This window comes from Melozone crissalis, unplaced genomic scaffold, assembly GCF_028551555.1.
Source record: "Melozone crissalis strain CALT ecotype California unplaced genomic scaffold, PUWL_Pcris_2 ptg000023l_1, whole genome shotgun sequence".
In the NCBI taxonomy this organism is placed as follows: Eukaryota; Metazoa; Chordata; class Aves; order Passeriformes; family Passerellidae; genus Melozone; species Melozone crissalis.
In genome coordinates this window covers 7,900,195-8,028,856 of record NW_026535801.1, presented here as the reverse complement: position 1 = coordinate 8,028,856, position 128,662 = coordinate 7,900,195, and the positions used below count along the sequence as shown (strand labels likewise).

At 42.9% G+C, this 128,662-nt stretch overlaps 1 protein-coding gene across 1 annotated transcript; it reads left to right on the top strand.

Moving 5' to 3' along the window:
- Positions 1-20,451: 20,451 nt before the first annotated feature.
- CPS1 (carbamoyl-phosphate synthase 1) lies at positions 20,452-111,276 on the top strand. Its single transcript, XM_054278180.1, has 38 exons — positions 20,452-20,574; positions 26,505-26,614; positions 30,456-30,600; positions 31,171-31,260; positions 31,667-31,723; positions 34,057-34,149; positions 38,781-38,870; positions 39,963-40,091; positions 40,652-40,758; positions 41,845-41,986; positions 44,553-44,630; positions 46,298-46,396; positions 47,080-47,175; positions 50,993-51,182; positions 52,258-52,415; positions 53,161-53,289; positions 55,747-55,891; positions 56,232-56,442; positions 57,516-57,714; positions 59,786-59,962; positions 64,829-64,947; positions 75,576-75,717; positions 77,532-77,597; positions 78,148-78,211; positions 81,903-82,084; positions 88,477-88,671; positions 89,241-89,308; positions 91,334-91,409; positions 93,245-93,322; positions 94,654-94,761; positions 95,918-96,007; positions 97,301-97,471; positions 100,043-100,117; positions 102,932-103,030; positions 108,062-108,121; positions 108,983-109,095; positions 109,708-109,837; positions 111,086-111,276. Exons 1-38 carry the CDS (start codon positions 20,452-20,454, stop codon positions 111,182-111,184), a joined length of 4,503 nt encoding a protein of 1,500 aa, XP_054134155.1. The 3' UTR covers positions 111,185-111,276.
- The last annotated feature ends 17,386 nt before the right edge of the window (positions 111,277-128,662 follow it).

Below are 128,662 nucleotides of genomic sequence, written 5' to 3'. Positions count from 1 at the left end.
GGACAGGGTCTTTTTGCTGTCCCTTGCTGAGCTGCTGCATCTCACCTATGCTGGCTGAGCTACATCTTCCTCATGAAGAGGTTAGGTCTCCCTGATTCATAGACCTGAGCAGTGCTTTTCCTCCCAAGTGCAGCATAACTGTGCTGCCATGCTGCTGGAGGTCTCCTTGGTGTTGTTGTGGGGCAGTGTGCCCCTGTGCAGCCACCCATGTACAATGTCCTTTGTGCTGCCAGGTAGCATTCATTGGGCTCACGTGTCCTTGTGTGCTGTGTTCCTCAATCCAGGCCTTGCTGCTTGGTGGAACACTGTGCCTAGCTCCCTTTCTTCTGACCCCATGGACCTGGGATGAGTTGTGATGTCCCTGCTTGAGGTGTGGGTGCTGAAATGTGTTACAGGTGCAGCTTTGGGGCTCCCCAGCACTTCTAGCACTGCAGGCTTGTGTGTGTCTCTGTTGGGGAAGCACAAAGGGATGTGGCTGAGCTTGAAGCTCTTGGTGGCTTGTCAAGGGCTAAGTGCAGTGACACTGCCCCTTGTAGGAGCTGAATCCATCTGGGTGGGTTTAGGGGAAACTGCTGCTCTAAGAATTTATACATTGGTGACTTTGAACACCCTGAGAATCCATTAGGCTGCTGCATTCATGTCTGTGACAGTTGTATTATGTAAGAGATTCTGGTTTTCTGTCCATATGCCCATTCTTTATTACAATCAATAAAATTAGACCTTAAAGAAAAAAAGTAAATTATTTCACAGTATGGCTAGAAACAAGCATAAAAGAGGGAATTGCAATTATGTTTGCTTTCAGTTCATTTTTCACTCAGCTGTTGCTTGTTTAGTGAATTTCAATCACGTAAACATTGCCTTGCATTCAAGGCAGGGAGATGGACTGCAGTTTTAGTATTCAGGGAGGTGGCTCTAGCATCAGCAAAAAATAATGTGGAATCTTCTGCTTAAGACCAAATCCACAGCCCCATATTATGGTTTTCCATCTGCAGGTCAAAGCAGTATTCACTGCCCTCCTTCTCTCAGGCACAGTTCAGTATTAACTTCCAGCATAAAGCACAGCATTTCAGCTTCAGAATCTTTCTTTGATTCCTCACATTAGTTTTTTTTCCTGATCTCTTAACAAAGATGGTTCTCCCAAATTATTCTGCCAAGGAGTTATGTTTCTGTATGTTATTTTCAGATTGGTCATGGTCACTTTGGCTTTGATGCTGCCCAGGATGAACCCAGAAATGCAGGCTGCAGCTGTCACTCAGAGCCCAAGGAAGAGAATCATGATTCATCCTGAGTAACCTGCCCGTGCAGAATGGAGAATGAAAGAAAGAAATGATCTTGAGAGGAAAGCTGCTCCTGTGTTCTTGCAATCCCAGTCCCTTTGGGCTCTTTGGGAATGCTGGGCCTGGTTGTTTGCTTTGTCTGGAAAGGGTCATGCTGTGTTGTTGGAGAATTTTGCTCAGACATGGCATATAGAGTTTTGTTCAGACATGCCATAATCATATACAGCTGATTGAAAAGTAAAAGGCAGCTGTGAGGAGCAAATTCTCAAGCACGTTCCTGTAAACATCAGAGTTCTCAGGTTGTTTTTTAATAACAAGTAAATACCTTGTCCTTGGATAGTATGGGAAAGCAAAGTGACAAACATGGAGGCCTTGAGAACCCTTCATAACAGGATGAGAAAAACAAGTCTTGGTCTCAATAACAAACCACAGGTATTGAAAACAAAAGGAGGGGTTGATGTATAATCTGTAGCCAATGATGAGCTCGGGTTTAGCAATATGTATGAACTTAATTAACACGGTTATAAAATGTGCATATTGAATCAATAAATTGGAGTTCGATGCTGATCAAAGGATGGGTTGTCTCCCTTTGCTTCCTCACTGTGTTCTCTGAAAAAAACAAAAAATTAAAAGCTGTTCAACAGATCTGCTCAGAACACATCTAGAGAGGAATTGTGCGTGGATGCAGCTATGAAAGCACAGGGAAAATGGTGCGAAAGCAACCTCTAGTAGCCTTCCTGGCAGTCCCATCACAATTTCCCCACAAAATCTGTCTCTGAAGTGACTTGCAATCAGTGGTTGAATAGATGTCCCCAAATTTTTCTACCTGTGACAGAACTATGGATGTAATACTTTCTGCTCCACAACATTGTCTAAAAGACAAATCCTTACTAAATTTTAGCAGCATAAGAATCCTGGCTGTTGGTGGTCCCAGCTGGACTGGTAGCATATCTGTGAATGAAATGGATGTTTCAGAGTCCTCCTTGAAGAAAACCTCTGCATACCTGGGTATCTGCCCCTCCTCATTCCAGTGAGGATATGGAACAAAAATCTCTGACAGATGTTACAGCTGCTTGCATCCTACATGGCATCCTGCCCGAGGGCATACAGAAACATCTTCCTGAGAGGAGCTGTCTCCTGCTGGAGACTGTCCTTCACTGCCTGTAGCCATCCATCACTTCTGTAATCTCACCTGCAGCGAATCTCCACGCAGCAGGTGCCCACTGTGGGCAGGGTGGATGCACATTTGCAAGTGGCCTTTCCAAAATGGTGCTTTGCCATCTGCCCTGCCTCCACAGCCTCCTCTCAGGGTCAGAGCAGCCTCACTCAGCAGGCTCCATGCTGTGAGCCAGATGGGCTTGGCATGGGAACCCCACAACAGCAAACGTGAGGGTTGCTTGTTCTCCTTTGCAGTTGCATGCTGTAAGTCAGGGAGTGCAGTGAGCAAGGGTACAGTGTCCTTTGTAGCCTTGTCAGCTAGAAAAAGGAATTTGAGAGGCTGTGTGGAAGTGCTCCACAGAGCATGGTCATCCTCAAGGAGTGTGAGAATGTCCTGGGAAAATGTACTTGGGCAGTGGGAGGGGTTTCATCTGCTGAAACATTGCCCAAGGGATGTCTCAGCAGAATACTGCCTCACAGAACTACTGCAAGACAAGATTTTTGTGGACATTTAAGAGATGTTATCCAAGTTGTGGCATTTATCTCCCCATCTCTGCTTTGGTTTGTTTCTTTTTGATGTTGGTTTCTTTGTGTTTCTGTTTCAGACAGCACAGAGTAAAAGTGAGAAGCTTCCCAGCTGTATTCATTAGCCTCTCTTACACATTATTTATTCAGCAGCAGCATAGCTGAAGGAACTGTACACCTAAGATTGATGTCCAAAGTGTCCTAGGACATGCAAAAGATCAAAATCAAAGATGCCCTTTTCTTCATTTTAAATAACAATTTTGAATATCACATGTTGTTTCTGCCATGGTGCTCTGTGTAAACTAGAGATAACTCTGGAAACTTTGCCATTCTTTAATATTACAGCCACAGCTCCCCATATTCAATCTCAGTAAAAATGCAAACCTACATGAAGAAATTGAAGATCTTAATGCCATTCTGAAGCTAAGGAGCTTGGATTTGGAAGGTGAGGCAAGTGTTACATCTCAGCATTATGAGTGGATTTTTTTTCCTTTCAGAGGGATATCTAGGAGAAGGGAAAAGCATTTTATTTTACTCTAATTTTTTCCATTTTATGTATGGCACTGATTGTTTTTCTTTTAGCAGTTTGCATGAAGAGATCAAAGGCTAAGTATTGGTCACAGAATTTGACCTGTTCTGGTTGATTCTATTGATAGTATTTCTGGGGAGCAGAGCTTACCTGTATCCTGCCTGCACTTATTGTGGCCAGGTTATTAAGGCAAGCATTCACTACAGAGAATTCTGACTCCATGCACAAACACAGTGGGGAGGTTTGAGCTAGTGGTTCCCACTCAGAGCTGTAGTAGGTACTGCTGTGAAAACACTGCTCTCAAGGCAAACGAAAAAAAAATAAAAGAGGGAAGGGAAGGGAAGGGAAGGGAAGGGAAAAGAGCACAAAACTAGGAATGCTGTTAGATGTGTCTGGGCTCACCTGCATCTCACATACTGTGTTATGTCCTGATCTCACCTCAAACAACACACAAAACTAGAAGCAGGATGTACAAGTCATAGGCCTAGTAAGGCCAAAAGAGACATCATCAGCTGTGTGCAATGACTTAGGTGCAAGGACTGAGTAGCAAGGCCAGGACTTTCAGGCTGGAAAAGGTACCTGCAAAGGGCTGTAGTGGGTGTCTGTAGAGCCTGGAACAGTGCCATGAGTATGAGCAGCGTTCAGTGACCCGCTGGCTCTCAAAGCTAGCAGACATCAGCTGCAGCAGCTCTCAGAGGTGAAGGTTATCCATGGAGCTACGCTGTTGGAGGCTGTCAAGCACAAAGACACAGGGAGGGGCTGAGCCTCACTCGCACTCCTGGAGAGTTTGGTGGCTGTGTCTGACACAGCCTGGCCTCTGGGAGGGCTTCTCTGGGGTGCCCTGCCTGGTGCCATGTGTTTATATTTTGCTTGATAGCATGTGAACCTGGGCAGAGCAGCTGGCAGCCGAACAGCATTGCAGCAACCTGTCTGCGTGTCGGCGGCAGCGGCAGCATCGCACTGGAACCACAAACACATCCTTGATCGGAATGTGGTGGCTTTCCCCGAGCTTCCAGCGCTCAGCCGCTAGGTGCCTCTGTGCCACAAGGAAGGAGCCGCAGCTGTGCCTGTGCCCTCAGCCTGGCACATCGGGAGGCATCCATGCCCTGCCCAGGGTGGAACGGGAGGGGTTGGTTGCTGTGTAAGGAGAAGAGAGCAGTGGTTCTGCACTTAGCAGTCATCTATGACATTTTAGCATTTTCTCCTCCTTGTGGACCACAAGACATCGATATCCCCCAAAGCAGCGGGAATCCATCTTATTTTAGAAAATAAAAGAGAGTAGTCGGAGAGCAGACCTGACTGAGAAGAGGTAATCAGTAAGGGCTACATATGATCAGGAGCAAAGAGAACCAGTCAGGAGCAAAGAAAACCACTCAGGAAACTGCTAAAAACTAGACAAAGAACTTTGTTTTGGTGATGAGGTAATTTGGAAGACAGTAGGGATTGTTGAGACTTTGATAGAATTTGATCCCTGGATAGGACTGACGTCAAGTCAGATTTCTTTTGCTTTGCTATAATGACTAAAGCAGTTCTGTGTAGGGCACTTTGATACTGAAACCTCTCTTTAAAGTTCATTGAGAGGGTTGGATGTGATTGCCAATGTGTGGGTATGACTGATTGATCCCCCTGTCTGTGTTTGACATCTGTCTGAGCCTCCGTTCACCTTTGCATATGTACAGGATGAGCTGTGGTAAATGTGACTGCTGACTTATTTGCTTAGCTGTGTGAGCAGTTTGGGTGGCAGTGACCAGGGTCTCTGTGACACTGAGCAATGCAGGAGGGCTTTACAGGTGCTTTTAGGACTCTGAGAGGACCTTATTTTTCATTTGGTACCTTTTAGCCCCTCTTTAAAATGGAACCTGCTGTTGCTCAGAGTGTACAATTCTTTTTTTGTGGAAAACTATTGAGTGTCATGTTTTTAAAGGACCTTCAATCCTAAGTGTCTATATTATCAACAATTGGGACACCAGGCAGCATTGCAAAGTCTGTCCTGATCCAGCAATGATTTGGCATTGTGCCAGTATCTTGATATTTATTATCCACATTTATGGTAATAGTTTTGTCTAGATTTGTCTTGGCCAGTGAATATGTGCCATTAGATCCTCGGTCTGCCATCCTGGTAGGTTTGAGGTATCTGCTATTTCTCAGAGATCCTGTAAGGCAATTCTCAGAAGATCAAATCACTCCTGGGTTTTCCATTGAGTTTGCTCACCTTGGTTCCTGTCCCTTGCTCCTGCTTTGTCTGACTGTTTTGTTTCTGTGGCCCTTCCCATCACTGGAGAGGCAATTGGTTGATGGCTCTGAGGAGGAGCTTATTCAGAGCTTCTCTGGTCCTTCAGGGAAATTAGAAAATCACAGAATAAGCTGAGTTGGAAGAGACCCACAATGATCATTGAGTCCCACTCCTTGAGAGCCACACCATGTGCCCAAGGGTATTGTCCAAACACTTCTTTAGCTCTGTCAGACTTGGTGCTCTGACCAGAATTTTCAGCCTTTAGGTCCCAAAGTGAAGGCAGCTGGTGAGGAAGCAGAGATTCTCATTCTGATGCAAAGCCAGTCACAGCAGGGAATCCACAGTCTCCTGCTTCTCAGAGATTGGCTGTGATAAAATCTGTGGCTCAATTTCAACCCAATTTCAACCAAAGTGTTTTCTTGCAATTGGTGTCTTAGAAGTCTTCCTGTAGCTTACAAATCTCCTTCCAACCACTCTCCCCTCCTGCAGGTAGTCAGTGAGTCACACACCTACAAGGCACAGGTATGCACTCATTAGCATCATCTAGCACAGCCCCTGTGCTGCTAATAGCTGTAATTAACAGCATCAGTGCTCAGATGCCCTGTGACACCTAAATAAATGACTTTAAGTCCTGCCCCATAAATGTGTGATGCCATGTAATCAGTCCAATTTCTTATAGACTCCTGTCTCTTGTGGAATAGAGGCTGTCAACTTATGCTGAACTCTCTCATGGTTCAGATGTCCAGAACAGCTCTTTGCAAAGACTTTGGGTGTCTGTAATACCCCAGGGGCAGTTGTTGTTTCTTGGAGTGAAGCTGGGTTTGGAGTTACCTTGAATACAGAGGATGGATCTGACTGTCCTTTCTGACACGGCTTTAATTGTGCTGACACTTTTATGACTGAGCAGGGACTGGAGAGTTAATAGTTATTAACATAAGAAAGCTGAAGTGGTGGTAAAGAACCTTTGTGGGTATCTCAACAGGCAGGTGTGGTAAAGGTCCTTTTCTTCAGCTGTGGTGCTGGGTTTGGTGCTGCTGTGTGCTCTTTAGGCACAGCACAAAAAGAAAATGGATCAGCAGGGCTTTTCCCAGATGACCCTCAGAGAGCTCTGCTGAGACCAGACTTCACTGACCCTGTCAAAAGAACTGCCCTGCCTAGAACACTGCAGAAAAGCAGGCTTGGCTATGCACCTGAGAATATTATTTCATACATCAGATGTGTCCCTAACCCCACAGGATTAATTTTTCTCTTTAAAAAGCCAGCTGCTGTGCAGAGGCTTTTGAAAAGAGAGCTCATCCCACCTGGCACAGGGCCAGCACAGCTGCCTGTCACTCAGCCACAAGCCATGCAGGCCCTGCCAGGACACAGCACCACTCTTTCTTCTCTGGGAAGTGACATCTCTTGATGGGTCACTGCCTGGAACACAGGAACAGAGCTTGCTGTGTGTCAGGGAGCTTCCTGCTCTTCTTGCATCTGAGCTATTTTGCCCTGGTTTTGATTTCAGAAGGGATTTTTAAAGCTTAGCCATTAGGGATTGAAAATATTTTTCCAGCTCATGATGTTGCTCAAAGCAAAGGGGCAGTGTCTTCACTACATTCTCAGCCCTCATGGTTTCCTACCTTCCCTGTGCACTATTATAGGTACATGGATGGGGGGGATAAGGGAATGCAGAACACAATAGCATTTCCAGTGTGGTGAGCTTGAAAGCTGCCAACTGTCAAAACATATAGAGTTTGTCATTCCTTATTTTGCCTGGATGATTTTTAGTTATTGCTTATTTGCCCTTTGGAGAAACCTAAAAGTGGTGCCTTGTGACTTTTCCTGGGGGATACAGGCAATGAAAATACGAAATTTAATCTCAGTCCCCCACATGATCCTTTGCAAATTTGGAAAGATTATATGGTGGCTGACTGGCAGTATGGATAGAAATGTTGTTAGGGACCTTTACTAGAGAGACCTGTGGCTGATGCTATCAAAATGGGTGCTGTCCCATCCAAAGGAACATCATAGCTTGAAACAGATTTATTTATGTATTTGGTTGCATCTCTTGGAACCCATTTCCCTGGAAAAAAATGCAGAACTGGTCTAATGCTCAAATATAGGTCTCCATATTTCTTCCACAACATTCTGCCTTTATTTTCCCCTCTGGGTTCTCAGCAGCCTTTCCTGCCTCTCCCACCCAGTTCCTTATTCTTCTTGTGCCTGTAAAATTACAGTCCATCTGTTGCAGGAAGCTGATAATGAGAGGATGGTGGTAAACAGAAAACTGGAAGCGTTCACAATGTGTCTACACTGCTGTTCTACCTGCTGGATTGCACACGTAAATGTATTAGGGTCAGAGTCTGATGAAAAAAACCTGCATTGGACAGGGTAAAGTGATGTGGTAATGGTCAGGAGAGGAGGAGGGCTAGGGCAAAGCCAGAAATTTGTATGGATAAAGGCTTTAAGCTTCACAGGAATCAACAGAATAAAAAGTTTGAGTATTTTTCAAAGCCTTTTCCAAAGTCATGGCTCGAGACCAATTTTGTCTGCTGTTGATGCTGGAAATCAGACCCAAGCTGCCCAAAATGAGCATCTAAACTCTTCAAAGCACACTCCTGGGTGTGCCACAGCTGCAGGGGATTGTTAGGGGCAGAAGGAAAGGAGAGGGAGAATTGACATCTCTGGAAATGTTGATGTTAAATGTGATTGCAGGAGTGTGTGACTGGCTGACACTCTGGCTGGAAGAGGAAAGAGGAAATGCTTTGGTAAAGCATTCTTGGGGTCTGTGTCCCTGCAACATTTCCACTCACCCTTTTTACCAGCCAATATTTGCTTTCCACTATACCAGTATTCTGTATTTTTCAAGCCACATTTCCTCCCTCAGGTCAGAAATGACAAACTGAAGCTCTTCTTGACCATTTATGGCCTAAATAAATTAACTCCTCATTCTTGCTGTGATCTCCAAAGCACATGTTCTTGCTGTGATCTCTGTCACCAGAGTAAGGAAAGGAAAACTCCCAACAGCTCTTAGCTCTTGTGGATTTTTGTCAGGCTTTTTATCACACCCATTGGACTGGATGTGGTAGTTTATGGTTGCCTTGGTTACTATGGATTGTAGTGTGATGGAATCCATAGGAAGTAGAAATAAATTAATTCATTTTCATTTATTTATGGCAGTGGATAAAGATGGAAAAGTGAGTATTTAAATTACTTTAATCAGCACAGGAAGGTGAACCAGCTACCTTTGGACCACTCTGCTTTACAATTTGATTTCTCATTTTACTAAAATCTGATATAATTATAACCACATCTATTCATGAAGTAAACTATCTGAAAACTAATCCCTGTGTTTATGGTAGGCTCAAAATCCCCCACATATTTGATATATTCAGGCCCCAGCTTTGACTGTTGTGGGACTGAGTCATATCCACAGATGTGCATGTTTGGGTTTTTTTCTGATACTCCTGTACCATGTTGACACTCCTGATTCTGGCAGTGCAAGGAACTTGATTGAGGAAGTTCAGAGTGCAGTGGTCAGAGCATTACCCAGTTCAGGCCTTTTTGGTGTCTCCAGCTCTGTGCTCAGTTCCTGTGCTCTTTGAGGCGGACATCTGCATGCTTAGAGGAGAAAAGAAAAGCATCTTGTGTTCCTTTGACCTTTTCAGTGGGAACTGGAGTTCCCTAGTTTTCCTCAGTGACCACCTGCTTTGTCTTTCCTGAAGCTTGAAAGAGACAAAACTGTTCAGTATTTGAGATCCTGTCTTCTTCAAATGGACAAAGAATTAGGATCTGCTGTATTGGGATGTAGAGTGATTCCACGATGCCATGGGTTGCTTGATTTAAATCTTGCTGAACATTTTTAGGTGTCAGAGTGAAATTGGTGACAGGGACAAAACTGTGCAGAGTATCTTCAGGGGAAGGACAGCCTGACTGCATCTAAAGCCTCAGCTCTGCTCCCACTCACATGCCAGCCAGTGCTTTGTGCTCTCTTGTAAGGTGTGCAATGAGAGCCCTTGCTCAAAAGCACAGATTCTCTTTGAGCCAGCTGGTCATTGTGGGGAGGACACTGTTCCTAGGATTTAGCTAAGGAAAATGCTGTGTTTGTTAAAGAACAGCAGTAGGTGTTAACCCCACGCACCTCTACATGTAGGCACACAGTTTGTGGTGATTGGGAGCCCATCCTTAATGGGCTACAGCTGTGCAGGACAGGTGAATGCTATTGAAGGGAACGAGCCATGGAGTGCCCAGGGCACTGACCAACCACCAAAGGGAACAGAGGGCACACAGGTGCAGGGCATCAACAGGAGGGGATAAAGGCTGGGCTGAAGGACAAAAAGGGCAGATGCTTGCAGCCTGCTGAAGAGGTGAGGTGTTACTGTGTGTAGGTTGAAGCTTTCTGAAATTGTGTGGTGATTCTCTGTGTGTGGTGGCTGTCTCAACTGCTGTATGTGCTGTGACATTTACAGGCTAGAAAGCAGCTCTGTGGAGAAGGATCTGAGTGTCCTGGTGCACATCAAGCTGTCCATGAGACAGCCCTGTGCCCCTGTGGCTCAGAAGGCCTCAGCAATCCTGGGATGCATTGGGAAGAGCATTGCCAGCAGGCTGAGAGAGACGATCCTGCCCTTCTACTCAGCTCTGGTGAGGTACATCTGGAGTATCCAGTTCTCAGCTTCTTGGTATGAGAGGGGACAAGTAACTCCTGGAGTGGGTCCAGTGGAGGCTGCATGAGGGCCTGCAGCATCTCCTGGGCAAGGCAAGGCTGAGGGAACTGGGGATATTCAACCTCTAGAGGGGCTCTCATCCCTGTGTGCAGGGAGGGCTCAGAGCCTGGAGTAGGTTCTGCCCTGTGCGGCCCAGCAATGGCACACAAGGAATGGGCATGGACTGATACTCAGGAAGTTCCACCTGGACTGGAGGGGAAGAACTTTTCAGAGACCAGAGAGGTGTGGAGTCTCCCTTACTAGGGCTTTTCCAGACCCACCTGGACACAATCCTGTGCCACGTGCTCTGGGTTGACTCTGCTGGAGTAGGGAGATTGGACAAAATGAGCCTGTATAGTCCCTTCTAGCTTGACCCATCCTGGGATTCTGTGTATTGCTGGGTACAAAACTTTATCTAATGTCTGCCATCCCCATGGAGCATGATGCAGTCTTATGGCTGACTAGCTCCTAAAGCTGCCTTGCTATTACAGCAATGCTATCTGGATAGACCATGCTGGAGTTCTGAGGTTGAAGTCCTGAACACTTACCTGACAGCATCAATTACTTCTTCAAACCTCATTGCTCTTCAGCCCTAAAAATGTTTTTAATCTGCTAAAATCATATCCCTTCTCAAATGACGTTACAGATCCATATAGCAAGACTTTGCTGTGCTGTTTGAAGAGAGATCTGTATCCTCATGTGTGTATCTGCCTAATGCTTGTATCTATGTGTAAGTTAAAGAAAATGCTTCAGTGCATAGCCCTGTGTGCAGCAAAGCTTTTTATCTTTTCTCCCCAGGGTATCTATAGGAAGAAAAAAAAAGTAGGAGTGAGGAAAAGATTGAGACAAACAAATTTTGCAAATCCTTCCAACCTGGAGCACCAGGCATGAAGCAACAAGGAAAATGCTGATTGATCACTGATGGTGTATATAAGGTGAGAGGCCAAGGCCACATGAAGTAACTCCTATGAAATGCTAACTCTCTCTCCCAGAACTAGTACAGCTAGTACTGCATAGGTGCTAAAGGGTAAGAACTGGACTGGAGAGAGATGTTGTGGATATCCTTTCCAAAGGGTAAATATTTTTATACTGGAGAGAAGACTGATTCACTTTTATTCTCAGGAAATTTGGGAAGAAGCTTTCTGTAGAAAATTTTCTGTTTCTTCTCATATGGCATATTTCAGTTGGAAAGAACCTACAAGGATCATCCAGTCCGACTGCCTGATCACTACAGGGCTGGACAAATATTATAGTCTGATATTCAGGGCCTTGTCCAAGTGCCTTTTAAGCACTGACAGGCTTGGGGGATCAGCCACCTCTGGGAAGCCTGTTCCAGTGTTGACCACCCTCTCAGTAAAGAAAGGCTTGCTTAATGTCAAGTCTGAGTCTCCCCAGATGCAGCTGTGAGCCTGTCCTGTCACTGGCTATGACATCTGTTGTGGTAAAAGATGTTAGGCCACATTATTAAGAGAGTATTTCTTGCTCAGATAAGGCTGGGAGAGGACACTTGACCCATACTTGAGGTACTTAAGCCCATAAATTAATCATTGAGGCTGATCATGTGTTACACCATTTGAGTGGAGCTGCTTTTTTTCCTTAAATTGAGGGCAGCTTTAGGCCTGACCCACTGATGTGCTGGGAACAAGAAGCCTGTTTTATCTGGGTTTTGTTGTAGTCCAGGCAACAGGTAGCTGTCCTACTAGTGGCATTTCTATGAATCACACTTCAGAATGCTGTGAATACCTCTTGTTCTAGGAAATATAAATGTCTATAACACACATTTCTGTTGTGGTGCTTATCTCTTCTGATGGATGCTTTCTCCCTCTCTACTCATTTCCTTATTTCCCCCCTTGATTTCCCCTGATCATAGATAAAGATCACAGGGTTGTGTGTGATGGACCTGGCCAGAATCCTCTGTACATGCCCACCAAGAAGGCTGGACCAAGTGGTCTGTATCAAGTCAAAATATCCATGAAAATGATTCAATCATAGAATTTTTTAATTTTATTTGGGGAAAGGATGATGATAAAGGCAAAGAAAAAAGACAAAACTGTTTTGTGCACACTGTATGTGCCTGTGCAAATGCACATAAACAATTATATGCATAAATTAGCAGCTTGGGGACAGTGTGTATTATAGCCTTCATCCTAGATAAAAGCCTGTCTATTTATAATATAACCAACAGCAAGTCAATTTTGTTTTTCTTTGATACACCAAACACACTGGGCTATGATTACCTATCACATATTCACCCCTGACAGGGCTGCTGCAGAAGGAAGCAAGTGTAACAGGAGTCTTGAGCAAATGTAGCTAATCTTGCATTGTAAGGTCATGTTATTTTTAGACTCTGTAAAGAATATGTAGCATGAGGAAGACTGGATTTGTGTAAGCTTTTCCTAAAGCCAGTTTGGCCTTTTTAATGATCCACAGTAACAAGCCAGTGAAATGTCTGAGCCTCTAGAATCACAGGGGACAAAGGATGACTGCCAATCCTGGCCCCTGTTTGGAAAATGTCTATTTAGAAAATGTCAGGGAACGAGAAATATTGCTCCTTGCATCTTGCAGTAAATGGAATTCAGCTCCAGCCTGCAGTCAAACACTGCAGACACCTTCTGGGTATCTCTGAGATTGCTGGCACCAGTCTCCCTTGGTGGCATCACCATGGAAATAGGAGTTGTGTCCAAGGCATGGTGTTCCTTGTGGCTCTGGGAGCAACCTGCACTTTGAGTTTTCCTTATCACCCTCCAGCAGGGCTCTCCTGCCAGCTCTGGGCTTTTGCTGGCTAAGGACTTTCTGAAATCGACCTGCTGGAGTCATGTCAGTCATTTCCAGACACTGCAAGGCTTTTCTCTGTTTCTCCCAAGTCAGCTGATCTAACAGGAGCTGCTAATCTCAGCAGCAATGAAATTTGACCCATTTTCAAGATGTTGATTCTTTTTCTCTTGCTGAAGATAAGAACCTTATCTTTGTCAAGTTTGGGTGAAGCACGGGCTCTATATCCCAGACAGAGGAGTGTACCCTGGGCTGTTCAAACCTTAATAAAAAGTGTAATCTCCTTGAAAATAGATTTTCTCTAATGTGGGAATAGTTATTGTCAAGCATTTTATAAACTTCCTTTATTAATCAAAATGCTGTCTTGATTTTTGCTTAAAGACAAAATTTGGAAGAGATGCGCTAAGTTAGGCAATTCAGAATTAGCAAGGAACTTGCTATTTTTTTATAAAGCTCTTTCACATGGCATTGATTTGAAATTTACAATGACGTTACATTATTTTTCCTTACAAAATGAAAAATCTTTTTTAGCTTTTAAAACTATCATATAGGATGTTAATTGAAACTGTCACAGGGCCTGTTGACTGTGAACACTTTTTTTATCCTGAATTCCTGTGGGATTTGCTGCCACCCCTGGATACTTTGCTTGTTTTGAGGCATGTTTCTTTCATTTTATGAAACTGTGACTAGGGCATGAGGGTCTGTTTCCAGAGCAAACGATTTACCTCACAGAACTGAATTGCTCTTAGCTGTCAGCTAGACTGAACTAATGGTTTTGAAGGAAAATGACACGGCATCTCAGTTTGATTCTGATGCTTTTTGACATTTCAATTAAAATATCAAAATGAAACTCTGATTGTGCTAACTGAAACTTGTTTTTAGGTTTGTTTTGGAAAGTTTGTTAAAAAAAAAGAAGGAATTTTTTTAATTTAAAAGAGGAATAATAGTGTCTCTCTAAGAAAAAGTTTTCTGTAGTAGTGAAAATAACAACTTTCAGTAGTTAATAAAATCAGATTTTGAGCAACTCAATTTAAAACATTTCTTTATAATTCTCTGTTTGGACTCCCAAACAAAAAGTGCCATTCAATCAGAATTAGGAAGATATTTCAAGTTATAGGTATTGTGTTTTCCATGCCTAACTATGACTATATTAATGTTTTCTTCAGACTGGGCCTTTGTCTATGAAAAATCATGAGGAGGACAGCCTGAATTTTGGAATTTTATTTCTCAGGCCCTCATCAACATGAAGGTTGCATTTCCTGTTCAAGGCACCTTGTGTTTTTGATAAATTTACGTGGGCTCAGCTTTGTGTGTTCTCCTTTACTCAGAAACATTTGTTTTCTACAAATTAGGGCTGCAAGGTTGGGACTTAGGAATAAGGTTTAAATTGTGCTGTTAAAACAGATTTCATACTGTTTTTCTTATGGATTATTGCCTCCTGCAGGAACTAGTTAAGGTTTTGTAGTATTCTTGCTATTTCTTGGTTTCTGTCCTGTGAAGTGTGCTCAAGGGACAGCAGCTCTCAGCATCCATGGAGTGGGGTGGGCTGGAGAGTCCCATCAAGGTGCTGGGAGACTGTGACTCATGCAGAGAAACTGTGGAAAGAAGCAAAGAGCAAAAAGCCACGTCTCAGAGGTAGAAAGGATTTGGGACTGAAGAGAACTGAGCACTTTGTATCTCAGGGAGGCACTGAGTTGGATGGAAAACAAGCTGCAAGCATGAGTATAGTGGGCAGCTAGGAGCAGTCCCTTTTTAGTTACTATTCTTGCCTTGTTACTTGGAATTGTTGACATCTGGAAAAAAAAATCATCTGAGTTTATATTGAATCATTCCTGGCACAATCGTCTGATTTAGTAAGACTGAATAAAATAGTGCCTGAATCTGAAGATCTGCTTAGAACTTCTCCTGTTAAAATTTAAAATACTGTTTTCTCCAGACCTCCTCTTGATTCCTTGTGAAAGCTGACCTGCAGCAGAGGCTGGAAAGAGTTAAAGAATGAAGTAGGGATTTATTAAAAGGCCTCAATGGATCCACCTTGGGCAGCACAAGAGCCCAGCCAGGGCTACACCCAAGATGAACCAAAATGGTCACAAAATGGACACCTGGTCACAGGGTCTCTCACTTTTATCAGTTCTGCTCCATTTGCATATTGGACTTAATTGTCCAATTACAGCTTAAGGTAGTGAAGTCCCATCTTTGTTTTTCTCTCTTCAGCCCATGTTATTTATACTCTTGGACCTGAGATTTGGATGGTTGTCCTTGGTCCCCAGCTAGAGAAGGAATTGTTTTGTCTCCCTACTCTGTGAAGAGAGCTCACCATCCCCTAATATGAATCTCAGAAATACACACTAAAGCAGCACAGAATCTGAAAAATATAAAAGCTAAAACCTGAGGCATCACTCTGAAATAGAATAAACTCCATGGACAAAACCCCCTGTTCTGGCTGTGGCTTTAAACTACAGAATTCAGAAGAGCTGAGGGATAAGACTTGTATTTGGTTCTTATTCCTTTTGGTTTCTGTCTGTATACACAGGTGAAGATCAGCCTTAGTTTTGAAATTCTCACCTTGTGTTGTTTTGCCATTTTCCATACATTGTAGGGTTTTCTTGAAATGCTTCATTTGTTCTGAGGCTGGATCAAAGCAGCTTTCTCTCCTGCAGCAATCCAGGAGGACTGGGACATGGGGGATGTCTGGATGCTGTTACTTCATTTGCATGTGAACAGGAGAACTTTGTTTATTCCCCCACTACATACTGCTGAAAAAGTTAGTTATTGTCTCTGAGGTAATGGGGTTTGATCAAAAATTGCTACCTAGGTCTGCAGCGATCTCTCTTGATGAGCTAATACCTGATTAGGAAATAGATGGGAAATCTCAATGTTTTCAGGTGCTTTCAAAGCTCTTCATCATAAGTTCCTTGGGAAGCAAGTGTAGCTTGCCTTGAAATGGAAGAGAGAGTTTCAAAATCACTTTAAGGGATTTTGTGTGAGCCATAGAGGTGGAGGAGAATATTTGTTTTCTTCCCAGTGGTGACAGAGAATTGCAATTTTGCTGGACCTTTCAACTATTCTGTTTTTCCAGTCAATATTTTTCAAATGTGATTTAGTGGAGACAAGATAGGGAGGTCAGATATTAGACATAATCTGAAATATGGCAGGAGAGATTTCCAATGGTATTTGAAGGACATATGGAGGGAAAAAGCTTTTCTCTGGTTTCACCCATAAGAAATAAGAGTCCAATCAATTTGTGTGGGCTGCTTGTTACATTTGTCCCAATCCAGGGGAGACTTATGCCACTTGAAGCTCCACTGAGCTGAAGGCAATTACTAGGGACTTGCACTGATGTGAATCTGGCCCAACATGCTCACAAATTGGCCCTGATCTCTTGTCTCTCAAGCAAGACTGGAACTATCTTGTGCTTTTTACAGAAAACTTGAAAATGAAAAACCCTGCTTAGCTTGGTTGCTTAAAGCAGAGCTTCCCAGCTGTGACAAAGGGCTTTAGGTGCTCCCATTTTGGGGTATCTAAGCAGGACCCCATCTCCTCTGAGCACTTCTTAAGCCCAAGCACTTTGTTTTAAACCTCTGAAAGTGTAGGTACTTGCCATTCTTTGAATCGCTTGTCCCTGGGGATTTGCAAAGACACAGACCTCTTGATTTTGTTCCATTTTTATGCTCCAGTGGGGCTGTGTGATGAATTTTGTTTCTAGGGTTTTCCAATTGTAAATAGTAACAAAAAGTTGCTTATTTTACTGAGCATTTTGCTTTCCTTCCCCCAGTCCCTCTCTCTGTACAATCGTGTAACTGAATATGAAGCAAAAGGCACTCTGCCTTTCTGTAAGCCAGAATTGCAATTTCCCACCTTTTCCCCCCAGTATCTGAACTGTTCTTGTCTGAGTGAATCTTCTGCCATTCCTGATTTCCCTGACATCCTTCCTCCAGAGCCCCTGCCCAAACTTTCTGTAGGGGTGCTTGGAAGTCATGTCCTGGCTGGCAAGTTCTAAGCTTAGGCAGTGTGGTTGCATTTTCATAAAACCATGGGTCTCTGCTATTTTTCAACTTTTCTGGGTTGTTTTATTATTTTTTTTTTCTTATTGATCCCTTCTCTTAGTGATTCTGCCTTTTCTGGTGTTTATGTTCAGCAAAAAACATACTTAAAATCTATCCAAATCACAGAAGGTTTGTTTGTGTGTTAACAGGCTTTCCAGAGCTGAGGCTTCTTTAGAGAATGCATTATAAATTTTCTGGCCTTAAGGTGTCAATAGTTTGTGACCTTTTTTTAGCATGTTGGCAGTGAGACAAATAGTTTGGATGTTTTCTTCTGGTTTTGGCAGAGGGAAATTCCTTCATCATGAGGGAGGCTTTAAATCTCTTATACTGGAGTTATAACCTTCTTCAACTCAGAAGGTCTGAGGTGGGCTTAATCAATTTTGAGAATAAAATAGGGAAGACAGCAGGGTCAAATATAGAGCAGTAATCAGTGGAATATCCTTGCTCTGTAGGTGATAAAGGAAGCTATTTTTTTGCATGTGGTTCACCCATATAGCATTTAATCCTTAACAGAGAGCTGCCACATGAGGTGTGTATGTGTACAGCAGATCCCTGGCACACTGAACACAGGGTGCACGTGGTTATGCAGCTGTTTGCAGCTGCACAGTGCCACTCTGCCAAAAGGCATGGTCCATTTTCTGCTCATTCCTGATGCCCTGTGCTCATGAATGGCCTTGTGGTGGAAGGAAGAAGTGAGTTTTTATGTGGATCCAGCAGCTTCATGGTACAGCCTCACTGCAGCTCCCATGGTGGGAGAGGGAAGTTAGGAATTAGCACTTAGGTGCTGAAACTGTCAGCATAGTTTGGTTCTGGTTCAAACATGTATCCCAGGGCCTAAAGTCACTCCCTAATGGTGGCAGAGAGTAAAATGGAGTGTGGATTTTCCTGTTCAGCACAGCCATAACAAATAACCTTCCAAGTCCTGTGTATTGCACTCCTGGCAGTTTAAAGCTGGCATAATGTGACTTTGGAAGAAAGCTGAACTGCATGTGTGAGCTCACATGTGTTTGGATATTAAGATGACCTTTCTTGTTCAAAGTATAGGTTTTTGCAGTCCAGTCACTTATAGGCATGGCTTTGGCTTCTGGATCACTACAGACTAGAGCAAAGCAAATGGAGGAAGAGCTAGCAAAAACATTTCCAGTCCCCTTTCTTTATTTGTTTTTGTTTGTTTGCAAAAAACAAAATCTGTGCCTTTCAAGCTCCTCAACAAATCAGAATGATTGCCAGATGTCTTCCTGTAGCAAAAATTACGTCCTAAACCACAGTTATCAGGAATTATTGTGGGGTTGGTTGTCCTGGCTCTGCACACTTGTAAAAGTCCATGCTGAAGCAATGAGCTTTTCTACACCCAGGCTGTTTTCTGCCCTATTTTTGTCTGTCTTTTCCAGTCATCTGGATTTGGGCCTTTTCTATGTGTTTCTCTTTCAAATACCCTAAAAGCTTTTCATGTGATGCAGGGTACCCAAACCCTTTCCGCTCTCTTCTATCTTTTATGATGTTCATGACTGTTCAACCTGGTGAATAGATAATGAGCAGCACAGGAAATATTTTTGTGTGGTACTGGTGTCAATTTGGACTAATCTCAAACCACTCCACAAAAAGAAGTCATGACTGTTACTGCCACTGATTAAGTCACCTAAATCCTTTACAGAATCCTTTACAGCAGAATGTGTCCAGCTGCACAAAAAATCTGGGTGTGCTTTGCTTTAAGCCAATTAAAAATTTGATCACCTGGGCTTCAAAAGATGGCTCTTCTTTTTAGTTCTTGAAGAATAATAAATGGGCATACTTCTCTCCCAGCTTTTGTCTTAATGAGGCATTTTCATGTCTGGTTAATGAGGAGTATTATTCTTTATGAAGAGTGTAGTGTTATAGGCAAAATTTTATAGTCACAAAGATCTGTAGTTGGGGAATGATATGTGGAAAATTTCACCTTATTTCATGTGTTGACCATTGAAATGTTACCAAAAAGGTGTTCTTCTTTTGCAACCATTTATGTTTTGGTGTGAAAAATTTATTTTTCATTTATTTGAGGACAGACAGCACTTTGGAACCTGGAACAAACACAGCATAAAGATTTCATCTTTCCATGGGATGTGACCGTGTTCACAGGGGTCTGAGGATGAGGGAAGAGGTGAGGATCTGACTATGTTTCAGAAGGCTTGATTTATTATTTTATGATATATTGTATTAAAACTATACTAAAAGAATAGAAGAAAGGATTTCATCAGAAGGCTAATTCAGAATAGAAAAAGAATGAATAACAAAGGCTTCTATCTTGGACAGAGAGTCTGAGCCAGCTGACTGTGGTTGGCCATTAATTAGAAAAAAATACATGAGACCAATCACAGATGCACCTGTTGCATTCCACAGCAGCAGATAATTATTGTGTACATTTTGTTCCTGAGGCCTCTCAGCTTCTCAGGAGAAAAAATCCTAAGGAAAGGATTTTTCATAAAAGATGTCTGTGACAATGGGATTTGGTCTTCCTGCTTCACATCCCTGTAGCAGCCACAGGCTGTCCCACAGCCAATGTGCAGACCCCACACTGAGAGCTCTTGAAACCACACTGTGCACAGCCTGTGCTGTTCAGAATCATGGAGTGGTTTGAGTTGGAAGGGGATGTTGCAGATCATCCAGTGCCAACCCCTGCCGCAGGCAGGGACACCTTCCACTGTCTCAGGTTGCTCCAAGCCCTGTCCAATGTGGCCTTGAACACTCACAGGGATGGAGCAGCCACAGCTTCTTTGGGCAGCCTGTGCCAGGGCCTCCCCATCCCACAGGGAAGAATTCTTAATATTTAATCCAAACCTACTCTCTTTCAGTTTGACCCCACTCCCCCTTGTCCTGCCATTACACGCTCATATATTCTTGGGGTGATTTCTCTTTCAGGCTTTGCTGTTTCCAGATGATGTTAAAACCCCTGTGACAGTGCTCAGAGAGCAGCCTGAGGAGGAGAAGTGTTGCAAGGGTGCCTGAGCAAGCACCCCCCTGAGGAGGGTGGGAGGAGGTGGGGCTGCACCTGGGGCTTTTAATGGCAGAACAAATGGGAGGTGGAGGGCAGTGCTGTACAGTCACTTCAGTGCTCCTGCTGTGCCTCTGTGCTCTTCCCCTGTGATCTACAGGAGTATATTGTCAGCACCAAATCTTGAAGAAATCCACACCAGCAGATTTTTGTTTTCTCTTCTGCGCTTTAAACTTTAGTTACCCATCAGCAGCTTTCAAGATGACAAGAATTTTGACAGCTTGCAAAGTGGTGAAGACTTTGAAAGGCAGATTGAAGTTTTGCAATGTGTCTGCTGATCACTGGAGTTTCTCAAGGACAGGTACCAGACTGTTGAGCATCAAGGTAACAGTGAACTTCTGTTGTTTAATAGATGTGTTTGGCATGCAGAGATAACTTGCTGCAGATAACAGGGCTTACCTAGAGACATGAACCAGAGGAAATTTGTCTGAACCCTCAGCAAGGGGGTTGCTTGGCTAAATGGTCTTATTAGCTAAGCAAACACTCTTTTTGTCTGGTCTGGAATGGAAGTTATGGAGTAAATTACACCAAAAGGTGTAAGTTCAGGGTTTCAGTTAATTATTATATGGTGTTTTCTTTTGAAACACCTCACCCTTCTACAGGACTGATAGCTAACAGAACAGATGTTTCAGTCCATATGAGAATGAATTGGCTGAATATTTAAAATTGTGCATCACTTGAGGCATATAATTCTATTGAATCCATACAGAATCCTTTTTCAATGTATTAGAAACTACAGTGGCTCTGAGGTTAATTGGAGAGGTAGACAACTCTTCTGAATGCATCAGTGTATCAGCACTTGATTTACTGCGGCTACACCACTCAGTTGATTCCTCCAGCTTTCCAGTGCTCTTTGCTACAGGAGCTGGAGTAAATGGGTGAAATGGGACTTTGTGTGGGAGTTCTGTAGCACTGAAGTGCTGGGTGAGTTCTCCCAGCATGCATTTTGCATGGAAAAGGCACTTTTTGCCCAGGTTTTGTGTTGAATGAACAGTACAATAGGATTAGCAAGTGGAGGAGTGGTGTTTCAGAGAGTGGTAGGGAAGAGCACAGAGAGACCTGGACTGCAGGTGCTGCCCTACCTGGCAGGGTGGTCTAGGGGGCTGATGAGTATCACTTCTGTCCACTGAGGACTGGGGTTTCTCTTACCTGTCCCACAGCCACTCATTTTTCAGGAGTCCTCTGAGCTCCTTACAACAGACCAGTTATTTGACAGGACAAAGGGGGAATGGATTCAAACTGACAGAGAATGTTTAGATTAGATATTAGCAATAAATTCTTTATTGCAAAGGTGGTGAGGCACTGGAAGCAGGCTGCACAGAGAAGCTGTGGCTGTCACATCCCTGGAGATGTTCAAGGCCAGGTTGGACAGGGCTCTGAGCAACCTTCCAGTGGAAGGTGTCTCTGCTCATGGCAAGGGATAGGAACATGGTGATCTTTAAGGTCCCTTCCAACCCAAACTCTTCTATGATACTTTTAAAGCAAAAATTCCTCTGCAGAGGAATTCAGGATAAGGCAGGAAGTGTTTCTGCTAATACACTTTCCTTCAGCATGTGAGTTCCCAGTTTCTTTGCATCAGAGTGTGGAAGTTAAATCTAGTTGTGAGCAAAGTGAACAAGCAGTGACCTGTGGCTGGGCTTGGTGTTCCAATCAGCCCTAGAGATAATGGGTATTTTTGAGGAATTTGAGGAGAGAGTGAAATGCAGTGTAAGCATGCTAGAGTTAAAGAAACATTTGGACAGTACTCTGAGGCACATGGTGGGATTCTTGGGGTTGCCCTGTGCAGGGACAGGAGTTGGATGAACTTGATGAGCCTTGTGGATCCATTGCAACTTAGGATATTCTGTGATCCACAATGCTGTGTGTGGACTAATGGCAGTATTAGGTAATGGTCTCATTCTTCCATTATTGCAGGCTTAAATGAGCATTTAGTTGCCTTTAATTACTTTTTCTCACTGGGCTATTTTAGGAAACATAACAAAATAAAATGAAAACATCTAACCTGTGTATAAGTTAAGTATTAGCATGATGGAGAGGGGGTAGTTTCAGAAAAATGCTTCTCCCAAGTCTGTGTTCTGTCCAGTTTAAACTCACCCTGTGTGGGGAAACACCATGGTAGGTGAGTTGTGTTAGATGTGGGGATTAATAGGTCCATATTTCCCTATTATATCCCATCCTTCCATTCTAAAGAAGAGATGGGCATCCATGAGTGAAAGAGGGGCAGAGAGCAGACCAGAGACCCCTCAGGGCTCTCAATAGGGATGTTTAGCATCACTGGTTTCAGGTTAATCAAGCTTGTTTAAAATTCAGGAAGAGGCAGAGAGACTGCTGGCTGAAGTTCTTATTGTATAATGCTCTTCTGAGGCCAATGTAGTTAAATGGGCATGTAAAGGTAGTGTGAGCAATAAATAGGTGGCTTGTAACAGTACAGCTGGCTCTGTAAGGAGAGGTTTGGGACAGCTATAAAAACCACCAGGAATGAGCTAAAATGTAGTCAGAAATGAGGAAAATTTTGTGGAGTGCAGGCTTTGGAAACTAATTCAGATTATTGTGAAAAGACTCTTCAAATGTATTTGAGGCAGGTGGAAAGAAATGGGACAGTGACTGCAAGGAGAGTAGAGAGGTGGGTGAGGAAGCTAAAAATGAGTCACAAGGTACTCTACTCCTTGTTTTGAAGATGAAGGGGATGTAAAATGGGGCCCATTCCCATATAGATGGGGGAATTTAGTGAACTGTTACTGTGGGGGAGAAAAGTGGTGCTCATTTCCATGGGTCCTCAGTGAGTTGTGCTAGGTACCTCATCTGGCTTGGTTCACCCTTCTCCTTTGAGTTTTGTGATGGACAAATACTTGTGGCATTGTTGTGAACAGCCTTGAGAAGAGTTCAAGTTGTAGGAACTGTGGCTTTTCTACCATGGTACCTGTGCAGCTTTTCTTTGTCTTGGGTGATAAAGGAATTAATCCAGTGCTTCTCCCCAAAAAATATCCTAAGTGTATCCCAAGACACTCATCTTGACTCATTCTTTTTTCTTTCCCTGTCTTCTTCTCTCAATCTTAGCCAGGTTAAGTGTGCCAGAGCAAAATCAGATAGATACAGATAGATGTACACAGGGTTGGCACAGAAAGTCTTGAGTGTTAGCCATGCCCAGATAGATTTCCAGCCTGTGATGGCATAGTACTCACAAGAACAGTGAGAATCAGGTTGATTTTTCTATCAAAGAGAAAATTACTCCTTTGTTGCTGGTTATGTGGTCCTGGGAGAGTGAAGTGTAGCTCAGTCCTGACACCAGCTTTTTATTGTGGAAGGAATCTTGGAGCTTCTGGATTCCTCTCTGCTTCTGATATGCCAGCTGTTCTGTAGCCAGCCAGATGTGAGCCAAGAAATGTGGCAGAGAAATTGTGCTGTGTGGAATTGTACTGTAGATCTTCTGAGATTCTGCAGACCTTTATCATCCACCTTTTTAGATGGGAAGGGCTGGTACAGCAGGGAACTAACTGGAACTAATTTCATCTGCTTTCTTAAGGGGTTTTGGTTTTTCTTTTAACTTCTTAAGTGCTTTCTTTACTTGATGTGTGAAGTGGGACCTGAACTAGTTGACTGCTCAAGCTGCTTTGACAAAATACACAAAATCTGTCAATGTGACATCAGCATGACCCTTGCTGTTAGCCATCTTCATCCTCAAAGCTCTTGAAGAGTTCTGCAGCCTCTCAAGAGCACAGGGCCCTCTGCTGGAGGTGAAGCCACTGATGTGTAGGAAGAAGAAGAAATCAGATTGCAAGTGGGATATCTTATATTGGGTGGGTGTGGTAGAAACAATTTAGTTAAAATTACAACAGAGATTTATCTGAGGCTATGTGGGGATACTTTTGAGAAGGGTGAAGACAAAAGGACCTGATGGAAGCTCTGGGGGGTTGTTTATTTCTTGCTTGTTCTTTTTTTGGAAGGAAGTATTTCTCCCAACTGACCCCTGATTGAGCCAACAGGCTTTCTCTGTAGCCTGTAAATCACATTTCACCTTAAAAACAAAACTGAAAAAACAAGGTAGGCTGGCAGCTTAGGGATATGGTAACACCTCCACTGGAAATGTAAGCAAGAATAATTGCTTTGAGAATGCTCAATGAACCAACCACTTAATTAAGAATAATAAATCAAGGAAGGGAGGGAAACACTTGAACATCTATCCCCTGCTATAGCTGAACTTGCAGGCAGGTTATGGTTGCTCAGGGACATTTTTTTCCATTACCTGAAAACTGTGTAGGGGCTCTACTAGTATAATAAGGGCTTCTGTTCAACAGAAACGATTTCTGTGCTGTCTGGTTTAGAAGGGAGGTGGGCAGTGGTGGGAGGAAGGCTATGCAGATCCCTGCCAAGTACTTTAGTGAGTGTGAGGCTCTGAAGCTCACAGTGATTGCTCTGGAGTTTGGCCTTCAGCATTTGGATGAATCTTAAATTTTCTGGTCATTCCACCATTGTGGACTTTGTTTCCTGAAGGATTTTACCAGGGTTGGTGGCAGGACCACAATTCAGGCAACTGCCCCAAGGTGTGCCCAGTGGTGGGAAGCCCACAACCTCATTTTAATTTGGTCTAAACCTAGGGGATTTAGCCACAAAAATTCTGTTTATAACTGGGGAGAGAGGAGATTTTGGTGTTGCTGACAAAACTGTCCAATGGTGTGGGAAGGTTCCAAAAGTTATGTCTAAGTCTTTGGAGAATGACTGGGTGTTTGACATTAATGAGGAAAAAATGGCAAGGCTAAAAGCATCCCAGATGCACAGAATTCAATTACTTGGCATCTCAGTTTGATTTTTAGTGTATTTTGCAGTGCATTAGTAATTGATCTGTGTGGTATTTGTAACTGCAGAGGGGCTCTAAATGAATGTTTGGCATGATGGCTACAAAATGTTCAATACTGAGAATGAAATTTCTCCTTGCTGTGATTGTTCATCTGATTTACAGCTAATGGAAAGTAGCTCTCCAGCTCCTTTGTGCAGGAAATTGATCTTGATTTTTCTTTTCAAAATCCAAGTAAGAGGAATAGTTCTGTAGAAGAAACCAATATGAAGCTAAATCATGGTGAGAGCTGCTTCCTGTGGACATGCTTGGCACATTTCCTGTGGCACAAACCACTGGGATTTTTGCACTGGTGATCACTCTGCCTGTGCCTAGGAGACAGCTGTGCTTGCCTTCCAGAAGTGGAGGTTTATCAGGGTCCTGAAAGTACATAGTCCAAATTCTTTTAGACCAGGAATTCACTGCCAAATTTATTTACAGCTTTGCTTACTCTTTCTCTTGCTCTGCATGTCACCAGTGATCCTGCTGAGGGAATCTCCTAACTCAGTCTGTCATTTCTGCTGTGCATGTAGTCATTATTTATTTGTCAGAAGTTGGAGTTCTTTGGTGGTTTCCCATCCAGTGCCTGGACAGGGTAAGAGAGGTTTAGTTTCCAAGTGGGGTACATTTAGCCTGATATGTGCAAAGACCCAGTTGTGACAATGAATCTCTTAAGGATTTCTGTAAAACTCGCTCTGTCCTGTTTGACTGGCTGTAAAATAGTGATGAAGCCTGTAAGGGATCCCTCAGTTCATGTGGGACTCAGTTCTGCTGAGCCCTCTCTGGAAGGGGAATGGTTTCCTCTAGGCTGCTTGTTTCATAGCTGCTTCTTTTGGCACAATTTATGCCTGTCCCTGAGGTAACTGAGACCATGAGTGTCCATCTGATCCATGAGTTCCTCTGCTCCAGTGTCCTGCAGCAGAATACACTGCTTTTTTGAATTTTGCTGTCTGACACCAATTCAACTAAACACACACACCTATTTTTAGTGGCATTGCTGTATGGTTGCACCAGAAGTTAAGCACCTATCAAAGGTCAGAGCTGGATGAGCAGAATCAGCAGCAGGCCTTGAGCAAACATTGAGGAGGCAAGTGATCCTTTCCCTGCAGGGTTATGATGCTGGTAAATTGCAAGATGTCATATGTGGAAAAAATAAGGCATAGGAAAGGGTGATCCCACAGTAATAGCAGCACATGCTCTGCTTGCAGTGAGGTTTGCTACCTCATTAGGATAACAATGTTTCCTAAGAGAAAGTAAAAACTCATCAGACTGGTAAAAGAGGTAATGTCTTGGCAGCTGGGAGTGGGAGAAGGGCAGGAATACTTACAGTGCTAGGCATGAAAGGCAGGTATCCTAGGTGCTACCTGTACAAACATCAAACCTTTCCTCCTGTGTTTGAATCTCTTCATGTGCCTTTCTCTAGGTGCAGACAGCAAACTTGGTGCTGGAAGATGGGATGAAGATGAAGGGCTATTCCTTTGGCTATCCATGCTCCACAGCAGGGGAGGTTGTGTTCAACACGGGGCTCTCTGGGTAAGGCAACAGCAAATGGCATATAAACATCAGTACTTCTTTGGAAGCTTATTGAAGTGTGAAAGCTGCTTTTTCCAAGCTTGTAGGGTCCTGATCCAAGCAGGTATTTTTCTATATTTATGATATTATCATATTATTCTATTTATTTATCTATATTTTCAATATCTACTACATTGTGGTCCAGAGGTAGAGAGATAGAATTAATGAAGATGTCTCAGGCAGACTCCTTGTGCCAAAGCATTTGTGATGATAAGCACCTTTAAAGATTGACTTAATGATGATAATGAGATACATAGGGTTCTGATCCCTTCCTACTGAATTGCTGGGTCAGAGCAGGGAAGCTGCTCTTCGTGCAGTGCCCAAGTCAGCTATAGAGGTTTGAAGCATCTCCAGCCTTCTTGGTAATGGAACTTGGCTTGAGTGCAAAATTTTGAAACCCCAGTTTGGTCGTCTTTGTGACCCATCTCTTATGTGATTTGTTGCCCTACACCATAGGTAAGGGCGCTTTTGCATTCTGTGCCTTTCCAGCTAAAGGGCAGGATCAGATTCTTTCCTAACCTAGCATGATTTTGTGTCCTCTTCAGTGATGGAAAATTTGATTGGCAGCCAAATGCTGCCAGTGCTTTTGTTGGACTGCTTGAGCAGAGGAATGGGGCTTTTGGGAAGCACAGGGATGTGTCCTTGGGGATTTAAGACATCTCTGAAGTTGTTGATGCTTGAGCTTCTTCTGCAGTCATTCATAGCTGTCTTGGCTCATCTGCTCTGTGTTCCCCAAATTATGCTGTGCTTTGGAGATCTCAGTATTCACAGGTTGAGTTTTAAAATGATACCTTTGGTGAGAATGTCAAATTGCTGCAGAGGGGAATCAGTTTGCAGAGTTTTGTGTTAGGAGACAATTATTTAAGTGTTTTGACAGCACTAATTACTGGCTGTGTTAATATACCTGCCAACAAGGCACTGTTTAATATAGATCAGAATGATGGAGGGCACCAGAGTTCTCTTCTCATTGATAGATTATGGGCCATAAATCCTGGCACATCACAAAAGTCAAGTAGGACCTGAAGGATTAATTTCCTCTCCACATGTTACTGTGGCAGTAGAAGTTGTGTTTGTTCATTGTCTAATCATTTGGAGAGGATGCTGTGACAGAGATCTCTTCTGTGCTGGGCAGCATATGGGCATGGAGAAAACACTGAAAATGTAAGGAAGTATCTTCAGAACCCCCTGTACAGAACATGACTTTGATTGATTCAGAGAGATGGAAAACAAGAGTTTGCAGCATTGTTGCAGAACGTAAAGGTGGCAGATTCCCCTACCAGTCCAGGGGTTGCTGTCCATTGAAAGGAACCCTGTAGCTGTACCTCCTCTCCTGATCACAGAGATCTGGGTATCCAGAGGAACCAGTTGTCCCTTCTCCCTGACACAGGAAGAGGCTGTGCCAGGGTGAAGGAGGTGCCAGGCTGCTGGGGCACACAGCAGTTTGTCTTGATAAGGGAGCAAGAGGTGAGAGCAGGGGTGCTGATAAGCCCCTGATAACCCTGCTTTCTGTGAAGTGGGTGTTTCTGGGTGCTGAGTGGGGTCACCATGGGCTCTGTCTGGGGTGATTAATAGGCTGCTCTGCACCATGACTCCTCATCTGGACCCCCACGTTCTGATTCGTGGTATAGAAATGGGAGGCAAAGCACTGATGTGCATACAGCTCTCAGGCCTGAAGTAGCTGAAGCTGGCTGAAATGTTGACGTGTTATTCTGGACTAGAAGGCCAAGGGCACTCTTTTAGGGGTGAGATGTTAAATTTTTGATAGAAAAGCAAGAGGATGAACTTCTCAGAAGCATTTGCTGAAAAAAAATAAACCTACTGTTGCAGCGATATGTTTGTCATAGAACAAAAAGAGGAGGTTTCAATTAAGAAAGAAGAGTTACAACCCATAAAATGTCCCATGTTTGAAATAGCTTCATAAAGGTGTTTATCTCTAAATGTGTGTTTCCCATGATGTTTTAGTGAGAGAATGGGTTGACAGGAGTTTACTGAAATCAGGCAGACCTCTGGGCAGGCACAGCAAGGGTTAGACCTCACAGCACATTTGGAGCTGGTGTTTCCATCTGCCCCTCTGTGCTCTGCACAGCCTTGTTCCTGCTTGAAGGGCATCGTCTGAGCTCTGCCTGCACACCCCACCCAGAGCCATGGCTCTCTGTCCTTGTTTGCTGATCACAAATGACATGCAAAGGTCAATGACATTACCTTTGTCAGTAACAAGTAGTTTTTTGGATGCATGACCAATTAGCTTCGGAGAGAACAATGCCCAGCATGCCCATGCCATGTGCCTGGTACCTGCTGCAGTTTTAGGATCACACTGCACTTTGTGTGGTTGGTTACCTGCAGCTGCAAATATAGATTTGAACATCAGGAGAGGCTTACCTGAAAATATTTCCTGGTTGTTGTTTACTCAACCTGTCATTTCTCAGTGCTGGCTGGTGTGCTGTGTTGTCTATATCTGCCAGCAGCCAGTCCTGCTTTTGTGAAGATTTTCCCAATGTTTGACAATTAATCTTCTGGCAGTAAGTCTGGTGTTCCATAAAAATGTCTCTTGTGACTTGCTGATATCTGGTAGATGACTGGAGTTGCCAATTAGGTATTGTTTAAACAATAATGACAATAATTTATTATATTTTGTACAGGGCAGATTCATCCTGAAGTGTCTTTATGCATTTGGCTCAATATTTGTGGGGATAACTTTATCTGTTGCTAAATTGCAGCTGGTTTTGGGTTGAAAGACGATTGTTTAAGGGAGATTTGCAAGAGTATATTACAGAATAAGGGGGAAAAGTGAGGGACTGTTTGTTAATTTGGAGCTGAAGAATAGGAGCATACAGACCACATTTACCCTGTCCCCCTATATGTGGTTGAAAGTGGGAGTGGATCTACTAGGTGCAGAGATGATGCTTTGTGGAGTCCTAGGTTTGCTCCTCTGCTGCAGAAGAATGTTCCATTGTGCTTTTAGCTCTTTCTGAGAAGGGCATTCAGGTGCTTAACAAGCTGCCAGGCTTCTGCTCTGGGACTAGTGATAGGACATGCTCTTGGGGCTGTGTGACTGGAGTGGAATGCTGAATCCCAAAGCTTTGTCTTCCACTTGCCTTCTGCAGGGGTACACAACCCAGCTTCCAAGCACTTAGGAGTCTGGTCAGGTGAAATGGATGGTGAGTGGGAACATGGAGATTGCCAGGGAGAAACTTCAGAAGTGGGACCATGGCAGGGTTGGTGGCAGAGAAGGACCCAGAGCAGTGATGATGAATCCCAAGAATTTGTCTATGTCCTCTCCCACAGAAAAGAGCAATTACAGCCTGAGCATCCCAAGACAAGCTCCAGAGTGTGGAAGGGACAAAGCCTGGGCAAACAGCTCTGTTGTCTGCTGGCTTTTCACTGCTGCTGCCACTGAGAGGGAAAAGCTCTTACAGCACATGGAGGGGAAAGCCTGCCCAGGGAGAGGCCAGGCCAAACTGTTATCAGTGCTAATCTGCAGGCCTGAGATCTTCTTGCCCTCCCTGGATTTGTTTCTCATGTTAAATCAAAGGACTCTGAGTTTGTTGATGTGCTTTCCTTAAATGAAACATGAGAAGCCAAAGCCTTTCCTTGTTCTCCATGTCAAATGTTTAACCACAAATGGCAAAGTCAAGGCATATTTGCAGGTGTGTTTGCTTTTATTCTGAGAATACCTTCACGTGAACACCATTTCTGTCTTTTTGTCATGTGGGAATTCAGACCTGTCTTGTTTTCACTGGTTCTTTTGTTTTCCTTTTGACTCCAGACCAATGTACTTTTCTTCTGCTGTTTCTTCACCTAGATACACTGAAGCCTTGACAGATCCCAGCTACAAAGGGCAGATTCTTACCTTGGCTAACCCCATAGTTGGGAATGGTGGAGTGCCTGACACAGCTGCTTTGGATGAAATGGGCCTCAGGAGATTTCTGGAATCTGATGGGATCAAGGTAATGGTGGGAGGGGCAGTGCTGATCAAAGGGTTGTGCCCAGCAGCCTGAGTTACAGTTTACTGGCTCCCTTATGGAAGGAATCAGTGATTCTCAACCTTTCTTTTTCTTCTTCTGGATATTTTTCTGTGGGGGAATGGTAGCTTAGTACAGAAATCAAGATGGGTATTTTTTGCCATGTGCCTTCTGGAAGTATCTATTCTGAGGTGCAACAACTGTTTAATACGCTAACTCCATTGAAAAACGGAACTGACTTTTGAAACAAAAGATTACTTAAAAGTGAAAAGTTTTCTTATTAAAAAAAGAATCAAAACAAAACATTTTGTCTTGTCCTAAATTTCCATTTGCTTTCTTACAAGAAGTGTTTGTCAGCTCAGTGCAGTTTGCAGCTTTGGTTACCAAGCCACATTCTTCTATGGATTTCCTGGTCAAAATGCCCAGATACAATCATGAGCTAGCCTGAAGTCTGCCCATGATATGGTTTATGGGGAATGAATAGTGCAAGTCAAAGGTACAGGATAAATACAAAGGTGATCCTGCAGTGCAAAATGATGTTTCTTCTCTCCACAGGTTTCAGGTTTACTGGTGCAGGATTACAGCAATGAGTACAGCCACTGGCAGGCTACAAGGAGCCTGGGAGAGTGGTTGCAAGAAGAAAAGGTGAGCAATCCAGGTGTAACAACATGGTGAGAACTGACCTGGATGGAAAGATGAGCTCTTTATTTTGTGCTTTTTAGAACAGAAACTAGATTTGAACATCTCAGCTATTTGTGAGTGGAAATGGGAGGAGAAGTGAAGAGCTGCAGTGAGGCAGCCTTGGCAAGGCTGCTGCTGAGAGCCTGAGCTCCTAACACAGGGCCAGGCTGGATGGGGCTGTGAGCAGCCTGCTCTAGTGGAAGGTGTCCCTGTCCATGGCAGGGCTTGGAATGACATGAGTTTAAAGGTGTCTGCCAAACCAAACTGTTCTATGATTCTGTGACATGTTCCCATAAAGGTGATCTGGCTGCTGTCTTCTTTCCATTTTTTTAGCTGCTTGTTCTCTAACTTGTCCTTGGATTTTCTTCAGGTGCCTGCACTGTATGGGATTGATACCAGGATGTTGTCCAAGTTAATTCGTGACAAGGTATGATCTGCTTCCCTTGATCCAGTTGCATTAACCTTGCTGGGCCCTTTCCAAACCTGGAGTAGCAATGGTGCTGATGGGCCGCCTTGACTTCAGATCAGATCCATGTGCTCTTCCAAAGGCTTCAGTGCTGCTGGGCAATGCTCTGATCCCAAGGAGCCCCCTCTTCCTGGCTCTGCTCTGGGTTTCCTGTCCTGCACAAGTCAGCCAGCACGAGGTGATGTAAATGAAAGGCCTCAGGGAGTGTCAGACACAACAGGTATCAAACACAACTCAGAAACAGTCAGAGCAACAAGTCTGTGAGATATTGTGGGTATTCATTCACAGACAGTGGCACCTTTGGTCAGTGGAAATTCTCCTGCCCCTCTGAGACAGAGGAATGCCTGCAGTCATCCAAGATGTATTCCTAACCTGGTTTCCTTTGGCTGAAGCCTGCTATTATTTTCAATAGTCATTAGTTTTCTCTGTTTTCCAAGAGCTGACAATTGAAGGTCATGGGTAGGATTGTGTTATAGAGTGAAGGTTAATGTGAAGGTACACTTCACACTGGCTGAAATGGTGATCAAAGCCAGTCTGAATGTAAATTTGCCTTGGAGGGCTTTCTTTTCTAATGGATTATTTGAAGCTGCTCTTTTCTTTAGATGATCAATTTTCAGTCTGCAGCCCAACCCTATGCCCCCTTTCATTCCACAGCACAAGACAAGAATGGGCCAGCTTGAATAAAGGAATATTTGTAGAAATGAATTCTATTAGGAAGATGTGGCATTGTCCTGCTCTTACAGATAGCATACAAGTGCAATTTAATACTATAGAAAATGGCAATATATTTTCTGCTTTCTTAAGACATAATAGATCACCATTCCTTTTATCCGAAGTTAATACTTTCAGTGTTTGTCCTGTAACTTAGCAGTGTATGGTAGTGAGTCATTATACCATGACTTTGGGTGGTATTGATGTATGGCTCTTAAAAAAGTGCATAATGTCACCTCTTCACCCAGTTTTCTCAGGTTGAAAAAAAAACCTACTTAGTATTTCACTCTCTGTCTCTATAAAAACTGGGGGTGAGAACAGGGCCTCCTTATGGTACATGCAGAAATAAGCAATGAGTTGTTAAACTGCACTGAAAGTAAATGCAGGGCACCATTTGGCTGAGAACAAGGAGCTTTGTCACCAGCACTTATGGAACTCACTGGATGGTGGAACTCGGAACCATGGCTCTCAAGCAGCACTTGGGACCCTCATTTCCAAGAACAAGACTTGCTGAAGATAATGATTATTTTCTTTATTTCATGTAAAGCAGCTTGGAACAGCTTTTGGTGTAAGAAAGAAAACATAGGATGTCAGCACTGTTAGGGGCAAAACTCTGTCCTTAAAACTTTTATTAGTGTGCATGGCAGTGCAAGATATTGGCTGTTGCTTGCCCTAGAGAAATGGCAAGGATACTTCAGGTATGGAAAGCCAGGGAAGTGTCTCAAAGGAGAGTCACTAAATCAAAGGAGCAATCTCAGTGTGAATACTGATGTCATATCCACAGAGCAAGCTGGGTTTAACATGTTTGATCATGAAATTGGGATGTGAGAAATTTACCACAAAACATTGACTTCCTCTGTTTTACTTCCCCTGTCCATCCTTGAAAAGTTCTGTAGTGCACACCCTGTTCCTATGCTTGAGAAAGGGCTAACCCTAGATTAATCCCATTTACTAACCCTAGATTAATCCCATTTACCTCAGGAGTGAGGCAAAGCCAAAGCAGGGATTCTTTTTCCTATGAGAAGAACAAGAGTGTCCTATCTTCTGCCAGGACAGCAACACAGCGTAGAGCTTGCTAGAGGTGATTTTTATTTTTAACAGTTTATTCAGAAAACAGCTGGGCTGACCTGCCTCCTACATAGCTTTGCCTTACACCAGTTCTGCTGCCTTGTAGCTGTGCACAGGAGGCAGCTGAAAACCTCACAGTGGGTTTCCAAAACCAAAAAAATCTTCAAACTGTTTTGTGGGTTACTCCCAGATCTATGTGACAGTTATGTGGGGATCTGAATTCTGATCTTCTTGGAAGGCAACTCAATTTCATGTCACAACACAGCTTGCCAGACTGCCTATTAACAAATATTACTGCTGATAATGTCTCTCCCCTCAAGGAAGGGGTTTAAACAGTTTTTTTTTTTTATACCAAGGAAGGCTCATAAACCTCTGAAAATGCTAAAAAAGGTTATAAACTGCCAAAACCCCATATTTAAACAGCTGTTCTGGTTGCTGGGCCTGTCAACACCTCATCCCAGTGTTCACAGCTTCTCCTTTGCTTATGCTTTGTTTTTTCTGGTGTATTTCCACAGGGCACAGTACTTGGGAAGATTGAGTTTGAAGGTCAACCCGTGGAATTTGTAGACCCAAATAAGCAAAACTTAATTGCAGAAGTTTCAACAAAGGTGAGAAGGTTTTCCATAGTATTAGCACTGTACACTTCAGGTAGTAACTGCTCCTCATTTGCTCTGGGGATCAACCAGTATTTCTAAACAAACAATTTGGAGATGTTTTTTAAACCATGCACCTTTCTAGATCTTTGATAGACTGTTTTCTCAATATCCCCATGGCTCCTGAGGTGCAGTGTTGAGGTGTAATTTTGTTGGGGTGGAGATAAAAAATGGTTTGTGTTGAGCTGCATGTGATCGGAATCTGATCAGAGGACTCTGTGTTATAAAGACAGAAATATTGGGGATAAAGTTAGATCTGGTATATGGTGGATGTTTTGAAACATAAAAAGGATGGTTGCTTTCCTTAAAAAAAAAAATTAGGAAATGTCACAAAATCATTTGATAATCTGTGTTGAGGTGTGATTTTGTTGGGGTGATTCCAGAAGAGATTTCTAGATGTCAAAACTGGACCCCATTAGGAATCTCCTCCTTCTAATAGTACTGGAATTAGCTGCTGTTCATAGATCTGAACAGACTGCAGTGAAGTTCTTAATTTGGTAGCTGGGCATGCAAACAGTGTTCAACTACAAGCGGAGTAGAATGTTAGAAATCATGGGGATGTGCAGGTACACAGTTTTGTGGTGATTGGGAGTGGAGCTCATCCCCAGTGGGCACAGCTGTGCAGGACAGGTGAATGCTATTGAAGGGAACGAGCCATGGAGTGCCCAGGGGCACTGACCAACCACCAAAGGGAACAGAGGGCACACAGGTGCAGGGCATCAACAGCTCAACAGCAGGGGATAAAAGGCTGGGCTGAAGAACACGAAGGGCAGATGCTTGCAGCCTGCTGAAGAGGTAAAGTGTTATTCTGTGTGGGTTGAAGCTTTCTGAAATTGTAGAGTGATACTCTGTGTGTTGTGGCTGTCTCAACTGTGACATGGATGTAGGAAACCAGGCTCATACTAAAAAATAGTAACTGTTCTTGTACCAATGCAAGTCCCAATGTCTTAAACTGTGACCCTTTTGGGGGTTTAACTGGGGGATAAGGAGTGCCCTGGATGCTTAATCCCATTAAGAAGTGAGCACTGAGTGTATGAGTCCCTTTTGCAAATTCCATGCTTGTTATGATGTTTGCACTTCCCTCAAGATCAGTGAGGCTCTGGAAGAGCTCTGCAAATAGTTGCTTGTGTACTGTTCAGGACACAAGCCAGTGTGTTCATGGTGTGGGTGAAAAGCAGTCCCGAACAGGATGGCCAGCAAGAAAGGGGGAGCTTGGAGCACTCTCCATCTCCAAATCTTGGATTTACAGTAGTAACTGGCATCCTGGGATGCCACTGCAATACAAAGGCTGCCTTGCAGATCTCACCCAACTCATGCCAGCCCCTCCACTGTGTTTTGAGTCAGGGTGCTACACAGAAGGATGGCAATTGCTTACTGAGGTTGTGATCTAGGATTGCAAGGTGCAGGTGGAGCCATTTCGTGTCAGTAAATCTCAGAAACAGGTAAGATTGCTGATGCTAAACTCTGCAATTACTAAGACAGAATTACTGTAAAGATGCTGAAAATAGCTTATTGAAGGGAGATACAATAAGATTAACAGCACTTTGGCATCTTGTTATGTTTATAACTTCATTTTATAGGCTTAAAAAACAACTTCACATATAAAGCAGTAAATGAGGTAAGCTGTTTAATGTTGGCAATTACTGGACATGATAATCCATCTGTTGCCAAATGGTGATTTTCATGTAAATCAGCATACAGTATGATCTGGAATCTGCTTATCTATTGTACACTAGGAGTGATTGATTTTCTTATTATATCCTACCCACCCTCTGCCGCCTTGATTAAATGTTAGTGATACAGACTGTGCTTGCTAACATTGCCTACCCAGGGCAAGGAGTGTGGAAAACTGCCAGTGTTCTGCAAGCACTCTTGTTGGAGATTTTTTTTGGTGCATGTGATCTTCAGGGTTGCAGAGCAGATGAGAGATAGGCAACCAGTCGAAACTAAAATATCACATCACACATGCGGGTCCATGGACTGCTGTTGTTCTCAGCACTAGTACCAGCAGGAGCTTTTATTCTCCCTAACCACTGGTTTGCAGCTCTCTCACATAATCCTTACAGACTGGGACAGTTTTTTTATGGGCTGTGCTGTGAACAGGTGAGGGAAATCCTCTGGCTTTAGAAGGAATGGGTTTTAACAGTGCTCTGATCCAGCTCTCAGTCCAGTTTCTTGGCCAGATGCAGGGGACAGGTCAGGTCTCTGCAGGACAGTGTGACAAGTGGGTTGTGGAGACAGCAACATCTGAAATCAGTCTTGCTGCTGAAGGAAGTGTTGTAACAAATCATAGCTAATTAATTTGAGCAGGGAGAGTTTTGAAAGTAAGGTTAATTGAAGTACTTGAAGTAGTGTTGCCCCACAACTCCCTCTGGTCATGAGAACAACTAAGGAGAACCTTTGAAGGAGGTCTTTGCTTCACAATATTGTGTTATTTTTTAAAGTATGGATATTGTTAGAAATTGAAAGATCTTCAAAAGCCCCCTTTGAAAAGGACAGTCAGTTTTTCTAAGGGGTCTCTGATACAGAACATTAAAATGGTTTCTGTGGGAACTGAACACCTTGATGTTCAGATGTTCTTGGGATTTTTGAAACCCACCACTCAGAAGCTTGAAGGACAGAATGTAGAGGACCCATAAAATCGCTGTGGAGTGATACAGTTCCACTATGGACTGTTGGAACCTGAATCTGCTTATGTGCAACTCACTTTTATTTATACTTTTCAGGGTGTTAGGTAGTAAGTTGTCCTTAGTTCCAGGCCTAGAGAGGAATTGTTTTGTCTGAATAAAACAGGAGAACAGTGGCTGATAGGCTATGGAGTTTTAGAGTAATGCACTAAAGCAGTACAGGCTGTGAAAAATATAGAAGCTGAATCCTGAGGCATCACCAGAAACCTCTGTACTTCAATCTCTGCAAAGATAAAAGTTCAAACAAGAACTGAGTTAGTGTAACACATGGGGAGGAGTTGCAATATTCTGTTAACAAACTTCATCTTGAATTATCTGCTGAGGGGATGTCTTTCCTTCTGGCTGGCCATATTTCTCCTTTTAAAAATTCAGTTTGTCACCCTGCACCAGCCATATTGGACATGGATTTTAGTGTCTTTTCATAAGGAGGTCCAGATGTGAGATACAGATGCCAGGGAAGCTGATTAAAAGGGAAGTACTTGGTGTAAAAGAGGGAAAAAAAGACTTGTTTTTTCCATGATGCCCAAGAGAAAAGCCATTTTGGGCAAAATACATTTGTCAATATCAGCTTTCAGAAGCTGAGTGTAACTGAAGGTAAGCACAGAGTTTGTTTTTAGGAGGAAGAAGGCAGCCTTATGTGCTTATTGATGAATAACATCAATAACTGCTGCCTCCAGTCATGTAACAAGTAAAATAATTCAGCAGGCTTCAGAAAGAAACTGTCCATAAATAACTTTACATTAGTGCTAGAGCTGCCTGACAATGGCACAGTACCAAGGCCATATAAAATATATTGGTTTGACTTCACTTTCTCCCATTCTGGCTGTGACCAGTAGATAACTGGGTGTACAAAGCATGATGGTCCAGAATTGGGACTGGTGACAATTTGTTTTGTGGAATGGGTTAAGGAACAGTAGCTGGAAGAGAAGTTGTGAGATAAAACTGGCAGGTCCATATGGAACATGTGCACAGAAGGTCACTCCCAGCTGTCCCCAGCTGTGCTGTGCTTTGCTCTGACTGGGACTGGAGGGCTGGTGTGATGTTTCATGTGATGGAGCTGTAGCTTTGCTCCCCTGGCATCAGCACAGGCTGACTGGACTTCAGCTGAAAATGTCTCACTGGGTGTCTGGCCTGTTTCTCTTGGGTTGCAATAATCTGTGAGAGCTGGCTTTTTGCTTCACTGCTGATGAGGTGACACACAGGAAAAAAGCTTGTCATGAGCTATGGGAACAAGTGATTGCTTAGGAATTGCATGACTGCTGTTGATGCCTTAAGGAGCTGGAGCAGAGGCTAGACAGAGTTAAGAGGAATAAAGTGGATATTTATTGAAGTGCCTTCAAAGGCCACACCCTGGCACACTCTGCCCAGTTGGCTCTAAGATGGAAGCAAAAGAGGACTTGGTCATGAGATCTCGCATTTTGATGAGTTTTAGTCCATTTGCATACAGGAGTTAACTTTCCAATTAATGGCTTCAAATGATGAAGTTTCATCCTCCTTGCTTGCTTGCCCACCCTCCTTTTTTGCATTGTTTATACTTTGGGCCTGAAGTTTGGAGAGATTTTCCTTGAGTCTCCAGCTAGAATAGGATTGTTTTGTCTTCACCACCCTGTGAAAAAATCCTAGAAACGCTTTATATAAAGCTAAAAGTGCACACCAAAACAACAAAAAAGACCTTAAAAAACCTGAGGTATCACTGCAATCAACAATATATAAAACAGCATTCTAACTTCTGCTTTCACAGAAAGATAAAGAAAGCACTGATGTCTACAGTATTCCTGGAGATTTCCACATAAATGAAGTACCAGTTGCTTTTCACATGGGTGAAAAGTTATTCTGCTGCTCATCTTCTCTGTGTTTTGGGGACACCTGTCATTTACAACATGGTCTATCTTTTTATAGGAAGTCAAGATTTATGGCAGAGGGAATCCAATTAAAGTTGTGGCTGTTGACTGTGGGTTGAAGCACAATGTTATCCGTCTGCTGGTAAAGGTGGGTCAGTGCTTGATGTCCCTTGTCACTTGATTTGCTTTGGCAAGAGCCTCACTTGTACTCACAAGTCTTCCTTCCACCTGGACACATTCATTTTAAAACTAGTTGCCTTCCTGAAGTGAGGCACAATTTTTAGGATGATTTTTGTGCACTGAGAGGTGTTTTCTGCACTTGGTACAGTGTATTGAAAGGGTAAGGAAGAGGATCTGTATAGCAGCCTCTCAGCCATGGGAAGAACCCAAAAAGATGAGTTTTCAAAAAATGAGGCATAACTTCTCTAAAGAACAATGAAGGAAGGTCAGCCCAACATTGTTAAAAATAAATAAATGAGAGGAAAATGCAATGATGGTGGTGAATGGTTGAAACAGGCCCAAAGTACTTGTGGAATGTTCATCACTGAAGATGCTAGAAACACAGCCAGGCCCTCAGCAACCTGCCTTAACATGGAAATTACCCTTGCTTTGTGCAGGGATTGGACCTGATGGCCTCATGAGGCTCATGCATCCCAAGTTATTTTTTGATTCTAGAGTTCTGTGAAAAGCTTTTCCTGTTTTTAGCACAGTGATGTAGCAGGTCTTGCTTTTTTAGCCACACAGGAGGACAGAAGGCAATATCCTCATGTTCTCTAGATGCACAGGATTTCCCTGATTCAATTTTTTAATTAGTGTGGATCTTTGTGTCAGTTTTGATGTGCAGGACTGCTTCTGGCATGCCATAGAGCAAGGCCATGAAGCCCTAATTTAGCATTAGGGTGAATGCACTGTGTAAAAGTGAACATATGTTACATGTGTGCATGCACACTTATTTTGCTTTCCATCAGTAAGTTTTGATCTCATCAGTGAATTTCAGAGTCACTTGACAAGCACTGAAGTGGCTCAAAGTGGCCAAGTTTGCCAATGTTGTGAAGGTAATATGGTCAGATAATGGAGAGAAGATCATGGGAAAAGGAGATAACTGTGTCTGAAATAAAACTCAGGCTCTGGGACATAAGAGCATAGGAAGAACCTCATTACTAAAATTACCTCCTCCCTTCATTTCTGACTCACTTTTTTTTGTTTGTTTGGGTTTTTTGGTTTGTTTGTTTGTTTTTAGCGAGGTGCAGAAGTGCACTTAGTTCCGTGGGACCATGATTTCACTGCCATGGATTATGATGGACTCATAATTTCTGGAGGTCCAGGGGATCCCATGAAGGCCCAGGAAGTGATTCAGAATGTCAGAAAGGTACAGTGCAATCAGCCTATAGGCTGATTATACTTTTTAATTGGCCTTTTTTTCAAGTGCTTGAAGAAGCAGTAGGCTGTACTAACCTGTTATGGGACAAATGTTATTCAGACAGTTCAGCTGCCTGGAATATTCCTCATTTTGGTCTGGTGGGATTTGTCTCCAGCCCAATAGTTACTACAAGGCTTTACAGACCTTGGTGAACAGTACATGACAAACATGGTGACCACAATTACCATACCAGTGCCTTGAAGTACCCTGTGCTCTTTCATGTCCTCTTAGGAAAGGACAACACTGGTTTCAGAGCTCCCACTTGGAATAATGTCATGCACTAAATGTCTGTAATGCAATGTTACTGCTTATTCCCTTTGAGTAGTCTGACACCAAGCTGTGCTCTGAGGCTTCTCTCTGAACCAGAGGAAAGGAGGAAACTTTCCTTCACAGGCTGTTGCCACTCTGCATTGAGCTTTTTCCCAAGTCTGTGAGGAAATTGGCATGATTAATGCTGGAATTGCTGGACAGAGACACTCCAATATCTGTTCAAAACCTTTTCATTTTAGGTCCTGGAGAGCAATCGCCCAGAGCCCCTGTTTGGAATTAGCATGGGGCATCTAATCACTGGAATAGCAGCTGGAGCCACTTCCTACAAGATGCAGATGGCCAACAGGTGAGGCAGCTCAGCTCTGGAAAGGGATATGGAACAGCAGTGCTCTGCTGCTGAGCTGCCTTAGGAGCAGCTGGCATCTCAGTTACATTGCCACTTCCTCCCAGCCATTCTCCTTGCCTTTCATTTAAACTGCTGTATTGGTTTGAACAGACAGGTGTCTGCTAGGGAAGGCAGGAACCTCCCCTGAAATGGAAAATGTAAACCCCCTCCCTCCAAAGTACTATAGTTTTGAAAATAAGAGGCTCTCAGGCAAAGATATGGGAGTAGGAATAACAGCTCTTTACTAGGAAGAATAAAAATACAAATGTAATAGTACAAACAATAAAAAAACCCACTGCCAGAGTCAGAACAGGCCCTGACCCACCTGTGTCAGGGAGGTGGCACAGTCCCATCCCATGGTGGCTCAGCCCTCCTGCAGTGCCAGCTGTGCTTCTGCTGGAGCAGGGATCCTGCACAAGGGGGGAGTTTTCCTCTGAAGCTCCAGGGCTGCTGGAGATGGGCCTGGGCTCCCTCTGGGAATGCAGGGGAGGAGAAAGCTGCTCCTCTGGGAATGCAGGGGAGCAGAAAGCTGCTCCTCTGGGAATGCAGTGGGCAAAGGCTGCTGTGCTGTTCTAAACCTCAGATTGTATCAAGTAGGAATGCTTGGCTCCTCCCCTGGGCAGAGCATCTCCCCATGGGATGATGGAATTTTCTCAGCCATGCAGGGACACTCAGTGGCCATGGACAGAAGAGATCTCCTGGAGGGAGGATGGTTTGTGGAAGAGATAAAAAAAACCTGCCCAATGAACAGAACTGCCCCACCTCTGACAGATGTGGAATAGATTACACACATTGTCTTTCAATCCAGGACAACTGCCATGTGATGCTCTGCTTTTTTTGAGTGTTTTTGAAAGTATTTGCTGTAATCTATCCCTATGAAGTTGAAGAATATCAATGTTTCTCCTAGGATTTATAATTTGGAGATTGGCTGCCAATATTTTACTGCTACTATTGAACTGTTATGTATAGTCCCACAGTTACCAGCTCCTCCTAATTGTGGCACTTGAACACATTTGGCGCTTGTCCTCTGATCCCTTTTTCTTGCAGAGGCCAGAACCAGCCTGTCCTGAATGCAGTGAGTGGCCAGGCTGTGATCACTGCACAGAACCATGGCTATGCCATCGATGGCTCCTCTCTCCCTCCTGGCTGGAAGCCTCTCTTTGTGAATGCCAATGACCACACCAATGAGGTGAGCTCTGCACAGGGAAGCCCCTATTTCACCTGTGTGAGCCTGCTCTCACATTATCACAGCTAAATTTGTTGATTTGACCACTTGCTTTACTTGGAGCCTTGCTTTACAGCCAGGGTGAGCACCCCACTGTACCACCCCCCTGCACTGGATTGCAGCAGTGACTTTATCATTTCCCTCAAGAGAAGCCTTATTAATTTCCATGATTTCCCTACTGCTGGTGTTGCTCACTTTGCTACCATTTGTGGTATTTTTGGGGTCCCCTGTTGTGGAGGGGAAAGATGAATCTGACTCCATGTTCTTAGAAGGTTAATTTATTATTTTATGATATTATATTAAAGAATGCTATACTAAAACTATAGTAAAGAATAGAGGAAGGATCCTTACAGAAGGCTTAACAAGATACTAATGAAAAACCAGAGTCCTGACACAGCCTGACTGTGACTGGTCATAAAGTAAAAACAATTTACCTGTTGAATAAATAATCTCCAAACCACATTCCAAAGCAGCAAAACACAGGAGAAGCAAATGAGATAATATTGTTTTCCTTTTTCTCTGAGGCTTCTCAGCTTCCCAGGAGAAGAAATCCTGGCAAAGGGATTTTTCCAGAAAATATGACAGTGACAACCATTCTCTTAGGGTTTGTGCCACAGCAGTGCAAACCTCTGTCACCAGTTTGTGTTGTTTCTGTGCTTCCCAGCATAGAAAAGGGATATCATTGCTATCTGATTTGGTCTATTATTGAAAATATAATTCCAATTACTAAAGTCATGAGGAAGAGGGGCTGCCCCTAGAGAATAGCTTACATGATCTAAGAGTCCAATGTCAAGTGACATCCCTCTGAGATCTCAGGCTTCTAATTGCCCACATCAAATCTTTTCCATGATGCCTGGTGTTGTGCAAGTTTGTAAAATCTTGTTAGTTATCAGGAAATCAATGAGAAGAAGGTATTTTCAAAAGCAGTTTCCCTCATGGAAATATGCTTCTCTCCCTTGTTTTGTATGAATGCTCACTATCAAATCTGGCAGATTGAACAGTGCTGTTCTGAGCTACCCATCTGATGATTGTTGAATAAGTTTGGTTTGTCATTTGCTGTTTTCTTTATCCTTACAGAAGGATATCTAAACACAGAAAGGTATCTAAACATAGACAAATCTTACCAAACAAAACATTGATGAAAAAAAATTTTACAGCTGTTCAGCTCAATTTTTGAAATGAGTTTATTTTCACTGCGTTGGCAAACTAAACCATTCTTTCCCAAGCCTTTCATGTTTGCTGTAGCTGGAATTTGGAGACAAAGGTGCTAAGGTTGGACAGCAATCTTATGGATCTAGTAGAATGATGTTCATTCATGTGAACTAAAAAAAGACATTTCTGTGAGCGCCAAAGCAGCAACAGTCTACGAAACCTTCATAGATGGAGAGGGACAAGGACTGTGTTGGTTTAGCATGAAAAAACAGGGTCAGGGCTGGGATACTCTGTTGTGTAGAGTCTGTTGCAGTCCTCAGCTTGAAAACAAAAGCATTTTTTGGGTCTGACCTGACTTATCACAGCTAGACAGGGCCAGCACAGGTTTCCAAATACTGACAAGGCATGGAGTGAAGATTTTTAAAAGTTCTTAAATACATTTTTTATGTTTTCACATTTAAAAAAGTTTTTACGCACATTTGTATGTAACTGCAAGGAACACAAGCATTCAGGTAAAATGTGACAGACTGATGGGATTCTTTACTCTGAGAGCAGAAATTCATGGCATAATGTTGTCAGTAGCTCATCTCTCATCCCTGTCCTATCCTGGCATCCCAACCTGAAGCTCTGGATGGCACTGTGGCTCTATGTGAGACTGTTTGGGCTCCTTTGTCCATTCCTAAGGGAAACAGGTTGTATCAGGGCTGCTTTTCCCTGAATTTCCTCTTGAGGAACTTCCCTACTCCTATCTGGAATTGGGAACCATAAGCAGTGACACCTACAGGTGATCTCCCAGTGGATTTTGCTTCTTGGTGCTATCAGGCCGCACAAATGAGAAATCGTTTTTTCCTGGCTCCAACTGAAACTACAAACACTGTCTCTAAACTCAGTTTAGGTCCTTCATAGCTGTTGTTTGTCCACAACAGTGGTCCCCTTCATCACTCTGCCCAGCCCAGGGCAGAGATCAAGAACCTGTGTCAGCATTTAAAGTTAATTATGGTAATCAGGAGTGTGACCAAAATTTTTTCTATGACAGAACCAATCAGCTTGGCATGGTTAAACCATTCATTGTCCCAGGTGATCTTTTCTTGCCAGGTATGTTTTTCTTCTCTGCCTAGCTGCTCTGTGAGATGCTTACAGCTTATCAGAGTTTGGTGTTGCAGTGAAAGCTCTGTCTCCACTGTGCCACCCAGTCCATGGGCAGCTGAGCCTTGCAGGGTTAACAGCAGAGCAGGAGGCTGGGAATGAAATGTCAATTTGACAGCCCCTAGAAACACACCAGTCCTTTGGCCTTCAGTGCTTGCAGGCATAAGGTGTGGCTTTCTGTTCACTTGCTTGTCAGGAGGTGTCACTAAGAGAGTCCCTTTTATTCCTGCAGGGAATTATGCATGAGAGCAGATCGATTTTCACAGTGCAGTTCTATCCAGATGCAAGTCCTGGGCCCAGGGACACAGAGGTAATGTATGGGGATGATCTGGGCTTGCTGTCTGATGGCATTGTGAGTGCAGGTGTTTATCAGCTGCTGTACCAGTTGGTGATGGCCCTAAATCTTGGGTCTGGAAGTGTCAGCATCCCAGTCATGCATAGGCTTGTGTCTGCTTAGCTTGATCTGGAGCTAATTACAATCAGCAGCAAGAGCTCTATTGACTTCTTAGTGCTTTGGATCAGTGATTCCATTCATATCATGTGTATGTATTGAGTCCTGCTGGGATTATCTGTTGGAAGTTACTAAAGTGCTTAAGCCTTTGCAGGATCAGGCTGAAATCTCTTGCAAAAGAGACTGCAAAAGGAATAGGATTTTATCTTAAATGTAAAAAAATACTAGCCAGATGCTTTGTAATAAAATCATTAACTTTCTAATATACTTTAGTTCCACTTTCAAATTTTATAATTACTGTAGAGTTATGTAAATGGATTCATACTTCCTCACTCTGGTTCTCCTAAGTGAAATGAAATTTTAATCCCCCATCTGTGACTTCACACAAATTTTGTAACAACTGGTTGCATAGTCACAGAATATGACTAAGCAGCGTCAGGGGATGTGGAAGGCAGAGGAAGCATGTCTGAACATAAATAAACTATTTAGCATTTCCTGAGAGACAAAGATGGAAGAATACCTAGAAATGCTTATGTTAATCTTAATTTGATGATGTTGATTAAATCTGCAAGTAAATCTCTTGATATCAGGAACTTTTATAGCAATCTGATTGACTGGTGTATATCAGAGAACTCCAAAACTCAGCTGTGTGTCTTCTCCAAGTCTGCACTCCCACTGCTGGGATGGTTTGATGAGATAGAGCCTGTCCTGACAGGCTTGCAGGACCCATCCATACTCTTTCCCAGGTAATTCCCAGCAGTCAGCCAGCCTCAGGGGCTGTGTGGCAGAAACCTGGCAGGTATGGGGTGGGTTGGAAGCCTGTCCCACTGCCTGTAGCTGCCTGATCCCATTGAGGGTCCTGCAGCCTGCCCTGCCTGCTTGGAGAGCCCTTTTCTGGCACTTCATCTGGAAGGACAACACTGATTTTGCACAATTCATGTTTAGCTATCCCTTCTCAAAACTCTGCTCTCCAGTACGCACCATTCCAGATGGTTCCTTGAACTAGTTCAGTGTGTGCTCCTCTGTGTTTTAGCTTTTGGTTCCTTGAGCCAGTTCAGTGTGTGCTCCTCTGTGTTTTAGCTTTTGGTTCCTTGAGCCAGTTCAGTGTGTGCTTCTCTGTGTTTTAGCTTTTGGTTCCCTGAGCCAGTTCAGTGTGTGCTCCTCTGTGTTTTAGCTTTTGGTTCCTTGAGCCAGTTCAGTGTGTGCTCCTCTGTGTTTTAGCTTTTGGTGCACGTTCACTCCTTGCACTGGCAGCCACAGAGAAGCAGAGCACACAGACATGATTGATGTGTGTTTTCTTCCTGATTATGACCTCACTTTCTTGAATGCAGCTTTGTCAGATATGTCAAAGTTGTTATATAAATTTCAAATAATGATTTCCTCACTGAGATGGTGTAAATCTGCCTGCTGAAGGCAGCAGAGCAGAGCTGATTGCCTGAATTCACAAACGGCCTGGTTTTTCCTTCTTTGCTTGGTATATATTGAGTTCAGCTTTGACAGTAAATACATGTGTTTGTTTTTCCTAGTTCCTATTTGATTCATTTATTTCCCTGGTTAAGAGAGGGAAAGGCACCACCATTCCCTCGGTCCTTCCCAAGGCTGGAGTGACAGCTTCTAGAGTGGAGGTCAGTGCACAGATATTTTCATGCCTGTCAGTGAGCCTGGGAGCAAGTTAATTCCTACTGAACCCACAGAATGAAATAGCACATGGAAGTCAAAGGAGGCTTCTCTTATAAAAGTCCTGAGAGCTGCTTATCTCACAGTCATCTGGCCTCTCTTGTGTTATTAACTCTCTTTTCTTTGAAAGAGTTTTAAGTTCTGATGTTTCATGTATTTTCTTTGCAGTTCTCTTGAGACAGGTGCTCTCATAGCAGTATAATGAGGTGCCCTGGGATAATCTGGCCATGAGATTTCATGCCAGCAGTATAATGTTGGTGCTTGGTTGCTTAGCAAATAAGTCTGAAATTCCTAACGTGAGCTGAATTTCATACAGTTTTGCTGGCTTAGAGGCAGCAGGATTTTGTGGGTGGCCAAAGTGAGGCATTGTTGTCTATAAGCACATGATACAATTAACATGTTTATTGTTTGCTCTATCCATGAGTCACATGTTTCTTTAAATGGATGTCTATGGGAGAATTCCAGTAGAAATACTCCCAGAAGTAAAACTGGGGTGATTTTGGAAGCAATTTCTTCTCTTTTGAAAATGTATGTTCTGTAATTTAAGACTGTTCAGTGCTGCACAGTCTCTGTTCATTTCAGCATCCACCACACTGGGACTGATTGTTTTTATGCCATTTTCCACTTGCAGGTCTCCAAAGTTCTCATTCTAGGATCTGGGGGTCTGTCGATTGGCCAGGCAGGGGAGTTTGATTACTCTGGATCACAGGCTGTGAAAGCCTTGAAGGTGAGGAGATCCTGTGAAAATACACAGAGTTCTGTATGTTTATAACCTCATCTTTCCCTTCTCACAGCCAAACTGATCCTCCAACTGTGTCCAGCTGGGGCAAGGAAGCTGGTGAGAAAATAGGGAAAATAAGCGATTTTTGTTGGTGAACTTGCTGGTTGAGTGATGTGAGTTAACCACTCAGAATTATCTTCCAAAGAGAGATGTTCTTGGGGTTTCCATCACAGTCTTCAAGCAGTTTATTTGTGATGTATGCCTGGTTGCTTCAGGCCGGCTAAACTGGAAGTGGAGGAGGAGGAATATGATCAGATGTACCTGAGGTGAGAATCTGGAACTTTTGTGGTCTGTCAACACACTGCAGGGCAGACAACCAACAAAAGCTGAACAGTTAGCTACTGCCATACAAAAGAACCCCTCATCAAGGCAGGTTTTCTAAACAGTATTTCTTTTAAATGGGATGAATTTTTTAAAGGTCATTTATGTCAAGTTTTTTTTCCAGAACAGGTCCTAGAAAGGTTGCTAGGGCAAAAATTCATGCTAGAAGAAGGTGTAGAAGGGTAGAATGTTCTGTGATGGGGTTATTACTGGTATTGTAAGAGTTACCTGGGTCCCAAGTCCATGTCTGACCTCATGTGAAGAAGGAAGAGGGAGCCCTGACAGAGTCACAGCAAAAGTAGCAGCTGCCTTCAGATGAGGCGATGTTGTGAGTGGCTCTGAGGCTGTCCTGATGCCACAAACATTCTATTTCTGTGCTGGCCCTGGAGTGAAGGAACAAAAAAATCAGTTTTAGTAATGTTAAATATAATCTGGGCTGCCCTGGTTCATCCCCATGTTGCAACACATCTTGTATTGCATGTGTGTTGTTTGTGTACTGTATTGCTGTTGCTGGCTATGGGTTCAAACTGACCACATCATCAAGAGACAAGAACAGGGCAGGAGTGGAGGATCCCAGAGTTGGGCAGTGTCAATATGACCCATCTGGAAAAGAGGTATCTCCTTTATTTTCATGTTTGATTTTTTTTTTTTGTAAATTTATTTTTTGGTGGTTTTCTTTGTTTGGGATTTTTTTTCCCTCTTTGGCCTTTAAACTCAGTTGAGGTTGTGGAAGAAAGTGGAGGTTTTTAGCGCTAAACTTCCCCAGCTTGACTCCTCACAGAGCCCTTCCCCTTCACATGGCCACCCAAGAGCTGCTGTGATCTGTGGGCTGATCCAGAGGCAGAGCTTGCCCTTCTTGACCTTGCCTCTGGCAGAGGCATTCAGGGCTGCATGGAGAGAGGAGTGGCTGGTCAGCCCTTTTCCTGCCAGGGAAAGCTGCAGAACATGGCTGGGAGAGAACAGACAGTTAACAGCAGACAGGAGAAATTTCTTTTCCCTTAGACTTGGTAATTTTATTTTTTGTTATGAATCAGCACTGATTCTTTCTCAGTGCTGATGTTCTGATTCATTCTTCTCTGTGCTGCTGCTCTGGCTTGGCTCTTGGATGCTGATTCATTATAAGAAGGTGCTGATACTGATATTCCGTCCTGGACAGTTAAATGAGTGCTTCTTTTAAAGACTAAAAAGTCTTGAAGAGCTGGAACTTCCACAGTCAGTAAATTTGTATCTGAAAAAGTATTCATAAAAGGCAAGAACTTCCCCTGAAGAGCAAGGCCTGGAAGCATCTGTGGACAACAGACTGGTTTGTGGTCACCTGGAAAGTCTTCTGTTTGTCACATGGAAGATCTTCTGGATAACTTTCTGTGGGGATTATCCCAACTCAGCTGAATACAGGTGGATATTACACAAAAAGAGAGATGGAGCTCTTCTGGAGTATTTATAATAAATAAATTGCTTTAATTAAGTTGTAACAAGTGTCTCCATCAGGGTGGGTGGCCATGACGCAGAGTTCTGTATGTTTATAAAAAACTAAAAAAAGGCAGAAGTTGAAGGAAGGAGTTGCAAGAGGAAAAAGCACATGGATTAACATCCAGCATTCCAAGCAATTGGGCCAGCATGATGTGGTATCAATGAAATTTGTCTCTCAGCACAGAGAGCATTAATTCCCTCATTAATTCTCCTCATCATCACTGCTAGTTGATCTTTAAGATACCTTGTCCCAGATAAGCAGGGAAGAAAGAGCTGAGATGTTCAGATAGTCCAGCTTGTTGAAAAGTGATGAACTTTTCTCTCTCCCATTTGTTTCAACAGAATTGTAGCCATGAATTTCTAAATACATTTATTAGAGAAGAATGTTTTGATCTTTTCCCTTGCCATCACCATGAAAACTACCCAGTTAAGGAACGTTAGTCTAAATCCGAAATATTTTCCATACAGATTTTATATGTTCTTTCCCTCCCCTGTTCCACACATTTCCAAGGAGAGTGTGCTTCAGTGAAAAAAAAAATACAACTTGTCCCAGGGAAAAAAAGCCAGCAGAAATTTACAGCCAGTCTTTAAGGCAGTATTTTCAGTTATCAAAGAAAGGAGAGGAAATGTTACCCAACACGTGAACCCTGAGAGCTCTGAGTGAGAATCCCACTGCTCCAGGTGAGTTGTATTTTTGTTCCCCCAAAGCAGTGAGACAAACAATCACAAATTTTAAACAAACACAGAAAAATCCTGTGGCATTTTCATGCTTATTGTGAACTGAGGGAAAACAGCACTTTCTGTAGTGATCCTAGCAACACTTCCATAGCATTTTCTCCAGTTTGTTTCTTGATAATATTTTTAAAATATTGTCACTGTTTCTCTTTCCAATGGGAATGGTTTTTTAACCTATTAACAGCTTCCATGTATATAGATTCAAAGTTACATTTTGACTTGTAATTTGCATCTATAACTAGCATTTTCTGAAAATGATGTTTGTTTGTAGGTTTTCAGCCTTACACGAAGCTGATGGAGATTAGAATGAGCTCCTGTAAAAGTGAGGCCACAGCCTGTGCACTTTTCAGTCCACCTTTGCAACAAGGCAGAAGAACAATTTTCTCTATCTGCATGTCTACTGTGTGCGGTTGATGTGTTTTTTTTTTTAAGCTTGGCCACACTCATTTTTAGCAAAACTTGGTTTCCTCATTAGGTGCTGATATTTCAAGAGGGAGGAGGATTGATTTGCCCAGCCCTGAGTCAGAATTTTCTATTAATGAGCAAAATAAGTGCATTTCTGTCTGTAGCTAAAGAGCAGCAAGACTGTTAGAGCAGAAAACAGATAAACTTTATTATCTATTATGATTCTATCTTGGTTTCTCAGCTGTGACAGATAGCAGTGTAAAATTTTGGCTAACCTTCATCTTGCATAGAAAGGCAGAGTTTGTCTTTTAATATGTGCAGTATCCAATAAAAAAAGTTAGAGGATGAGATTTTTAAACTGATAATACCAGGGCAATAAGGTATTCCTATGGAAAATCAAAGAAAAAAGTGTGGTTTTGTTACTAGTACTAGTTGGTACAAAAATCTGAGAACTTCAAACACCTACTGCTTGGCAAGAAAATATTAGCTTTTGATTAAATTTTTGCTTTGTCACCTTTAATCTGACTTCCAAAGGCAGACAGACATGAGTGAATATGCTGCAGTTTGTACCTGTCTCTCCTATATAACTCCTAAATGTGTTAAACAATTTCATGTTTTTCAGGGTCATGTGGGAATCTCCATTCCCTCAAGATCACAGGCACAAAAGTAAAGAATTGGCATTGGCTCAGCCTTCAGATCAGAAGTCTCTTATAGGACACTACATAATTTTGAAATTCTTCTGCTGTTATGAATCCCATCTCTTCTTGCTGGTGCTTCTGTTAACTCTTTCCCCCATGTATGCCTATTTTTAACACAGATTTTAATTTTTCAGGAAGAAAATGTGAAAATTGTCCTCATGAATCCCAATATTGCTTCAGTGCAGACCAATGAGACTGGCTTAAAGCAGGCTGATGCTGTCTACTTCCTTCCCATCACTCCTCAGTTTGTCATTGAGGTCATCAAGGCAGAGCATCCTGATGGAATAATCCTGGGCATGGGTGGCCAGACTGCTCTCAACTGTGGTGAGTGTGGTACAGGTGCCTTGGCACTCCATGGAGGCCAAATCATGGTTTTTTACCAGATAACAAGTACAGTAATAAGGGACAGGACCAGAGGAAATGACCTCCAGTTGCACCAGGGGAGGTTTGGATTGGATATTAGGAGAAATTTCTTCACTGAAAGGATGGTCAGGCATTGAAACAGTCTGGAAGTGCTCAAAAGGTTGTGGCATGTGGGGACATGATTTATTTGGTGTACATGGTGCTGCTAGGTTAACATTGGACTGACTTGTTGATGTTAGAGGTCTTTTCCAACCTGGGTAATTCTATGATTCTACCACATGTTCTGCAGATTTTATTTCTGCAGGCATCCAAACCTCACACATTGACCAGTCTACTGAGAGACAGGCAGAGATTCCAACCATGGGGGAGTGAATCTTTCCTAAGCTGTGAATTTAACATCTCATTGCTGGGTTTGGTACTTGAAAGTCATTCATGTCCTGCTTTTCATCTTAAATCTTAGTTGTCATAGTTGGATTTGGGATGTTTTGACCACCTTGAGGCAGAGATTTAAAAGGAAAAGTTACCTTCATATAACTTCTTGCACCAATATTCATCTGTGCTGCTTTGCTCTGTGGTGTAGGTGGTGGCCAGCTGGTAACTGCAGTATTATCCCAGGTTTCCTAGATTTGAGGATGGAAAATTTCATCTTATGGTTATGTGTTCTGATAAAAATAATACAATTAGCTGTGGGGGAGGCCAGACAAGTTGTCAGCTAATCAGATAACTTTTGAATACTTTCTAGATAACTTTTGAATAGTTTCTTTGCTCTAAATTTTCTAAATTCTTCCCTGTGAGGGTGGTGAGGCCCTGGCACAGGTTGCCCAGAGAAGCTGTGGATCCCAGGAAGGGTCCAAAGCCAGGCTGGATGGGGCCTGGAGCAACCTGGGCTAGTGGAAGCTGTCCCTGCCCATGGCAGGGGGGTGGAATGAGATGAGCTTTATGGTTTCTTCCAACCCAAACCATTCTGTCCTTCTTTAATTCTATGATTGTTCATTTAGTATCCATCCTCAGAGCTGTGTCTTGGTTTCCTCTGCAGGAGTGGAACTCTTCAAGCAAGGGGTACTGCAGCAGTATGGTGTGAAGGTCCTTGGGACCTCAGTAGAATCCATCATGGCTACAGAGGATAGAAAGCTTTTTTCTGACAAACTAACTGAACTAAATGAAAAGATTGCTCCCAGCCTAGCAGTGGAATCGGTAAATCAGATCAATTTGAAGATGTGATTGCTATTACTGCTGCCCATTTGACTTAGTAAAAATATTTATTGTTTTGTAGAGTGAAAGCTGAATGCAGCTGTGGATGCTGTAGTGTGTAAGCACTCCTTGATGATTAATCCTGGGGTCACCATGATTTAAAATGAGTTAAGCACTGCAGAAACCTAACCTAATTTACCAATTGGCAAGAAAAGTAAATTATATTGGGGTGACTCCTGTGCTGCAGCACAAAAGTATGTGGCATGTCAGGGGAACTTTGCTTAAATCGTATACAAGACATTTAGAGTTAGAATTGGAGGTCCCCAAAATCAGTATGATTGAAATCTTAAAGATGGGAGAATGAAAACATAAAATTGGGTTTGGTGGAAAGGTCTGTTCAAATTTGGAGGAAACCAAACAGGTCTTAAATTGGTATGTCTTTAGGAGGGGTTATTTCATGCTGAAGTCTCTGAAGACAGATCATGTAAGGACATTGTCCATGCAGGTCAGCAAGGAAGTCCACATACAGCTAAGGACAGAAATCACCTCCTTGACTGCATGTTCCACTTTTCTGCTATTTGGCAGAAAAGGGGAATATTATAAAGTGAACTTCTATTATTTTAATTTTATCTTCAGACAGTTTAGTGTCTTATTGATGGGATTTCCAGTTAACCTTGTAAGCAGAGTTGAAGGCTTTATTTATCTGAATTGCTATCTATTTTTGAAATGTATTCCCTTCTCCTTTAAGGTTGAAGATGCTCTGAAGGCAGCTGAGAAGATTTGCTACCCTGTGATGATACGTTCTGCCTATGCCCTTGGTGGGCTGGGGTCTGGAATTTGTCCTGATAAGGAAAGTTTGCTGGACCTTGGTACAAAGGTATGTCTGGAACTGCCAACTTGGGGAATATCTGAACATCTGATTTTCTTAAATACTATTCTAATGTCATAGACACTGGGATTGTACATTCTTTACATTTCATCTTATCTGTAAAATGTTGTCCTGGTTAGGAACTGCCCTCTTTTCATCACTTGTGCTGACAGATAATGAAAATGGCTCAATGACAGATCTTTTAAATTCATGACAAGACATAATTTGAGCAAGTTTTTCAGCAGTTTTGGTCTGGAAGGAAATACCTTGGTCTAGATTCACCTACTTCCAAGAGTAAATGATTATGAACAGTGTCAAGGAAGTGGAAACATTTGGAATGCTGAGTGATAACATGGTCTTAGGGACAGAAGGCTGGGAGGCTTGGGCTTCTTCTGTGTTTTTGTCAAAAGATGGTAATTCTCCTAGGTCAAAAGCTCATTTAGCAGAATGATAGTTCATAATTTGACAACTACCAGCTGTCTCTGGCTATGTAGACAGCTCTTTTTCTATAGAAAATCCAGGATTGTTTAAACATTGCTGGGAAAAGTAAACAGATAATTGGGGAAAACAAATCCAAAGATTTTTTTTCCTTGTCAAAAATGCAGAATTTCAGGAAATAAAACTCTCTATCCCTATGGGTCTCTTGAATTCTTGGGGTTGTCTTTCCCTGGTTTGCTGAGCCTCTTAATCTCTCACTGATCTCTAGAAAGAAATACTGCAGATGTCACTGAGAGCTGTATATACAAATGACTTCTTTGTGTTCCCCACCTCTGCTGTCATGCAAACAGACCCTGGGTCTGGTGTGCTCAGTGCTGAACAAACACTGCTTGGGTAGGGCCAGCTCTGGGGGGCTCAGGGAGCAGGACTGGCACAATCTGGGGAGGCAGGAGGGGCCGGAATTCCACCTTACAGATCCGTGGTGAGGTTGGAAACATGTCACTTACTCAGGCTCACTTGTGGGCTGTGTTTAGAGGAAGCAGAAATTCACCCATAAACCCTGGGAGTGCAGCTGTCTGACAGGTTTATATCAAAACCTTTTTCAATAGGAAAACCTCATTTTGATCACCACATTGTTGTTTATTTTATTTTATTTTATGTTTTTTTAAAGCCTGCTGCCTACCAGCACCCTCAGAATCCTGTCTGCAGGGCTGTTCCCAGTTGCTACTTCAGGTGGTGCTTCATTCTAAGTTTGAAGTCTGGCATTTCTACTTGTTAAATGTCATCCCATTAATCATGGCTTAATGCTAAAATTGATCTGGCTCTCTCTGCAAGGCCTCCTGTCCCTCAGAGAGTTTACACCACCTCCCAGTTCAGTATTGATATTTCAAAATTTACAGTGAAAAGCAATTTGGGTCTTGTTGAATTAACTCAAATTTGGATGCTCATTTCCAGCCCAGCAGTTATGATTTGTAGTAATTCAGTGAAGTGGATTTTCAGGCACTGGATTGAACTGTTTATAACTCAGATAACTGAACACTGGGTGTTTGATAGCACAGCTAGTTCAGCTAACCTGGCCTTGAGGTTGCGTCTCCTGAGTCTGCTCATTGAGTGGGAGAAGGATACAGGAGCATCCAAGGCTGGTTTGCAGGAGTGGTTGGGTGTTCCTGATACATCCCCACCATGTCAGTGCCTGCTTAAGCCACTGTGAAGTGCCATTCCAATAACCTTTTTTCCTTTTTTATGTGTGATTTTGGCAACTGAGCTAAGGGCAGGGTTTAAGTAACAGCTTGAGTTAATGACAGATGGGAGCAGACTGAAGAGCCAATTCATGGGCAGCATGATAACAAGAAGCTTTGCTAAAGGATGGATTGATAACGTGCCCATCACTTTCTGGGGTTTTAAGCAAGTATTGATTAACATTTTCTATCTGCTAATATTAAAGCCATGTATTCACTAGATTATGCTTATTTACCAACAAACTGTATTTTTCATTTTTGCCTCATGTGCTGAGGAATACTTTCAAGATTAGTTTAAGAATAAATCATGGCCCTTGCCTCTGGTTAGTGTGCCAGTGACAAGCAGCATTATTAATGCTATTAATTACATACTGTTTGCTGGCACCTACACTCCCATCACTCAGTCATTTTGCTTTTTGCAGTGCTCTCCTATTGAAGTCCTTGGGGCTACCCACATAAAAGGGTCTGTTGCATGATTGAAGCCTTAAATATTCTTATATTCCTATTTGTTTTTTATATACGTGCCCAACCCTTTCCCCCCCATCATATTGCATACATATTTTCAAATGTGCCTTTCAAATCACAGTAAAGCAATTTTTAAGAAAGAGAGCAATAGAAAGTGCTTGTTATCAATGTTATGAACTTATTTTCATCTTTCATTTGGTCTGGGATGTCTAGAGATAAGTCTTAAATGTGTAATATGGTCTAATAAGGGGTTTGGTGCAGGGGGGGTGTTGTGTGGTTTTTTGGGTGTTTATTTTGCTGTTTATTTTCCCTAACCTCTTCCCAGGCATTTGCAATGACTAACCAAATTCTGGTGGAAAAGTCAGTTGTTGGCTGGAAGGAGATAGAGTATGAAGTTGTGAGAGATGCTGCTGATAACTGCATTGCTGTCTGCAACATGGAAAACATTGATGCTATGGGGGTCCACACAGGTAGGCTTGGGCAGAGACTTTTTGTATGCAGTGCTGTTCTGCCTGGTGTTATTGAGCTTTGTGACTGATAAAGTGGGCTAGGAAAATACTGCTCAGGTCCTGAATACAGCCAGATAGGGTGTGAAACAGATTAAACCTACACCTGTGATTGTGCTTTGCATAAGATTCCCTAGCCTGTCTCCATCTCTGGGCTTCTGACTAGCTGTGCTTTTCATCAGCTGTGCATGCACAAGTGGTAATCTCTGGTGATGTCATTACTGGTAGTGGGTTAGCAGAGACAGTGACTTGTGTGGCCACAATTTCTTCTCATTTTCCTTCTCTGCTACCTTGTGAAAAACAGGAGATTCTGTTGTGGTGGCTCCAAGCCAGACCCTCAGTAATGAGGAGTTTCAGATGCTGAGGGATTGTGCCATCAAAGTTGTCCGACATTTGGGCATTGTGGGAGAGTGTAACATCCAGTTTGCTCTGCATCCAACTTCCCTGGACTACTACATCATTGAGGTTAATGCCAGACTCTCCAGAAGTTCAGCTTTGGCCTCCAAGGCAACAGGGTAAGATATTTTAAAAAAACCAGAATGTTCCAGAACAAACAAATGAATAAACAGAAAAATTGAGGGTAGCAGAACAGAGACAGAAGGAGGGATTTGGATCAATGTATTATTTAAATAAGTAGGTGACAGCTACAAGGAAAAAGAGCTGCAGCATCTGCCTTCCATGTAGTTAAAACATGGAGTTGTAGCTACATTTTCATCAAGGAAGACTGAAGTTGGCTGTTAGAGGGAACTCTGGAGCAGTCAGGTCAGTGAGGTACAGATTTCTGCATGGGAAGCTTCTAAGAACAGCTCTTGTCAGCATCTGTTAGGTCTGACCCTTGGAGAGCTGGTCCTGCTGGGAGATGGAGGGTGGGGTTAGTGAGCCCTCCAGGTCATCCCAGACCTGCTGATGCTGTTACTACAAATGGAGAAGCTCCCAGGAGAAATGTGTGTGGGAGCCTAATCCTTGCAAAGCACATCCACTGCATCCATATGTTGGCTGCAAATCATCTCTGGGACCCAGAGGGCAGGGTTATTAATGAGCTGTCTGTCAGATTGATGCAAATGGCATTGCTAGCTGCCTTTGTTTTGTTGGCTAATCATAAACTAATCAAGATAAGGATGGTCAAAGCAGGCTGTTTAAAAATTGGCTTCTTAATTGCACTTTGCAGATGCTGTTGAGAGGCACAAATTAATCTCTAATTTGCAGTTCTCAACAACTCTTATGGTTATTTAAGACCCATAGCAGGCTGGAGATAAGCCGTGTTGTTGGACAGTGGGCGTTTGATTGTTTTCTTTCTCGATGACAGACTTGCAGCTAAACATCTGTTAGGGTGGGCTTACAGTGGATGTGACAGCTACTGAAAGGGGAGCCATGGGGGATAAAAAAGCAAGTCCCAGATCTAGGGAGGTAGCTCTGCAATATGTTGAGGTAGGAGGCTGGGTGGGTCCTGCAGTGCTTGAGCACAGGAGCCTTCCCTTGGGTTGAGGAGGGACGATCACCTCACATCTGTTTAACGGGATCCACCCCTGGGATTTGCCAATGCAAAGTTCTTTCCACTCTGCTGTTCTCTGCTTCTCCTCTCTGACAGGTATCCATTAGCATTCATTGCTGCCAAAATTGCCTTGGGGATTCCCTTGCCAGAAATCAAGAATGTGGTGACAGGCAAAACCTCTGCTTGCTGCGAGCCCAGCCTGGATTATGTTGTGACCAAGATACCCCGCTGGGACCTGGACCGTTTCCAGCACACCTCCAACCACATCGGGAGCTCCATGAAGAGTGTGGGAGAGGCAAGTGCCACACTCTCACCTCCCATTCCACTACTTGGGAAAGCCATTTCTCTTCCTTGGAAGCTCTCAGAGCATCTGTCTTCAAAGACCTAATGAATTGGAGGATATATATCAAGCTCAAATTATTTTTTTCCAGTACTATAATTAATGGAAATTAGTTAGGTAGGACTGTGTGATGTTGGATATCCCAATATGGTTTGACTCCTAAAGGAGGAGATCACTATGGATCACCTGAGGTTGACTTCATTCCTAACATTCTCAGGCTCTCAGAGTTGTGTTTTTAGTTTGAGGTTCTGTAGTGGTGGTTAATTACAGTACAATTTCAGGACTAGTAGTGTGTTAAGATTTTCAGTGGTGGCCATGAGCCACAGCTTTCAGTTCTTCCTGAATTATTTGTCCTCTGTGTTAAAACCATCTGCCAGATCTCAGCCTTGAAATCCAAACACAAATTGTCATCTTGCTCTCAAGTTTTGCCGCCTTTTAGAGATGAAGTCTCTTACATCAGATTTTAAGATGTCTGGACAGTAACTGTATTTTCAGACCATGTTTTAAGAAGGGGGAAATAAGACAAAATCATTAAATTACCCACTTAATGAGTTAATAACATATCAGCTACCAAAACAAAACAATTATTTGTGTATTTTTTCAGTTGTCTTTTCAAATAGTTATTTTATTAAATTATTTTGACATGCAAGATGCTCCTAATATCATTGTTGTTGTTGAAGAAGAAGCCTTCATCAGAACTGGAAAGATTAATTAGAATTTGATCTTCCATTGGCAGGTTTGGCTTTTAATAGTAATGAGGTGGGTTTTTGTTTTCAGTGAGATGATGCTTCCTGATATTAACCCTTTCTGCTTAGAGGTTTGGGGACTGTTTTGTAGAACTGGAGTTCCTAAATGCAGTTGCAGTATAAGCTGTGGAACTTCATGGCCATGCACATTTGCAGAAGATGTTGAGTCCTTCCAGTGTTCATTTGCCACAGAAGTGCCTGTATCTGTGTCCTTTTCCAGGCAGGACAGACATACAGGGAGAGTCAGTGCTCTAACAGGGCAGGTGAGCTGAAGCAGGGATGGAGAGGCCCAAGGGATGCAGTTTGCAGCTGGTGGGGGAACTGAGCAAGAATGTTAATCTGCAGGACCTGTGGGCAGGAGATGGAGTCTTTGAAGCACAGAGTTTCTTGCCACTGTGTCTCTATTAGTATGGAGCAGTCATCTCCCCAGGCCTGAACTTGAAGGCAGATTGCAGCACCTACTGAATTTTTATTAATTGAACAGTCTGGCCTGGCCTTTTCTGAGCTCTGTTGTGCTGGGCAGTGGGCCTGGAGCTGTGAGAAAAGAGGAAAGCAATGTTATTTTTTCTTTTGACATTTTTCAGCATTGTGTTTGAGAAGATTTTTATGCTGTTAAGGTCTCACTACACTGGGAAATAAAAATGTAAAAGTTTGAGAAAGAGCTCTGTTACCTCACAGATATCTAGACAGAAAGGCTTGTTTTCTTATTAGATATGTTGTCAAGACTGAAGGAGGGAAAACCCTTCAGTGCTGCTGTACCAAGGAGGAGTAATCATTTAAGAGAACCCTCACAGGGGAGAGTTACTGTTAAATGTAATTTAAAGGAAGCAGGAGAAGGTTTCTCCTGAACCTTAAAATTCACACTGTGAATTTCTATCTCTAACAGTCTGTTAAACAGAAATATTCTTTTATATTACTATACCCATGCTGCTGCATAATGTTTCCCTCTACCAGAGTGCTTCCCTTAAAACAGTTTACAGAGGAGAGCAGCACACTCCTGTGTGTTACAGACAGGGAAATGGAAACCAAAAGTGCAGTCCACCAAACCCAGAAAACCAACCAGTCACTTGTCTGGGAATCCCCATTGATACCATGAGCAGAGTCAGATCTAGAAGTGGAGTCACCAAGGCTCAGACAGCAGGACTATCCTAGGGAGGAGTCCCAAGGATGCCATCTGTGTGTGTGCTTGTGTTTGTGGCTGGAATTGTCCCCACCCTGCTGCTCAGGGCCCGGCCAGGCTTGGTTCACTGTGGCTCACGTGGATGTGCTCTCCCTTGCAGGTCATGGCCATTGGCCGCACGTTCGAGGAGAGCTTCCAAAAGGCCCTGAGGATGTGCCACCCCTCCGTGGATGGCTTTGTTTCACAGCTGCCTATGAATAAAGCCTGGCCAGCCACTCTGGATCTCCAGAAGGAGCTCTCTGAGCCATCCAGCACTCGGATATATGCAATAGCCAAGGTAACAACAGATAGAAAGACCTTGACCTACTGTCTTGGTTTGAAAAGGCAGGTGTCTGCTAAGAGAGGCAGGAGCCTCCCCTGAAATGGAAAATGTAAACGCCCTCCCTCTGAATTGTTATAATTCTGAAATTAAGGGGCTCTCAGGGAAAGCTATGGGAATAGGAATAACAGATATTTGCTAGGAAAATTAAAAATACAAATGCAGTAGTACAGAAAAGAAAAGAAAACACTAACAGAGTCAGAACAGGCCCTGTCCCCCTGTGTGTCAGGGAGGTGGCACAGTCCCATCCCATGGTGGCTCAGCCTCCTGCAGTGCCAGCTGTGGTTCTGCTGGATCAGGGATCCTGCACAAGGGGGGAGTTTTCCTCTGAAGCTCCAGGGCTGCTGGAGATGTGCCTGGGCTCCCTCTGGGAATGCAGGGGAGGAGAAAGCTGCTCCTCTGGGAATGCAGTGGGCAAAGGCTGCTGTGCTGTTCTAAATGTCAGATTGTATCCAGGTAGGAATGCTTGGCTCTTCCCCCTGGGCAGAGCATTTCTCAGTGGGATGATGGAATTTTCTCAGCCATGCAGGGACACTCAGTGGCCATGGACAGAAGAGATCTCCTGCAGGGAGGATTTGCTGTGGGAGAGATAAAGAAAACTGCCCAAAGAACAGAAGAGAACTGCCCCACTTCTAACAGATGAGGAATAGAGCACACACCCCCACCAACATCTTTCACCCTAAGACACTTCTATGTCTTGAATTTGAGCTACAGGATTGGGTCACCTGAGTATTCTTCATTCCTTTGCTTCCCTCTGTCAAGCTCACTGGGAGCACTTGGAGTAGGATTCTTGCTTGTGCTTTCTGCATCTTCCATGGTCAGGCAATGTGTTTGCCTTTTGTGGTACAATCTTAGCCTGTGCTCACTGCATTCAGCACCAGGTGCATTCTTGTGTCCTGTTACTTAATTTGTAGCTGGGTGCTGGTGGACACCTGGATCACTTTTCTCTCCTATGAGATTAAATTTTTCTGCTAAACATTGGCTAGTGTTCAGCCCTGATTTATACTAGTGTAAATGTCAGTCAAAATGGGTCAGTTCTGCAGATTACAAAGGAATAAATGAAGATCCTTTTGAGAACTGAAGCCAAGGATGATAAAGAATGGCAAACTGCAGTGTGTGAGAGCACTGTCTACTTGCAATGCTTGCATTGGTATGGGCTTGAAACTAAAAGAACTACAAAACCGTATGTTAAATTTCACAGACAAGAAATCCCCTGTTCTTCAAAACCAGTTTAGCTTCCTGTAGCATTCTTTTGACCCCTCTCCTGTCACACTGGACAAATCACTTCAGCCTTGAAGGTGCCTGTGTAACAGGGAGTGTTATTCTAAGGGAGCTTGGGTGCAAATTTATTTCTATTTTCATCTTCTCAGTGTTTGCCTGTGTATATCATGTGGTAAAAGTGGGGTTAGTTACTTTAGAAGGTAGGTGCAATTTCACACTTTGGTTTTGCTGCAGGTAACATGTCCATCTGTACATACCCTCCAAGAAGAAGAGGGGACAGCTGTGTTTTACAGCCCCTGCTTACCTGGATAACTTGATTTTTTTTTTTTTTTTTTTTAAGATTGCAAACCATCCTGGCAGGGAATGCCCAATTACTCTTTTCTTTGTACCCCTTTGTGTGGTGGAGTCTTTAAGCTCTTTGTGGTCATGTGTGGGTACATCTCGTTCCACCTCCACATGAGTGAGGAGCTGAGCCTGTGCTGTGTTAGTTAAAAGGTTTTCACTAGCAGTTCCTCTTATAAATGGCCTGAAGAAAAATCAGAAAGTGTTTTATAAATGTGTGGCTTGTCCAGCTGTTCCCTCTTGTTTTTCAAGCTGGGAAGTGCATGTCTTCATCCTTCAGCAGCTGTGTTTGGTCTTTATTACAGCCTTTTTCTTGTGACTGAGAGAAAAATCTTACTTCTTGAGTCTGAGTGGTTCAGAGAGATTTTATGAAAGATGAAAATTAGACCCATGTTAACACAGGGCATCTGGGGAGATGAAGGTGAGTTTGGGTCCCACTGAACACTGGGTGTTCCCACCTGCTGGTATTTTCACTGGGATCTGTTGGAAAAGCAAGAAAAACCTCTTAGTCCCTCCTTATAAAGAGTTGCCTCTGCCCAACACAAATTAATTCCCATTAATAACTGAGGCAAGCAGTACAAGTAAGAGGTGCTTCTGGCACCTGGGGCTGTCTGCATGGAAATCCCTTCCCAGCTTGTTGACCTTTAAAAACCAACAGTAAGTCCCCATTAGCCATCAGCTCAATTTGAAACAGGATGGACCTTTGTTATATTTTATGTGTTTTCTCCTCTCCTCCCCACTAGTCATCCCTCCAAGGCTTTGTGCTGTTTTACTCTCTCCTTTGCCTGTTGGATGATGACAACAGCAAGTGCTCAGGTGCAAGGAGAGGGAGTTCAGCTGCCATTCAGAGCTATTGCTGCCGGAATGGGGCTCCCTGTTGTCATGTAAAAGAAGGCACAGGAGAGAGGCTGACATAGATGAGGCTTGTTCCTTGGCTAGAGTGGGAGTGCTGCAAGGATGGAACAGCCTGATGAGCAGGGATGCTCAGGTTGTGTCAAGTGTTTTCTGCTGCTCTTAACTTTATGTACAAGTGGCCTCAGAAGGCTTAGGCTGTGGAGTTGGTGCATGCTCTGTTTCACACCAGGGCCCTGGCCTCAAAACTGTCCACACTACAGATGTGCAGTTTGCAATTGTGTTGCTGTCCACAGGCAGCTGAATACTTTCTGTGGTGAGGAGCCAGGATGGAACTGAAGCAGCAAGGGTGCTGTCTCTAGAGAAGGCATAGGCAGCTGAGCTGCCCTTCATTTCTTGGCCTGGAGATCAGGCTTGCTTCATGGCTCTTGGTGTGAAGGCAGCCCTGTAAACCCCAGTTCCTACTGGATGGGATCCTCTGGAAGTTGAGCAGGGCTCTAAAGCCCCACTGTCTTGCTGGGTCTCTCTCCTCCTGCTTCCATGGTGTGTTTGGGCTGTACTCCTTCATGCAGGTCTGAAGAGAGGAAAGCCATTGGAGTCCAGCCCTCCCTGAGCAAATTCTACATAGTTGCCTGGAAAACTGATTTGCCCCTGGAGTGTGGTGATAGGGAGCAAGAAATGTCTGCAAACTCATTCTTCTCTCCCAGTCTCCAGATTTATGCAACAGGGATAAGAAGATGGTTGATTTTCTCTACCTCTCCTCTGATGAGTGAGTGGAAGGGATACATTTTTTTCACTTTCCTTTGACGATCTCTAGGCTTTATTAAAAAAGTGTCCTAACCAGCTTAAGAATATATGGTAATGCTACCTGTGTATGTGTGGCTCAGCGACCATTGACTGAAAATTGGAGATCCTGAAGATGTGCAAGTCTGCATGTGTTTTGTAAAAATAGATGGACCTGAAAGGAAAAAAGATCTGCTCAGATACTACTAATGTGGCAATGTGACCTCAAGCACTAAAGAATCAGGATGGAAAGGACTCCTTACTAGTTTCCTCATACCAATAGTGTTCTGAAGACTTTGTATGTGCCTGGGTACTCTAAAGGAGCAAAATGTGTTAGAGGTTTTTACCCTCAGAGCAAGAGGGTAATTGCAAGAGCTGGCTGGGAATTCTTTAGGAAAGGCAGAAGTTGGTGTCAGTATTTTGCAGGGAGATGCCACCCATCCCTTGTCCACTTCGCTCCCTGAAGTGACCCATTTCTCTGAGCTGGCAGAAAGTCTCCCCATTGCTGGAGCACATGGTGATGGTACCAACATTGTCTCCAAGTTTTGTAACTTGGGGAAATAGTGCTGGGGTGCAGTGGACCAAGCTCATTCCTGGATTAATTCTGGGATTTTCTTCAATGGCACTGCTCTGGCTTTGTTCCAGGGATGCTGCCCTACAAGAAAACAATTAAGCATGGTAAGAAATTAATGAGCCAGATTACTTTAGCTCAGCAAAGATACCATGCTGGCATTATCATTATGGTTGATTATAGTTGCTTTGTCAGGAGAGTTGTAACTGTACACCACTGGTGAGACCTGAGAAATTGCATTGATAGAAAATGCATCATATTGAGGGCTCTCTGAGGTGCTCAGGTTTTTTAATATTACAATGGTTTGTAACCTATTGTCTTATGAAAAATATCTCTGTGGGGTTCTAGCTGTAAATAATTTATTTTTAAAAACCCCATCAATAACCCCAGCAAGAAAGAAGGGAAATTTGAATGGTCTTGACATTATCTTGAGGCAGAGTGAGAGAAGCTAGAGCTGTGCTGTAGCTGCAACATCACCCAGGACCTGACTTTGCCTTGTTCAGAGGTAATGCAAGGCCACATGCTTTGATTCAGCCCTGTATTTCAAGGCTATATCAAGATTTATGCTCCAAAGCAAAATGTTCCTTCACAGCTGAGACTCCAGAGCTTCTTGTTTTACGTTTGCAGCTAGAATGTTGGCAGTGGGCCTGAGATTTAGGCAACTTGAGTGGTAAGAGGTGTGCAGATGGAGGGTTGGTCAGTGCAGCCTGAATGTGGCTCCCTGTGGTTAGCTGAGCATCTTCTCGGTGGCCACCCAGCCTAGGTGCCATCAGCTTGTCTGGCTGCTGGCTCTGTGGAAGGCAAATTACCTCTCACTGAAACAGAGGCCAGCTTTTGGAACCAGAGCACAGAGAGAAGCGGCTGGGGCCTCCCTGCACTCCTCATGGGGCACAGTTTCTGTTGCTGCAGGAGACAGGGCCAAGAGGTAGATGAACATTTGACTTGTACAGCTTGATCTACATAACTTTTTTTCTTTCTGCTGGCTGTTTGCAGACTAGATGTGTATTTGTGCAGTGTGTTAAAGGGGCTGTTTGGTGCTGTCCTGTTTTTGGCAGGCCTTGGAGGATGAGGTCCCCGTGGATGTCATTCACCAGCTCACAGCCATTGACAAGTGGTTCCTGTACAAGATGCGCAGCATTGCCAACATGGAGAAGATCCTCAAGGAACAGAACAGGTAAAAAAGCCTTGTCCTAGGGCACAACAATTCTCCTTGGAATCCTGCTCAGAAAACTATGGTAAGCACACATGCAGTCAATGGTGAGAAGTTTATTCAAGTGCTTGGAATAAATGGTGGTGTCTTAAAACCCGGTTCACTGTCTCAGTCAGCAGAAATTTTGGAGCATACTCTTTTTGGTAAAATAGCTCTTTATATTATGGAAGTTATGTTTTATTATGGAAAATCCTGAGTATCTGAGGCTAGGACTGGGAATGTGGATGGCCTGTGATGAGTAACTCATGTCCCTGGGACAGAGTTACCTTTCAAGATCAGCACTGAACTTGTCCTGACTTACTGCACCTGATGGTCACATACAATGCATTTTATTTCCAGCCTGGAGTATTGAATTTTAAGCTTTTCTTCTTTGCTGTGATCATGCAGTATGTGTGAGTATTGCTTTTGTACCACTCTTTCAAACACCTATGGTTCCAGACCTATTTAAATATAAATCTTCTTCCTTCAAGAAAAATGACCATATAAAATCCAACAGAAAAGATAGCAGTAAATTAAAGGAGTGGGCTATATTTCAGTTCAGACTCTTGCTGACTTGAGCTTTCCCTTCATGTTTTACGAGGCTGGGAGAGCCTCCTTGCTGAATTATTGGCAGAGTACTGTTGGCTTTTGTGTCTGGGGTACCCGTTGTGCTCGCTGGTGTCACCACACGATGGCACTGGGAGCGCAGCGGAGGCAGCGAGCTCGGAGCCGCTCCTCGCTTCACCTGCGACATCTCTGCTTTTAATTGAGCAGCTCTTGCCCTCCCTTGCACCCGGAACAAGCGGCATCTGGAGCCAAACAAAAATAAATGTGGAGAGAGAGGTGGAAGAAAAGGAGTAACTTGATTATTTGCAGAAATCTGTTGTTTGGCTGCAGAAGTTTTGTCCTCTAACATCTGTCACATGGCATTTCTATCTGGTCTTTTAAACATGCATGTGCAGCTCCTGAGGGGAAAAAACCAACATATCCACAATCAGTTTGTCACTGTTGGAGTGGCATGCTCTGGAATGAGGCCCCAGATGTTGGCTGCATCCTCAGCTGCTATAATTCCACATTTATATATATATTTATAGATATAGATAAATATATGTAAATATATTTATAATAAATCCTCTACAGAGGCTAATCTTCCTGAACCCTCCTATATCCCTGAGCTTGCTTTCCCTTTCTCTGCCATGGGTGGCAGGTTATTGTACAACCAGTGAGCAGTAGGTGGTACCACCTTACACAGTTTTTCATCCTTGTGGTGCCCAGGCTGTACAGGCAGCCTGCTACACAGAGCTCTTGGATAGTATCCAGCCTTGCATTTTTATCAGACACAAGCAATGTTGTGTCCCTTGGAAGTGGATTCTTGCAATTTAAATCAGATTGTGGGTGGTATCATAGAATCACAGAATGGTTTGGGTTGGAAGGGTCCTTCAAGATCTAGTTCTAACCCCCTTCCACTGACCATCTAGTTCTAACACTTTCCACTACACCAGGTTGCTCCAAACCTTATGCAGCCTGGCCTTGGACACTTCAGGGGTCCAGGGGCAGCCACGGCTTCTCTGGGCATCAATGCCAGGGCCTCCCCACCCTCACAGAGAAGAATTTTTTTGTAATAGCTAACCTAAATCTTCTCTGGCAGTGTGAACCTGTTCCCCCTCATGCAGTTAATGCCTTTTTGCTGGTCCTAAAACCATGAGCCGGACAAAGGTGATAAAAGGGGTTACCTTTATAAGGATCCTTACATGTACTATTCACCAGGTGGAAAACACCAAAGATGCACATGCGGCATAATGCATATACAATTTTAATAGGATTTTCAAATTAGCATATCTAACAAGAATCCCCAGTTAGAGACCTAAGTAGTGAGGTTATTCTCCCCTGGCTCAATTCTCTTTGAATTCCCCCTCTTTTAGATAGGAACTAAACATTGTTGATGAAAATGTCTCAGAGATCATTTCAACCGTGGCTTTACAGAGAATCCAACCTTGGACCCACAGCTTGGAGCTGCTGGGGAATTTATTTTGTCTTACTGTCTAATAGAGTAGGTAAAACTCTAGCTACAAATACTATGATAGGCTACAGAGCTACAAATAAATGTGTGAAGAATATAGGTAATGTATAAAAGAAAAAGAGGCAAAAATCAATTTGGCATTACTGTCACTCCATGCTTTTTAAAATAGTCTCTCTCTATCTTTCTTGTTGGCTCCCTTCAGGTGTTGGAAGGCTGCAGTTAGGTCACCCTGAAGCCTTCTCTTTTCCAGGCTGAACGTATAAATTATCTTACCCTTATTCACTTACCAGAGCAGATTTTCACTCCATCATCAGCGCATTTTTTCTCTCCACTAGAATTGCTCACGCTTTTGCAAGAAACCTGTGTTACCTCCCAGCCAGCACAGGAGGGAGGGGATGGACTGTCCAGCTGCATTACATTGAAGGCACAAAGGCAAAAAGCCAGGGAAAAACACTTGGGACTTGAACTAAGAGGCCAGTCCAGTGAGGCACATCAGGAACCAGATCTGTGCCACAGGCAGGGGAAAGCTAATTGAGTGATGCAGATGAGACTTGGCACACATGTGCCCTTCCTGCAGCCAGCTGTTTCCCGTCCCCAGCATGCCTGGCATGAGTTCTACCTGTGCTACAGAATAATTTCCAATTGAAAAGAGTGAGGGGTGGTGCCATCACTGCTTTAAATCTTTCTGCTAGAGTACAGTTCCCAGAAGCAGGAGTAGTTGCCCTGTTCCTGGGCATTGCTGCTGGCTACAGGCTGTTGGGATGGATCCACCCCTTCCTTTCTGTCTCTATGTTGGTCTGGGAGTTCTTTGCAGTGAGGTTTTGGATGCAGTTGGAGTAACAAAAGTCTTGATTTGGCCTCTGCAGAGCTGTAGTAGAGACTGGTAACAAGGAGCTGTCTCTGCCCAGAGGAAATTAAGAGCTAGAACGAGTGGGTGAGACACACAGATGGGGAAGGGGGATCAGAGGCAGGTGGAGGCCTTTGAGAGCAGTTCAGGAAGCAGCTCTCACACACCACATGCTGCCTTGCATCCTTGCCACGTGCAGAGATTAAGAGGTGAGCAGAAAATCTCACTGATCCATGCAATGGATCTGCTTACACCTGTGAGAGCCTCTGTGGGATAATGCAGTGCTGAGGGAAAAACTTCTGCCCTACAAATGTTTGTAAACATAAATTAATAGAGGCAAATTAATTGCCTCTGTGATGTAGAGGCAAGGACAGCCATTTGCAGGCCCTGTAGGGATTGGGAAGAGCACCCTCTGCCCCATTTACTTTTGTCCCATTGAACTTTTTTCTAAAGAAGATTGGGCCTGGTGCTGGGTGGGACTGTAAAGCTCTGTCATGCTGCAGCAGTGGTTCCATTTCTGCCTGTGGGCCCTCTAGGATGGAAGAGGAGTTGTTTCAGATATGTGATGTGGCTGCAGGAAAGCAAATGGCCTGAGTTGAACTGGGAAAAGAAAGCCATTTTGAGTGTACTTGTGAGAATTACAAGTAATATCACAGACATGTCAAACATGTGCCTCTGCTGGTTCTCCTGTGACCTTACGTATTTTTTACTTTGGAAGCTTATATTTGAGGGGGTTGTTGTTGTTGTCTGACCAATTACCTTTATACCTGCTGTGTAATTTTGACTTCAACCTTCCCCACCATGCACATAAACAAATAAAACCACTTGTGCACACTCACATGGAAGGAGCAGGCACCATGCCATGCTGTCAGTGCATTATAGGTGATGCTGTATGAAGCAGTGGCAGTGCAGTAGGATGTGCTATTATCTGGGAATTATTTCCATAGATTTGGCCTTGCCAGTCCTGTGAGTGAAAAGGAGAAAAAGGGCCTGGAGAGACCCCACTGGCTTTTCATCACACCAGCAGCTCATGGAGGAGGTGGGAGTTTGGACAGACCATGCTCAGCTGTGTGATGGTGTTCACAGGGGTTTTAGGATGAGGGAAGAGACAAGGATCTGCCTCTGTTTCAGAAGGCTGATTTATTATTTTATGATATATGTTATATTAAACTATACTAAAAGAATAGAAGAAAGGATTTCATCAGAAGGCTAGCTAAGAATAGAATAGGAAAGAATGATAACAAAGGTTTGTGTCTCGGACAGAGAGTCTGAGTCAGCTCACTGTGACTGGCCATCAATTAGAAACAACTCTGAGACCAATCACAGATGCACCTGTTGCATTTCACAGCAGCAGATAATCAATGTTTACATTTTGTTCCTGAGGCCTCACAGCTTCTCAGGAGGAAAAATCCTAAGGAAAGGATTTTTCATAAAATGTGTCTGTGACACGGCTGTCTGAGGCAGCAAGGAGTAAAATGTCACTTTTAGGCCATGGTTATGGACCCAGTCCTGTGCAAATCAGATTTGAAGGAGGGTCCAGTGATACCAAGCATCCCCAGGAGGACAGCTGAAACCCAGGCTTAGAAATAGCATCTAAAGCGTGCTGGACTGGGACTAGGTGCAAGGGAAAACCTCTTTTGGAATTTACATCTATTCTTTGGCTGTTTGTGATGAAGATTTGTTTGCATGTAGCCATGATTATTTATATTTGTTCCTAATTTTGGGATCCTGGAAAACAGTGGCTGTGTGCAAGGAGAATTGTGACCGTGTTCACTGGGGTTCGAGGATAAGGGAAGAGACGAGGATCTGACTCCATATTTCAGAAGGCTGATTTATTATTTTCTGATATATATTACATTAAAACTACACTAAAAGAATAGAAGAAAGGATTTCATCAGAAGGCTAGCTAAGAATAGAATAGGAAAGAATGATAACAAAACCTTGTGGCTCAGACTCTGTCCGAGCCAGCTGGACTGTGATTGGCCATTAATTAGAAACAACCAACATGGGCCAATCACAGATGCACCTGTTGCATTCCACAGCAGCAGATAACCATTGTTTACATTTTGTTCCTGAGGCCTCACAGCTTCTCAGGAGGAAAAATCCTAAGGAAAGGATTTTTCATAAAACATGTCTGCGACAGAGAATGTACAACAAACATGATTAAATAGAGGTAAAGAGGTAGGCAGCCATGGTGAAATCATCACTTAGCCCCAAGTGACATGGGGACAAAAGTCTTGTTGAAAATCGATAGACTTGTGTTCCTAAGTAATTTAGGTATCTCTGTAGCAATGGAACCTGCAATTGATTGTATTTGCCATCACTTGAGAGCTCCTAGGGATGGGGAAAAGTAGAGGTAGTGGAGTCATGTTCACTGCTGCAGAAAATCCAAGTAAGACCCAGGAAAGCCATCTTGCAGCAGACAGAAGTGTGAGTATATTGCCCAAAGAGGAACATTTCAATATTCATTAAAGGCTGTAAAGTAGAATTCAATTGAGGAAAGAGGAGCATTATAAGCCACCATTGTGAAGAGCAAAGCACAGAGATGGTAAGCTTGCCCGAAGTCTCAAAGACAGTCTGACTATGCAGTGACTTGAACTCTGTCACCTGAAATCTCAACTCTTCAAATTAACCTTAATGGAAACAGCAAATCATCTTTTTGGCAGATACTGAACTAGCCAGCCTACTAACAGGGGGAAATTATGGCACTAATCATATTTTGATAATTTTATGCTTTGAAGGAAAATATCTCCTTGCTCTGTGGGTGTTGTGAGAAAACACCTCCTGGCCTGTTGTGTGCTTGAAAGGAGTAAGTGCAGTCCTGACTGTCACTAACCCAAAAATACTTGGGTTAATAAAGGGGAAAGATAAAAAGCAGGAGGCTGCAGACCTACTTTGGCCCAGCATTTGTAGCTGGGTGCTCTGCTCAGTTACCCATGGGAGAATTGTTTATTGCAAAGGCCTTTGGGAGCCCATGTCCCTGGTGGGGTACCTGCAAGGTGTTCTTTTAAAGCTATTTGTTGGAAGCATGACTGTGGTGGAGTAGGCACAGAAATACAGGTGTTGGAATGAAAACCTGGCACCTGCAGGTGAGGGGAACTCAGGCCATCAATAGCCTGGGCTCTTTGACAGGGTATTCTGCAGTCCCACTTTTCTCAGCAACAATTTCTGCCTACCTGTGTGCTTTGGGGACAGGTCAGAGTGTGGCACACACTCAGGACTTGTGTGGGCATCAAGCAGAGCAGGTGCAGTGGTAGGAAATGAGGCTGTGCTGGTTTATGCAGTTTGAGGAGCTGTCACTGACATGTTTGTAGTGCTCCTCTCTAGCTAACTGGAAAGATTACCTTTGTCTTTGTCAACTCTAGGGCAGGAAAGGCTTGGGAATGAGTTCAGAATGCAGTACATGAGGAGAAGAAAATACAAGCAGCTATTCAGCGCTGCTGTTTGTGCTTTGTGTGGATCTAACATAAGATACTTTCTATTTGTCTTGTAGAGCCACTGGTAATAACGTCACAGCCGTATTTTCTTCCAAAGCATCTGAACATTTGTGAAAATGCAATATGTATGTATTCCTTGATGCAGGGGATATCCAGGCATTGCCTTAAAAAGCCATTGGGGAGCCTCTGTAACCAGTCTGTGCAATGCTAGGAGCAGGGCAGTCTGTACTGTGGCACCCCAGCAAAGACCTCAAAGCTCTCTTTTACCACAGATGGAAAATAGGCTTTCAGAAAACATCTACAACCCTTTTCTTGGCTGTGTTTTGGTGTGAGCTGCTGCTTTAGCTCACTTAATCTTGTCAGTGAGTCATTCAGGTCTTAGGGCACAGTGTGAGGCTCATGTTACTTAAATCAAGATGTCCACAATGAGATTTATTAGCCCGGGGACCAGAATGTTAAAGGTGCAGAGAGCTGGAGTGACAATTGCTCTGTGAGTGAGATTTGATGGTTTACAGCTCCTGCTTCCTTAAACACTCCTTTGACATCTTTTTGTCAGTCATCTCATGAGTTTTGTAGGAGGGGAAAACTGATAACAATCTGTCTCCTTGAGAAGAGGAGCAGGGAGAGAATTTATACCGTGATCTCATTATTTTAATTGTAACATGTTCAAAATCTTGTAAAACATCAGAAGTAATCAAGGAAACCACTAGGAGCCTTGAAGCAGAGCAGGACAGCAAGGAAATGAGAAAGAATATGCTTTTGTACATAACTCAGCCTGAAATTCAGCAGGTTTTGAAATCTGCAGGCCTATGACTACTGAGAAAGGAAGAGCTCTCTCAGGACTGGGTATAATGAATTTGGCTTCCAGCACTTCTTCCTTTTTGTCCACTCTGCTTGCTATAGTGAAACTGGCCTAAAAGTTTAGTCTGGGCTTAAATCACTTCAGATTTGGGAGGAGCTGAGTGCAAGACCTGTGGGCTGAGCTGCTCACCTTTGCAGCTCCTCTGTGCATATCCAAGCCACACTTGTAGCTCCTGAGATGAGGCAAGGAGGGTCACAGAGTTCATGGTTAACTGGGACACAGCACACAGAAGTTGTGTCCCAAATGCTCCCAGCTCAGGCTGTGGCTCTCAGCTCACAAAATAAGATCCTTTTGATCCATGCTCATTTACATGGGCCTAAGTAATGTGTGGATGGGCATAAACTTGACAATATACCTGAAAAGAATTAGAGGCTGATTCTTCGGCTGGCATCTTTATTGGTAGGTCAGGTGAAAGCTGGTCAAGTGGAAGAGAGGGCTCTGCTGAAGTGAGCAGGGTCTCCTGATAATTTCAGTGCTGTCAGTGTTCCTACAGTCAGTTAATAGATTTCTCCAGGTTCTCTGTGCCAGGTGAAAATTTCCTCATTAAGCAGAATTTATTCCATTTTCTCTTATTGTTTATTGTCAAAGAAGTGAATGGATGGAGTTCCAAACATGACAGGGTGGAATTTTAAATTTAAAGCAACTACAAATCAACACTGGAAGCTGGAACAGCCACAAGCAAGGTTGGGGAAAAGCTTGTTTTGTTTATAAACTGCAAAATGAGCAGAGGCTACAGCTTTCTGAGGAGGTGAACAGCCATTTAATAATCATGGCAATGTGCAAAAGTCTAATTGTCTGGGTTTGAAGCTCTAAAACTCCAGACTTTCATTTTGCAAAGGCAAAAGTTAGGAAGAGGAGCATTGTAGAAGTCTGAAATCATGGTCACTTAGTCTTCCCTCATTTCAGAATTGATTCTAAGCCAGTGAGGGGGTTTAATCTTTGGAAGACTTTTTGGTCTGTGTAGGAAAAGGGAGTGATGCTCCAGGGGAAAGTGGGAGGCAGTGATGTAAGACTGGGTCATGTGATTTGGTGTATCCAGGACTGAGGATTTTTGTCTTGTCTTTTAGTGCTGGATTTCTGGGGAGCTTGAGCAGTTATTTGCTGTCAAAAGTTCAAAGAGATCAGCCTGATTCTGCTCTTGCTGGCTTTAGTGTCTAGCTTGTCTAAAGGGCTGTCTCTGAGCAAAGGGGGAATTGCTCCTTAAAAATTGTCAGCCCTTAACCTCTGCATGTCTGTTTTGCTATCTGCAAGATAAGCATCACCCTACCATAGTGTTTGCATGTTTCTTTATATTATTTCCATGAAAGTTGAGACAGAAATGCTAAAAGTTACCATGATTAGTAAATGGAAGCTATTCAGTTATGAAAATGTGTCCAGCACAGGTAGAGAGGCAGCCTGATTTCTGTAGCAGTGCTGAGGATTTGCAATTCTCTGATTCAGTTCCGATTAAACATGACGGACCAATTCTGATGATTTCTTCTATCATGCTTTAGGAGTGGCAGAGGAAAAAGTGCATGGAAAAAATACATGGTTCCATTTCCCCTCTAGGAACTTGTCTTTTCTCTTTTGCATTCTGGTTTTCCTGTAAAAAACTAGTACCTTTCTGCATGGATTAGTGAGTGGCCTAACCTAATTTAAGCTGCTAGCCCAAGGCAAATGAATCATGGTGCAAAATAATCACTGCTTTTGTTCTACCCTCCCAGCTGGGAGGGAGGGTGACAGTGAATGATATTGTTATAATGAGATACAAGAAATGGAATGAAAACAAGCTGCAAATGAAGGCAATTTGCTGTCTCTGACAGTAATCAAATGACAGCCAGCTCTGTGTGTTCCTGAGGCAGAAGGGAGGGAGGGCAAGGGAGTAAACTGCTCAGAAAGAGGCTCATTTTCTTGGGGTCATCGGGTCTACTCACTCATTCTAAGGAGGCTGGGTCCTTAATAGCCAGTGACTGCTAGCATCAGTTTTGACAGAGAATTGGTGGAGTTTGCTGTGTTTGCTTCTGTGAAACACACATCTGTGCCTCCAGTTCTGGTGTTCATGATTTGTGCAGGAAGTTCTGCCTCTGAGCTGGGATCAGAAAGTGGAATGGACTGAGGAGAAGTAGAAGAGTTTCTGGTGGAGATATTGGAGTGTGGAAACAATTTTTAATACAGTGGGATGCCACAAAGTGGGTGTTGCTTTGGGAAATCCAAACCTGGGAAGCTCAGCCTGCTGAATTAGGCAATAAAATAATAGTATTTATTTTAAAATATCATTGAGCAAAGGACATAATTCAAAAACTCTGATTTAGGAAAATTGCTTGTTTGTTAATCATTCTGTTTTCCTCATTCAGAACTTGCTCATAAAATATTGATTTATTGGGCAGGCAAGAATGCTCTTGGCAATGAAGGTGTAAAGAAGTAGTCCTGATAAAAATACAGGTTTTTAAAAATGTTTTTGCAAAAGCTAAGTTTAGAAAAGGTAGCTTAGAAAGAGAGGGAGGCAGAAACTGTAAGGGTGGAGTCAAACCAAAGTGGGATGAAGAGTAGAAGAGAAAAGAGTAGAGTAAATTAAGAGGGAATGGAGAAGATGAAAAAAATTAAGAGCAAAATGGAAAGGTAAATGTTGATTTCAGAAATGGCAGAGGGGAAGAAATGTGTTTCAAATAAACAGCAAAACCAGGACTTCTGAAAAGCAAAACCAGGAGAACAGGAATGTATGGAAGTATTGAAACACCTTGGTTGTAAATATGAAATCAGAAAGGTACCGGTGCTTTGTCTGGTCAGTGCCCCCTCTCCATTTGCCTAATGCGAGAACCAACACTAAGATATGGAAAAGGGTTTATTGAGAGTGTTACAAGAAAATACCTACCTTGTGTGTGAGCCTCTAAAAGGCATTTCTGCTGCCCATCCCTGAAGTGAGATGCTTTTTGGCCATTTCAGAAGGTAGGCAGAACATCTTCAACAACAGGAAGAAAACTTGGTTGGGATAAATTGTGTTTCCCAGCTCAGCATGGTGGTCACAGGGTCAGGGCACAGTTATGCCTCTGAATGGCTCATCCCATCCCAGAGCTTCAGGAATTTCATCTTTTGAGTGGAGTGGGCAGCAGCAATGAGAGGCAGGAGGTGGAAGCACACACATAATGATTGGTCCAGCCCAGCCTCGTCAGGTCTAGGTATAAAATTTAGACTAAGAGGATGTAAGGGAGATATTAAGGTTTGGCCGCTGATTTCTGTCTTAAAAAGTAAGTGTTTTACTTCCTACTGCTTGCAGGCTTTACCACAGAGGTGTTTGTGTGGGACACACCAAGGACAAAATAGATGTTTTGAGTCTTCTTCCTTTTCTTGCCTTCGCATGCGTGATCCTATAGCAACTTTATGTAGTGTAGAGACAGAAGCACTCATGTATCTTCTAGTTATTGCTGTAAGGTCTCATGCAGAGGTGTTTTTTTTTAAATTTAATCCCAGCAAAACGATTCCAGAGGAGACACTGAGGAGAGCCAAGCAGATGGGGTTCTCTGATAAGCAGATTGGGAAATTCCTGAGGCTGACTGAAGTCCAGTGCCGTGAACTGAGGCTGAGGAAGGATGTAGTGCCCTGGGTGAAACAGGTATGTGGCAATATCCCTGGGTGAGCTGGGGGCTTCCCAGAGTGGCAGGAGACCTCTGTGTCTTTAGAAACCCTTGGTTCTGTTAACATCCTCAGGAGTTTGGGTGTTGATGTGAGGAGAGCACAGTTCACCCATGTAGCTGCTCCTTCTGCACTGCAGGCATCAGTGTAATGCCATGAACATTCCCAAGCAGACACAGAATATTCTTCAAATTCTTTGGGGCTGAGGGGGAAACACATGTGGCTTCAGGAAAAGGCTGAAAATGCTGGCCCACCATGGCAGGACCATGGAGAGAGAGCATATCCCTTCTCTCTTGGTAGTAAATTTATACAGGCTAATACTTTATTGGAAGTGTGCAATTGTTATGGGTTCATTTGCTATTCATTGTGATAGCATGAGCCTAATGAGCTCATCTGGTATTCATGGCAGTGTCACTAGGTGCTGGCTGCTGCATTTAAGGTATGTTGGTATTAAACTGCCACCAGCTGGTTTTCTGTCCTTAAAGATGGTAAAAAAACTAAACCCAAACTACTAAACATTTCTGAAAGAGTTCATTTGTATCCTCGGGCCTAGTTTGAGGTGCCAAGTCTTTTTCTGTCCTCCAGCTGCTGTTTTTCTTCTGTGGCTCACCTGGCCACAGAAACATGCCTGGTCTTGCACTGTGTTCTCTCAGCTGCATATGGCACTGCAGTGCTGGATTGATTTTTGTGCCAAGGTTCACTTAATAAGGTCATTCCACTTGAGCCTGCCTGTGTGCCTTCAAAGCATATGGAGCCATGAAGTACAAGTCACAGTATTAGCAACAGTAATGAGCAGCAGACACATGGTACTAATGATGTAAGGTCACATTCTCCATGATTCACAAGGCTTTGTACAGGCAGTGGGGATTCCTGGAAGTGCTTGAAGTTTGGACAGATTTTTAAATGGTATAGCACGTAAAAATTCATGTCAAGACTGCTTTCATATTGTTCCCTGTTCAGTATTCTCTGTAGAAATGTTTCAGATGTTCATTCAGGAAACTTCAGCAGCTGCTGGTGACCCAGATGGACTGGGTACCAAGTATAACATGCCATGAGTAGTTGACACAAATAGTTTGTGAACAGCTTCATGGGCAAAATATTCGTCTGGCCTCTCTTGTGGCTGATTACATAAGAAATTGTTGAAAAATATATATGAAAGGTGGTTTAAAATCACTCTTGCTTTGTGTACCATTTAATTAGTCTACATATACATTTAAAGTCTACATATACAGGCTGGTTTAAATCACTCTTGCTTTGTGTACCATTTAATTATCAAAGCATGAGTTATATTGTAAGATAAACACAAAGTAATTGTGCTGCCACTCCACAAGATTTCCAAGTGATATTGTGTGTGTGTCTGTATTCAGTGTGGGAGTCAGTGGGGTCAAGAGTAGTCTGAAGATTCCAGACAGCCTAGTTATAAAGGACAGAAAACCTGGAGGAATATTTGTAATCTGCTGAGCAAACTTGAGGATGAGGGCCTTGGCAAGCAGGGCAGAGTTCCTGGGCTGTGTAGGTGTTTCAGCCAAGAGGTGAAGAGCTAAAACTGCAGCTTAGAGATGGTAGAGGGTTGTGTTGACTGAACTGTAGGGTTGGGGCAAGGCCAGGCATATGCTGTGTTAACAGCACAGGACAGTTCAGGTCACCTCCTTATGAGGAAAGATAGGATGGGAAAATAATAGGAGTGAAACAGCAGTAGGAAGGGAAAGAAGCAAAAGAAAAGAACCCAAAAATCTGCATGTAGGAAAGATCTTGCACTGGCCAAGTCACAATGCCCCTTTGTTTCTTTTACAGATTGACACCCTGGCAGCAGAGTACCCAGCCGTGACTAATTACCTCTATGTCACCTACAATGGGCAGGTAGGCACCCTCAGAAACAACAGCCTCATTGCTGTCTGCTCTGATCTCCTGTTCTATGTTTTTTCTGGAAATCTTGCAGATGCCTCGGTCTCCATAGCAATTCTTTTGGATGGTTTTACATAAAATCCCCTTCTAGCAGGCCTGGAACTTTCTCTGGCTCTAATCCTGATCCAGTGCATTTACTGTTAATGCCCCTGTGTTGTTAAAAGCCTGTCATTTATCACCTGTACGTGCACAGGAAGGTGCTGGGAATGCAGAAGTCCTATTTCCCTTATCTCACCCTAATATTATTTTTATATGAAACTCCACAGGTCCTTAGGCAGATTCATTAGCCATATTAGAGGTGCTGTTTGTCTTCTGGTCTGGGAGCAGTGCTACTAATTCCAGGAGAGCTGCACTTGATTTGCACTGCAGTGAGCAAGGTCAGCCTGGAGCCCTGAAGGATCAGATTGTTGGATTTGGGCTGAACACCAGAAACTGTTTATTCTGAAAATCAGAGTTGGGTGCTGTGGAGTACAGATCCTAATGACTCTTTTGTCTCCCTCCCCAGGAACATGATGTAAAATTTGATGACTGTGGAGTGATGGTGTTGGGCTGTGGACCATACCACATAGGTAAATCTTTCTTACAACTCTCCTTGTCCCCTCAAACCTTCTTCAGATATTCTTGTGGTTCCTTTGTTCCTCTTCTCATATGGTGAAAAAACCCTCCAGAGCCCAGTGCACAAGACATCAATTCCTAACAGAAGGTTTGTATTTTATACTTGGAGATTTCATTTCACGCCCTGAAAAATACCAGGAGAATTTTATTACTTTCTACTTGGTACTTAGTTGTGATTTCCACAAAATTTTACAGAATTTTTTCACATGTTGAGGTCTTGAGAACCTCATACCTTGTATACAAGTTTGTTGCTCCCAAACCTATCTTATATGTTTACTGCCAGCTCATGATGATATTGCCACTCTGCATTTTACAGCTGTAAGTGTAGGTGACTGAAAATATTTTGATCTCTTCAGCTGCTTTTGTGTAAGCAATTTCTCTGTGTGTTGTTTTTTCTTTCAACCCACAGATCATTATACAAAGTAACAGTTTCCTTGTGGCTGTGCGTATTGGGTAGACAGACTGCTGAATTCTCTGTGTGATGACTTTCACTTTTTCTTTCCATGGAACTCTCCAAATATCTTGCAATTATTGACAAGGAAAAAATTGCTTGTTATTCAGCAATATTTCTGCCCTGCATCTCCCAGAACTGGTGATGGGTTATGAAAGCTGGAATTAAAAGCTGCATCCATTTGCCAGGCTTGGATTGGAGAGGTCACATGCTGCACTCCTGTTGCTGTTTGCAGGACAAGTTTTTTTGAACTCCTTTTCCAGCATGAATGTTGAGATGACTGAAATCAGGAGCAACACTCCATGATTAGGCTTGTTTTTTGTGAATGATTCTGCTATTCAACAGGCTGTGTGTCATGGCTTAAAAATGAAAAGGATGGTGGTGGTGTTTCACAAGTTGATTGAATGTATGTGAATACATTTTGCACTGCTCACCTAAAACTCCTCATTGCTTAGAATAGACATGCAGGTCTGTTCTTGGTCTCATCTGCTCTGCAGCTTTGATTAGATCCATCAAGACCATCTTTGGAAGAGGTTGTAGCTAAACAAAGGCTGCTAGAGGAAACCATTAGTTGTAGCTGTCAAGTATTTTGTTCCTAGATGCAATAGCCAAGTTGGTTTTTTGGATTTTTTTTCACTTTTTTTATCCTTTGAAGACAAGTAAGTGTGGTGGTGTTCACAGGGGTCCCAGGATGAGGGAAGAGATGAGAATCTTGACTCCATGTTTCAGAAGGCTGATTTATTATTTTATTATATATATGATGTTATATTATATTAAAAGAAAATGATCTATTAAAACTGTACTAAAAGAGCAGAAGAAAGGATTTCATCAGAAGGCTTGAAAGGAATAGAAAGGAATGGAAGAACAAAAGCTCGTGACTTTTAGAGAGTCTGAGCTGGCTGACTGAGATTGGCCATTAATTAGAAACAGCCAACATGGACCAATCAAAGATGCACCTGTTGCATTTCACAGCAGCAGATAATTATTGTTTTTCCTTTCCTCTGAGGCTTCTCAGCTTCACAGGAGAAAAATCCTGGCAAAAGGATTTTTCATAAAATATCATGGTGGCAAGACAGCAGTGTGCTTTTCCTTCATGCTTTCAGTATTGTAATCAGAATTCAATGGGATCAACTCAGTATTCTCTTCCAGGTTAGAAGAGGCTAAATTATTTGGATGGAAGTTAAACATGTGGCATTATTTTTATTTCCTTTTTGAAAGCTGAGTTTTAAATTAAAAAGAAACAAAACAGCCCTTATGAATTTTATTTGAAAATAGCTGAAAATATATTGCATATGAATAACATGTTCACACTTCTGCAAAGAAATAAAAATATTTGAGGGAAGTGAGGCCATTTCAAAAGTTGTGCTGTATTCTGCATTTAGAAAGAAAATTATTCAAATAAAAGAGGGTTTTTTAAACATTTCTTCTAAGGTTATATGCCAAATAGAAACATGATGTGAGTCAATGCAGTTACACACTCTTGAACTTCAGTGCTTTCTTTGGCACATCTCTCCTGCACATGTGAAGCCTCAGCAATCCTCACTCTTCACCTGCTTCCAGAAGGGGATCTCCTGTCCTTGAAGGGGGTTGTTTGTTTGTCAGCCCCAAAAGCAGTATAAATATATTTCCACCAGTGGCATGGGCCAGCAGAATGCTCTGTAAATTTTAAGATGTGCACATAGACTCAGTGTGGTTGAAATGTGGAAGTGAGTTCAAAGACATTAATTGTCTCCTAAGGAGCAGTGTCTGGTTATGTTACAGCAGTCGTTACCAGTATTACTATTTATTTTCTGTCTCCCTTCTTCCCATGTTTGGGTATGATCATTACTGGCTGTGCCTGGAATACACTTAACAGCTGTTGAGCTGTTTTCCCAGGTTGTCTCTGAAGCAGTCAGATGAGGGCTCCAGATGACCATTGTGTTCCTAAGCTGAGATTTCTTATGCCTATAAAAATACCTGTGAAATGGAAGTGGAATACAAAAACTGAATGAGCATCTGGTGTCCTGTCTTGGAAACACCCAGGTTCAGATTTGATTTTCCTCTTTTTTTTCTGTGGGGTTTTAACTGAAGCTTAGGCATGTTTTGAGGTTCTTGTTTGACTGAAGTGAGGAAACAACTTATGCACCTGTCAGGGAGTGACCTGTGCCAGCCATCAGTTTGTGACTAGGTAGTGGAGACAGCAATTAAACACAGACCGAATTTCTGACATACCTTGTCACACAATTAAATATAAAAGTAATATCAGTGGCTAACAATCATGTAATCACTGAATGCAGCACGATGAGGCCAAGGTTTTCTTGTAGACTGTAAGCATAACCATTGAATTATGTTCTTTCTGCATCATTCTCTGTTTGTGGTACCTGTTTTAGATGTTTGAGCACAGAAATGTGTGGGGTAGTAGCTGTTTGCACAAGTCTTGATTCAAGTGTTCCCTGGAGCCTGCAGCACTGCCCAAGTCCTGAGAGCTGCAGCTTGCCCATGGCCAGGCCCCAAGTCCTGGGGCTCACCCAGGCCCCCTCTGTGCCTCTTTCCTTTCTAGATGGTCACTCAGGGTTTGGGGCAGTAGGATGTGCTTGTCCCACAGTGTTGCCATAGTCCCTGTAGCCTTTAAAGCAAGATACCAGGATCACAGAGTGGCTGTAGAAGTGTTGTTCTGATCTGCCTTACCTGGAGTCACCATACAGGAATGTCAAACCCACTGAGAGGCAATTCTTCTGTTGTTGGTTTAGCTCTTCTGGAAGGGTAAAAACCACCTCAGTCCTTTGTTCTTCACACCGCATCTGTGCAAAAGCTTTGTGTTTCATGGAGTAAGCAGCTCTGTGTTATAATAACAGGAGCTCAGTTTATCCCAGTGGTCAGTTTATCGTGGAGTGCATTGGTTGGGAGGCAGCAGTGATTGGATGGAAAGAAAGAGCACCCTGAAGTGTTTATGAGCACAGGTTGACAGACATGTTGGAGAGGTCTGTCACTCCTGAGCAGCTGAGCCAACTTACCTGTTGTGCTTGGAGCTTCACGTTTTGTGGATGATTAATTTCCACGGGAGGACAATTACATTTCTGGCTCTGCGCTGACAGGAGGCAATGCTGGCTTGCTTTTTTTTTTTTTTCTTCTTTAAGCTGGAGTGCTGAGAATATCTATTTATGTTTTCTTCTCTGCATCCTTCTTTCTTTGCCCCCTTTTCTGTCTCCTGGCAGGCAGCAGTGTGGAGTTTGATTGGTGTGCTGTCTCCAGCATCCGCACGCTGCGTCAGCTTGGCAACAAGACCGTGGTCGTGAATTGCAACCCAGAGACAGTGAGCACGGATTTTGATGAGTGTGACAGACTGTACTTTGAGGAGCTGTCACTGGAAAGGATCCTGGACATCTACCAAAATGAGGTAAAGAAAAGCAGAAGCACTATAAAAAGCCACGAAGCAACCCAAACTTTTCAAAATTCCTATCACTAGCTTGCCAAGCAGCTGGGGGTGAGGGGAGAGAGCAAAAGCTGTTTGCTTTGGATCCCAGTGTTGCATTTTACACATCACTGATGCTCCTAGCAGGCTGCTCAATAAAAAATGCCAAATAAATATGAAATTATTTTGCAAGATGCCATATTGTGCAATATTTACAAGCAGGTTTAATTTGCTGCACAGACATTTATCGCACAAACTGTTCTGCCCTTGCACTGCTGGGCCTTAGCAGTTAAGCACACTCTTGAATTGAAGCACAAGTCCACCTGGAGCAGTTGAAGGAGTTCTGTGCATCACACCAATGTGTGCTCAAGAATTTGTAGGTTTGGCTTTGCAGTGCAGCTGGCAAGTGGATGTGGCCCAGCATCCAGGTAGGCAGACCAGGGAGGGGCATTGGAATTGCCATCTAACCATAAAATGTTCCAGCTCCTGATCTGGACATTGCACTGGGCCTTTTAGCAACTTTCAAGTGTTCAGAAGTGCTGACCTAAGAGATGGAGTATTGTATTTGCAGGGAAGCCCCAACGAAGGCAGGAATAATGCATATGACTCCATCTTCTCAGAAGGCTCATTTATTACTTTATCATGCTAAATTATATTTAAGAATACTATACTGTACTAAAGAATACAGGAAGTATACTTACTAAATGCTAAAAAGGTAATAATGAAAACTTGTGCCTCTCTCCAGAGTCCCAACACAGCTTGGCCTTGATTGGCCAAAGAGCCAAAACAACTCACAGCAGAATCCAATGGAACAATCACCTGTGGGTAAACAATGTCCAAACACATTCCACATGAGCACAACACAGGAGAAGCAAATGAGATAAGAATTGTTTTCCTTTTCTCTGAGGCTTCCCAGCTTCCCAGGAGAAAAATCCTGGGTGAAGGATTTCTCCCAGTCATATTTGATGATGAGGAGGTGTATAATGTAAACAGTTGGCCCCAATATTGAAAATGTTGATTTCTAGCAGATAACACATTCATCTTAGATTTGTTGCTGAGGCTTTTAAAGCTGCTTTCAGGAACTTCATCTACTCTGAAATTCAGCATGAGTTGGCCATTTGACTTTCTGAAGCAATTTTGCAGAACTGGATGAAGAACTTTTCAGAAATGTCTGGAATCTTCTCTAGATCATGTTAAACTTGTGATTTTTCTTGACTCTTTTTCCTGGTATATGAGGATCTGAGCTCATCTCCTTTGTGAATGGATGACAATTTCTAAAATTGCTTCATAAGCTGGCCATGTTTTGCCCATTCCCAGGTTTGGAATCAGGCCAAAGCACAGCAGAAATTAAGTCCCAGTCTCTAGGCTCTGTTCTTCAGCCATTTGCAAAATACTGTCTATGACTATTTTTAGATTGCACGTTCACACTTTCTGTTTGTACAGGTTGTTTTAAATTTTTGTAAAAACAGAGACTGCTCCTGGAAAATATAGATTTTCAAGAGGCCAAAGAGTCTGGTGGCTCTCTAGACTCTGAAAGGCTGATTTTTGGATGCTTTAGGATTATCCATGAGTCTCAGCCCTAAAAGCACTGAACTCTTGTTTACTTAACAGAACTGAACTTCTGAGCAGGGGCGTGGAGGAAGCTGGTGTGACAGTTTGTCAGACAAATAACACTGATGAAATACAACATCTAATTACTGCAGGATCAAAGAGCAGGTAGAGATAGGTGATGAGGGAGCTCATTTCCACATGGAGTGCTAGTAATTAGCAGGTTGGGTAAGAAAAATATGTGCAAAGAATACTGAATACACGTTGAAACTTGCATTATCCTGGCTTGGCCAGTTTGGTGGGGGGCAATGCAGATCTCCAGGTCTAAGAGCAGCATCCTGTCATACCCAGGGTTTGCAGAGGATATTGCTTCTCTGGCATGGGTGTCAAAACAACCAACTTGATGTTTGTGCAAGCCATCAGAGTCTGAGCATAAACATCCAAAATCAGTGTTGTTCTGTCTAATAATTCCCAAGGTGGATAGGAAATACAAATAGTAAAACCACTTTTCTTCAGCAGCAGCATAAGTTAATGGTATTATTATGTCTGATTTGCAAGTAGGGAGACTGAGGAGTAGATAGGCCTGCACAGAGTATGCAAAAGAACCTGGGCAGAGCTGGGGACAGAGCCCAGACCTCCAGCTAAGTGTAGTCTAAGACACATTATTTGTTATATGCCATTTCTTTAGAAAAATGAGTGAGCCAAATGCTCATGTCCTGCTGAGAGAATACTTCCTCAGGCAAATGCAGTTGGAATTCAGCCCCTACGAAAAAGACCAAATTAAAAGTGAATCTATTCTGAGATCCTTCACCAATCCTGTAGATTGCCATCTCTCCCATCTTCACATACAGAGCATGGACAGTGTCATGATTTCAGCCTGTTCTTTTAATCTCTCCTGGTCATTTGCCTCCTCTGGTGTTCCAATGGACAATGAACTGTTGGAAATAACTGAAAAGTCATGGATCATTGGCAAACTGCATCTAAAACCATCAGCAAACACTGGACACAGCCCTGAACCCTTAGTAGAGATGATTTTCAGCTCCCTAAACATGGTTAGGATTAGCAGCAGAGCTTGGGCAGCTGTTAAGCCCAAGTGAGGAGGTGCACTGATTTGTCCCTGCTGTTCTGATCACATAAATTAGGCTGCATCAAGGAGAAAGTTCACCAACAGCACTGAGACAGCTGCAAGCTGCCCACCAAGAAATACTCACAGCTCCACACAGCCCTGTCCCAGGGATGTGCTCAGCTGTCCCCCCTCTTTCTCTCCTTTGTGTCCTCTTTAACCTCCAGGTGACATTCCCTGCTGCAGTGACTCACTAGAGCCTGAGCTCTGCATAACAGAGCTGTTCATTGGAGGAAAGTTTAATTTACTGCAAGCGTGCAGAGTTAGGTGGTAGTCTGTGAGGACAATAATTTAAAAAAATAAATAAAATTCCTTCTCTCAGATTTATTGGCTTTTTGTTTCCAGAGAAGATGTTCCCTTTTTATTTTAATATCTATCTGCTTGAGGGCCTCTACTGATTCTTTTTTCTGTTTTGGAGATTATTCTGAAACAATTCATAAAAGTAAAGGAGGCTCCTAGGTACAATTTTAATGGTCTAATTTGTTTTCAAACTCAGGGAAAAAGAAACCCCAGCTCTATTACTAATGACATAACAGCAAGGTAGTAATAAAAAGAGTGATTTTTGTTATAAAGGAAAAAATAATTCTCTCTAGGCTTCTCTCACTAGATTATGTATTGCGTGTATTTTAACGATATCTAATAGCAAGGATGTTATTAATTTTCTTTATAATTAAAATATGGCTGATGACAAAGTGATATGCAGTGGGGCCCCTTTCTGCCTGCCCACATTTCTCAGTGGAGCAGTCGTGTTCCCTGTTAGGACAGTGGTTGCTCTTTGGGTGGGAACATGCTTTGGGAAACAGCAGCAGAATTTTAAAGTAAAGAAGTAAGCTGCAGCTAGATTCAGTTTATGGTTCTCCTTGAGTAAAAATGAGTATATGATTCTTTGCTATCTGCTTGAAAAAGGAATCTCCTCTGTCTCCTTAGGGCTGAACTCCCTAATTCTATCCCAGCTTTGATGTAGGCAGTGTTTGCATTTCGGATGTGCAGTAACTAGAATTGTTTTAAAGGCAGAAATGAGCAGCAGCTGAGGAGAAGCTGTTAGCTGGGACATTTCACATTTCACATATGTCAAGGATAGATTAAGATGTTGGTTGACCTTGGAAGCAAAGCTACTTTGACTTGTTACCCTCCTTCCAAGCTGCAAGGAGGGATTTGCTAATTCACACTCTGGTTCTTACCCTTGTGGGATGATAAAAGCAGGGACTAGAGTGAGTTACTCTGGTTTGGATGGGTCTGGAAGCACTAAGGCATGGATTTCTCTTCCAAGCTGGAGATGGTGAGCTCTGATGTCATGAGACACCTGCTTTTGGGCACAAAACAGCCCCTGTCCTTTTTCACTGCCTGTCCTAAGCTCTTTCACATGGTTGCTGTTGGCCACCAGCATCATGGCATCCCATACATAAGTGACTGCATAGTGAAAAGGAAAAAAAAGGAAAAAATTAATCATCTTATGCTGTGTATTAGCCTGCTGAGCAAATAACCTTGGGCTAGTAAGTGCTGCTTAAATGCCAGCCTGTTGGATCTCTATTATGGTAGGAAATTCCCACATCAAAGCTGAGTGGGGACTGTGCTAGCATTTATCATCTATTTTTGCCCAGTCACTTATAGTCCATTCTGCTCTCAGTTTACAGTTTTGCCACTCCAAATCCCTTTAAATCCCTGATGAAGGAATGCCTGTTCCAGGAAGGCCAGGGAAGCTGACCTTCTTCAGGAAAAACACGCTTGTTAATTAAAAGAACATTGTTCCTCTATCTTTAGTGCCAAACCATGGATCACTTGCTTTGTGCTTCTCATTTGTTAGAAATAAAGGGTAAAACTTATAAGTTTTTGTTAGGGTAAAACTCTAAAACACATTTGGTTCAAAAGAGCCCTTCACTGGAGCTGTTCTGTGGGCCAGATTGTCCTTTGGGCAAAGTTTCACCATCTTTAATTTGAAAGTAAAAATTTGCTCTTTGTTGTAGATACTCCAAGGCTTTTTCTTCTACTGAAAATTTTCACACCTGACTAGATTCTACTTGAAAGCATTAGGGATTATATGTAAAAAGAAAAAAAACCCCCATATTTGCACCTGTGGAAAGGTGTGTGTTAGCAAGCGAGATCACCTGTCTCTTGTTATTTACTGTTTATTATTTTCTCACTTAAAATGCAAAGCTGCCCAGTGACAGACATGAAATGCTCCACTGTGGCTGGAGGATGCTGTGCCACCTGTTCTGCCCCAGCTACCTCTGGAATTGCAGTGCTTACAAATAACCTGTGTGGAAATGAACAGCCGGGACAGTTTGCTGAAATCTTTGCTACTATCCAGGGCACTGCCAGAAATGAGAAGATATTCAGGAATAAGGAGCATTGATTAAAACAAAGGGCTAAGTGTGTCCATAGCTTTGCAGACTGTATGGTGGGTTGAGCTCTGATTTATGCTCTGCTAAGCTTTGTTACACTCCTTAAAGGCTGGCTGCTGGGGCTAGCAAAGTTAGTTTGCTTCTTGAGCAGCAGTGCTGGCAGGAAAAATCCCATAAACTCCAGTTGTTTCCCATTGCCTCTCTGCTGGAGGTTATTGCCTTGCATCTCTGGAGTAAAAAAAGATTTTGCACGAATGTCTGCTCCCCTGGAAATCTCTGACCATGAGCATGGAAGAGGCTGTTTTCTCAACGAGCTAGACTGATAAAGATAGATCTCAGCATTTTATTTGTTTGTGCTGCAGGGTGCAAAGGCCACAGCAAGCAGAGGGGTAGGCTCAGTTGTAGTGAGAGTCCCCATGTGTAGGAGCACATGGGAAGGAAATCTGACCCCACAGGGCAGAGAGTTGGGGTTTGTTGGCATGCAATGCATGTTCTAGTGCAGTGCCTTTCCCCTGGAAAGCAAGGCAATGTGTGTCAGCTCAGTGCTTTGTCCCCACTGGAAAGCAGGAGCATCTAAACCTGACATGCAGACAGAGTAACAGCCTGTGGTTCAAGCAGGACTTAGGGAATCATGGGTTGATGTGAAAGCTGCAAACTTCTCTGGTTCCCTAGGGAATTTGGTCTCCAGTTATTGCTGGGTTTTGAGTGATATTGAGGAGGGTATTTCTGGTTTAGGGAGGATAAACCCTGCAAACCCCACTTGCAGCCTGGCTGCCTGTGCATTAGCACAATTATGATAAAATCACAGAATGGCTTAAATTGGAAGGGATTTTAAAGACCATCTTGTTCCACCCCCCTGCCATGAGCAGGGACACTTTCCACTATCCCAGGCTGCTCCAAGCCCTGTCCAGCCTGGCCTTGGACACTTCCAGGGATGGGGCAGCCACAGCTTCTCTGGGCACCCTCTGCCAGGGCCTCACCACCCTCAGAGTAAAGAATTTCTTGCTAACATCTTACCTAAATCTCTCCTCTTTCAGTTTAAAACCATTTATCCTTGTCTTATCACCATCTTCCCATGTAAGAAGTTGCTCTCCTCTTTTTAAATAAACTCTCTTTAGGCTCTGGAAGGCTGCAATAAGGTCTTCCTTGAGCTTCTCTTCTCCAGCCTGAACAACCCCATGTCTCTCAGCCTGTCTTCATAGGAGAGGTGCTTCAGCTCTCTGATCATCTTTGTGGCCCTATGATCTGTCTTTGTTCACAGCAACCTGAAAAGGGACATAATCTAAATATTATATTTTTGTTGTGACAGCTCTTCCTATTAAGATAACTTGGACTTGACTGTTCTCCTTTCTGCCTTCCAACAGGGATGCAGTGGCTGCATTATTTCTGTAGGTGGGCAGATTCCCAACAACCTGGCAGTGCCACTGCACCAGAGTGGAGTGAAGATTCTTGGCACAGATCCTCTAAAGATTGACCAGGCAGAAGATCGCTCCGTGTTCTCAGCTGTCCTGGATGAGCTGCACGTGGCCCAGGCTCCCTGGAAGGCAGTCAGCACACTGGTGAGTTGGGATGTGCACCTGGGAAATGCTGAAGCAGCAGGGGGGTGGGATGTGCAGCTGCTCATCATGATGCATTTCAAGATTTTGGAGGCATTGGACAGTTTTTACTGCCCTTATTGAAGAACTTTTTTGACCTCTGTAAAGTGATGTTGCAGTAGAACTGGCAGAGGATGAAAACTGGAAGGGAAATGTCTTTAAAGCACCTCAACAACCTGTGGTAAATACCCAGCAGAAGTTAGAACCACTGACAGGCTGGTCTAGGTATCCTGCTGGGCTTGAGGAGCAGGATAGAGATTGCAAAGGAATAGAGATGTGTTGGCATTGGTCTTTTTGCCCAGTGAAGCTCTGTGGACAAGGGAGGTCTGAAGGTGCCAGCTCTGAAACCAAGTTTAATTCAGTGTAATTTGTGTTGCACTCAGTGTAACACAAATTGAAGTGTTGCTGCGGCCTCCAACTTCTTTCCCCTCATCTTAATTGCTACTAAAGTGTAAATGCAGTTAGAATTGGAATTTTAGAATTACTTTAAAATATGTTCTTGTTCACAGCATGTTTTTCCTCCCTTTCTTTAGAGAGATGCAGTTGAATTCGCAAGGTCTGTGAGTTATCCATGCTTGCTGAGGCCCTCCTATGTTCTGAGGTAAGGCTCAGCTCTCAGACCTCAGCAATGTGGGGTGTGAACTCCAAAAACCTCTCTAAGAAAAGGGAGAACAACCTCAGGGGATGTGTGGGAAACTCTGTGCTAGGTGTAAGTGACATCAAGCTGCCCATGAGACACCTGCTCCAACCAATTAATAAAAGCAATGGAGCCCTGAAGTCCATCAGGCACAGATCAGAGGTAGAACATAATAATAAAAATCTCTGTTCAGCTGTATTACCTCTTGCATATCTCAAGGCCAAACCCACAAACCATCTGGGATATTCTTTTAGGTTCCTGAGATTGTTACCTTTACAATTAAGGCAGAAGATTGTTTGCCACCAGGAAAAGGAGAAGGGAACCTGCTGAGGCTGTTTATTGAGATGGGCATCTGTTTTCAGAAAATGACAGAGCATCTTTGGAGTTCAGCTTCTCATTTGCCAAGCTTCTCTGCTTACAGGCATGTTTTATGTCCCTCCACTGTGGCAGCTGCTTCTCATTAAACAGACATTGTACAGAGTCCCTCATTTCCAGCAGCCAGCCAGACTTTTTGAGGATGTTACACCAGCACATGCACATAGCAAACTCACAAGTTCTGAATGATTGCTCTTCTCTCTGAGAAGTTTCTTCATAGCTGGGTGACTCAGCACAGAGAGCAGTTTGCTGGGCACAGTTTACAAGTGAAAATAAATTGGAGACAGGATCCTTTTCATATGAAAGACACACATATCAAAATGAAGCACTCAATATCAGTTTTCAAGGCTGGAGGACAAGCACAGTTTTTATTTTAAAAGAAGAAAAGGAGAAGGGTTTCTTCAGCCCTGAAGAAAATATCCTTTAGAAGCAACTCCTGAATGTGACTTTTCTATCTGGTATCTCAGACTTGCAGTAGGGTTTCAATCTAAGCTCTCCTGTCAGGAGTAAAGTTGAGTATAGTTAAGTATAAGGTGACAACTGCTCCTGGTGTAATTCTGCAGATATTAAGGAACACTTCATTTAGCCTGTTGTTTCCATCTGTATTAAAGCCATTATAGGCCCTTTCTGTGTTAAGTATTTGCTAATGTGTGTTAGTGGAGGGTAGGGGGACTCCAGGGAGCAAAATGAAACTGGAGGGTGTAAAAGTTGAGGAACAAGAGTGTGAAAAGCCCTAGGACAGTCCTCTGCCTGGCCTCTGTCTGCAGAACAGCAGCAGTCCACAGCTGGATTTCTTCATTCTCTGAGCAGATTATGACCTTTAATGTTGGCCAGTTCCCTTGGAAAACTGAATGCCTTTCCCCACCAGTTAGGTACTGTGTACACCAGCTCGCATCCTCAGTGGTACTATTGACACAAGTTCATGGATTTATTGAACTCTGTTGATTTACATCAGCCCAAGAGGTAAATATAATCACCTAGGTACCTGTGTCTATTTACCTTAGCATAAAGTGACTGATTTGTGCCATAGATCCTTCTTCCACTTTTCCCCACAGCCTCTGTGGACTTGCCCAACAAAGCAAAGGGAAAGCTGGGCATCAGAGGTAGAAATGGGAAATGTTACATCTTTTTTTATAAGATTCTTGTCTTTAAAAAGGACTTGAATCGCATACTCTGGACCCATGTTCTCCCAGGGACAAGGTGAGAGATGAGGAATCTGACTCCCTGTTCTCAGAAGGCTGATTTATTATTTTATGATATGATATTATATTAAAGAATGCTATACTAAAACTATACTAAAGAAAGAGAAAGGATCCTTACAGAAGGTTTAACAAGAATGAATACTAAAAACTTGTGACTGACTCCTCAGTCTGACACAGCTGATGGTGATTGGTCATGAAGTAAAAACAATTCACATGAAACCAATCAAACATGCACCTGTTGGTAAACAATGTCCAAACCACATTTCAAAGCAGCCAAATGCAGGAGAAGTGAATCAGATAGTTATTATTTACGTTTTTCTCTGAGGCTTCTCAACTTCCCAGGAGAAGAAGTCCTGGCAAATGGATTTTTCAGAAAATATGACAATGACTCTCTTCTTTCCTATTCTCACAGTGGGTCTGCAATGAATGTAGTATTCACTGAAGAGGAAATGAAGAAGTTCTTAGCAGAAGCCACCAGAGTCTCCCAGGTACCTCTTGTGCTGTCAGCTCCTTTTGTGTTCCCCTTATTTGTTTCATCTCCACTGTGGTTTCTCTCTCTTTGTTTCCTGATTGTGTCTTCCTCACTCTTTCCCTTCCTTGCCTGGGGAGGAGACAGTTTGACCCCTCAGTTTGTTCCCTAACAGATAATACCAAATATCCTTACTGACCCCACCAGGATGCCTGCATGGAGCAGGAAGAGCTGTTTTACCTGCATGTACATTTCTGACCAGTTAATTATGTAAATGGATGTAGTCCTGTGAGCTGGGACCCTTTCAGGCTTGCCAGTGGCAGGTTATGCCAACCAGCATAGAAATGGCACCATCTTTTGCTTACTTTCTCAGTTGTTTTGCCTGGCTTCTTTGAACAACTAAATACTTCATCTTGGCATCTCTTCTGAAGGTTTTTTCCTTCTTTTTTTTTTTTTTTTTTTTAATGGTCAGTGTTCAGAACAGGGCTGTGGCACCATGAACACTGCTAAAAAAGAAAGTAGTTAAAAATAAATGAGCATCCTTTGTGGGACATAATTTTTCTGGTTCCAAAGCCTTACCTAGTTCTGCTTGATCCAGCAGAACTCTTCCAGGTTAAGGCCCTGATTAATTCTTGTTCCTTTGTGGGACATAGGCTCAGTTTTTCTGGTTCCAAAGCCTTGCCTAGTTCTGCTTCACCCTGCAGAACTCGTCCAGGTAAAGGCCCTGACTTGTTCTTGTTCTGTTGTTTTAATGGCTTTGCTGTTTCAGTGTTGTGTCATTATGGCATTTATGTTGTCAATAATGTTCAGAACTTCTAATGCAGGTTGAGACAGATTGAAGTAAACAAGGTTGTGTGCACATATAAAATCTTCAGGTGAAAAACTGCAGCAAGACAGAAAGGAACAGGACATAAGCCACTAAATTTATGAAACAGTGTAGGCTTCAGCATTGTCCTTGCCTGTGAATTTACCCTTGCACTGATAAATGGAAGGAATTGTGTCTTGTAACTTCTGGAGTTGCTTGGTATTTTTTTCAAGAGGAGCCTTTAAAACATGCACAAACTGTCATTTATTTCATTTTATTCTCTAATAAATAATAGGCAGTTAATAGTGGCTGGGACAGGTAAAATGCTGAGACACAAAGCTGGGCAGGAAGAATGCAGATTAGAGTTTTTTTGGAGCAAGTGTCTGGAAGGAGAAAGTATTAGAGGAGAGTGGAGGTGTGTGCTAGCCATCCCAGAGACAGGCATGAAGAAGAGGAAGGAAAATAACTACCAGGGAAGGTAGTGAGAGTCAAGGCCAGGTTGTCCCTGGCCAGCTATAATCAGTGACAATCTCTCCCTGGGAGACTTAGGAAACCAGGCAGAGAAATTAAAAAGGAATGGATCAGTTGCATAAAATATGTGACTCAAAAATAGCAACCAACCACTCTACAGAGTCATTGAGAATGGCAAGGACCAGTTCCTCTGTGAAGCACCATGTGCAGTGAGGTGACTGGGGGGCTAAGGTGGCAAGGAAGAATTGAAGACCTTGGAGTTAAGGGCTGTCTTTAGGAGATGGGATTAGAGGTCATCCATGAGTTTCTTGCTATCTTCTTTGTGCCATAACCTCTATGATTTTGCCCCAAATTTCCCTGTCCTGGTGTTGTTATGGAGAGCCCAACCTTTTTTGCATCAGTGGTTTTGGGGAAATTGTACCAAGTTTTCCCCACTATATCTTTACAAAGTCCACTTATCTATGTAAGTGAGGATATTAATAGATTGTTCTTCTGTTTTTGTGCTTCCAAAGGGTCCTAGGTTGTCTACAAATACTCTGTTACATAAACTTTCTAATTTTTTCTTGTCTTGATGGCAGGATTACCCTGTGGTTCTCACTAAATTTATTGAAGATGCCCGTGAGGTGGAAATGGATGCTGTAGCCAAGGCAGGAAGAGTAAGTACTTTGCTTTTCTTTAATATTAAACCTGTTTTTTCAGGATCTGAGATCTGCAGAAATGTGTAATTTGAATGATTTACTACAGAGCCATGGATTCATGCTGAGGAGAGTAAAGAAACAAGAAGAATTCATCTTAGGCTCAAAACTGTTGTGCTTGAAAAGCTCCACCTCTCTGATTGTATGCATCTAACCAGTTATTTTTTTAAGCATTGCTTATCCATGTAAATGAATCCTTTTGAATATAATTTTTACCAGATTTGCAAATCACTACCTTCAGAAATTACTTTCTTCAGAACTTTATCATGGGTTATGGAATTACCACAGTTATTCCTTTTTTTTTTTTTTTTCAATTTCGTCTTGCCTTTCATTACTCAGCAGAGGCAAAAACCCCAAAAAGTTCACAATTAACAGAAATATTTTTATTTCAATTTTAATTTTTAACCAGCAGACACAATCACTTTTTTGGTATTGAGGTTTTATGCCTTGATGCAGTTAATTCAATTTAAATTCTTAGGCCTGGATTTCCTCTGTTTGCTTAAAACACCACAAAAGAGAGGGGATAAAATTATATACCAGTCATGTCAGTTCATGCTTGTTCTTTGTGTTTTGGCAAGCAAAACTTAAAAAGGCTGGCTTAAAGCCTCCTTAGCTTTTTCCTTCTGAGCCCACATGTGTTAGAGAGAGGAAGGAAGCTCCAGGATTTCCAGGCTGTGGTAGTTTTTAACATATTCATGATTTGCTTAACCACGATAGCAAAGACACTGATGTGGTTCTCCTCGTTCGTATGCCCGATGTCTGCTTCAGGCAGATTGTCCCCAAAATTTTGGGAAATTCACCTTTTGTTCCCCCTCCATCTGTATCCTTTTCCAGCTACAGTTCTGCTCAGGAGGCTGGGCTGTGCTGGAGAGGAAGGAGCAGCTTCTGAGAAGGGGAAGTGACCAATTATTGTATTTGCAGGGTGCCTCAATGAAGGCAGGAATGATGAATCTGACTCCATATTCTCCGAAGGCTAATTTATTATTTTATGATACTATATTATATTAAAGAATACTATACTATACTAAAGAATATAGCAAGGATACTTACTGAATGTAAAAAGATAATAATGAAAACTCGTGACTCCTTCCAGAGTCCCAACACAGATTGGCCTTGATTGGCCAAAGAACACATTCCAAATGAGCACAACGCAGGAGAAGCAAATGAGATAATTATTGTTTTCCTTTTCTCTGAGGCTTCTCAGCTTCCCAGGAGAAAAATCCTGGGTGAAGGGATTTTTCAGAGGATGTGAATGTGACAACCAGTGAGTGCTGTCTCCTTGCTGTGTGCAGGTCATTGCCCATGCTATTTCAGAGCACGTGGAGGACGCAGGGGTTCACTCAGGAGATGCCACCCTCGTGTTCCCCACACAGAGCATCAGCCAGGAAGCCTTGGAGAAGGTGTGTGTTGCTCTAGCAGTGAAAAGAGGAAAGGAAATGAGGGTTTGACTCTGCTTTCCCTGCACCACCAGTGGAGAAATCAAATCAGCAATGATTTTTTAAGGCCAGTGTGGTGTGTGCAAGTGAAGGATGTCAGAGTACCCCTGTGATTGGCTTGATTATCTGAACTGTATCCCAGTAATTTAAACAGTGCACACTTTTAGACCCATGGGATTTTTTGTTTCCTTGGTTTAGAACCAGCTTCTATAGCAGTAGATTATTGTCTAATTCATTACATAAGCCATGGTTCTCTTTCCACTTCCTTTTCTCCCACAATACTTAAATGATTATGTCAGATGTATAACTTTCTAGCTGCCTGCTTTTTCAAAAATAGTATCAGGATGAATGAACCTCACTGAATCTTGACTTTTTCCCCTTTCAAGAATAAACCTTGTGATACAAAGTTAGTTGTTAGGATGAATTTTTTTAAAATGAAATGTGCCATGCTCCTTTATGTCACACTGTGAGGGGTTTGCTTGGAAGCCAGCAAAAGCTGTAATGCAATGATCTGTGCTCCAGCTCTGTTTCTAAGAATGTCCAAAGTCTTGTTTCTGAAAATAGCCATCTCCTGGAGCAAAGCTATTCAAACCCTTGTATTGACACACCTGGGAAATAAGGCTTTCCTCCCAGTTTGTTCCAGAGTGTTCCTACCCATCCACCTCCCTCTGATCTGTGATGGCACAGGCATGCTGGTGAAAGGCTTTCAGGGCACTCACAAATCTGATTAGTTATTCTCAAATCTCAAACCATTATTCATTATGTCACCAAGAAAGGTACAAAGACTCCAGTGTAGGAATTACTACAGGGCAAGACTTTGATTCTTTGTTTTTCTCCTTCTTCCCTCTGCTTTCTCACACACAAAAAGCCTGATTTTTACTTTTGCCCTCAAATGGCACTTCAGGCTCTAGGTTACTGGGGAAATTAAACATGTTTGCTTCTGAAATAGTGCTATTGCCAAAATGTGGGTATAGAGAAAAAAAACAAGGCAGAGAGAGATGATGTTTAAAGAAATCCACAAGTGTAGTGATTTATTGCCATGATGCTCTCTGTTTTGTGGAACTTAATGTGTGTATAGAGAATAAATAATTAACACTTTCTAAATTTGTTTTTTTAACAGGTAAAAGCTGCTACAAAAAAGATTGCAAAGGCTTTTGCCATCTCTGGTCCATTCAATATCCAGTTCTTGGTGCAAGGCAGCAAAGTGCTGGTAAGAGCTGCTGTCAGTGTGTCAGGGCCTGTGCTGTGCTGAGCCCTGTGGGTTCTAAATCTCTGCTGGAGCCATGGTGGCAGTGACACCAAACCTGCCTTGGCAGAGGGTGTGGGCTGGTGCCAGCCTTGGTCACACAGCTCTCCCTGCCTGTGTGGCAGAGAGCATCCTCCCCTGCCTTCACACTGAGGCTGAAGAGAGTCTGCTTGCTTTGTCTGTCAGCTTTGTTTCACTCTGGGCTGCTGTCCTTCCCAAAATTGTCAGTTTGGAATAGGATGGGCAGCACTGCACCTCATCCCATGTACTGGGTAGCATGGCTTTTAGATCTCCAATATCTTCTCTCATATTTAACTATTTTGATGTTGAATTAAGCTTTCAAAGGGATTGAAAAGAAAGCAAGACAATGTAAGTGTTTAAACATTTAATCTAATAGCTAATAGGATGGTTCTCTGAATATTCCTGGTAGCTATTAGCAGCAGAAGTCCAGCAGTGTCTGACCCTTTCTGGGTAGCAGTTGGCTTTCTGTTGCTAATGGAAGGAGGCCAGAGGAATGTGAACAGAGCATGACTGAGGATACAGTGGATAGGAAGAAAAACTGACAGGAAACAGAAGAGATGCATTATTGGTGAAAATTCCTGTTTGGGCCATGAGTTGAGTAAAATGTACTTATTGTTCTTCACCTTTTCCCTGTTTTACACATGGTTATTCAGAAACTCTCCAGAGAGAGAGAACAGAGTTTTTCCTTCCTTGCTTTCCCACAGTGGTGCCTGTCTTTGTACAGCCCCTGCTTTTCACTTGTACCTTCACCATTCTCACCCCCTTTCACTCCACTTCATTCTCACTTCCAGCAATTCCTCTTCTGCTCTTGAGCTCCAAGAAAAAAACTTCTTTGGCATTTCCCTGCCTGGGTGAATGGCTGCCACATGTGGGTGGGGGAAGTCAGCAAGGACAGTCCTGGCATTCAGGAAGTGCCATCACCATGGGAAAGGAGCAGGTTGGGCTTCTGGAGGTTGTTCCTAATGCCTGTGCATATGTTCCTGTGGAGTCTGGCTCCCCTCAGCTCTGATATTCAGACAAATAGAGATGGATCTCAGCTGCTTGTATCTCAGGCTGGCCATTCCCCACCCCTCTTCCCTGTTTTAATAATAATCCCAATCTCTGTGTTTCCTATTTGACAGTCTGAAGAATATGTCTGCCAAGAGGACTCAGGGCTGCTTTCAAAAATATGAATCAATGTATTTTTTCCCTGCACAGTGCCTGACCCTGCTGCTTCTCTTTTTTTGATCCCACCAGGTGATAGAGTGCAACTTGAGGGCCTCACGCTCCTTCCCCTTTGTATCCAAGACTCTGGGGGTGGACTTCATTGATGTGGCCACTAAAGTGATGATTGGGAAACAGGTCAATGAGTCATCCCTCCCCACAATGGAACATCCCATTTTCCCATGCAGATATGTGGGGATTAAGGTATGGTTTCCAAAAGAATCACAGGAACACCGCCACAGAGCCAGCACGGAACACATTAATTTACAATAAGTACTTTAATGCTCAGAGAGAACAATTTACTCATTGGCCAAAGGTCAAATTGACCTTTTGTAGTTTCTGTCAAGATCATCTGTTTGGAAACTTTAGAGGAAAATTAGAGGAAAATTATCCAGTGAAACCAATTCTTCCTTTATTTTTAGCATCTAACCTACTCTGACTCCTGTTTGTGAACTGCATAATAAATTTACACTTGCAGAGTTGAAGTTCAGGCTATTTCATAATACCATATAATACACATGTGGACATGCAAAACTTTGTGTTGTGGGTGCCCCCCACATTTTATCTGCAGGACCTGGGTCATGGGCTGTCAAATCCACATCATCCCCTTTATATACATCACTGGTTAAAATAGGGGTGAAAGTCTTGCATCCTTTGGTTTCTGTAAGGCCAAGGTTTTACTTTCCATAATTGCTAAGCTTGTGTAGGACCCAACAGAATAAAATGGATGGTAGATGTTTTTGAATGCTTAGTGGAAGAAAAAAAAAGGTAATAATAAAAAAATCTAAAACAGTGATGCAGAAAATCCAAAGGATAATGAGAATTGTTTATACAGAAACTTTCAAGCTCTAATAGCTTCCATATAAAGTGAAAACTGAGGGAGCAGAAAGCACCTAACATCTTTCTGCTAATGAAATGTTCCGAACTATTAAAATGCAAGCCAAATTTTTGTCCCAAGCCAGCCAGTGTAGATATATCTTTACATTTTATTTTGATGCCACAGATAGCCATTATGCAAAATTCAAACTTGAGACTTTTTTTTTTTTTTTTTTTTTTGGTGAGCCTAATTTATTTTTGTACATTTCTACTGTTTAGACCTGGGGCTTCTGCACTGTTGTTAGCTGAACAGTCAAGAGTTTTGTCTCTCCTGGGAATGCTGGCTGCAGAGCAGAAAACCCAGCTTTATTCTTGAAAACTTCCCTACAAAGCTTTTTATACTGCTTGCATCCTGAGTGGATTTGTCAAATATAAAAACCTGCTAACACCTTTGGAAATGCTAAACTTTGAAAAACATCCCAGTTTAGTCTGTTTGTCGTTATTCATGCATCATATTTCCTATCCTCTTACAATTTATTGCTAGTAGTACTTGCATGGACAGAGGATCTTTTTTATTCAGCAGTTCTTGAGAGAAAAATACAAAACTCTTTTCTTCTTTGTCAACATAGCTGCTCCTTTGTGGATTTGAGTACCACTGTTTAACCTTTAGTGACTGAAATCTGAAATACTGTCTTGCCATGTTTGCTTCCAGACTGGTGCAAGTATCAGGGACTGACCAAGATGAAATCCTGGGTAGAGAATATCTAAGTTTTAAATAGGGTTTAGCTGCAGTACCAGAGTCTGCTCCTGAGGATGCATTTTCATGTTCATGGCAGATAAAAATTAGGGAGGTGGTGGAAGGCTTTGCTGCTTTGTTACCTTTCAAGACAATGTACTATAATAATCCATGTATTAAAATAATCCATCTTGAATGTCATATCTCTGCTTGAGTTGGCCACTGTAAACATTTTACTTAAAGTGGAAACAAAACAGATCTAAAAGTCACAAAGACACACAAAAATTTTTGAGAAACCTTTTGAATTTCTCCTGTCTCATTTTAACTGGTTCTTGTTAGGTGTCATGAAGCAGCAGCTGTTTTATCTTCAGTGTTACCCTTGGGGACCTCCAGGGACAGAATTATGGCTTCAAATTTTAAAATAGATTTGTTTCTAAACAGAAACCTTTATGCAAATGCCATCAGTAGTTTAAGACATGGAGAAGCTCAACAGAAAATTATTTGGTAGTAAGAAATTTGTTCAATGTTTGTTACATGTGGCCATTGGTTCTTTAACAGAAACTTTCTTTTCCTCCCTCCCCTCCATGTTTCTTATTTTAAGATCAAATGAGACAAGAGAATTCAGTGCTGTGATCTAAGTCCTTAGATTATGATAATAATAAAACAACAGTGATCAGAGGGCTTAATATTACCATACAAAGAGAAAAAAATTACAAATGGATATTTCTGGATGGAGGAGGGGGGAAATATGAAATAATTTGCAAATTTTTATCTTGTTTGCACCAAAAAAGGGCATTTTTATGGAATAGTTTTATTTCTGCAAATGAAACATTTAATGGAGAACAGCATTCTCTGGAAAACCAACTGGATTCAGATAATCTCTCTCCTTGTTCCATCAATTAAGTGCTTCACAGCCTTTTTGTTTAAAAATGTGTCCTTAAAACCATACTGATAGTGGGCTACCACTGATTGAAAATCTACCACTGGAATGTGAGCAGGATGCCAGAGTTGGATGATTGATTTATTGGTGGAATACATGGGCATTTGTTCCACTCCATCATCAAGATGCTGAGAGAATTATTTTACCAAATAACTTCTTTGCTTATCAGCCTTGACCACTGCTTTTTTTTTGGATAAATTCATGTCTCTTTCTGTCACTCCCAAGTGTAGCTGGAATTTTTATATTTTTTAAATGATCCAATTTTTATTCTTTCTTTCCCCAGGCCCCAATGTTTTCCTGGTCCAGGCTGAGAGATGCTGACCCTGTTCTCAGATGTGAAATGGCCTCTACTGGGGAGGTATCTTTTAGATTTGCTTTTTTTTTTTTTTTTTTTAAAACTATGACTTTAAACACCATGAATCTTTGAAAGTGATCTTATTACTGCCTGAATCATGATGGCATCTGTTGCTTCTTCAGAAAATTGAAAACATCTTTCTTAGCTGCAAAACCCACAATGTCCTGGAAAAAACAGGTTTTTCAGCCACTGGATGTCCCTGTTTACATGCATGTCATCTCCCTGAGTGGGACCTGGTTGGTGTGATAGCCTGAAATGAGTTTATCTGAGAATTTTTGGGTTCTGGGTGGCTGTTTTATGACTCATGAGCTTCTGAAAAACAAGTGGTGGCAGCTCCCAAGCCCCATGGACACTTGCTGCAGCAGTGATGTGGAGACCCTTGGGCATGAGTGGTTGGTGTTGGGATGTGCCAGTTGCTTAAAGGCAGCAAAAATGTGTGGTGTTTTCTTGTTGCCTGATAACAAAGTGAAAGAAAGAGACAATAAAATGTGGTGGCTGTGGGCAGGATGAGCCTGGGCAGCTTTCCCCACTCTCTCTTTGTGTAGCCAGGCTGTGGGGTGCTGCTGGAACATCTCCTGGTGTGGTTATGGCATGCTGTGAGGGCACAGGGCTGGGCCAGGCTCAGCATCCTTACCCTCACAGGCACAGGTTTCCATCCATATCACTTAACTCACACAGAACAAAAGGTTTCTTCAATGAGTTATTGCTGAGCTGTCAATGGTGTCCATAGATACACCCAAGTAGTCTTTAAATTTTATGTGTTCTGTTACTCCTAGAATAAGGTGCAGTAGCAAAAACTTATTCTGGGCCAGAAAACCCTCTTGGAAAGTGATTAAACACTGAAAAAATTTGATCAAGACTTAAGCAACTTGATCAGACTTTCTGTACCATCACTGGGCAGGTGGCAGATCTTGGGCTGCACCTTTGAGTGTGACCTTGGGTATGTCCAAAGGAAACATTTACCATTTTAGTATGGAAAAATACCCAGATACAAAGTAAGAATAGCCTCAGGCCTCCTACACCTCTCCAGAATGACTTTATTTTACTCTTCATAATATGCTGGAAATCAGTGTTGCAGAAGATTTCCTTTCTGTATAGTTAATGGACAGAAAAAAGTCAAGTGACTTCTGTGACTTCCTGATTTTCAGAACAAAATAGGATATAGAGACAACCTCCTCACCAAAAAAAAAAGCATAAAAATGTAACTAGGGACAAGAATTATTTTTCTGGGCTTTATACAGAGTTAGAGATTACCATGGTCATAAAGGAGGGATTATTAACTTTTATGAGTTGGAAAGATCCATATTCACAAATGCCATAAAGTGTGACAGTTATGAAAATCTTTCTTATAGTGAAGTAAGGATAATAACTTGCTTTGGGTAAAAAGCTCAGTTATTCCTCACAGACATTTTTCACACACATGGCTTGATCTGGGCTTGAATTTGTCACATCTGTCTGGCAGAGATTTTTTTTGCTGGAAGCCATGGTTCCCACAATAGGGGAAGACAGTGCTGGGGTCCCTTTGAGTATTGTGGCTGTGGACAATGCCACAATGATAAACCTCTCCTGACAGGCTGGGAGCCTACCAGGGAGGGTCTGTCTGTCACCCTGAAAAGTCCAGGAATATAAAACACATAGAAACATATAGAAAACATAGAATATTTCATGTTGTCATGACTTTTTTTATCCCTTCCCTTGTGGGATTTTTATTTGTTTAGTTCTCTTTTTTTTTTTTACTTCAATAGGTCTGGCAAATCTTAATTTGTTTTTTATGAAATACTGTTTTCTGCTCACCATGGTGAGACCAGGAATGTGAGGGTTCACTCTGAGATGGGAAGGACCATAAGAGGAAAATGGGAGAGCAATTCTCAATCAGCTCAGTCAGCTCTTTTATCCCATCTGTATATGTTGGTAGATTTGTTATTTCACAGAGAAAAATCAGTGACAGTTTCTGCTTCTGATTGTTTTTCCACAACTGTGGAGCTGACCAGAAAAAGTGTAGGTTGGTTGGTTGGTTTCTATCTTTTTAAAATTTCACAAAAGCTCACTCATTCCTCTTTTTGTCACCAGAATTCCAAATTTTGATTAGGAATGCAGTTGAGCTCTTTCAGAAGATTGTTATCATACAACAGTCTGTCAGCAACTGAGCTCCACATCCAGTTCTGAGTGCTGGAGAGCTGCTAAATCATTCTTACTGGTTTCTTCCTCAACTGTTTCTTTAAAATTATACTTTATTTAAAATAAATTATTATGAATTTTCCTGATTGCTTTGTTCCTAAGTAAATGCTAAAATTTTACTCGAATTTTGTTCATCTATGGACTACTAATGGAAAAGTATCTTTATATCCTGTGGTTTTCCTTCACAAGCAATGGCAGGAGTGCATGAGAGCACAAGCCCAGCCTTACCCTGCTTTGCAGGCACATGGAGGAGCATGCCTGTGTGCACAGCTCTCACTGGTGTCTAAGCCTTCCATAATGTTAAATAATTTGCAGTGCAATCCCAAACACTGGAGCACAGGCTGTGTACAGCATCCCAATAACTTAGCAGAATCAATTGTTACTCCTCAGTGTGCTGTTTGAAACTAAAGCGTTGCTTATTCCTCCATTATTGCTTCATTCAAATGATGAGATTTTTCTGCAAAGATTTGTCTGATTTATTTTGTTCCCCATGCCTGCAGGCTCCATGCAAAGCAGTCTGTCTTCTTCCCACAGAAACGAAAGATCCTCTTTGAAAATGTCATTCTTGTTTCTTTTCAAAGCAGTGTTTTGGGGTTGTTTTTGGGTTTCCCCTCATGCATTCTTTGTCCCTTTCTGCAGGTTGCCTGCTTTGGGGAGGATGTGTACTCTGCCTTCCAGAAGGCTCTGCTTGCCACAGGGTTTACATTTCCTAAGAAAGGAATTTTGATTGGAATCCAGGTGAGTCCTAAAAATCAAAGCTTAGAAAGGACCAACACAGAGAAACTCAGTAGTTTTTGCCTTGTTTCCATTCATGTGGCTTTATGGCTTAAATGTGTTTCTCTGCATTTCATCCTGAAGTGCAGTGGGACAGTGAGGAGCAAAGAGCAGAGATCTTTACTGCATTCAACAAGGCTGGTATGGAGGGTTTTCCCTCTATCTATAACTATCAGGGTCTCCTGGCAGCTACAGAAGTTTTTTCTGTCACACAGAGCAACTTTCAGTGATGACAGCAAGAGATGGAACCCTAAAATTCAAGCTCTAGTGTAGCAGGGAGTCAGGGCATCTGCAGAGTCTGCATCCAAGAGGCAGTCCCTCTGAGGAGGTAGAAAAACCAGAAGTTTGTGAGCCGGGAAAGAAGAGCCAATGCTACATTTTTGTAGTGATGTTTCTGGTTTCCACACTTTGTCAGAACTACCTCCTCAAAGGGATTGGCTCTCTGATGCAGACCCTGACTCCATGCTAGACTTGGGCTTGGATTTTTGGGTTTCATCTCTTGCTGTTATCACTGAAAGTTGCTCAGTGTAATAACAGAAAACTATAATGATGTCATGATGGGAATGCTCTCCAGTGCAATGGGTTCTGCAAAGAGCCTTTACATGAGGAAATTCCTGATGGATTTTCCTTAGGAACAGCCCTGCCCTTTTCACAGCCTGGATCAGCAAGTAGGTTGTGTGTTTCAGGATGAAAACACACAGAAAAGGAAAAAAGTCTTGGTTCTTTATCAAGGAATAGTTACTGACTGCATAAGGTGCTGAAATCAGACACATTTGTAAACTTTAGGATGTTCCTCAAAAATTCATGCCCTTCCAATGCATCTAGAACATTCTTGGGCCCCAGAAAACCATCTGGTTGTGTCCTGCCATTTTCACATTGTGCTTGCAATAAGCTGATGCTCTACATGATTGCATAAAGCTGATAAAACAAAAACCATGGAAGAGATGAATTTTCCTGTCAGACAACTGGGGTGTGAAAAATGTCTCTGGCTGTTTGTGCCAGCAGAGGATGTGAAGGAAGCGTGTGGAAAGTGGCCAGAAAGGAACATGACTTCTGCTAACAAGGATTACTGCCGAGTCCTTAAATGTCAACATATATACACACATCTGGGGATGGAAGCAGTTACTCTAAGTTACCTCCAATTAGCAGAAAAATTGCTTGCTACCTAGGTAAAGTTTAGAAGTTCAGTATGAAACTCTGGGCAGTTGGTACTGTATGTCTACTGTATACACTATATTTTAAAACATATTTTAAAACAGCATTTAAAAAAGGAGAAAAGCAAAGCCAGGAGGAGAAAAAAGGAGAGACACCAGTGGTTAAAGTTTATTTTCCAGATAGCAGCTAAAGGGGAATGGGTAGAAAAGAAAGTCATTTTAGCTATAGAAAGCATTTATGCAAGTTCTGTGTCAGTAGCTGTAAAACTGATCCAAATGTTCGTTGTACAAAGGTGTTAAGAAGAAAAAAGAAGGGAAAAAGAAAAGATAAAACAAAGCCCAAACCTCAACTCCACAAACATTTTAAAAATAATAAGATTCTGTCTTTTTAATGAGTGGTTTACAGTTTATTTTCTTGCAAAAGAAACTTAAAAACAACAGATCAATTGCTTAAAGATCTCTCTGCATCTCAGCATATTTCTTCTATAATTAAACTCCAAATCAAGAGGTGGAAAGTTGATTCTGAGAACCAGGCATTGTCCCCTCCCCAGTCTGGAGATTGTCACCTATGTACTTTTCAATGGGCTGCTTTGAAACAGAGGGGAAATAAACCCTGTGGGAAGGGAAGGTTGAAATGCTGACCTTCACCTGACATGCAGACTGTAAGTGGTTTTTGAGTATTTGGCTGGGAAAAGGGGAGCCCCCCTCTGCAGAAATAAGAGGCATCAGACAGGCTGTGAACACCAGCACTCTTCTTGTTTCAATCACAAACAAGAACCCACCTGTAGCTCTCTTCATAGAGAGCAGGCAGGCACAACTTCCCAAGGATATTTCCTGGGAATTGCAGGGAGGAACCTTAGAGAAAGAGAAAATTCTTATCTCTATTCTCTGCTCCTGTTGTTTTTGCACATGTGGAATGTGTTGGGAAGATTGTTTACCTGAAGAGAGTTTTTAATTGGATTCTGGTGATGGTTGTTTATATTAATTGGCCAATTGGGTCAAAGCTGTGTCCTGGCCGTCTGGAGACAGTCAAGGGTGTTTCTCTAGTATGTATCTTTTGTATAGTATCTCTTTAATATAGTTTAGTATAATGTAATATTGTATAGTTTTAATAAAACAATTGTTCAGCCTTCTGAATCATGGAGCCAGATGCCAATCATTCCCTGCACTGGGGGCTCCCTGAATTTGATACCCACCTGCCTCATACAGGCAAAATTGTTGAGGTGTCCTGACAGGGAAACACAGCCTCAGAAGGACAGATAGCACACAGCCTCTCTCAACCCTCACTGAGTGCTTTCAAATGCCAGGATGGTTTCTGCACCCTGTTCTGGTGCACAGAGCACACATACAAGCTCCCCTGGTTGTCTCTGAGGAAGGTGCTGTGATTTACCTGCAGTAGATGGTGAGCTCAAAGCACACCCCAATTTTGAAGGCTTCATTGCTTCATGACTAGCACCTTAACCTGATTTTTAGAATGAATTTTTATCTATTGCAGAGGGAGAAGTAAGAAGCAAAATGGTCTTGAATTCTGCTTCTCTCCAAAGCAGCTAGGCTCATATTTCAGTGATTTGGTATGCTACACATTTATACCTTTGCTATTAATCATGTTGAGGTTAGAGGACACTAAAAGTCAAATGGGTATAGTTAACAGGAGTAGAGAGGGAGATCCTGGTTTCCTTGCAAATGTTTCTGGGGTATTTTGCAAATCAAGATCAAATGGTGCTGCTGTGATCTGCAGCCCAAACTGAGCCCAGGGTGCCCAGGCAAGGAACCCACCTTGCTGGGAGCTGCCAGGCTGGTGTGCAGTGCCAGAGGTCACCTCCTGTGCCATGCTGAGCTGGGGACAGCCCAGTTACCACCCAAGCTCAGGCAGGGGAGTGCTCCTTGGCATCCAGGGCACAGCTCAAGGCAGGTTGGGCAGCTGGTGGGGACTGAGAGCCTGGTGGGGTGTCCTTCAGCTGAGAGCTCTCAGTGACACTGCTCAGGACAGGAGTCCCCAGGATCTGAGAGCTGTGATGCTCTCCCAGGGGAGATGGAGTATGACTTCCATGGTAGACAAATGAAATGTCAGCTGATAACCTATCTCTTCCCACAGTCTGGAGAAATCTGTGATGCTGAAACTCAGCCATTAAATAATTTATATTTTATGTAAAAAAGTTAAAAAGCTGGGGTTTTTTTCTTTCCTGATTGGGCTATTCAGTGATATCTCTGGGATGGAGTGCACCTGTCTTACACACAAGATGCAGAAAGCATTAATAGAGTATTTTATTTTTAAATCCTGGCACTCCAAGTCTGTTGTTTCAAGGCAACCTTCTGCCTTGGTTCCTTACACACCAGAATTTTTGCATCCTCCACTGTGGGTTTGGATACAGATCCAAGATTCTCACAGGACATGGGTTGGCTTCATTTTGAGCTGGATCTCAGTGAGAACTGATGTATCTGTATTGAATGAGCTAAGGATGTAGTTCTTTAAAAACAGCAAGGCTTGCTGGAAAACATGAGGGGTTATAAGAAATGGAACTTTTCAGATAAAGGAAAAAAAAAGGCAATTCTCCTACAATAAATACCTTCCACTAAGTAAATCTGCTTGTACTTTTCACCTTTAGTAACTAATGCTTCCTTACACAGGTTATTTCAGCCAGCTTGTAAATCTGAGGCTGCTCCAATGCAAGCTGACAGCTGTAATTTCTTTTCATAGAGAGGCTGTTTTATGTGCCACAAGTGTTCAGTACATGTTTGATAGAAGTTTATAATACTGTTGTGAAAGCCAACACCCCTGACCAGAAGGCAGAACCACTCTCTCTGACTGGGAAGCTGCCAGCCCTGTCACACTGTATATTTATATTTTCCAGCTAATGTACAGAATGAGATGGCTTTCAGAATGAGTGCTCAGGAAAAAAACAAAGCCCTGTTTAGTCCTTTTCTTCTTAGGAAATTGTTGACCCTTCAGGATATTGCTCTCTCATCCATAAAGGTTAAGCTATCAGGAGCTCCAGCAGGAACAAGGGAGCTTGTAATGATCTTACTTGCAAATGTGTGTGAGACCAGAGCAGGCTAAGGTTAAAAGCAAGGTTTGGCTTGCCTTGGGAGTGAGGAGGGCATGTGTTGTATGTGATATTTGCATTGCTGTACCTTCAACATCCCAGAGATACTTAGGCTGATACTTTCTCTCACCTGTTACTCTAAAACAGCTTGTTCAAGTGCAGATGTCTGCAGGAGGTGGTTGTACCTTTCTAAATGATGTTGAGTCTGGAAATGCATTATAAACAATCTTTCAAAGGTGCTGTAAGTCAGGCATTCGGGTCCCCATGGGAATGTGGCATCTCGGTCTCCTGACTCCATTTCCATATTCCCACAGGACTTAGAAATGCACTCACACATGCACAAACTCTTATTTGTGTGAGTGTGCAAACAGAGCAGCCCAAAACCATCCATATATCTTATCTGCCAGTAGAGAAAGCAAATGTTTGAGCAATGATTGAAAATATATTTAATTAACAGCTGAGGAGACTCTAGTTGGTGTATTTGAGAAGGAAATTGCTCAGATATTTAATATAAAGTAGCAAATCTTTAGTGGTTGCAGTCTGACTTAGTATGGGAACACTTTCTCTGGTGTAAGACAATATATCTTAGTTCAGAGTCACTTGGGCTTCAGGATCCAGACAGTTCTCTTGGGAATGGTGCTGTACATGCACATGCAGACATTTCTGTCCATGCACACACTCAGCACAGAAAGGTGAATTTGCCTCTTAGCACAGTGTGGATGAGCTTCATGTTGCCCAAACATATACTGTTCCAAATCCTACCTTTGGTGCTATATCTAAAAAATGTCCTTTTTCAGGAGTCCTTCCGCCCCAGGTTCCTCAGTGTAGCAGAGCTGCTGCATGAGCAAGGCTTCAAGGTAGGTGGCTCCACTTAGTTAAAGCTGGAGAGCTTTCAAAATCTCACATGTCCTCAGCCTGCTACAGGAACATTGGAGTTCCTTTGAGGATAGAGAAAAAAAGGTATTTTCAGTTTACAACAGGGATTTTTAGCTGAGTGATCCATAAAGTCAGCAGGTACCACCCAATTAAAAGTCTTCATGTTTAATTGAGCATATGGGTCTGTTGTGAGGACAGGAACAACCCTGGCTCTGCAGCCAAGATGACATTGTACACTCCCCCAGCTTCTCCAAGAAATAAAAATGCCAATGGGATGCCATGTATGGCAGGAGACAAGGAAGGAAAACCTTTTTTTATGGAGTATATCTGTATAGTGCTGCATTTGCAGTGATACTCAGGCTGCAAATAGATTAACTTCGTGGTGTTTACATCACTCTTGTAACTCCTCTGTATTTTGCACCCATATGTCTATGGAAAAGCAGCACAGCCACAGAAGATTGGTGAGAGTTCAGCTTTTCAAAACTTAGCACTAGGCATTAAAAAGAAACTAAACATGGCAAAAAAAAAAAAAAATACAAGTGATTGAACTTAAGCCCTATTGGAAGTCACAGGGATTTAGGTTTTCCTAAGCCACTTCACTGCTTCTGGAAGTGCTACTAGCATTCACTGACTATCATCCATCAGGAAATCACAGATAACAGAAAGTTGGGAAGGTTGTTCTGTTCTCTGTGTGTCTCTCTATATGGAGAGACACCCCTTTTATGAAAAATGCCCTCCAAAACCAGCTCTGACAACAAGGCTGTGTGTTGGGTCAGGCCCACATGAGTTCAGTGAAGAGTTTTGGTATTGTGAAGTACATATTAAATATCCCTTTTTTTCAGCTTTATGCCACAGAAGCAACTTCAGCCTGGCTCAATGCTAATGGCATCCCAGCGAATCCTGTGGCATGGCCATCACAGGAGAGCCAGAGCCCCAGCCTCCCTTCAGTCAGGAGGTAAGAGACCCACCCACCTTGTCCAATGTGTGCTTACAGTCCAGGACAGCAAATGCAAGGGGTAAATTGCTGGTCCTGTTGAGATCAATGGTAGGGATTTAACGGGGCTTTGAATTCAATCCAAAAGTTTTGGTTTATCTGATTCTGTCTGGAGTTGCCACAGCAGGGAGGTTTCAGCTTAATAAGCATCTCATTGCACAGTCCTGTTTAGTATGGCTTACATGTATTGCTCCATGCTATATTTTCATACAAGGATACATGAAATCTGAATATTTAGCCTTTTAATGACAGTCAGTCATGCCTTTAACTGAGTGGGAGTCATGCCTTTAACTGAGGCATGACTGACTCTCATTAAAAGGCCAAATAAACATCTCAGTTGTGCTGAGCTGTATCAAGGCTGAATACTGCTTTGCATTGCTGACTAGAACTGAAATAAATCCAAAATCCTGAATAAAGCTTAGTGCCTGAACTCCCCCAACCCTCATTTCTTGAGCAAAGACTAAGCTCAAATGACATTTTTCAGGGTTGTTTAGCTGCTTGCCTATGCTGTTAATTTGAGGTTTTTATTAGGAAGGACAGACTGTCACACTGTCTTGTGCCTTGTCTCTTCAGGCTGCTGAGGGATGGGAAAGTAGATCTGGTGATTAACCTGCCCAACAGCAGCACCAGGTTTGTCCATGATAATTATGTGATCAGGAGGATGGCTATTGACACTGGGACTGCTCTGCTCACCAACTTCAAGGTATTTCCCATATTGTTCTTTCTCCTCTTAGACATAAGAGCCTTCAGAGCTTCCAAGCCCTTGTGACAGTAAATTCCAGTCTGTTTGGACCCTCATTATCTCTGACAAATAATGCATCTGAAAATCATGGTAGCACAATGGTTTAAATATATCTTCTTTTTGCTACCACATAAAATGACAGCAATGACAACCCAACCAAATCAAACCAAACAAAAAAATATAAATTCTGAAGACCTGAGTCCTACACTCTGCAGCTGAAATTGTTGCTGCATCATTTTCACTTCAGAGCAAACATGTCACACAGGGTTGCATGTAACATCTTTAAATTAGGCATGGGAAGTGCTTTTTAGTGGAATGTTATCCTTAAACCTTACAGCAGGATGTAGCTGTGCTTTCTTGAGTGATCCTTGGGGCAGTCCAGTTCAGAAGTGCCATCCAGGTGGAATTGCTGCCTGTCCTGTTGCAGTCCCAGTTCCAGTCACTGTGGGTTTTATGTAGCTCCTGACAAATCCCTTCACATACTGATAGGGAATAAAAATTAGGTAATGGAAGGTGGGACTCCTGCTGCCAGCAGCACCTTGCCTTCCTTTGCAAGGGGCTTTGACTGTCACAAAAGAGCCTCATATGGTTCTCATTAAGCACAGCAGCCAAACTCTCACTGATTTTGGTGGCCACTGACATGGAGCCCAGTGCCTTGAGCTGGTGTCCAGCTGTTCAAAAGCTTCTGCTGTGGTTGGAGTGAGAGGAGGCAGGGAGAATGACAAGCTGAAGGTTCACAGGATGATGGCCAGGCATGGTTAGCAGGAATGGGGAATTGAAGATGCATCATTGCCTACTAGCAAAACACCTTCTGACAACCACAACAAGGGTCCCCAGCCAAAATTTATTACCACACCTGCTTGATGCCTTTCACTGAACTGTTTGGATTGTAGAGTTTTAATCTCTGAGTTTGAGAGAGGAAAACAAGCCTGGTTCTCTTTACGTTTGGGCTGTAAACAACAGCTCTCACAGGGCAGAGCTGTCTTGCAAAGGAAGCCTGGGCACATCTGCATCTCTGCAGCTGGACATACAGGCTCCAGAGGCTGGAGCATATCCTGTGCCCAGCCACCTTGAAATTGGTATTGATTTGGATGAACTCAAGGACTGGAGCTGCACCAGGAAGTTTCAGGGTGGCAGAGCAGAAGTGTGGAGCCTGCTCTGTCATGCAGCCTTTGCAATGCTCAGTCCTCCTCTGCTTTGTATTGACAGGTGACAAAGCTTTTTGCTGAAGCTCTCAAATACTCTGGAAAATTGGACTCCAGGAGTCTCTTCCACTACAGACAGACTGACAATGGGAACACTGCATAGAACTGTCTCCAGCCTGCAATCTTACTGCTTCTGGTGCCTCAAAAGAGAGTAGATTTCAGATCATCCACCTAACCATCTTTCCATGTATTTTGCTTTTGTTTGGTCTTTTTCAGCCTGCAGATTTGATGGGAGAAAAAGGCTGCACGTGTGTGTCCTAGAATTGCTCCCAAGTTCTGCTCAGTCCTTCAGGCTATTATCATTACTGTTTTTTACATTCTCATTCAATATTGTGAATTCAGGTGGCTCTCCCTGTATCATAAAGACTCTTTCTCAGCCTTCTTTCTGCCTTCAAAAGGGGAGAACTCCCCAAAGACTTCCCACATGTTGCTGTCCAATATTTTGTACCATGATTGTGGGCATTAAAATCAAACCCTTTGAAAATGAAGTGAAGGTGTTGCAGTGCTTTACCCCCTCCTAGTTAAATGACCCTTTCATTTCTATTCCACCTTCTCTGCTGCTTTTTCAGCTCTGACAGCACCTTCAGCTGTTGTCTGTGGAGCAGATCCCTGCTGTGGAACATGGGATATATTTTCCTTGGCTGTCTGCAGGGCAGAAGACCTCAGCAGCTCTGTGTCCCGCAGCACATGCAGGGCCTTCTCTAAGCCTGGACCAGCCAAGGAACATGTGCCTGTTATGCTTGGCCTGCAGGATGCACACAGCACACCCAGGAGCTGGGAGCATCCAAAGCTGGACCATTTCTCTGATACTTGCTAGAGTAAACTGAAGTGGAATGTTTTCTTCCAGTGGATGAGAGGATCAAACCTGGGCTGCTTCTTGTATGTGCTCCCAAGAAGCTTTGAGTGTGGAGGAGAATCAAGGTGAAAAGGTTTTCTGGTTTTTTTTTTGTTTCTTTGTTTTTTATTTTTTTTTTATTTTTAATTAATGCTGAAACCTATCAAGAAGGCTATAAAATCTGATGAGAGCTGTTCCTGATATGAGCAAAGGTATGAGCAGAGTCTGTGATTGCCTTCAGTTACCAAGGGACTCTCTGAACTCTAGGTGCCAACTGCCAAGACCAGTTTTTGAGCCAGACTTTATTTCTGGTTGCCATCCCAAGTGTTCTTTTCATGATATTTCTTCAGTACTATATTTTGTGATGAACACAACTCTGCCTGCTGTGCGCAGGGAGAGCTTTGCGCTTTTAGAGTAGAGATGTTATTAGAAAAACTCACAACAACAACAACATAAACCCCCAAACCAACCAAAACTCCAGAAGAGCCCAAAGGCATCAATTGTTCACCCATTCAGTTGTGAAATGAGTGACTAATGGTGGTTAATGAAGCAGCCCTCCAAAGGCAACCTGTGCATGTTTTGTCAGTGGCAAAAATCCCATTAGCAGCTGGTGTCATCTCACATCCACCCACCCTGCTTTCACCTCTAGTAGAGAAAAAAGCAATATCTTAAAACATCTGTATTCTCTTGTTCTTCTGTTTTTGTTTTGTCACTCACCTTATGAGTTGAAAATGAAATAAATGCCTGGATTTTGACAGCTACTCATTCTTAAATTCTCCATGGCCAGGATTCTGCCCTTTTTTATGAGTCTTCTTTTTAAAGCACTGATGAACACTGGTGTGTTAGGAAACCATCATTCCTGCATGTGACAGTGACCACATCATTTAGTGCAGAGCTGCTGAAATGCCTCAGAGGTGAGGAGGTGCTGGGAAAAGAGCAGGAGGACAAGGGCTCCAGCTGTGTGTGTTCCAGAGCAGGGAGAAGCCCTGATCCCCTCAAACAGACTTGTGAAATGCAGATGAGGAGACAGAGCAGTGGGCTAACAAATATTGGAGAGATGGGAACTTTTATAAAGGGGCTGCCAGTTCTGGAAAAATAGGAAAACTTTGCTATTGATGCAACTTTGTGAGCCGGTGTTGCTGTGCCAGTTAGCTGACAGTGTGGCTCTATCCATTATCTATACTTGTGCACGCATTCCTGTTGCTGCAGCAGCTGCAGGTACTTCATCCTCAGCTCCTTTGGTGTCCATACAATTGAAGTGGAATCCTGTAGAAAAACTCACCAGGGCTGAATACACTCTGAGTACTGTGTAATTGTGCAGTAATGTTGATATTTTCCTGCTGGTGCTAAACTCTGGGCCCTTTCCCCCCCTCTGTACACACACCATCCCCTTTCCTGCCTTTGCTCCATCTCCTTTTGGTGTCTCCTCTCCTCCCTCCCCGTTGTTCTGACTGATGAAAGATGAAATTCCAACTTCTGTCATGGTCAGAAGGAGTCAAGAAATCATCCTCCAGCTTACTTCAGGCCCACAGTGATGCTTGGCTGAACTTTTTTCTTGATGTGCCTTTCTTTTTTTTGTGCGGACACTATAGGAAAAGATTTTTGAGTATCTACAGCTGTTGGGATCAATGCAGAGCTAAAAAAAAGTTACAATTAGTATCCTTTGTACCAAGCTCATCTCTGCTCTCAGCGGATTCTCTCTTACAAATGTCTTTTTCTTATTAATCTTGGGGAGGTTGACAATGACAGATGAAAGAGGAGGCAGTTCAGAGTTAAGAAATATCCTAATCTACGAGCACTCAAATAATTTTACTCTTTTTTACTGTCTTAAAAGAGAGCTGATAAAAGAGATTCATGAAGGTATAAGAGACAGTACAAAGCACAACTTTTGAGATAAGCACAAGAAATGGTGACAAGAGCCCTGATGAAATATAAAGGGAACTAATTTTTAGGAACAGTGGGGTTTTTTTTCTCAGTAGTCAGTCTGCTTTGGAGGATAGCTCTCCAAGTGTGCTGAATGATGGGAAGCTCTGGAGGCTTGATTTCCCAGGAGACACTGTTGAATATTGAAGTCAGGCTCTTTCTCCAGTTCATCACCTTCCTGGCTTTACTCTTCTGAAGTTAGCACCCTTTAAATCCCTTGGGAATTGCTCAGGCAGCCTCTGCACAGGTTAGTAGCAAGGCTGGGATAGTTCAGCTTAGTGAAAGCAAAAAGAAAAGAATGTAAGAGGTTGGACAATTCAGCGCTACATCTTTCTGCTTTCCTGATAGAGCTCTTAAAGCACAGCATGATGAAAGTGTATTCTTTATATAAATAAAAGAAAAAACCTTCTGAAAAACTTTAGGAAAGCTCTTTGCTCAGAGGCCATTAAAACAGTCAAAGTCAGGTTTGTGACAATCCTAGGAAACAACCAAGCAGAAATGACTCCATGATCTGAAAGAGCTCTGGGCAGTGAGCAGAGAAATGAGTCTTGCTTGACTTGCAGGTTGCTGGATTTCCTGGACTGGATGTTGCCACAGCCTTTAGGGCATCTTCTTCTCCTTCCCCCACACACCATGTATATTTTGCACTCCCAGGGTTTAAAAGTCCATTTGTGCTTGCATTAGAGACATCTAGGAGTCTGCCTGGGAGCTCAGCACCTCTGTATCTTTGCAGTAAAGGCCTCTATAAAGGTGGGGAAGGATTGGAAGTTATCACAGTACCAAGCCCCACAACTGCAGCGTGTGCTGTGCTGAGCCTCGATGCACACCTGCTGCCTGTGTGCCAGCCTGGTGCCAGCAAACACTGGCAGGAGGGTGGGCTCATGCCACAGCCCACAGGAGCTGGTAAATGAGAGAAGACCTCTGGCTCCTTCTGTTCACAGTGTTTCTAATTGCAAGCCATAGTCAGAGCAGCCTGGGCCTTGGGAAGCTTCCATGCCATGGTGCTGCTGCTGCCATCTCTGCATGGGCAGGAGGGGCTGCCATGCATGTGGGGCATATGAACACTACAGCATTACCATCTGCAGGACATGGAAATCTGCTCTGCTACACCAGTCAGCTGCCAAACAGTTCCCAAACCCTCTCTTTTTCTTCCTTCTGCATCCCAATGTCTACCACTGCATAATGTAATTTATAAGGAATAATCTAGTGTCACCACGTTTCTCTTCACAGGGAAAAGCAAGGCACAATTCTTCCCGAGAATATTTCTGTGTTTCACATTCTCTGAACATCAGAGAAAGAAAAAACAATTCTTATCATTTGCTGAACCTGTGTTGTGCCAAAGTAGAATGCAATATGGAATGCAATTTGGAATGCAAAACACCCAAAGTGATGGTGTTTTGTTTCCTTGGCCTGTCAGGTCCAAGTGTGTTTTGGGACTGTCAGCTGACAGTCAGGAGATTCTGGGCAGTGCGTGCAGAGTTGAGTGCATGGCAGATTCAGTATAGATGTAATGTAATCTAGTATAGAATAATATAGTATAATAAAGTAATTAATTTGCCTTCTGATAAGATGGAGTCGGATGCATCATTCTCTCCCCCTTGTCAGGGATTTCATATGGCATTTCAATATGGCATAACTAGATTTCAATAATCTACTTATGCTATAGTATTTATTTCACCTTTACATTGAAGAGTATTTAAATATGAACCTTTTGATGTGGGCTAATTAAATGGAGAACATTTTGTCATTATCTAGGAAGGCTCAACTCTCACTCATCCTCATAATTAAAATATATTGAATTCTGCAGGCTGATAGTACCACTTGAGATAAACCCTTTTAATTTAGGGAAGTTTGTAATGATGAAACTGAAACACAAAAGCATTTGTTGCAAATCATGTTCAAGCTTTATGATAATGAACTTTTGCGAAACAATGAATAATTGCTAGGGAGTAATGCTAGTGCTTTGGGATTACCGTAATCTTGGATGAACGCTCTGGATTGTCTGAAACAATATCCAAGGGTGGCAAGTGCAGCTGTTTTGCAAGGAGCTGCAAGGAGTGCCAAGGGTTTGCAGTTCTGTCAGAATTCATCCTTACACGGAACATTTCCTGTTATTAAAAGCCAGTTTTTTTACTCATATACTATTGTATTAGCAGGGGATGTCCCGAGGAAGGCAGGAATGATGCATATGACTCCATATTCTCAGAAGGCTAATTTATTAGATATAAATTAGTATTATTATATTATATTATATTAAAGAATACTATGCTATATTAAAGAATACAGCAAGGATATTTACTGAATGCTAAAAAGATAGTAATGAAAACTCGTGACTCTTTCCAGAGTCCTGACACAGCTTGGCCCTGATTGGCCAAAGAGCCAAAGAGACTCTCACAGGAACCCAATGGAACAATCACCTGTGGGTAAACAATCTCCAAACACATTCCACATGAGCACGACACAGAAGAAGCAAATGAGATAAGAATTGTTTCCCTTTTCTCTGAGGCCTCTCAGCTTCCCGGAGAAAAATCCTGGGTGAAGGAAGTTTTTCAGAGAATGAGAATGCCACAATATACCGCAAAGTTTCTTATGGATATGGGATTTTGGAAGTCTCTATGGAGTTGCTTGCACTAGTGCAAAGCGAGCATAATGTTGCTGTGCTGATTTTACACTACTTTTAGCCTCTGGGCTAAATGATCACCCAAGATATTCATAGGGAGAATCAGGTGCCTTTTCAGGAAAAATATTTCCTCTTCCAGCTCTAGATAATCTTGTTCTTTTTTCTGACTTCCTGAGCATCACTAAATGCTGCCAAGCTCTTCTCCTTCAAGATCTCTTCTACTAATGAGACCTCATTCTAGCTTAAAGTGTCCCTCTGCTATTCACTGTCTTTGAGAGGCATTACAATCCATCCCCTTCTGACAGAAGCACTGGGAGCAACTCTTAGAAAAGTGGGTTATGTTCTGACTAAGCATCCCAGGGCATGGGCTGAAGTGTTTGCTGCCTGTCAAGGTTCATGGGAGACAAAATGGTGGAGGTGAAGTGGTCAAAATGTGACCTTTGCTGAGGGTCAAACCTGAGCCTATGGTTAAATTTTGAATTCATTGACATAGCCAGCTGAAAGGACATAAATAGTGTGTTCTTACTGCCCGCAGGGCTGACTTCCTAGTATGTCCTGAAGGATATAAGATTTTTTGAGTGCTGAGATTTTTTTTAGTGCTCTTCCTAGAGCAATAAAGATGCCAGAATTTATCTGGTTTGCAGCTTAGCTCATTCGGATCCCCAAGCACCTGGTGCCTCAGGAGCAGTGCTGCATGAGGAGCGTCCCTGTACTGTTTTTGTACAGAACACAAAACGTGGCTGTGAGCTTAGCAGGGTAAGCAAAGAGATGCTGACATGGTGCTGAGGAGGAGGAGTATGCCTGTGTTATCCCAGACACTCAGGATAGTAATGCCATTCACCATCTGAAACAGAAAAAGCAGACCCTGAGGACACGATCCCCAAGGGGCACAGAGTCTACAGGGGAAGATGGAATGACATTAAACTCATTAGGGATATACTAAATTTCTTAGTTTATGTTTCTAGTAAAGGATTTTCAGTAACTTCTTGTACACAGGACTGCCTCACATCTTGTTAGATTTTGAGGGGCTTGGAAGCTATTTCAGGTGCAAGAGCAGTTGTGCTCTGTAGCTGGTTGGGAGAGAAACAGATGAGCAGGACATCAAAATGAGAAATACCAGGGATGGTCCTTCTCCACCTTCATGCTGTCCTCATGTAGCTCAGGCTGGCTGAGACAGCTAGACTGGAGGAGAGTAGGTTGTTTTCTGTCTGAAATTGAAGCAGCACCTGGTGCAGGAAGAAAGTGGTTGAGAACCACAGCTACATTGACATAAAGCAGGAGTCACCTGCTTTTGCTGTGGTCTGGGCCACACCTCTGGTACTCCTCACCTAAACTGCACCTAAATGGTTGCATGGCAAAACAAACACTTGCATTTTCCATTTTTATACCAAGAATGTACCTGAATTGAAGCTGGAGACACCCAGCTGTTCTGAGCTGAAAGCACCCCTGGACAGATAACAAAGATCTGAGACCTCAGCAGAGAGGAGAATGCCAATTATATAAAAGCATATTGAGGAGTTCCTTGAAGATTGTTTTTCTGTCTTGTGGGATCTTAACTTAGCACAATAGTTCTGGTTTATATATTAATGTAAGCCTAGGCATCCTTAACTGAAAGCTGATTTTTTAAAAAATTAACTGCAGGAAAACCAGCCTCAACAAATTCTGCTCCCTATCTGCCATCAAGAAAAGCCTATTAAGAATAATTGTTGGGTTTTTAGTTTTCAAAGAACCCATAATTAAATTTTATTGTCTGGTAAGTGATTAGAATTAATTGCTTTCACAATAGCTCTGGTGCTCATTATCTACTTTAAATTGGGAGTGGCTTTTCAGCAGAATTCCTTCGTTTACCACAATTCCTTTCTGTTACATTTCTTGCCAGAGAAAATCCATCATAAAGGCAGTTCCCTTTGAGAAATTATGGAAAACTGACAGGTGTTGATTTAATGTATCATCTTCAGCAGATCAGGATTAACTCAACAGAAGGGCTTCTCCCAGTGTTGAATCAGAAATGTGAGGCTAGAGAAAGCCACTTCCACACTGGTTGGATTTTCAAACCCCTGTATTAATGGGCAGTACTTTATGTAATTTTTTTAATGGTTTTCTGGTGCCCGTCTGAGAACTCATCCTGTGTAGAGGGGAGGAGATATTACAGATTTGCCCAGTCAATAATGGTAGCTCTCTTTAGCTGCTGTTATGCTGGTTGAAGACCCTTTTCTCACCCATTTGCCTAGCTTGAGTTTGACCATCCAGTCATTTTAGCTGTGACTTATATTAAGCTTGATTTGGAAACACTGGGTGGATGCTTGGAATTCCTACAGAGCCAAAGTACACCTTCCTGGAGACCAGCCACCCTCGTTCTCTGTCTACAACCATCCCTTGCCAGTGACATCTCCCCAAGAAAGCTCCTGATCTCTAGACATGCAGTATTACACCTCCCTTTAACAAATGTTTTCTCCAAGGGTCTTTCTGAAGCTTCCAGGACCTGCAGAGCCGTGCTCAGCAGCAGTGCCCCTGGGGCTCAGCTGAAGAGTAAAGCTCATTGCCTCATGGTTTTTTGTGGGTCATTCTCTGAAACAAATCCTGCAGCCTTTCCGTGCCATGCACACTGTTTGGCTTTTCATCTCTGATATTAACCCAGAGCAATGGGCAGCAACATAAAATCCCCTTATGCAGAGAACCTAATCCAAATCCTGCATTTGCACTCATGTGTGGCTGTCCACTGGTGAGGGGATGACTTAGAGGATGCCTGAGTCCTTCAAGGGCACTGCCTAAAGCATCTGCTGAATGGGGTTGCATAAGTACTGTGTAAAATAGAAAACTGTGGGACTAAATACAGTGTGACTTCACTCTTAGGCTGTATTTTTAGATTGTTAGAGTGCTTCAGAGGATGTATTTATAATGAGATGCTTTCTCTCAATGCAGGATGCTGCTCTTACAGAAAAAAATCCTATGCAATTTTCGTACACTTGTCATTATATAAATTATATAGAGTATTAGGCCCTGTGGAAGTTCAGCTGACAAAGACTTCCTCCTTCTGAATTGTGATAACTTCTGGAACTGAATGGATTTAATTCAATTATCAGTCCCACAGAAAGTTATCACTGTCTATTCAGTTCCTGGGCATGTCAGAAGGTAGGAGTGATTTGCCCTGTAGAAATGGAATAATTAAAACATAAGGAGTGTAGTCACAGATGACTTACGTGGACAGTTTCCAGTCCAGCTGAATTACTATATTAATATAACGGGTTTCATTAAAATGTGCTAATAGCACAAGGAATGCCCTCAGTTGCTCAGTTCAGTCTGTAATAGGTGCTTGGGGAAGGAAGATCCTTGGGAAGACCAAGGTTTTGCTCTCAAAAGCTTCCCTGTGTTAGAATCCATAGTTAGAGCATTCTGTGATAAGCAGCACCACACATCACTGGAGGGGTGGCACACTGGGCTGGAGGGGATGGCAGTCTGGAGCTCCTCCCCAAGGATGTGTCACCCCCTGTGCAGGGCAAGCCTCAGGGGGAGCTGGGCAACCAGCCTGGCCCATCTGACCAAAACAGCTGCCCAGCACCTTCCTCACATGGCCCCCAAACACAGGCACTGCTTTGTACCCCAAGGAAGGATTATTTCTTTTTGTCAGGGATGTAAATTGTGCCACTAGTAGTGATTCGCCTTCCCTGCAAACCCTGCCCTGGGCTAAGGGCTGCTGGCAGTGTCCTGTAGGCACACAGTTTGTGGTGATTGGGAGTGGGGCTGGACCAGCCTCATCCCCAGTGGGCACAGCTGTGCAGGACAGGTGAATGCTATTGAAGGGAACGAGCCATGGAGTGCCCAGGGGCACTGACCAACCACCAAAGGGAACAGAGGGCACACAGGTGCAGGGCAGCAACAGGAGGGGATAAAAGGCTGGGCTGAAGAACAAGAGGAGCAGATGCTTGCAGCCTGCTGATAGTGTGTGGTGATGCTCTGTGTATTGTGAGCATCTCTACTGTGACATGTGCTGTGCTGTATGGTGACCCCAACATGATTTGGGATTGGGCTGTAGGGTGAGGTACATGGAGCTCAGTACAGCACTGAGAGCAACAAGGAGACACTGCCTGGTCTGAACCAGACTGATTTTGACACCTGGGGTACAGGTTAGCCACTGGGGACATAATGGGATAATGGGAAATAATTTATCAAATTATGAACAGAGTGAATTTTTTTTACTCTGTGTATTGTGGCCATCTCAACTGTGACATGTGCTGCGACAGTGTCTGAAGGAATAATTTACTGTAATCATGCATTTACTGTGGTAAGTGTACCCTAGGCTTAGGTGCTAATGAGGGATAATCCCTTGAATGATCTGGCTGCCTTAGCCAGGTCAATGGTCTAAATTAGTACCTGGAGTCAAAGGGATTTTTGTTAATCTAGATAAGAATCCCACACTGAAACTGCTGAGGATTTTTTCTGGCTGGTTCCCAGGTGCCCTGGGCCCATCTCTTTACCTCTAGTACCTCCTCCAGGCTGCAGTGCTGGATTGCCACACTGAGAACTTGATAAGGAAAAGTATTTCCACAAAGAAACCTCTTTCCTTTTTTTATTTAAGTGCTTCTTTTTTTTAAATGAAGCAAGTTAAGGGGGGAAAATAACTATGGTCATCTTTTCAGGATCATTTTTGATTATGCTTGTGTTAAAAAACATAAAGGAAAAGCTCCTAAAACCAGACTCTTCACAGTAAAATGAGTAGTGAATAGTGCCACTTCGGTAAATGTTACCATTCATTTTTCAATAAATTACCAATTTATCCTTCTGAATGTAGCAATAAAAAGAGATAAAAGGACAGAAGGAGGAGGAAAACTTAGGAGGTTTATGTTTATGGCCAAGCATTTGGTTTTATGTTTACCTCATGGAATGTAACTCCATATATCATAATAATTGACTTCACCAAGTACCTTTGAAAAAACAGACTTTGCTACAAAAAAAGCATCTTGTTCTAGAGAAGCCTGTGCATGGTTTTCCACTAAGGAAAACATTCTCTTTTGAATCAATGGTTTAAGCTTTTTACAATGTTTCTGCCTAGTGGTTCATTTGCTCAGTTGGTGGCTGAGAACAAGCGAGATCATGGCATACATATAAACAAAATGTTTATAGTTTGCTTAAACCCTAAACAAATCATCATTTACCCACCATCACTCCAAACTGGTTCCTAAGGACTTCCTGTAGTGAAGGCTTCCCCCTACCCTACACGCTTGCAGATATTTGCTTGTTACCATTTTGACCCCAGGGATTCATGGGCAGCTCTTCCACAATCCTGAGCAGGGATTTTGATCCGCCAGACTTCTGAGAGGTCACTGGATTTTTCCTTGGCATTCTGGCACAGGAAACAAGGACTCTCAAGCTGCTGAGCTGCTGAATTTTTCCATCATTTAACACAACAGAAGCAAGTTTTGTTGCTGATCTGTTTAGGAAACAATATTTGTGGCAGTTCCTCTCTGAGTCAGAGAGCAGAGGACTGGATTGGGGTGGGCAATAAAAAACCCTGGTGTTCCTATAAGGACTTTAATTACTCAGCTTGTTACAAGTGAGACCAAGGGAGGCTGGTGGCAATGCCAGCTTCAGAACAGCTGCAAAGGATTTATTTTTCCTCAGTGACGAGTGGAAAAGGCTGTAAAAATACTGTACAAGGTTGGCTAATAAACTGTATTTTATTAGCCATTCTTATTATGAGTGTTTACAAGCTAGTGTGCTGATAGGCATTTTGATGAGATAGTATTCCTTAACTGTAATCATTCTGGAATTAAAAAATAAAGGACAGAAAGCCAGAAAGCTGGAAAACATGGCATATGCATATGTCAGACCCAGATTTATAGCCAGACAGTGAGAAGCTGCCTTGGCAGCAGGTTACTCTGGATGGTTACAGTGCTGGCCTGGCCAAGTCCTCAGTGCCTTGTTCAAAGTAGATAGATAGTGTGATTTGTGGATGTTTCCTTGGAACATCCCAGGCCCCTGAGGTGTGAAAACAGGCCAGCAAGCTGATGGCATCCCTGTCTTCTGCCCCTTGTTCCCCTTGGTGTCTGGGGTGGGCACAGAGAATGAACAAAAAGGCCTGGGCAGCCTCCCCAGCCCATCTCACAGAATGAGCCCTTTGCAAAGTCAAGACTTAATCCTGGGGATTTGAGTCCCATTCTATGACCACTGAGCTCCATCATGGTGTTCTTTGTGTGCAGTTATGATGCAATTTCCTGCTCCCAAAGTTGCCTCTTCCAGGCTGGAGCTGTTTTCTAGCAGGCTTCCTTCCAGTAGGAGCAGTGCACTTCCCAGGAATGCTGCCTGGCCAGGGGCTGGGATGCACTTGTGTGTTGGCAGCATTACACCTCAGGCTGTGATACACCAGCAGTAACAGTCCCATAATCACAGTAATGCAAGCTAGTGGGAAATTGAGTTTAACCTGAGAGGAGGCTCTGTGAAAATGTCCTTGTGGTTATTGTCCCTGGCTCCCTGTTTATTGCTGTTCAGTCACACAACGAAAAACGTGCTCTGTTTACAAGAAGAAAGGTTTTACTGGCTATTTTTTCATTGTGCTTCCCTACTGCCCTCCTCTTCTGCTGGCAATCTTGCAAATCTACCCTGGGTTGCCAAGGTCCTGCTGGTTTCTTTACTTTTTATGCCTAATCTCCAATAATAATTGTTCTGGAGGAATGCCCAGCCTTGGTGGCAACTGTGACTCTGCTGTGGACAGCTGGTGTGCCCTGGGGCATCTGTGTGACCCTGGTGCCTCAGCTATGGTGATCTGCTGGTCCTGTCACCTAAACAGGGAAAGGAGCTGTGGAAAGGAGGTAGCATTCAGAGCAGCATCACCTAGGATCAGATTTTTTAGGAAATTAAATACATAAAGTTGCAGATCTGGGCAGAGTTTCATGGCTGCGTGTTTTTGTGAGTCATACTTTGTACCAGTGGTTATTCCAGGTCTTGATCAAATTCAAACCTTGCCTGTTATCTCAGTCCCTCCCTGAAACAAAGGAAATATGCCCTGCTCTGTTAGAGTACTGTAAGAATACACCTGTGAATATCCATGATGGGGATGGAGTTTCTGACTTGAGGCTCAATCCTCTTGGGAAACCTTCCATTAATTTCTTTGGGGTTTTGGAGATCCCAGAGGATTATTTCCCCAGATATGAAAGGATCAAAGAGATTTGTAGCTTATCTTCATGTCTCCATGGGCTGACTCCCTTTTCACTGTTTGCATCTGGGAAAAGAAGCAAGAACACATATATCCTAATATTTCAGGAAGCAAGCAATGGCTGCCAGCTGTTGTGGGAATGTGATGCATTCATGAATGGCGCAGTAGGTGCTCTGTGTGTTTTGCCAAGAACCAAGCAGCACTGGTAAAGCAGGCAACCAGTTAAAGATGTGGCCACACCACCAGACATCTCCTTGCTAATACAGGACAAACAGCACCCAATTTCTTGAGGTTCAGGTGGTGGGGAACTTTGTACGGAGTGTAATTATGCTAAGCAGATTTTTAGCAGAATGCTTCAGCATCCACATGGCTGGATAGAAGTGTTCTGAGATTGGGTTTTTTTGGTCTAGTTCTGGCAACATCTTAGAGATTGCACATGACTATTCTTCTATTTTGAAAAGAAATTGCTGATCTTGTTGAACTTCAAGAAGGTTCTTCAAAATGGTTTTGTTTTTTCAAATACAGCAGAAAAGCCCTCAAATATCTGAGTGCTGTGAGAGTGTTTGTTAAAATAAAAAAAGAGACCATTTTGAAATCTGGTGAATTAAAGACAATTTTAAACAGCTTTATAAAGATAATTTCCTTTGTGCTCAGTGCTTTGGCATCAGATTGTCAAACAATACAAATAAGCAGAAGAGCTGGACCATGTCACTGTCACCTTTCCAAAACCAATCTCCAGCCAACTGCAGAACTGGATGTTGCTCACCATTAACCCTGAAAGGAAAGGAGACACTTTATTCAAAGCCTATCTTTTCCTTAAATATCACCTATCTAAATATGGAGCAGCTACAACCTTATGTAATTGTGGGGCAGCTGGAAGATTTTAATTTTTTTTATAGAACAGTGCATAAAATAAAGCACTCAATTCCTAATGAACAGTCCATGCCCTTCTCTCTTCAGGGAGCCCAATGTTCATTTGTCCAGCTGAACAGAGAAGAAAAATTATCAGGGAAACTGGCATCAGTTGTGTCAATCTGTGAGTACTCTAAAGCTGAAAGTTAGGAGCAAGTTGTGTGTTTGAAGAGCATGATGAAAATAGTGGCCATATGTGTCAGCACCTGCATTGGAAGATGTAGGAGTAATCATGCTGCAGGAACAAGGCTTGAACAAACACAACCATCTCCCTCCATATGCTCTGTGTAACACTGCAGGTGACCATTATGATGTGGGAAGGGCTTGCAGGAAGAAATTTCCTAGACCTTAAATTTGAGGCTTGAGTTTAGGAGCAGGAAAGGATTGAAACTAAACCCCAGAAGGTGTATAGCTGTCCTGCAAGCAGAAGTGGGAGCTCCACAGGCACTGAGCTGGTGTCAGTAAATAGCTGTGTTTGCAGAAGATACTGCCTCTTGTGAGTGTTTGCAATCTTAACAATGAGGGAGAAGGGAAAGTCTGTGCAGATAAAGGACTGAAAGGTGTGCTTTTAAAATTCTTCTCCAATATAATTCTAAAACTAACTCTACTCTGCCATTAATTGCAGACCCACTTTTCTAACTGGTTGTATAGAGGGGCTTGACATCACAGAAGCTTTCTTATGCCTTAGACTTTTGTGAACTCAGGGATTAGAGCATTCATCTTGTTAATTTTTGCTGCCTAAAGTCACACATCTTGTGGAGAATAAGAAACTTTCACAGCTTGCTTATCTGAAATGCCTGTCTTGGGTAGACACCAGTCTCCCTTTGGAGGGGCCTGTCTCTATTCTGGTGGTACAGAGTTCTTCAGGGTAGGGGATGAAGCCTGTGAACATCTTCAGGAGAGGCAGTGGCTGAGTAGTGAAGTGTGAGGTACAACACAGTGTAACATAATGCCTTTAAGAATAAAAGAAACCTAAGATCTTGTGGGGTATAGTGGGCTTTGACCTGCCCATTACCAATGAAGAGATGAGGGCTGCAATGGAAAGTCTCATGAAAATTTGGGCCAATGCTTAGCAAAAACCCCAAAATTCTGGCAGGATTAGGAAAGCAGTAGGAACCATGTCTCAGTGAAGCTGTACAAATCCATGGATGGGCCACACAGTGAAGCCTGTAGGCAATTCTCATCAGATAAAGCATGTAGGAGAAAGGAAAAGGACACAAGGCTCACCAAGAGTTGAGTTTTCTTACACTGAATAAGCTAGAAAGCTCTGATTCTCTGTGGTGGAGTCTAAAAACCTATTTTTGGGAAAGAGAGAAGGAATGGGAATCAGATGGTCACCACAAGATCATACATACTCAAGGAGACTTGGAACATGCTCATGAAAAAGAAATCCACTGCACTATAAATGCAGATTCCTTCCTTCAGGTGTGTATGACCTGCTTGGTAGCAAATGTGTGAGGATAAGATTTGCCTGTGTGAAATGAAATTATCACATGCCAAAGGGCAGGGGGTGCATTACTGTAAACACTGTGGGTTTGCAGAAAGTCTAAATCAGGTCTGAACGTGGCCCTGGGCTGCAGCAGCCTTTTTCCTGTTTGTACTCCTAATTTCACACAGGCTTTGGGACTGCTGAGAAATGTAAAAACTGATGTTTTGGTTAGATTTGAAATACCCCTCCCCCCAGCACTATCCCTGCTTAAAATTCCTAGCTATCAAACAGCCACTTCCTCCCAGATTATTGGCTTTTCATGTTGCTCAAGTGCAGCCTTTTCATCAGACCGCATATGTTCTGATCACTTTCTGGCAATTTTTCTTATTGTAAATAAAGCCCATTCAGGCACAGTTTATATAACCACTATCTGGATAATACCCTCCTAATGACCAACTTTCCCTGGAGAAACACAATCGTATCTTTTTCCCCGTTTCTGCCAACTGCATTTGAGTTGGCCACAGAGCCAAGCGTGGCCCTGCTATTGTATTAGTGCAGATGGGTGGGAGTCACAAAAGCCTGAATTGGAAAATTCCCAACCTGTGGGCAAGAGCTTTGGTTTACTTCTTTCTGTTGTAGGGGTTCCCACTGATTAAGTTGGAGAGAAGTTTGCTGTACTTTCAGTCTTTTTCACAAGCTTGAAGGAGGAAGCTTTCAAAAGGCTTGTGGAAAATGAGAAGGTTTGTGTTTGGCTAAGATTGCAAACAGGAAATATACCTCAAATCTTGTCTTGATGGAGTGTTGTTTTGTGTTTAGATAGGATTGCAAACAGGAAATATACCTCAGCTCTTGTCTGATGGAGTGTTGTCTGCAAGGAATTCCATGTGCCCCCTCTTCCCATAGGTGTGCCCTTTTCTCTTGTAAGGTGATTGGGGTCCATTTAAGCTGCTCCAAGTTCAGGCAGCCTGGGGATCTAGGGCAGGGCAGTGCTGGAGGACAAGTGAGAGGTTCTCACAAGGTGCAGCCAAGAGCTTTGCCAGCAGCTGGCAGGCAGTAGCCAATTGTGTAGGCAAACATAGCAGCAGCTTGCATTGTAAGAATTGCCAAAATCCTGCTAAAATAGATGGTATTTGGGAGTGCTGTGTTCCCAAAACCCAGCTCTGACCCCAGTGCAGCTGGAGTGAGGAGGGATGCTGAACATGGTGCAGCTGAGTTGCCTTGTGCAGGTATTGATCCCAAAGCTAACATGTGCTGAGCAAAGGCTTCCTCTTTCTTGAGCTCTTTGTGTGAGTAATTTGGTCAGCTATGTTTGCCTGACCTTTTAAGCTGAGCCTGGCAGGGAAAGGGGCAGGAATGTTCTTGTTACTGCTTTCCTTCAGGCTTCCCTGAGCTGTGTGACACGTGGAGGTCTCATGGAAAGGGTTACAAGAGCACAGATGCCAAATGAGCTGTGTAGCTCCAAGTCAGGAGGCCAGTATCAGCCCTCTCCACTGTCTCATCCTGTGCCAGGTGAGGCCAGCAAGGAATAGGTCTGGTGTGCCTAGAATTTATTTTGGGTTAGGGAAGCAAGGCAAATTGTATAATTTGTTTTTCCTTCACAAGTAACTTAAACATACCCCAGAAAGGAAACCAGCTAGTGAAATGCAAAGACATGCTTTCAGATCCAGCAGAACAGAAAGAAAAAGGGGAAACAAAATGTCTTTCACACACCTTCATGTGAATCAGACAGACAGAAAATTAATTATCCTTGTGTCTTTTCTGGTAAAAAAAGCATTGTTTGTTTTCCTTTATTGGGAAACTCCATCCCCCTTGCAGCCCCCTCGTTGTCCATGCTAGGAGAGCACAGTTTGCTCGTTTTGGTTGGAAGCACATGGCAAGGTGGAGCCCCTTGGCTCAGACTGGATGCATGGCCCAAGGCTCACAGTTCAGCCAGGGACCATGTGTGCAGCATGGACTGACAGCCTGGCTGGAAGTAATTCATGGCAGAGGTTTCCCTGAGGCAATGAAAGGGAGAAACGGAGAAAGGGAATCAGTTCTTAGTGTCTTCAGTAGCCCTTGTTCATCATGAAAGCCCACCCTTGCATTGCTCTTTCTCATGTGTTTTTCCCAGCATCCATTATCTGCAATAAGCCCAATGCCTAAGGATCAGGGGTGGGTTGTGGGCCAGGAATCTGTTGAGCTACATGCCCTACATGGACCCCAAAGAAAACCATTACTGCCCACAGCACCTGGGCAATGACACAACCTGATAAATGTACCCCAAAACTGAGGAAAATTAATCACTCATCAACTGCATTATGCTACATCAGGACGTTTGCAAATTGTTAGCAGGGAATTTGAATGTAAAATATTTATAAATTCTTTTCTATTTTTAATATTCTGTGGAGATCTGGCTGATACAGCAATTCTTTAAATTGCACAGAAATATGATATACAGCATACTGCAGAATATATCACCATGTCTCTCCAGATCCCTGCCAGCATTCTGGGGATGGTTTCAAGGTATGTATGCATGAGAAAATCACTGCTGGCTCAGTGATTAAGCATCAATGCCAAGTCCTGTGACTTTGGATCTCAGCTTTCATTGCTTCCAAAAGGCCTGATTCTGCTCTGTTATAGTGCCAGTGATGCCCCTGTGAAGAGAAATTGAGTCCAGAGCTCATTCCTGGGCCAGATGGCCTCTCAAACCTGCAGGTCAGCTGCAATCTCACT

Coding starts and splice junctions, on each gene's coding strand:
- CPS1 (XM_054278180.1), top strand. CDS start 20,452: ATGACAAGAATTTTGACAGCTTGCAAAGTGGTGAAGACTTTGAAAGGC. Junction 52,416..53,160: donor CCAGCCTAGCAGTGGAATCG/GTAAATCAGATC, acceptor TTCTCCTTTAAG/GTTGAAGATGCTCTGAAGGC. Junction 93,323..94,653: donor CTGTAGCCAAGGCAGGAAGA/GTAAGTACTTTG, acceptor TGCTGTGTGCAG/GTCATTGCCCATGCTATTTC.